Source organism: Catharus ustulatus, chromosome 12 (genome assembly GCF_009819885.2).
Source record: "Catharus ustulatus isolate bCatUst1 chromosome 12, bCatUst1.pri.v2, whole genome shotgun sequence".
Lineage (NCBI taxonomy): Eukaryota > Metazoa > Chordata > Aves > Passeriformes > Turdidae > Catharus > Catharus ustulatus.
This window is the reverse complement of record NC_046232.1, coordinates 7,452,480-7,596,658: the sequence shown is the minus strand read 5'-3', so window position 1 is coordinate 7,596,658 and position 144,179 is coordinate 7,452,480. Positions and strand designations below refer to the sequence as shown.

General features: G+C 39.0%; 2 protein-coding genes across 6 annotated transcripts; both read left to right on the top strand.

Moving 5' to 3' along the window:
- Window positions 1-3,918: 3,918 nt before the first annotated feature.
- CGNL1 (cingulin like 1) lies at window positions 3,919-58,828 on the top strand. Of its 3 annotated transcripts, none has more exons than XM_033070881.2 (19): window positions 3,919-3,995; window positions 18,135-19,725; window positions 20,249-20,343; window positions 21,303-21,396; window positions 22,300-22,401; window positions 22,786-22,934; window positions 23,429-23,564; window positions 25,271-25,483; window positions 39,908-40,114; window positions 40,437-40,541; window positions 43,723-43,875; window positions 44,492-44,662; window positions 47,031-47,192; window positions 47,981-48,070; window positions 53,693-53,776; window positions 54,903-55,027; window positions 55,577-55,685; window positions 56,559-56,722; window positions 57,288-58,828. In XM_033070881.2, the coding sequence occupies exons 2-19, from the start codon at window positions 18,154-18,156 to the stop codon at window positions 57,421-57,423; spliced, it is 3,867 nt and encodes a 1,288-aa protein (XP_032926772.1). In that variant the 5' UTR covers window positions 3,919-3,995; window positions 18,135-18,153; the 3' UTR covers window positions 57,424-58,828. The 3 variants fall into 3 exon arrangements, with proteins under 3 accessions (XP_032926772.1, XP_032926770.1, XP_032926771.1); XM_033070879.2 differs by having other exon boundaries at window positions 57,285-58,828; XM_033070880.2 differs by lacking the exon at window positions 3,919-3,995 and adding an exon at window positions 4,372-4,433 and having other exon boundaries at window positions 57,285-58,828.
- Window positions 58,829-73,202: 14,374 nt separating this feature from the next.
- On the top strand, window positions 73,203-128,559 carry LOC117001849 (myocardial zonula adherens protein). 3 transcript variants are annotated; one of them, XM_033070486.2, is made up of 15 exons: window positions 73,837-73,969; window positions 79,666-79,755; window positions 88,811-88,969; window positions 91,233-91,325; window positions 93,686-93,799; window positions 94,673-94,825; window positions 97,604-97,729; window positions 98,584-98,712; window positions 100,480-100,565; window positions 102,654-102,759; window positions 113,181-113,264; window positions 113,687-113,787; window positions 123,017-123,706; window positions 124,372-124,594; window positions 125,302-128,559. In XM_033070486.2, the coding sequence occupies exons 1-15, from the start codon at window positions 73,886-73,888 to the stop codon at window positions 125,437-125,439; spliced, it is 2,376 nt and encodes a 791-aa protein (XP_032926377.1). In that variant the 5' UTR covers window positions 73,837-73,885; the 3' UTR covers window positions 125,440-128,559. The 3 variants fall into 3 exon arrangements, with proteins under 3 accessions (XP_032926375.1, XP_032926376.1, XP_032926377.1); XM_033070484.1 differs by lacking the exons at window positions 73,837-73,969; window positions 123,017-123,706; window positions 124,372-124,594; window positions 125,302-128,559 and adding exons at window positions 73,203-73,483; window positions 115,180-116,519; XM_033070485.1 differs by lacking the exons at window positions 123,017-123,706; window positions 124,372-124,594; window positions 125,302-128,559 and adding an exon at window positions 115,180-116,519 and having other exon boundaries at window positions 73,836-73,969.
- Window positions 128,560-144,179: the final 15,620 nt, after the last annotated feature.

Sequence of the window (144,179 nt, the reverse complement as noted above, 5' to 3'; positions counted from 1 at the left end):
GGCTACCCCCAAACAGAAAAAGGGGAGAGGAGGGGAAGAAGGGAGGAAGAGACAGAGAAGAGGAAGAAAGAAGAGAGAGAAAAGGTTCACTGTGAAAAGGGGGGGAGGGGGGAATATAAGAAAGGTAGAAAATGAAAGGCCTCGTCTTTTGGTTAGTTGTACTTGAGGAAAAAGTATCTGATAAGAGTGTATAATTACATTTCTTCAAATGCTTCATCTCCTTCTCAGAAAGCAAACACCTGAATTTTTAAGATTGTGTTTCTTGAAATAAGAAATAGATAAAAATGTCTATTTAATAGCTTACTGAAAGCAACAGACATCTAATCTTCAATAATAAAGAAAATTTCCCACATACATAGTAAAAGGTAAGTCAGAAGCAGTGCTTCAATGGAGTCATATACCAGACTTTTTTTCCCCTACTTTCTACTGTGATTATTGGATTAGATCCTTTCCTGGAAGGAAATTGGGGACTATAATGAAGTGCCAAAACTCAGTTAAGTGTGTCGTGGAAGAGCAGAGAGATAGAGGAGCATCCTGCTAGGAGCCAAGCACAGCACTGATACACCAGGCTTTCAGCACAGAGGGACTCACTGCACGAGCAGAGCCGAATGCAGGAGCGCTGCTCAGCTCCCGAGGTGTGCTGGAGTAGCCAGCAGCTGGAATTAATCTACAGCACAGGCTGCTGGGGATTGCTGTTTATTTTTGCTTTAGCTGCAAACTCCATTTTGTATTGTGTTTCAAAAGTGCCTGATAATACACTGCCTGAACAGAGAGACATCAATCACAGTGTCAAACCGGTTTTGTAAACAAGAACCAAAACCTTCACTTAAAGGCAAGGAAAAGAAAAATAACTGGCTAAGGGGTGGGAAAGGAAATGGCAGCCTGCACAGAGATGATATTCTGTATATGACCTAAGTCTGTCCTCAGTGCAATTTTAGCTTATTGCTGGGTTTGTATACATTCCTTCAAAAAATTCTTACCTCACTGGATAACCTTGTGCTTTTGCAGTATTCCAGATGGGCTATGGATCTTACTGAACAAATCATGTTTGCAGCATTACTGTAACCAAGTACTTGTAAAATGCACGTTCAGAAAATGCCACAGATCTGTAAGAAACTGTTTGACAAAATGTTTGACTTAAACTACAGTTTCAATGAAATATTAAAGGCTCAAAGTTCAAAATAAACTTTCCTCAAAGGCTCCAGAAGTGTAGGCTAGAGCTTGTGAAAATCCAGTCAAAACTCTTTGGTTTGGGATGCTCACAGCCAATGCAAGTAATTTAGCAATTGTGCTTGCCCCACCTTTTTATTTTTCTTTTCAGCCCCCATCTTTGACACAGAAAAATAAAGTTAAATGAACAAAAGAAATATAAGAAACAAAAAGGAAAGGCCTTGGCATATTTTTCTGAAACTCAGTACAGAACAAGAGAAAGGTTTTCTGAGCAGTTTAATGCTGAGCATGACAGATAGCAACTGAATTGTCTCCTAAGATGTTACCTGAGAGGTATATAATGAAAAAAATTAATTACAGACTATATAGTAATGACTAGTAGTCATCATAGCTTGGTTGTTTTAGCAAGAAATTATTCTTATGGTTTTTTTTCTTTTTCTGGTTTGCATTTGAATTCAATGGAAATGTATTATTGTACAACATCATCAATTAACACTGACTTCATTAACCTTTAACAACAACGTGAAAATTATGTGTTTACACCTCTTTAATTAAGTATTTTGTTTTCTATTAAGTGGTAAGATGTGAAGGAATTGCAAACTATAGCATGAGGCTGAAGAAACTGTCAGCATGTTTCTTAACTCTCTAATTGTAACAAAATACAGCCATTACAAATGTCTGTATAATATCTGTGAGTTCAACTGAAATGTTGAACACAAGTCATGTAACTGAAGAAAAAAAAGTTCAACTGCTTTTTTTTCTATTCATTGTTTTTCCATTTTTTCAGGTGAAGTGAAGGTATAAGCTTCATGTGCTTTCTCGAAAACTACAGGGAAAGGAGCTAAGCATCTTTTACTTCAACAGTTCCAAAATCACGGGGTTATGTAGAAAAATGCATATGAAAAACAAATGTCAAATGGCAAAGTATGCAAAAGATCAAGATGGCAGCACAGGTTTGGGATGTTCTGTCTCATGAACACATTTTTTGCAACTACTAAGGGCACAAAACTGCATACATGTATATATTTCTTCTCAATAACCATTTTGAGGAGAATCAGTGTGTTATGCAGACATGCAACAGAAGTCTTTACAGACCCTGTCACACTGAATACTTCCATCCTCTCAGCAAACACTGCCAGTTGTCTACAAACACCTCACTAGCTGCCTCCTTAGAACTGTTTGTAATTTGTGCAATTCCTACAGTTTACAGTTCTTTCTACTGATTCACCATACAGTGCTTTATCACAAGCAGTTGCTGTCAGACACTACTGTCTCATTGTTTTGCTTTTGACTATTTCTTACCGGACTCAATAGATCCTTATGGAACACTGACTTGTAATTCTACTGAAATTCATATTTTAAAAAAATTCTTAGAATGCATTTTATTTTCTGGTGTAGATTTGTAAGAATTTTGCCTTTTTTTTTTTCCAACACAAACCCAAAGCTGGATACAGTGTCCCAGCAGTGTTAATACTGATGTTGTATTTGAAACACTGCCTTTTCCAGTTGAACCTCTTCTGTTTTTACATTCTAATTAAGACAGGGCCATTCTCTACAGAAAAACCATACACTTATATAAAATTCCTTATATATACACACAGTAGTCTTTGCTAATTGGGCTTGTTTTCACAGACATGTAACAGGTATCAGAGCAGCTCTGACAGAAATTTGAGCAGTGGACCTCCAGCACTGTTGGATTTGAAAAGAGGATGCGTTCCTACCCATGCTCCTCCTGTTGAATAACTTTGACATGGCTTTCATGACTCATATACTAAGTTTTTCCTTCTCGCGTTGACTGCCCAGCATTTTTCTGTTGTAGACAAGGATATATCACATTTGTTGTGCTTTTTCCCTCTCTGTAGACTCACTATAACCTTTCTTCTGACAATGCTCCTTGGTTCATGTCCTTCAAACCTTGAGAACAACTTTTATAAGCATGAAAAAAACGGTCTGAGGCACATTTCTTGTGACATGGTTACATACACTGTTTTTTGGATGACACCTGTGAACCCCCAGTCTGTACCAGCTACCTTTCCTTCACTGATGGATCAGGGAGATGCTGCAGAATGGCAGCACTTCAGTTCGCACTGTGTGTGTAGAATATTCTGGAATCACCTTGTGGTATTTCCAGTCTAGCTGAAGAGCGTGTGGAAAGCACTCAGAGTGCCCACGGCACCGAGGTGCGCGCAGGGGTGCTCGTGAGGCTGCTGGGGGAGCAGCACGGGCACGGCAGCTCGGGCAGCCCGGGCGCCGCAGCCCCGCTCTCCGCGCCTCCCTCGCCTCCTCCCCACGGCCGGGGGCGCGCCCGCCCTGCCCGGCCCGGTGCTGCCTCAGCCCTTCCCGCCGGGCGGGCGGCTCGCCAGCCGCCTCCACACGGCGAGGGAAAACAAACCCGACTGTCAGGCGGCCTCGAGCCGACAGTACCCGGGCCCGGGGCTGGGTTTCTTCCATAGAGGGCCGTTGAGGCCACCCCGTTCGGGCCGGTGCGGCTGGCCGCAGCCCTGGCCGAGGAGGAGCAGGGCGCTCTCCCCTCTGTTTGCGGCTGTCGGTGTCTGCCGGGGGGCACCGGCCGCGCCGCGCGCTCCCTCAGGGAGACCAAAGGCCGCGGGCGGGCGGGAAAGCGGCGGGAAGCACCGTAAAGCCCCGGGCTCACCTGCGGGAGCGCCCCCCGCCTGGCTCCTCCCCGGCCCGGCCGCGGAGCCCCCTCCCCCGCTGGAGGGGGCGGGCAGTGCGCGCTCGGCTCCGGCGGTGAGTGCGGCTGGCGGGGCGGCGGGGAGCGCGGCGCGGAGTTGGTGGGGTTCCGAGAGAGAGGCGCCTCGGGACGGGTGAGGAGAGCGGCGGCGGGAGCTGAGGGGGGCGTTGCCAGCTTTTCCCTGCCGCGATGGCCGGGGCCGGACGGGTACAGGACGGTGGCGCGACCAGAGCGCGGCGGGCACGGGAGCCGTCGCTGTGCGGTGCCGCTGGCGCTGCCCCCCGCGGCTGTGGCTGTGGCTCCTGGCGCCGAGGCGCCGTGGGTGCCTGTTTTCCTCAGCTCCGTTAAACACACGCTTTTCCAGAGGCCGAGGGCGCCGGGCCCTCCCGGGCGTGAGGCGGGAGCACGGCGGCTCTGCCCGCGCGGGGAGCTGGCGGAGCGCCGGCCGTGCCGGGGCAGCCCTTCCCCCGGGCGCTGCTCGGGGCTCTTCTGGCCAGCGGAGCGGGGCCGCCCCGGGGCGGGCGAGCTCAGCGGCCGAGCCGAGAGGGATCTGCCGGGAGAGCAGACTCCGGTAAGACTGGAGTCCTTGGTGTTCTCTGCGGCTGTCAGGATCGGGGGTCTTCCCCGCGAGGGGAGCTGCGGTGCCGCAGCTGGAGGTGCCGCAGCTGGAGGTGCCGCTGCCGGCCTTGGGCTCCAGGTGGGCGGGCGCGGCCCGGAGCCCCCGCGGGGCGCTGATACCGCCTGCTCGCACGCATTCCTCCGGGGATTCCTGGCATTCCTGGGCGGAGGGCACTCTTGACTTCTTCATCTCCCTTTTATTCCGCGAATTAGCGTAATTTTTGCGAAAGGGTGTGTTCGCGTTGTGTGTGTTCTTTTTCATGGGAAAAGTTTAGTATGGCAGTTCTGCCATTTGTTCTTCTTCCAATTAACTTTGCATCTGATGTAATTTATATCCTTTCAATTTGATGACAACTTTATGGGGAGATCAGTGCTGCGATAAAGCTTCTGTGGTGAGTTTGCATTAGATTTGCACTTGATGGAACAGTTGCTGCAACTTTTATCTTTCCCTCGTTTTAGCATGCAGATGTTTTGTAAAAACGATTGCAGTGCAAGTTCAATGATTATCAGAATAGAAACAGTGAAAACCTGAAAGCCTCTTGTTGAAAGTTGTTCTATTTTTCTAAATGTCTTCACTGTGTTTATCTTGTGTGGACTCCTAGAAGTGAATCCTGTAGGTGAGTCAGAAATCCCCTAAGTGTATCCTGACTTCTGGAATTCCCATGGGAACTTGATAGATTCAGTGTCTGACGCCTATGCTGACAACTGTCACATGTCTTGTAGTTATGAATCTCTTTATAGAGCTTGTTTTAACAGAGTTTTAAAACTTCCATAAAAATAAAATTAAAATGGCAAAACCAAGCTACTGTTTACTTTTTAAAGGTGCTTTGTAAGAACTTGTTTGACTAGCAATTATATTTTCTGGAAGTGTCATAGTTGTTGAACTGTCTTGGCTTCTTTTCTTATGTTAGACCCAGGAGAAATCTGCTTATACTCACTCTGTATTCTAAGCCAGATGTGGTTACTGATGATTAATGTAAAAGTGCAACAAGTTGCTGTAAGTTTCTTTGGTTTTGGTTTTTTGGGTTTCAAAGTATTTTTGTGAGGTTTTATTTGGTTTTGGTTTTTTATAGTTAGTTTGAACTTGTGTCCTTTCTTTTGGAAAAAGACAATAAATTGAAATGAAAACTTTAATACAGTATTAAAGCCTATGATTAACAGTGCAGTAAGCGTTATGTTTTAGAAGTTTGTCATGCTATGGAAGGCAATTAAACTGTTTTTTATGTTATTAATTTTGAGATACAGCTACATTTTAAAAACAGAAAACTCTGTAAAATAGGAAAGCAATAGTTCTAGTTTTTGTTAGAATTCTCCTAGGGTATTAAGACAACCTTTCATATGAGAGAGAAGATTTTTTTTGGTGGCAGACGATTGTTTAATATTCATGGTTTTTTAAAATAATCTTAGCTAAAAATGCAGTGCTTCAAATGAAGTATCTTATAAAGGGAAATATGTTAATCATAGGACAAATATTCCTAGTTGGCTTACATACACCTTGAATTGCTACTGACATTAACTGTTTCTGAATGCCACCTAAATGCAAATGCACACTACAAAGGTTACTAATGTTGTGACAGTACTAAAAAAGCCTTATATTACTAACCCCCTTGATTACTGAATTTGTGGTGATATTTCCAAGAGCCTGTCTACTCCATGAGTGTATCACACAACTGTTTGGGTTTTTAAAAATTTTATTGCCATTATCTGACTTAGTTACGTTTTGCCTTTAAATCTAATTAATCTAGACTGCTTAGGCTGCCTGAATTGCCTCCAAGCAAACCAGCTTATTTAAATTTCTGTTAATTGCATTATTAGATCTCACTGTCATTACTAAAATGTCTGAGAACGCAGTTAGGTTCCCCTGGCAGGGTTTTTATGGGAGATGTGCAGTTTCATTTTATGCTGAAATAGTCTACACTATGTCCTGTATAAGGAATTTTACCTCAATAAAAAGATGACAAAGTTGCAGAAAAGAATGGGTAACGTTTCCTTCTCATGGTGTAGTTGCGTAATAGGAAGTTGATCTTTCTGTGAGTATTGGTGAAACTGGTTTGTCTGGGTTCTGCAGTGTCATCTGAAATGTGCAGGTGAAACAGCATGACCTCAAATGTGAGTTTTTAAATCTTTTGTCATGGGGCAATACAAGATGAACATATGTGCTGTGACTTTATTCAGCCTGGATCATAGGGGGCAGGTTGTTATTTAAAAATAGCTGCCGAAGTATTTTGAGGCCAAATAATTCTGCAGATGTAAAAATTTAAACAGAAGTAGACCATCACAGTTTCATTCTGTAGTCTGCTGTTTTATCTTTTCTGCTTTTTGAAGTCATGGTGATGATGATGTTATTATTATTAGAGCCTTTTTACTATGGAGGTAACCTGAAATTTGTATAATAATACCAAACACACAAGCCTGGTTGTGTAAAACAACATTCAACCTATGGCAACATCTACCTATGTTGATAGAAAGGAACTGGTAAGAATCTGGTCAAGGTCACTGGTACTAATAGATTTCTGAGGAATGGCAATGAACACTTCTGCATCCTCTCTGCAACTCTGAATGGCATCAGAAATGTTGCAGCTACCTATTGCCCATGTATTCAGATAAAGCAGGCTTAAGAAATTTGTGTTTCTTCTGTCTGTCCCAATTATTTATTCATTTTTTAGAGGTAGGAGGAAGTTACGTTCTACCTGATCAGCTCTGTGATACCTTTCAGAGGCAGACTTTGCTAAGATTTACATCCTTACAATATTGAGATTAAAAATGTTTTGAATGCCCAGGATGAGATGAAGTTGTTAGAATTTCTCTGGTTTTGTTGCTAGGTCTCAACAAGTTGGGTACAGAGGCTGATGGTACAGACTTGATGCATCCTGAATTTAAGCTTGGTAATTCTGTTTTTAATCCATCTTGAATGATGTGTTGGAAGGATGTGCAAAAGCACAATAAATAGGTTGTTTTTGCTATTTCTGTTCTTAATTGGCAGAAGAATGGAGAATCCACTCTCTGACAATGCTACATTACCAGGTTATTGTATGAGGAAAGTGTTTCATGTGTCTGTAGAGTGTTTATTCCAGGCATGTTTATCTAGAAACATGAACACTTCAGAAACTGCCTTGACCTTGACTCTGAATGGTGTTAAATCAAAATGGTAATATTTTTCAGTATAGCCAAGTATGAAAATTTAATCTTAAACCCCCCAAAATTAACACATTAAGAATGCATGTGCTAAAGATTTAGTGGAATTGTAGCCATGGAGTTGCCACTGTTTGGGATTAGAGCTCACTGTATTTTTTCTGATCTCGTACCATCTCTGCCAACAGAGCTGGCAGCCTCCTTGGAGGAGTTTAGCCAAATGTAGGCTTATAATCTTTCATTTTATGGGACATAAAATGGATGACACAATTAATAACCAGATATTTTAGGTGAATAGTTTCATTTTTCCAAGAATACCTCTAAATTTTTAGCCAAATGAAATGTTTTAATTTCTGTTGGTCCATCTTTTGTATTTTTGAGTTTCATTAACCAGGCTGACAGTATGAGATTTAAAATTAATATTCTGTGATAACTTTTCACATTCTTCATGATTTTGGTAAAAACAAGAGAGCAATGAGGAATAAATGTGATTGGAGAAATGTCTCAGAAAGCACTTGACTGCAAAAAACCACTGGGGAAGTTGGTAAGACTGGAAGATGCTTCAGTGATTATTAGCACAGTGGCCCCTTTCTGTGAGGGTCCCCAGGCATGCCAGGAGTCATGAGCATTCAGATGTGACTCTCAGCAGTCTGAACATTACCATACTTTGACTCCAGGCATTTGCAGCAGTTCATAATACTTTAGTTGCATGTTCATTGCATGCACCATTTAAAAGGAGCTAAAATGTGGACATAGAAACTGAATAGAGTGTGGAAAGGAGATGTATTGTCTAGGCTGCCCATGCTTACACAGTCATACCACATGTGTTTGTTTATGTGTCTGTGAGTGTATATGTAAACTCTCATACACACTTGCAGAAGCCTAGGGAGTACTTACCAGCCTTTAGGAATACTTGAACTGTATTTTGAATTCTTTTGAAAGACATCTCTAAGAACTGTTGGAGTTTATTAGAATGGGAGATATATTCATCTACATAAAGATGTGCAAAAGGGGACAGTTATTTTCATTCTAATTCAACATAAGCATAATGCAAAAGAAGGGTAAAATTCAAACTTTTACGTAGAGATGGGGGAGTGTTTCCAGTGAGTAAATCAAACTCAGTATATTTTGTTGGCCTTGTTGAAACTGGTTGGAGTATGCCTTCATACATTTATTTGCACACTACACATACATCATCTATTATATGCAGGGAGCAAATGTTCAGCAGTAGCTGCCTTTATTTGCAAGAACAATTGGCATGTAATGTTACATTATAATTTCACAAACACTTCTAGCTTCATAAAGAAGCAGCCCTACCTCTCTCATTTCCCCGGTAATTATGCTATTCCAGTGAGAAGGTGAGAAGTGTGGCAGCTTATGGGAGCTGGTTAAACCTGTGCTTGCAGAGCCCACACCAGATCACTTTGGCTGCATAGGCTTTGTAAGTCCTTCGAAGTGATTCAGTCCAGCTCACCATGAAGCTCCCTTCCGCTGGGGAGTTTTCTAAGCTCTCTCTTCTATACCCAGCTTGTCTCTCAGACAGAGTGTGATGATATCATCTTGTTGTCTGGTGGGGCCTGGGCTCAGGGCCTGCAGTTCTGACTGCATATTTAAATTTGACAACGCATGGCTGAGTTAGTTGAAAGAAACTAAATGGGTGTGAAGCCAAGTCTTTAAAGAATACAGTGTAATTAAGACAAAGTTTAACAGTAGAAAACTGGGAGACATAACTAGCTTGGATACACGTGAAGCTGTGACCTTATGTTAGCTGTGTAAATATGACTCCTACAGCCTCTTTTACGTGTAGTTTTTGTACTTAAATACTTGCATCTACATAGAGATTAACCCTGTGTGTCTTTACATAGGTGGGACCTTGGTCTTTGCAGGCGGCTGTACTCACAGTTCATTAATTTTGTTCAGGAATAAGTTATGCATATATAATCAAGGTCATACAAGTTGCATCTGTTGGGTTGCTGTAAAGGTAGTTCCTCTAGACAAGATTATAGTTTTTGCATGGGAATAATGAGAAGGTCCAGTGAAATGTCACATTTAAAGTGAAGGAAAAATGTTTGGCGCATAGGAACCTTTTATTATTTAATTATGTTAGATAACTTTACAAATAAACATGTTCCTGAAGCACTTGTAAAACTTCTTAACAAAGTTTGCCCTAGCCCTAATTTGTCCATTTCTAAGAGACTCTTAACAAACCTGAGATTTTTTGCTCAAGCCTCTAAGGATATGAACAGGATACTCTCTTCTATTTAAACAATAATGATGTCATTGGGATGTACTAATATTATTTCCTTTGGAAAAAAATACAGTTTCTAACACTGACAATTGGAGGAAAATGTAGTGAAACAACACAGAATCTCTTGTGGAATAAGTGTAATAATTTCAGATGTTTGGATGCAAACCAGCTATTGTATTTTAAATCACAAACCTCTTTTAGAATCCTTGTGTCTCTCAGCTGTCTTTTCTGTCCATACATTGCAGATATGAGCATTAAGAATTTGATAAAGTAGAAGAGAGTAAATAAAATAACATTCCTCTCAGTGACTTTATTACTTTTTTTTTAACCTATTTTGCAAGTTTTTAAGAAAAATGAGGGAAAATTGGGTGTTGTGAGTATCTGACACTACAGCACTACAATTAATATTTACAAACTTCAAATACAAAAAAGCAAGCAAACAACAAAACCTGATAAATACTTATTTCAGAGCTGACTATATACACACAAGATAACCCCAGTAATTGTATCCTGTTAGTGGCAAAACCCAACTTGTTTGGGAGCTTTATCTGAGCCTGTATGGGAGATGAAAGAGTAGCATGGCACAAATACACTCAGGCAGGTGTTTGTGTCCACACAGAGCTTGTACCACAGTAACCATTAATAAACAAGTGCAGCTCTTATCTCCCTCCAGTGACTTAACTACTGCCACAGTCTGCTGGACCTGGGACTACTCACTACAGATCACATAAATTCCTTCCTTGGAACTGTATTTCAGATACAAGTTGACTTCTGTTTTATATCCTTTTAATGTGTTTGATTTTATTTCTGATTCCCTTTTGTTTATGATTTAGGAGAGTCTGGAAACATGACTTCAGTAAAGAAAAAGAGCTTTTAAATAATGATACAAAGTATATAATGATAATGCAGTGGTAATAGTTTAGAATATTACATGAGAAATGGGGAAGTTTCTTAGCATTTTCATCATAAACAAAATTAAGACTTTACTTTTCACTCAGTAAGTGAAGTTAGCAGGTCATGTGTTATTTCCTCTGGGGATAAATCCTGTAAAATTGTGACTATATGAATTCATACATAGCAGATAAAGAAAATTGGATGTATGTATTATGTCCTTGTTTTCAATAAAACTCTGTAAATTTTTGAGACCTGAGTATCTGCCAAAATGTGTTGTTGTTGACTTACAGCCATTGAAGCAGTTTTTCATTTGGAAGAAGGAACAGCCAACCAACAAACAAGCCAACAAAACCTGCTAGTTGTCACACAGCTCAAGCATTTGGCTGATCTGTCACATACTTTCATAGGACTAACAAGATGTTTTACATTTCAGACACTTGAGACTTCCTCATACACTTTTTTCAGCCAGAGGGAGTATGAACCGAGTTGTAAGCAGGTGAACAGTATCTTTTGCTCTAACTGCTTTTAATTGTTCCTTCCACTGACAGATTTTATTACATATAGCCTCTTCCTCTCCTTGGAAAGGTGGCTACTAATATTCTGTTGTGTTGACTGACTATCTGAATAAGGTTGTTTAATACTTGGGCGGAACTGAAGTTGAAATTCTCCTTTCTAAGGCAGCAAACCCAAAGATCATCCACTTTGCTCTACTGCATTTTGAGAGAAATTGATAAAATAATATCTGTAATGCATATTAACCAAAGCATGGCTGTTGGCTTTCACTAACACCTATGGAAGAAAGGTATTATTTGGAATTTTCATCCTGCGGGAAGTTGTAACTTTTCATCTGTAGACTGCCATCTGAAATCAGAAAAGAGTGGTATTTTTCACAGAATAAAAATGAAATCAATTAATTCAGAAATGTTAAAATACTTCCTATAAAAAGATACTTCTCTGGGTTAGTGTTCCTGGCTGGACTTCATTTTTCATTATACTCCCAAAGCTGTATGACTCCCATATTTAATCACAGTTTGGTTGAAGGAGAGAAAAAGCCAACTCATGTTATGTTTATGGAAAGCACAGACCTACCTGGCTTCTGGCTGGGGGCTGGAATTCTGCTCTCAGAGGGAGTCCTGCAGGGCCCACCACAGCCTGGGTGTGTGGTCCTCCAGCATTTGCTCTTCTCCATGGGCACTGTGCAGAGCTTGGGCTGGCAGTGGGTGAGAGTCTCACTGCAGGAGCAGTGCAGGGTTGGATAGACAGCCCTGGAACCACAGTGGGATGCAGCAGCCTGGACCTGCTCCTCTCCCCTGTGCGCTGCACCACTTCCTAACGCAGGTGCATGGGGAGGCTGGGGCTACGGTGGGACATGGCACCTTGTGCTGAGTGCATGTAGATAAAGTGGTTTTGGAAAAATGTAATTTGCTAGCTTTTTATGAAATGTGTAAGGCTAATCCTGCCTACAGTGATAGGTTTGCCCTGTCTTGGATGTTGAAGAGGTGCTTTGATTTGATCTGTTATAAGTCTGTTGTAAGTCTAACGCTGGTATATGGAGTTTGGAAAAATACATGCTGTGTGGTTTAGGTTCACAGGAGCTCCTGATTGTTTTCAAGCATAGAATTTGTCACAGTATCTTTCCTTCCAACAAGTAGAAGAAGAGATGGGACATGAAGCTTTTGGGCTGGTTTAGAAGGGAATGAATATTTGAAAGCTCTGTAAGTTTGTTTTTTATTTCATTTATAGAAATTTTAGGTAGTCTTTGATGCTGAAATCGGAAATGTTGACAATACAATAATAAAATAAATCTCAGTAGTTTTTTTTTTTCCCTCACTGATGCCTGCAGATATAGACTGTCATGATACATTGTAGAAAATCCTTTGTTATAGGCCTTTTGAAAGTTTTGAATTTTCACCACTAGACAGGGAGTGGCAGTTTACAGACAATGCTGGGGAAAAACAAGTGGTGACAGTTTCATTGTATACTGCAACTATAATCATTTTCTTTCTAATAATTGGGGAAAGTAGCTGCCACATGTGCTATAAATATAATTTTATATAGACAAAAAGTAGGGAAAAATCTTAAATGGGAGTAAGGAATCTGTTGGAAAGATGGCAGACTTGTTTCAGATGTCTTTCTGTTGCTGGATATTGTCAGTTTGCTCTTAAATGAGTTTTGCTGGTTTTTTTTTTTTACAGCCCCATGTATGGAATTTTAAAATTGCACTTTTCTCCCTTCTGCTCTCTGTAAGCAGTAGATCAAATAAACTTATCCTACTCCAGAGCTATCTTCCACATGGACTAAAAGGGAAAGCAGCCTAGGCCCATTTTTCTTTGACAGAAGCAAATTGTAGGTAGGATTGACAAAGATGAAGTTTCCCCTCATAATTGCAAGGCATGTTTGTGAGAATGTTTTCCATCAAGTGTGAAAACATTACTGTTTTGTTCTTTCCATTAATTATCCTGTCTGCTTCCTTTTCTTTACCCTCACACAGTATGTAAGTTTTCCTTCCTCTCCTCTCGTTATTTCCCGTCCTTTTTCCACAACATTTATTATTGACCTAATGCTCACTTTGTGTGATGTTGCTGATGCTTTCTGAATAGCCAGCTGCACAGAGAATCGGTTATTTAGCTTGGAGAGCAAGCTCAGTGTTGTGTGAGGCTGGAGAACAAATTTTATAGTTCCTTCCTGGCATTTTGCTGTGCACGTGAAATATCTGAAGTAAACACTCCTAAACTGTTACATCCCACTTTTCCAAAAAAGACACTGATTAAATAATAGGGATCATGAGGATTTTTTTTTTCTTATGGTAATAAAATTTGGAAATAATTTTCATGGAACCAAATATCATTTGTAATTTAGCTTGAAATAGTTTAAAATTTTCAGAATTCTTAAAGTTCTCTCCTCCAAAGAGGAAATGAGGGTATGTCTTCATCTTCCTTTAATGAAAAATCTTCAGGTAATCCAGTTTTAGGAGGCTGAGGATTGTGATATTGGATGAGGGGGAGTTTCTAGTTTTTTTGACATTAAGGGAGCCAGGGAGGAGTCCCAGTGCCAGAGGAAAAGTCAGATCTCTCTTACTCCTCCATAATCCCTGACTAGATGTATGCAGAAGGAGCGTATGTGCAATGTGAGGCAATGCCTTTGAGGGATGTGTGGCTCCTTCAGGAGGCCAGGGAACATGTTCATTGGTGGGATAGTGTGTTCCCCCATGCTGCGCTGTGTCCTGGCAGCCCTGTCTGTCTGTCTGTCCTGGGCAGGTGCTTGGCTCACAGGCTGGAGCACAAGGTGGGACATGCTTTATAATGAGGGAGTGTGGACAGGATACAGCAGAGCAAGCTTTTCATGCAGAGTTTGGCATTTAACAGGATTGGGAAAGCAGTTTTTGTGAATAAATCTGTCTTGTAGATGTGGCTAAAGAAGAACTGAAATGAGTGGTGGAGACAATTCCATGCCTTTTTGATGCTGTAATGCTAAGAAGGGAAGAGACATGTTTGGCACAGGAATATGTTTCTCAAAGGCACTCTTTTCTGCTCATGTTGTCAGGGAGAGCAGCCAGGGTTCCACATGACTGAGGTTTTCTTTTTTGTAAGGCAGGTCTCACATAGCTCCTGTTAGCTAGCTATAAAATAGCTGTGAAAGGAAAGGTTTTTAAGGAATTAAAAAAAAAGTTTTTGCGCTGTTAAACCTTCAGTGTTTGTCTCCTGTGGTTCTTTGTAGAGTATCATATCACCACTGAACAACAAACTGCCACAGAAGAACATGCAGAGTATTGGATTTTCAGATATGAAAACCTCTGCTGACAAGTTCTCTTTATAAACAAAAGTGTCATAGTTTCTATTTTTGGCAAAAAGAAGTTGTTCAGAAAAATGAAACCATTGCTGAGCAGTGATAAAATGTGGAACTTCCATACTTGCTGAAGTCAGTATTTAAAATGAGTATTTAAACACCTTTATGAAGTCTTATTTTAGGAAGAAATCTCAAATCTGGAAGGCTTGAGCAGCTTTGAGTGCCAGTTTTGTCTATTTGTTCACAGGAGTTTTTAAAGGTTACTATCCCCAACAATGAAGTTAAAACACAAATTCAGTTTGAAATTTTCTGCTTACCTCAAGCAGTCCAAGGCCATGTTGTGGACAAAATGGGTGATGCCATCATTCTGTGGTACCTCACTTGCTGATAATGGTACCTGATAGCAAGAACTGATGATTGTGTGTCCTTGACTGTATTATCTTTTTTAGCAAGTAGAATATTTTCAAAAGAAAGTAATTTATTGAAGTAGTCCTTTTTATATCCTGATTAATTTGTATGTGATGTTGTAATGACACTTGCTTCAAGATAGGAGATAGGAACTGGTTTTGTAATAGAATGGTAATCTTTCACTTAATTAAAACTTTAATAGAGTAATTGCTTCTACTTTCTGAAAATTGTGTATTTGAACTCTGAGATAGCGAATAAAATTACTAGCAAGACTGTATTGTTTAAAATTTAAAGAATTTCTTAGGTAGAAAACCTGAAATTAGGATTTCTATAATTCTCTATTTAAACAAAAAAAAGGCATTTTTATGAGTAACTACAAGTATGTAACGAGGCACTGCACAAACAGGGAAATTGCCTTCCCAGCTGCCATTTAAATGTCTAACCTCTTTTCATAAGCTGAAGGGTAAACAGACTGTTTTGTCATAACATTTGAGGGCTTCAGCAGTCTTACAGAAGATTAAAACCGGGCAGTTGTAGCTGTCAGGGCCCCCAGCTGTCAGCTCCTGCACTGGATCAGATGTCAGGATTTCAGTCGGTCACAGCATGGAGCACAAGGCTGATTTCATTTACCCCAGTATGCCAATCTGCAGTTTTTCATGGCTGAGGTGTGTGCTCAGCCGGCAGAGTTTTCAGATGTTCTCATTTTTGACATGGTGACATCTGTCAGAGGAGTGGGGCAGACAGATGGGAGAGGAGCAGCCTCAGTCCTCTTATCCTCCTCTGTTGCTGTAACTCTGCCAGAGCCCGAGATGTGACTGCACAATGTGTGTGCAGGAGAATGACTGTAACTGTAATTAATCAATTAACATAGTTTCAGGATTTCCTCAGAAAGGCTGTGTGTGACGAAAGCCAGCAATGCTTTTTCTTTCATTTAAAAATGCTTACAAAATTGCAAAACCACTTTACTATGTATTGTAAAACAACTGTTTGATATGTAGTCCATGTGAGTATTACCCAATGCAACTTGACATCATATAAAATAGAAATTCTATGCAAAACCTTCAAATATTTGAATAGTAGGGTCATCTGTCGTGTTTTCTTGATGTCATGGGAATTTATAAATGTAATCTTTTTTTTCACAGTTCCAGAAAGATAAAATGTGTTATTTTAAAAAATTATTTGTTTAGCTATTTTATTTCAACAAGTCTTTATCCTTTTGTACAGTGAAGTTAAGAGTACAGTGCATGTGAAGGCAAATACACATACTTCTTTATGGTTTTAGAGACAAACATATGAATTTAAGGTAGATTATTAACCTAAATATTATTTCCCCTATATAGTAGGGGGGTTGGTGTTTTGTGGTTATTTTTGAGGGAATGTGGGTTGTTTGTGGGGGGTTTCTTCTGGTTATTTAATATTTTTATCAACTTCGCAGCAAGTTTGAAAGCCTTGCTTTTGCACTCACCCCGAACAGACACAGTGTATTGTGTATCTCTTCCTTGTGCTGATTGATGTCAATCCTTTTTATTTTTTGGCTTTTAGGTTTATTTTTGTTGACTCGGTTTTGTATTAGTTGTTACCATTACTGGTAAATTCAGATAAACTTTACCTTTTTATAGGTCTGCTAATTCAACTTGAAGGTGTGGTGTCAAATTTCATATACTCCTTAGTTTGTCTTAGTGGCATTCCTAATCTGGCTGGGATTGCTGAGTGAAGAGCTTTTTGTAAAGATGTTCATATACTCATCCGTTGCAGATGAGTGCCACCAGCTATGTGTAAATCAGGGGTCTCTCTCAAACACTCACATGCAAATGTGCCTTGTGAGACTTCAATTTATAAACCTGCTGCTGAGGAGGAGCTGGAGTTGGTTTTTAGAGAGGAAGAGGTTTTTGAGGGGAGCTTTCCTGCTAGGAGGAAGAATTGGATGGAAATCAGTGTACTGTGAGTATTGAGCCGAACTTCTTCATTTGCTGTCAGGAAAAAATGAGAGCTGTGCTCTTGACGAGGATCTGAGGGAGGTGGTTCATGCTGAGATAGACAAAAGAGTGAAACTGGCTGCAGAGGATTGTTTTTCCATGAGACATCCTGTTGTTTTGGTTTCCTCTTGCTGATTACCATCACTTAGTGATCTTGGGTTTGTCAGGCCTCAGTGATGACTCAACTCCCCAGCTCAGTTCAAAAGTTTATTCCCTCCAGGTTTTGTACCAGTCTCACAGTTGTGGTCCATTCTTTTATAGACAGCTCGTGCTGTCACTGCACTGCCTCTACCTTCAGACCATTGGCTCATAATCTGTAAGAGACAGCAAAGTAAATCTGCCTGCAAACCCCATTAGCTGTTAGAGAAAGAAAGAATGGCATTTAACATTAAAAACACAGGTAGGGTTGAATTTATTGTTTTCTAGATTGAAACAGTTTTGGCACATATTGACTGGAGTTAGCATTCCTGTTGGATCTGGAAAAGGCACTGTCAGCCTTGGAAATACAAGCAGTGTTTTTCCGTTTTTGTTGCTCAGCAAAGTATCTTGTTTTAAAATAGCAACTGGAGTATTTTGGAACAAGCTTGGATTTTGGAGACTGTTAAATTAATCTTTTAAGTTTATTCTTAGGGGTAACAATGAGATAATAAATTAAAAAGATTGTTGTCAGATGCCATTAGAAACAAATTTAACCCAAGTACGTGAAAACCACAACTCAAAGGAATGAGTATATTGACCTTACTTGCAGTGCTTTAGTTACCTGAAACTCATAAAACCTAAAACTGCCTGGTTGTGTTGTGCTCTCCTAGGCTTAAATATTAATATGGCTGGTACTAAATACTGACTTTAAAATTGGTTTGTGAAGGGTACAGTCTTCAGTAAATATAGTGGAAATACCCAAAAGTCACGCTTTTACTAAAAAAATTGTATGAGAGTTGCTTATATTTGAAGTGATTTGATTCTAAAGCAATGAGCACCAACTCTGTGAAGGCAACATTCATAAAATAACATTACATTGATTCAGAATGTGTTAGTCTGACATTTGTCTTTGTATCCCAATGTATTTGCTTTGGGCTTGATAGAGCTTGGATATTGATTTCCCTGTGTATTGCCATTAGTCTTCATAGTCACATTGAATGGTGGAATAAAGTAATTAATTAAATAATCTAACTTAAAACAATGACAATTTTGTAATTTTTCTCCTGTCCAGATATAATCCTCTGATACACATGGAGCCATATTTTGCTGGTTTTAAGCATATGCAGCAGGACTATGAAGTCACTCTTGAACTCGCAAGTGAAGAGAATCAAAAAACTAAAAATATGCAAAATTCTAGAACGGGGTCTTACGGTGTCAGCATTAGAGTCCAAGGAATCGATGGACATCCTTACATAGTACTGAACAATACAGAAGGGTGTTTGCCAGAAAATCATCCCCCTGGAAAAGAACAGCAGGTCATTCCTCAGACTGTAAACAAGCCAGCCACAGACTCCAATCCTGCTTTTACGTTGGAGGACAAAATCAGTGAACATACAAAATTTGCTGGAACACAGCACATGCAACCCTCTATGCCTAAAAAACTGAAGATAACCAATGTACATGAAAAGGAAAGTGGAATGCCAGATTTTAAAGATGAAGCTACGAAATCTTCAAATTTGTTGAATTTTCAAAGACATCCTGAACTTTTGCAACCTTATGATCCTGAAAAAAATAACTTGAACTTGGATAATTACCAGTCTTCTGTATGCAGTAAATCTAAGTCTTTTGCAGATGAAAAAACTGAAGCAAAGCCTTGGATTTCCTCATCTAAAATAGTGTCTCTGCAGAAAACAAATATGTACCTTGCAGAGCCAACCAAAGCAAATTCAAAAAAATTACATCCGAACAGGTCAGTAGAAGATCCAAACAAGCAGCTGCAGGATTGTCCCAGTAGCGCTGTCAGCCCCGGTGATGTGTGTGTTTCAGAGTCATTTTCATCTGCAGGAGGATCCCCCTGTGTTAGTCCTACTGCTTATCCTGAGTCAAAGAAACCGAGACCAGATGTTCTTCCCTTCCGCAGGCAGGACTCAACTGGGCCAGTATTGAATGACTCCCGAAGATCCTCATCCTCATCAGCTACTCCCACTTCTGCAAATTCCTTGTACAGATTTTTACTGGATGACCAAGAGTACGCCATCTACGCCGACAACGTTAACCGGCACGAGAACAGGAGATACATTCCATTCTTGCCAGGAACTGGTCGGGATATTGACACTGGTTCACTTCCAGGAGTAGATCAGCTAATTGAAAAGTTTGATAAGAAAGTTGATGCTCACAGAAGAGGCAGGTCAGGAAAAAGGAACAGGATTCATCCAGATGATCGTAAAAGATCAAGAAGTGTTGATAGTGCCTTGTCATTAGGACTTGATGTAAATTCAGATTATTTGGGTGAATTCAGTAAAAGCTTGGGTAAGTCAACTGAGCACTTGTTGAGACCATCTAAACTTTGCCTTCACAAGCAGTTTTCCAGAGATCAAACTTCACCTTCCAAAGAGACGAAGATTTCTGCTCGAAGTATTGGAAAACTGCAAATGCCCAATAAAGATGCCCAGAGCAGCAGTTTCAGCTCTTTGCAACACCATAAACAGAATGGAACAGATACAGAGAGGGGGAGGTCAGCTACACTCCCAGGACAGAGTAAGAGAGAGGAAGTTAAAACAGTAACTTCTACTTTGTTGTTGCCAAACCGAATTACAATTACACCTGAATCGGGAGCCAAGAAGATTTCTGTAAAAACGTGTTCATCTGTCCCTAATATACAGGTAATTTTGAATTTATTCTAGAAGCTGTTCTTTGCACTCTAGCACATGAAAGCTGCCATATTGTTAATTGTGTATTTTTCTGGTCTTCATTAGAACAAGCTCCCATCATACAATGCTTCCAAATGGGATTGTTGTGGAGAAATGTAAATATAATTTCTTTTTATTGTTCTAAGTATAGAAAACCTGATTTGTAAAACAACTGCTTTTTGCACGGGAAAAGGAAGATGGTGAGGCCAAACAAATTCTTGTAAATGATGTTATAAAGATTCTTAAGCATAGATGCACTAAAGTAGAATATGAAAAGATACATATGCAAAATCAAGTTGTTTTCTTTTTTCTTTTGGTGTGGAATGTAGTTTCTTATTTCAGTTGGCCAAAACTCCAGTGGATCTTTCAGAACTTCAAGTCCTTAGTACGTGAAATTTTTCATTAATAGAATGGAATGGAGAAGTCCAAATGTGCTGTTTGTATTTACAAGTCTCACAGGATTGTTATCTTTTTACATTTTTTCTTTATCTTGTAGGCAACTCCTGATCTCTTAAAAGGCCAGCAAGATCTTGCACAGCAAACAAATGAAGAGACTGCTAAGCAGATACTTTACAATTACCTTAAGGAAGGGTCAGTAAACATACTTAGCTTTTGGATGGGAAACTGTATTTGCTCAATATTTGTCATCTTTTACATTTGAAATGTGAAACAGCAAAGTGAAAACTATAATTAAATATATTAAATAAATATATATTAAATAATTAAATGAAACACCTCTTTCACAATTCTGTATCTCAGCTGTGTCCTCTGAGACATTATCATATCTCAAAATACTCAGGCTATCAGGACTTGCATAAGGTATTGTACAGGATATGCATAAATGCACTTGAAACTTGTGAATCGGAATATGGTTTGTCTTTTAAATACATCTGGAATTAAACTTGGTATAATATAGAGGTTATTGGAGAATTCAAATAGTACCTCATGGAAGTTTAAGCCTTTGGCTTTTTTAACCGACAATGAAGGGTTATTTCCTAAGGTTTGACAGAAGCCCTCTTGTTGCTGAGCTTTTAATACTTTTTGCACCTGTTTCTCTTGGTATTTTCTACTAATAACTTGCTGAAAGGTAAAGGAAGGTTAAATTAATTAAAAATATATGATGCATTTAAATTTCTTTTCATTCCTGATACAGCAGGTTCTGGGATCTGTTCAAGTGTTGTTTTATGGGGCAGTAGTCAGGACTTCTAAAACCTGGAACTAACTACTTCTTATTTCAATATGTCTGAGTAATATACATGCTGAATATCTGTCTTTCCACAGCCACAATGTTACAGAAGAGATTTGCACTTCAAGCATTCAGTGGTCTTTTTTGTTTGGTTGGCCTTTTAGAAAACATTTGGAATGCAAATTTTTAACTCCTCTCTTTAAAGATTTTAGTAAATCATAGTTAAGATAATTTCTGATTTGTTTGCATTATTTTGGGGGGTTTTATGGAGATTTTTATTAGTTTGGACAGTCTGAATTTGGTTTGATGTTAACAAAATATTAACTTTCATCCTGTCATTGCTTATTTGTACTGTCTATTTTAGAAGTCCTGATAACGATGATGCAACAAAGAGGAAAGTGAACTTGGTTTTTGAGAAAATTCAGACGTTGAAGTCAAGAGCTGCTGGAAAGACGCAGGTAAAGAATTTTTAATTTGCTTTGGCTTGTTTCAAAGTGGTGCAGTATTCAGACAGGGCCTTGAGAATCTGAATCTCTTTACTGACCAGTAAGGAGATTCTGATTTTACTTTTATTCATGTAGTCCCTCAGGAATATAGCTTGATTTTAATGTCATGAGAAAGATTAAATGCTTATTGTTTATTATTTTATCCTGGGTTATAATAAAAATGAATTTTTTTTTCTTCATAGTCTTCTTAATCTAGATATAGATTAATGTAGAAGATTTTAAATGTAGTTGCTCACAGCACAGTTAACCTTTTTAAGATATCTGTTAGTATTTGATAAAAAGTTTGGAGCAACGAAGAAGAATGTTAGGCACATTCACATGAAATTTCTTGGGTAAATCTGCAGAGATAAATGTTCATCTTTTGATTGCAGTGGGACAGACATAGCATGAGAGACTCATGTGGCTTTTGTTATTAATGACAACATTATTTATTTGCAAAATACATCCTAGGAAATTACCTAAAAAGGTATTTGAAAACCTGACTTAACATATGGGCATACTTTTCTTTGATGTCTGTTTTGCATAATTAGTGATATCTCAGTAAAATTGGCCCAAAGTAGCCATGATTTGATTCATATGTTACCTAATTTGAATTTTTCTTTGCATTTGTATATTTTCTGTTTTATTGTCAACATGCTTCGAGCAGTTACCAAGAAGTTTTATGAAAACCAAATCATGGTTCCTTTGAAAATCTTAGCTTGGCCTGATCCATATGAAAAATCCCTCGTGAGCTCAGGCAGTTGATGCTACACCTTGTTAGTCTTGCTTGTAGCTTTGCTTTAGATTAAAAAAAGAGAAACTATTCTCAAAGAACATCTTGGGTTTGTGGGAATAAATGTCTCTATTTAATTATAGGTTTCAGATTCTTCGGCTGAAGTGAAAGCATTGGTGGAACAAAAAGCAGAACTTGAAAGAAAAGTGGAAGAGTTAGAGAAAAAACTGGATCTGGAAATTAGGGTACAGTATTCTGTATATGTTATAAAGCTTCTGATTATTTCAAATACACTTTTTAAAATAAGTGACAACTGATCCTCCAGCTGAATCCCTTTTGATTCATATTCTTCTCAATCCAGACATACCTGTGCTTTTTCAGAAGACTTTTTATTTAAAGCGTGGTTGCTCACAGCATTGTTACCCTTTGTAACAAATCTGCTTAGTATTTGAGGAGTTGGGAGCAGTGAATAGAAGTGTTAAGCACATGCACAAAGCACTTCTTAGGTATCTGCTAAGGATCATGTTGTTGATTGCAGTGAGACAGACATGGGCTGAGAGACAAACTGTGTTAGTTAATCATATAGCTGCTGTCTATTATTTGCTTAACTTTTGATGTACAAAATTCAGAATCAGCAAAATTCTAAAGAAGAGAGAGATGCTACACGAGCAAGTCTGAAAGATCTTCAGTTGCAGCTTGATCAAAGTATACGTGAGAAGGAAGCCTTAAAAAATCAGCTGGAAGAAAACGAGAAGGAACTCAGGCAAAACCTGGAGGAGTGAGTTAATTCTAGCAAAGTTGTTATTGAAATTTGTACCTTTTCTTAAACCTTCTAGATTAAAAGTACCTGTGTCTCCAGAATATGTTGATGGAACCAGACAAGTGACATTTGTTACTGTAGGAAATGTTCTACCATTTAAAAGAGACATGTCTTCAGAATATCTGGAAGGAACAGAAAGATTGCTGAATTTATAATCTTCCTCTTATTGCAAATTGCTTTTAATATTTCATGGTCCAAATATATAGTTCGAATCTTTGAAATATGGAAACACTTGAATGACTAGAGTACTGGGTCTGAAATAAAATAGACCTCCCCAGTTAAATACCTAGCTAGAAGATTTCTCATTTTTACCCCTCTGACATTTAATTTTCTTGCCTCATTATATCCCATTCTCCTGTGGGCAACATGGGAATGTGTGTCTTTTTAGTACTTGAATGAGCAAATTAGTATTTCTGTAAATTAAAAAATCCTGTCTGATTTTTACTGATGAGGCTTTTTCAAGTGAAGATGGAGCAGGAAAAACACCAGACTGAGATCAGAGACCTTCAAGACCAGCTCTCTGAGATGCATGATGAACTGGATAATGCAAAACACACCGATGAAGGGGAGAAAGAGATTCTCATTGAGGTTAGTTATGAAGCATAGTATTAGAAGGAGGATCAGAAAAATTGCATGAAGAGAGGACACTAAGATACTGATGGAAGAAATACATGCCTTTGCTTTTCCTCTGCTTTTAATCCAAAACAATGTGCCATTATTAAGGGACCTAAGCAAGAATGTTATGATAGCAGCATTAACCCTAAAAGGAATACAGAGTGTAAGTACCATTCTTTTATGGAGGAGGAGAACAGATACCTTAATGGTTGACAGATGAGTTAGCCACTATTATCAGATAATAATCTCAGGAAGAGCAGTTTAAAGAAGATGTATATATTACCAAAGCCAGATGAGATTCAGCTGAGAAAATTAAAAGAACTCAACAAAACAGTCTCTAAATTGTTGACTTCTATTGGTGGGACCAGGGAGAGAAGGGGTGAGTCTGGAGAGGAACAAAAGAGTTGCAGGGTTTCTGTCAGCTTGAGATGAAGGAGGAATTTGCTGTAGCCCTGGTTATACTAATATACTGATGATGAAATAGAGAACACAGCTTATTAAATTTGTTGATAAGGATGTGTAAGAGTATCAGTGCAGAAATATTAAAGGCGATTGCACACAAGATCTGCTGAGTTGAATAACTACCTTGTTTTGTATGGGTGAGATTTGATTACTCTTAAATGACTGTCTTAAATCTCAGGCACTGTAATTGAAAATTGAACATAAGCAGGGGAATATCACAAATGATGACGATAGTACTGAAAAACATTACCTTTGAAGAACTTCAATCTGAATGGAGAAGTGAGGGAAGAGTCAAAAACGCATCTTACAGAATGTTGCTGTAAAGGTGATAGTGATCAATTTTTCTATGTTGTGTGGAGAGTAAGAAATGAGAGACTTAGCTCCAGAGATTTAAAGAAAGTGTTAGAAAAAGTTTCTGTTAATACTGATAATTAAACAGAGGAAGATGCTGTCTGGAATGGTGGTAGGATCCCTTCCATTGTAGGCTTTTAATGGCAGAGTAGGTGATGTGTGTCAGGAGTGGGTTAGATGTACTGATCCTCCTTCAGTGCAGGGGAAGCCTGCATTCTCTTTGGAAGTACAATTATTCATAGCTGGAGAAATACCAAATCAGAGAATTCTTGAAGCAGTACATTTTTGATTGTTTCTGTTATTCTGTGGTTTTGTATGCATCTTTAGTCTTCACTGACTCTCCAGGTCCTTCCCAGCGATTTGCAGAGGTTACCCTGTTGGGAGGAGGAAGGGTGTGATCATGGGCTTGGTTGTAAAGCACTTGTTTTGTCTTCAGCACTTGAAGAAGCAACTTTATTTATTCTTTCCAGCAGAAAAGAAAGCAAAGACTTATCACTGAGTTTGTTTCTCTTGCAAATGGGGAAAAAATGCTTCGTCTTTGTTCTTATCTAGGTCATTGCTATTGACAGCACAACATAGGACTGACTCCTGCATTATTTGCAGGGTAACATACACCATTAAAAACTTTTGATAGTTTTACAGCATCATATGTTGACCTACTAGATAAAAAATCAGCTATATGTTGTACTGCTAATAATAATAGGGTTGAACTAATTTTTAGCTTACTGTAAAAGCTATAAAAAATATGTGAGTTGCATGAAACAAAGTTGTTCTTGGGGAGCTTATGTGCTTTCTTTCTGTGAGACATAAACAGAACATCCACAGGGGCTGTTTGACACACAGCTGTGTTTAATTTTGGGCTTTAGGAGCTGATGCAAATGAAGCAGGATCTGCAAGAAGTATTAATAGCAAAAGACCAACAAGAAGAGATTTTGAGAAAGAGAGAGAGAGAGCTCACAGCTTTGAAAGGAGCACTTAAAGAAGAAGTATCCAGCCATGACACAGAGATGGATAAACTTAAAGAGCAGCATGATAAAGAATTGCTGGATCTTCGACAGAGCCTGGAGAAAGCAACAGAGGTACCTAAGTGCTAACAATTACCTTCACAGGGAAAGATCCCACCTCCCTCAGATGCCTGTATACCAGATACTGATACTACTGTTTTCTTAGCAAAATAGGCAAAGATTTAGGCCAGGAGATTCGTGGCTGCTGAGAATAAGTTTTACTTAATGCACAACTAATGTTTTGATTTTTTTTGTCACAACTAAAGTTGTGGTCATTTCTTCAAGCACTTATTTACTGCATTTGCTTAATTGCAAACTTTGAAGGAGAATAGATGGGAGTGTAGTGGAGAGAACCATTTGCTTGTCCTGGGAGCCACCAAAATCTTCAGTATGCCCTTGAAGAGCACCAGTGTGCTTTGCTAATTGTACTGTTGCAGTAACTTCTAGCAGCTCTCTGCAGTCCTTGCAGCCCACTGTTCGTACATTCAGCTTCTTGTGTCATATCCTGTTCCCTGGTTACATTGTTCCACCTTGTCCATTCAACTTCTCAATATCAGCCTGGGGTTTTGTGTTTTATTTTGTGTCCTTTTCTTGAACTTAAGCTTGTTTGCTGAATCCTCTCAAAGGAGTGTGAGCACAAGGAAACAGCAGGGGTTTGGGTGTTTTGAATCAGACAGGAAGAAAACAGAACTGAAGGAATTGCCTCTTCCAGCACCAGCAGGAAGTCTTTGTGAGAGGGAGAATAGGAACAGATTTCAGATGCGTGTATTTGTTATTGTTTTACAAAAGATGTCCTCTGTGAAATTTTCTGTTTAGAGACGACAGGTAGGAACATATTGAAAGACTTTTTTTAGTAAGGGGACAGTTCTCTTAAAGTTTTCAGCATTCTTTTTACAGTGACAGTTTTTTGTGTCCTTTCTGTATATTCCCTCATTTTATTTCTCAAACGTTTGAGAAAATTTCCGCAGGCAAACCATGCTTGACCAATATGTCAGAGCTGTAGACTCAGTTTTATGTTTAAAAATACCCATGCAAATTAATGTCTGTTACCTACACTAGTCTTAGGTGGATTGTAGTTACCCTGCTGGTTGTAACCTGAACTGAGGGATCTGAGGGAAAATTAACCTTGAAGCTGGAAAGAAATTTCCAAAGCTTTATATGCTCTATGAGCAAAGTAGGAGCTCACGTGGAAGATGCTGGATAGGTGTTGTATAATTGAATCCTGACAAAATATTATCCTTCTAAAGGTTTAAATGTGCAGTTTTCTTCAGAGGTTAGAAAATTTTATAAGTACTGGTTTGTTTTTGCAGCCTAGGACTTGAGATTGTTTGGCTTTGCTTAAATATATTACTTCTCTTCGTTTTACATCATCATGAAGATATTTGATTTGTCTGAGCTGCATGAACTGAATTAATTTTTTCTTTGAGAGAAAAGTAGAACATTTAAATTATCATTTTTTTATTACACAGTAATTGTAGTGACAGCTTAACCTCAATGAACCATCTTTCAAAGTTAGTGCATGGTAATTTACTGTATTTCAATTATGGAACTGTAATTACGACTGACAAGAAATGAAAGAGTAGTCTGTTTGGCATAACAATGACACAGTCTGGGAAATGGCTCTATGACTGGGTTGCTGTGGCTTAGAGATGTTTATAAATAGCATTTATTTACTTGCATGACATAGTCTATCTAATGGTAAATTTAATAAGATGTTCAAAAGTGAAATTTATTTGATTAATGTTGGTCTAAGTACCTGTTCTCGTCCCATTTGAGTTGAAGTTTTTGTATTTATTTGAAGTAAAATTTTAAGTATGTTTAATTGGAAGGTGGTGTTTTCTTTAGTTTTTGTTCCTTTTTTGAATTTTGCTAGTATTTGTACTCAATGATTTCTTGAAGCACAGCATTATCTTTGTTCCTGCTGATAGAGATTAGTTGTCAAGTTTGATATATCAATTATCAGGAAAGAATAACCATTCTCTGCAGGAAATTTCCTGACTGATCTGCTGTGATCTTAGGTATATTGCTAATTATTTGGTTTATAATTAATCTGAAATGCCCAGGAGGCATATACAATTGAGGCTACTTGGACTATCTGTTGGTTTTTTGTTTTGTTTTTTTTCTTACTCCAAGCTGGAAAAATTTATACCTGATGGCAGGACACAAGAAACCTACACCAAAGATTAATGGGAAGGGCCATTCTGTTGTATTTGATGACAAAACAGGAGTGTAAATGCTGTAATAGTGGTTTGTCATACAAAAAATGTGGATACAGATGTTTGATAGATCAGGTTGTATCAGGACCTCTATGTACAAGAGTGTTTGTACTTATATTGCTTCTAAATCATCCAGGGTGGTACAATGAATAAAGGTGTTTTGTGATATATAGGCTGTTAAGGAAGTTTTTGCATGGAGAAAGGAAGTAGTTTTTATGCCAGTGTTAAATCAACAGAATTTTCATCTGCTGGAGGCATCAGACAGGTTGGCAAGTAATGTGCAGTGCATTTAGTCTGTGTAATTAGAATGCCACATAGATCTGTTTGCAAATAATGTTAGAAACATACTCAAGGTTATTCGATAGAAGAACAGAGCAGGACTGTTGGTCATTGTGATTCTGTTCTCATGCTCACGTGGTGCCAGTTTGGAGGTTTTTGTTGGATTTTTATTGTTATTATCTGGTTTCTGATTTTTTTAATAGAGAATTTTAAATAAAGTCACAGGTATTAAGGTATTATTTTTCATTGCTGCAATTTACGTTTTAAACTTATTTTTGTGTTGTGCCTTTTGCTTGTGGTGGTCTTGAGATGGCTCTGACTATTCTTGACTTCATTGCTTATTTATTGAGACTGAGACCAGACTATTTCCATTTAACAATAGGAGAAGTTTTACTCTTCCATAACATACCTCTGTGGGATAATAATTGCCTTTAATAATAAATTTAAAAATTAATTTCTTTCTGATTAAGAACAGATTTCTCCATAACTGTAAGTGCTAGAACAGATTAATGTGAATTCTACTCCAGTTTTTAATGTCATAGAAAAATACCTATTTAATTTGACTCTACAGTGCAACCGTCCAGAATTGTACTACTGTAAGCATGGGTGCTGTGTCACTGTAGAAGTGCCACTGTTTCAGTAAAATTTGGAAATAGCTTTTGGAATGTAATGATGCAGGTAAAAGGTTGTAGCATATTGCAACTAGCACTGTTCAAATTCCACTGAAATTGTATCAGCTCAGGAGGGCAGTTGCAAACTGCACAGCACTTCAAATTTACATCTGTATTTAGAGAAACTGTCTGAACAAATGATGTTGTTCAGAAAAAGCTGTAATCATCACGTTAGGAAAAGGCTTATCTAAGCCTGACCTTGACTGATTTATTTGGCATATCATATGTCTGACCTTGTTCTCAAAATGATAGAACAGACACTCAGAGCTGATTAATTTATCAACACATTTAGGAATGCAGTGAAGCTGGATCACATTACTATTAACACATGTATGTGTTACATATGATTGTTATGATTCAAGAGAATGAATTTTACTGGAGCAAATGTCATGTAGAAACAGCAAAAGACAGTGGTTGCCTTCTACACATATTATAAACTAAAATGGTCCTCTCTTAAGAAAAAATAAATCTCTGGGTATTACACATTTGATTTTGTTTTTTTCTCATCTTGTTAATTTAGGGAAATCGAACACAAACTGTAAAGAGCTTTGAAATGAAGAGTAACAGCTGAATCTTTTTCTACTTAACCTGATGTGTCTTTCTAAAAGCTAATAAAAGTCTCCCACATACAGCAGAAACTCAAAAACTGGCTTAAGCATTCCAAATGATACTGAGATGTACTCTGTATGCCTTTTTTATGGAAGTGGTTTGGAATTCATAGTTGAAATGTAAAATGAAACATAACTGAATCTAGTATATTCTGGGAATCTATTTTGGAATAATACTGTACAGTGAACAGTGGTTACCCAAGTTACTCAGGGAAAAGTGAAGATATAAGTGTGGAGCATTGCAAAGCTGCTTTGGTACTTTCAGTGATTTAATGTATATAACTGTAAAATTATATGTATATCCAGAAAAAAAACAATAGGATCCTGCTACCTTGTTCTGCTGTGAGGTGAAATCTCAGAGCTGTAATAAATCATGCTAAAAACCCTTGGTCTTCATAGCAGTAAAAGAAACAAATGATATAACAAGAATTGGGCATGGGAACAGTGCTATGTGCTCTTATCCATACATCCATAACTCAGCTGAATTGGCATTCTGAATGCTGCCTGAGGCTGGTATGTTCACCTCAAGCAAGATACACAATGATTGAAAAAGATTTAGAGAAGGTGATCTAGGATTTGAAACACTGGTGGGTGTTTTCTTGCCCTCCTGAGGCAGCTTTTGCCATCTTGAAATAAGTCTTTCGTTTCAGTTCTAGAAGCTTGTTGGTAACAGATCTAAACTGTGTACAGAGTCAAATGGTGGAGAGACTGGTCCAAGACAATGTTTCATCTTTCATGACATAACCCCTCTCCCCCTTTCATTTTATGCCTTTTTTTACCAGCCTTCTAAAAGGCTGTTAAGATTCTGATTGATTTTCAGTACAAACACAGATGTGGTGGGGAAAAGAGAGGGAGGTTACACAGACAGAAGTGTGATGGTAGAAGGAAAGTTGCAGGCACTCCTTAAATTGGAAACACCTATTTTAGAACTGTATATTTAAAATTTGGGAGACAGATTTGATTTGTTTTGCCTGACATGTCTGTTTTATGTGTGGAAAGGATGTTGGTAATAATATTATGCATCTTTTAAGGACCCATTTAATAAAGTACCACATAAATTATGGAATATTAGTGTTGTCAATAAGAATGTAAAATGTGCCTCTGAAGCACTCTGAATATGTAACTTAATGACTGTGGCTTTAAGTTCCACCTCCTCTAATCCTTTCTTCCCATGCAGTTTACTCCTCCATTTATTTGTTAGGTACATGTCTGGGTTTGGGTGCAGACAGTGCCATGAAACTACAGCTCAGTGGGTTTTATACTCTATGTAGAGTAAAGAAAGCCTCTCAATAAAACTGTCCTGCAAAGTTCTCTTTGAGTTGGATTGTGCCACAAGTATAGGAAAATTTAAAAATAATCCTGTTTATCTGTAATAGTAATTTAACTATTGTGTACCTTCCTCTGCTAGGACTATTTCAGTAAGTCTGGGTTGGGAAGGGGGTTGTTTGTGTGATTTTTAATTTTCTTTGTTTCTGAAGCTTTGCAAGAGATTGCACAGCCAGGAAATTCTTTAATGCCATCAGGAGGATCCTTAATCCTTGTTAGAAGAAGCCAGTTTGTGTATTCAGGTGGTTTGTCTCGTGACAGTATATGTGTGTTTGTGTATGTATGGGAAGTGTTTGACTGTCAAACAGGAGGGAGCAATGTGAACACAGAGTTAGTTAATATTTTACTCCAGTCTATCCAACAACTTCTGACCTTCAAAAGGCTGTTGGTATAAGCCAATCTGAGTGTGTCATACATAGCCAAGGGGATAATATGACATTGATGCAGGTACTGGTTAAGAGGTTAATACTTTCCTGGCCCTGGATTTTATAACTTACATAAACGTTAGGTCATGCCTAAATTGGAAAATTTTGTTTAACATGCTCTGTGTAAAAGAGGGTTGCATTCTTAGTCTTCAGATATAGGTATTTAAGTCTTTCATTACATCTCATAAATGAAAACCTAAATACCTTTAGAAATAATATTAAGGACATGGTACCATTTGAAGCATTTGAAAATGACCTTGTAAGAAAACAAATCTTTTCTCTAAGCTGTCACCAGTGAATTTTTAACAAGTTAGTAGAGTGGCTCTAGCTGAAATGAAATGAGAGACCAGTCTGACTCGCTTGTAAATTTTTGCACTTGCTTACTGAATAATCTCTTGAAGTACAGCAAAGAATTTAAGCTAGTTGCAGTGTACCTTCCTAAGAGAGTTACCCTTTTAATAGGTAACTAATAATAGTTAACTTCCAAAGGCATAGCCATGTGTTCAACTTGGCTAGGCCTCAGTTTGAGATGATGGGAAGAATTAATATAATCAGTGCCAGGTAGAAAAACAGTAAGTGCAGCCATTTAGGTTTTTTCCCCAGAAGTTTTGTTGTTTTTAGTGTTATCTTTTTTTGGGGAGTAGGTAGGATGGGTTGGGTGGGTTGGTAGCCTAACATTCCATTTTTAAGGAATTTTCATACTCCTTTTGTAGAGATATGAGATTTAATTATCCATGCTATCCTGTGGTTATTCTGTTATTCATCCCAAGGCTTCCAACTGCTTTAACTAGGGTTAGAAGGATTGCCTAAAGGTAAACAGTAGGTAAAAATGCTGGAACTACAAACAGAGGTCAAAGGAGAAATAAAAACCTGCTATTTGCATTAATGAACTTTGAAAACTGGATGACTGTAGCTGAATAATACTGAATTCAGAAGCTCCCTTTACAGAAGAGCTAACAACGATTACAATTAAAGAATTGTCCCTCTGTGGAGACTCACTATGTTTGTTTTTCCTTGGTGTCAATCTTTAGGTGTAGAATGGTTTGGGGTTTTTTTCTTTCCTTAGAAATCATCTGTCTGTTACCTAAGGAAATCAGTGACTAGTTTTATTTAAACTATTTTGTTTATATACAAAAAGAAGAGGAAAAGACAATAGAAAGATATTTGATATCTTTGTCACTGCTAACCCCTCTGGATCATCTGAGGGAGCTGGGCAGATGTGAATCCCTGAAGTCACGTGAAACATCTTACATGTAGTACAAGAAGTTAAACTAGTCCAGAATCAACCTAAAAAGGTGGCCCATGAGACTTCAGAGCTGGTTTCAACAGCCAGTGCCTTAATACCTGAAGTGTTCTACACTAGGAATAGAATAAAGTGAGCAGCAACACCATTTCCCTTTATCAGAAGATTTTGGAAGATTATCCTGTCATTTACTTAGATTGCACAGTTATGAATATGAAAAAAAAATGTAAATCTGTTACTTCCGTTAAAAAGCTCCAGTTTGTGTCCCAGCTCATTTTGGAATGGAGATTTGTTCTTCAAGTGTGGCTGTTATAGAACAAACAGTTAACTGGTTGAAATAGTTTTCACAGAATAGCAGAATAAATTAGGCAAGAAAAGGCCTCTGAGATTATTTGTGTCCCCCCTATGAGCGAACACCACAATGTCAGCTTGACCATGGCACCAAGTGCCACGTCCAGTCTTTCCTTAAGCACCTTTAGGGACAGTGACTCCTCCTTGGACAAGCCCTTGTTCCAGTGTCTAATCATGATGACTGAGAATAAATTCTTCCTCATGTCAAATCTAAGCCTCCCCTGCCTCAGCTTGAGGCCACGTCCTCCCGTCCTGTCGCTGTTCCCTGGGAGAAGACACCGACCCCTGCTCGACTACACCCTGCTGTCAGGGAGCTATAGAGAGATAAGGTCACCCTGAGCCTGCTCTTCTCCAGGCTGAGCCCCCAGCTCCCTCAACCACTCCTCATCAGAATTATGGTCCAGACCCTTCCCTAACTCTGCCCTTCTCTGGACCTGCTTCAGCCCCTCAATGACCTTGCTGGACTGGGGAGCCCAGAACTGGACGTGCAATTCCTGTTATTTAGTTGATCTGGATTCTGAAAAGAGATGTAAGGGTTTTTAGAAGTATTTGCTGACTTTTGCCTGATAAACATTGTATTCAACCAAAATTTAATTATTCTAGTACGTGGCAAACTAAATACTTAACTTGCACACACTTTGAGTCTTCCTTTATTTTGTAAAAGGACTCTAAGGATCCCATAATGTGTAGTCACTGCCAAAGGGGAGTTTCACCAGCTGAAACACTGAAGTCAGCCAAAACTATTTTTTAATGATCAGTTACACAACCTCTCTCATGTCTTTGCCAGTGCCGAGGGTGTGGTAAAAAAAAAAAGGTGTGGAACCACAGAATAATTTCTGCATTCCTATCCAAAAGTATTTATTTCTGTGTTCAGGTTGAAACTAAACATTTCATTTGCATCTGAAGACCTTGATGGATGTTCTGTCCAGTTTCTTTGGGTCTACACAATAATGAGTGGTGGGAAAGATTTTGATGCCTTTCATACTATCTGTTTACCGCGTGCAACAAAGTTCAGAGTAAAATACTGTATAAATATATTTGCTTTACTGAGTTTTCTGCAGCAAAGGAGTTGGAACAATATTTATTGTTTTATTTTAACTTGGTCTTGACCAAATTTAATATGTTGAAAACTACTTCTGGACACTGTAACTATATACAAGGACACAAACGCAAGCTTTATTAGATTAATTTCTTGTTACGCAAAACACCTGAAAGGAGCAGGCTGGAACGTGAGGGAAATGTATTTTACTGCTGATGTTCTCTTATATTTCATAGGCTTAGAGCTGAAAACCAAATGCCACATGCATATAAACTCCAGCAGCTGTGACTGTGTGGCTCAGATAAGCAGGCCTACGCTAGGTAAAACTTTATAGATCAGGTGTACATACCAAACCAAACAATGCACACACATATATATGTATATAACTATATACGTGCGTGTGCAGGCATTCCTGCACTTTCTTCATCTGTTAGGAGTTAAATGAAGCTTGTACATACTATTAAAAACATCTGGAGAAAGAATGACAGACATTTTTTCACAAATTTTTAATTCCTTCTCTTTACATAGCTGCCATCTAAGTAATGTTAATCCCTGTGTTAAATGCAGTAAGAGGTAGAGAGATCTGTTGAGAGGATCATTTGGTTGTGCGTGTCCAAGCTTAAAGTACCTAGGTTCACTTCAGGGTACAATTTTTGCTGACTTTAGTTGTGATTGTGCATTCAAATCTATGGAAAGCAAACCCCAGTGTCTCAAACACCAGGGAGGTTAAGGAGCATGTAGTTATTGATCCTCTGGAAAGGTTTGGATGAGTGACTTGCCTCGGGAGGTCTTTAACAGAGACAGCAGACTCCAAATTCTCTAGGGCTGGTTTTGGGTACCTTAGCTGTGAAACTGTCCTTTCTCTTTTTTGCCTCGTTCATTTCTGCTGTAAACTCTTAACTTCTCAAGCTAATTGACTAATCTTTTAAGCTTTAGTATTAAAATATATGAGAGCTATTAAAAAGTCAGTGGTTATTGAACACCATGGATAATTTTCTACCATTAATGATCTATTTTTGTGGTCAGAAACTGATGGTTTTTTTCACAGTATCTTTCTTTCAGGATTTGATAACTTGTTTTATTTGGTTTGAGTCTGCTGTTGGACTAATAAGTAGTTACTGCAGGTGTGCTTGGCACAATGACAAGACCAGAATGCAGAAGCTTATTTTCAGTCAGTGACAGAGGACTTTGTTATTGAGGGAACTTCTCTGTACAACTGTGTTTTCTTTCTTCTAGACAAGCTTCTTTTTCTCTATTCCTAGTTCTTTCCAGAAATTTGTAACCCATTTCCAGCTCGTTTTCCTTAATCTCTGTAGTTTAATTTTGCTTTATAAGGCTTACACAGTCTTAATCAGGAGTTTAAACATGATCAGTTTTGAGAAAGTATAGTGAAATATTCAGTGGATTCAAAGGTAAATAAATAAGAAAGTGACACGAGTGTGGTTAAGAAGTCTTCAAATGGTGTGGTTATTAAGGGAAAGATATTGTTCCTTCAGAGATTGAGGAGATGGATATCTGAATGTAAAACTGTCTGAATGTAGGGACTAGAAGGTACTGAATGCCCTGGAAGACAGAGAGAGGACAGGCAGATTTAAAGGAAAGACAAAACAAATGCAAGTAAATAAGCATAATAAGCAAAATGCTCTAGGGTATTTACTTACATAAATATAATTCTGTGATACAATGCAGTAAATAGTAACAGTAAAAAATTGGTTTACTAAAACGCATTGCCACAAATAGTAAGTGTGACTAAAAAGAAATAAACATTTTCTGTATCATAGGGAAGAAACTGCAGAATTGGAATTCACATATGTTAATTCTAAAATCCAAAAGAGCCCACTTCAATTTTTTATAAAATTGCCCCCCTCTCCTCCTTTTTTATGAGGGGCTTGAATTTTTGCAGAGGTATTTTGGTGGTATTTTTTTTCTTTGTATGGCAAATATGTCTGAATATACAGTATTTCATTCCAGGTTTTGTTGACAAGAATCTTGTTTAACCAGTTTTGTCTGTTTAGTGCTCTGTATGTTTATGTGCATAATCTTCTTTAAACTTTCTGAAAAGACTGATCCACAATTCTTTGAACTAAAGTTCTTATATTAACAATGTCTGTTAATGTTTTATATTCAACTTGAATCATTACTTTGTGACCTTCACGTGGTTCTGTTACCATGGGTTAAATTATATAAACTTAGTTAAAATAAATGCCAAAACTTTTCCAAAATCCCCAAATGAATAAATGTACAGGATTTATGAATGGCACCAACCAGAGTCATTAACTGATATCATGTCATTAAGCCTTGAGGACCATTAATTAACTCACACTGTTTATGTGGAGCACCATTACAAACAAGTCACATGTGGACTGAGGGAAATGGATCCACAGCACAATCTCTCCCTGTCTGGCTTTTTCCTCGTTTATACTTACTACCCCTTCAATGTTCAATTTTCTTTATTTCCTTCTTATCACTCTAACCTACTAATTGAATGCTTTTGCAAACAGCCTTCAACTCCTTTTTTTGAGTGTGAGTCAGTCCCTGAATTTTCAGTGAAAATTTGCATCCCTGCTCATTCAGGCTGTACCCCAGAGATTACCTCTGGCTGTTGGCAGATACTGTTGGACAGTTTAAACTGTCCTTGTTGTTGCCACTTTCAGTTCTAGCCTATGAAGCACAGAATTGCCATTCAGACTTTATCAACATACATAGTAATTTCACTGTCACTTCAATGCTGTGGTTTTCATATCTTCTACTTCCGTGTTTTGTTAGGAAAACTCTATGGAGAGCATAGTGAGCCATGTGTAATGACAGTGTTGAGTTGTAGCTATGGTCTGTATGTGAGTGATCTGCCTGCCAGCAGTGTGGGACTGCTGGGGCACACTGCCTGTGTGCAGGGCTCCATGGGCAAAGGACACAGCAGTCCTTGTGTGCGTCAGCAGTGGACATGTGCGGTTCAGCTGAACCTTATGTAAGTGTTCAATATATGGACAGGGATCTCTCTCCACCAGGTTCTCCCCTAATGGTGTTGCTGCAAGGTCTGTTAGAAGAGCATTTCAGTGCTTGTACGCTTTGTGGATGCTCTCCAGTGATCCATCCCTAGGCTTTTTGCTGCCCTGGCCTTTGGTGGCCTTTTTGCTGTTCACCTGTCTTCCATGAGCAGGCCTGGAGCTGAGGTAAAAGGTGTGAGGTGCCAGAGAAGAATAACAGTGGAGAATACAAGGCAAGAACTATGAAGACTTTTGATACCCTTAGGTTTCTGTGGTAATGTGCTGTAGGATATGGCATACATTGCCAAAAACTCTTATAATCCAGAAACTTCATTTGTGCCAGTGAAGAAGCTCTGCATGAAATTCTCAGTACTCTAGGGAAAAATGAATATAAAATTTTTTCTGTTGAAACTCAACTGTGTAATTTGACTCTTGGAGAAGTGATGCTGTGTGTGCTTTTTCTTACACAAGGAACATGTAAATTATATTTGTATGGCTTGACTTGTTTAAACTTCACTATCAAATTGAAGATACTTTTGAATTGTTTTGTCTGGTATCCTCCTGAATGATATCCTCAGGGTCATTTTCCACGCCTTATGTGTGTAGTAAAATTGTGTAAGGTAAACTGATAAGATAGATACTCCTGTGTTTCTTTTCAGTCTTGTCTGAAACAAGTTTAAACAATGTGTATGGTGAAACCAACCATATTATGAAGAAAATTCCTTGTACTCTTCCCAGAATATGAGTAAGAAAAATGTTCACTCTCCAACTACAATACAGTGCAGCTCCCCATATATATAGCAAGAGAGTTTTCTACCATCTTGAAAAAGAATGTGTGTGTGAAAGAAAGGAGTTTTGTCCTTAACATGTTAGAGAATTCGTTTGTGCAGGTGTAACCCTGTGCTGGTCACTCAATTAGCTGGAACTTTAGGGAGGTTTTATTTATATATCTAATTTATTTTCAAGATTTTAAATTGGGTTAATAAAGACAATACTTGCAACTTGCCCTTTACGATTCTCTACATTTTACATCTATTCATCTAAATTCTTGCTAATTTACTGAAATATATAGTGAAAAAGGAGAGCAAATAATAGTTTAGTTTAATGCTAGGGTCTGCATCCTAAGATACATACAACAAAAACCAGGCTGGAGCACATCTCTAGATATGATGGCATCAGTGTAATCTGAACTTAATTTTGAACCTCGTAGGTTAAGACATATATACAGATAGATATTACTTCCCTGTTTATTTACGTCTGTGGATCTCTGGGGAGAGGGGTTGTTGTTTGCTTTTGTGCATGTGTGCATCCACTTTTACCTAAATACTGCTTCCTGTGTTGGCAAAGTGAAACAAACCATGGTTGATATAGAGGAATCTCCAGGTCTGGTGTGGGTGTACTTCAGTCCTCATACTGTGCAGCCCCATGTAGGCAGTTGGATGAAAAAGAACAGACAAATCAACATTCCTTTCCCTGAACTCCCCAGCGTGCCTCAGCTGCTTTCACTCAGCTCCAGAAAGGAGAAATGAGACTAAAAGGAGCCACTGGTGGAGTGCTTGCTAATGAGTAAAACTTCGCTCTGTGCAGAAAGCAAAAATTAAAGGAATATATAAATGCTATTGAAATTTCAGTATGTGAAAACTTAAAGCATCAACAGAGATTTATTTCAGAGCTTTTAACTAGTTATGTGCATAGAAGAACAAGTTTTTTCAGGATTTTCAAAAGACCAGAACTTGTCAGCCTGCTTATGCTGCCAGTTTTTGTATAATAAGTTCATTGACCCTGTAGACAGTCTGAGTGTTTTCTGAGTTACCGCTTTATCTAATTTGCATGATTTTAAAGCTGTTGCTTGCTAGAAAACAGTCTAGTGAGGGCATTCTTTGTAAACACCCTTTTATATAACTTTGCTTATTCCTTTTGGATAAGGAGAGGGGAAGATCAGGAGCAACAATCAAAAATAGCATAGATGAAAAGTAATTTTCATGCTTTCATGGAATATTTTACAAAATAGTTTCTGAGTTAGTTTGATGATAGGATTTCTTTTGTTTTCACCTAGATAAACACAATATCACATGCACAGAATGTTTGCTTTAGTAATGAATGTGTAATTGCTTATTGTTACCAGATAATGTTTTAAATGGATTTGAGAAGGATTAGGGAAATTAATGGATGATACATTCATGGAAGAAAACCAGTGAGAGGAGTGTATGATGATGAAGGGCTTGCCCCATAGTTGTTCCTCATTTAGTCTGTAAGCATCAGCCATGGCCATGAGAGAGAATCCTGGTCTAGATTGATTCCTGCTTGTTCTGATGTTCTTGCTGCTGTTTAAAGTCTTGGTGTAGAAGACAGTGGGGCTGCACTTGAGAACCAGATCTTTGTACAGACTGTTGTTTTGTATCAGCCCCTGAATATCCAGAAGCAAGAATCACCCATTATATCCTGGGTTCTTTTACATTCTTTGGAGACTATTCTGAGTGAGAAATCAGTGAAGAGCAAAGATAAAATCCTTCCTGCTCTTTACAGAATTAAATGTTTATCAGTGCATATCTGGTTTGTGTTACAAGAGTATAGATAATATAACAATATAGCCAGATATTTCCACTTATGATTGCCACAGTAACTGGTAGGGTATTTTAGGGGATAAATGGTAAGGTGATTACTAGCTGTGAAGAGTAACATGCTGCAGCCAGCTGCCCTGCAAAAAACAGTAAAAAATTCAGTGCCACAAGTTGTGATGTGTTGTTCATTATTTTAATTTGTTTGTGCTATATATTAATTTAAACTTCTGAAAAAAAAAGTGTATCTGTTTGAATACAAGTTGAATTCAGTATTCAATACAAGTTGAACCACCACTGTTTGTTTAGTGCCAAGATTTCTTTTTATTATCTGTCATTTACTCTGCAGCCCCACCAATAGTTGTGTGGATGTAGTGTGTTGCATGTTAGTGCTTGGAATTATCAGTGGGGTGAGGCTGCCTAAGTTTTGTACTGCTCTGGAAGACACTCTTCATAAATACTTTCCTCCTTGAAGGTCCATATGACTTTGTCTTTTTGTTGAAGTTTTTTGTTTACTTAGAATTATCTAACAATGGAATTTGGTAATGAAATATTTCAGGACAATAAAGAAGAAGATGTCAAGGTGAAAATATGAGATGACAAGCATAAGACTGTTCAGGTGTCATATATTACTTTATCTGTTGATGCTCAAGGAGAAAAAATGCTAAATATTAAGGTCTCTGTTGATATTTTAGTGTTATATCCTAGCTGTATTTGCTGTGATGCCTTATGGAACTCCTGTTGGAAAACAGCACCAATTATTTTTCTTTTTAAGCCTGACATTATTTGTTTTTGCTAGAGTGCTGCTGTCCTTGCAAGTGAAAAAAATGCTGCACAAGAGGAGCGAAATAGTATAGAAAATCAAGTCAAAGAGCTGATTGAGGAAAATGAGCGACTGAAGAGAACACTTACTGAGCTAGAGAGGAAAATTGAGGAGCTGCAGAAACAAATTGATAATATGAAAGGAGAAGAAAATAAAGTGAAGGAAAAATTAAAGACATATGAGGTAAGTTAAGAAAACAAACCCCTTAGTAGTCTTCCTCTTTGCAATGGATTCATTGTAGAATGAAAACTGACCGAGAGGAGGGTGAACAGTGCCATAGGAAAGGAGGAGGAAAACCAGCAGATTGTCAAGAAGCAGGATTCAGTTTGCTGACAGGTGTAGGAGAGATTTTCCCATCAAAAACCAGAGTAGAACCAAGTCATACCTTAGGACTGGAGAAATCAATGATAGGCAAGACTTCACAGAAAAGACTTTGCAGCTCAGTTTACTTGTCAGATTAAAGACCTGGCCACTGTTTCTGAATGTATCGAATTGCATATTGCAGGAAGAGAAGCAACAATTAGAAGAAGCTTTGAAACATGCTGAAAAGGAGGGAAAAGAATTGTTAGTGATAAAAGCAGCTTTGGAAAGCCAGCTAGAAGATATGCAGGTAAGAACAAGAAGAATTGGGATAATTTAAATTTTATGTTTACCTGAGTCTCTATTGCTTTCTGTAGAATTACATCTCCTTCCTTTTGAAGTACACTTTGTTATAAAGTTTAGACTCACTTCAGTGTTCAAATGTGTACTGAAACCATAGCATCATCAAATTAAAATAGTTTTCTTGCTGAATTTTCTTTTCCTATTTCCATGGATCTAGCAAAATTTTGGGGAAATGAATTTCCAAATAAACTTCCTAAGGTTTCATAAGTCTATTCTTTTCAATGATCATGCAACTCATGAAGATATTTATATGTAAAAGAACAAAAAGCTGTACTTGAATATAAACAAAAATGTTGTTAATGGACAAATATCAGGACTGATATTTGCTTCTCTATTTTTATAAGCCTGTTTTGTTTGCAAATGTTGTATGGAACTGGAATATTTAATCACCAAGCCAGAGACATTTAAAATGTATTACCAGGATTTGCAGCCTCTTAAATTCTGAGTGAAGTCCTCTTTCCACCTTGCTCTTTAGTCCATCCAGTGTCCAGGAAAGGTTATGCTTTCATTCAGGTTAACCCAGAAATTAAGCATGTGGAGAATCCATCTGCTTCAGAGCAGCGGGCAGTGATGTTGGCAGTGATTGAGATGGCATGAAAATTCAGATCTGTTTAGTAATAAGTGGAATGTGTATAAATCTTGAAACTGTTCTGATTGACCTCATATTTTGTGTCAGCAAAAGCTAGGAACCTAATTTTTCTTCTCTGTGATTCACTTTTTACATGAACCAAAGAAGGACTGATTTCAACAGCATCAGTTTAGAATTCTCTAGGTTTTACTTCTAGAAACTAAAGTTTCAAAGGATTCTATCAAACACATCAGAATCAAAAGGGAGGTACATGTAAATTGCTAGTGACACTTTTTAAACTGAATAGATGTTTTTCCCTGTTGTTTTCAACAACAAATTTTATGTTTCTGTTCTGAAAATCTGAAAATAAAACTTGTCTCTAAGAGGATTGAAAGCCAAGGAAAGACACTGTTAACCAACTTGGTTCAGTTAATTACAGTAAAAAGAAAAAATAACTTCAGCAAGAAATACTTTTATGTCTTTAAAATTGAATGTGCTTCAAGAATATAAGGTTTTAACAATATGTGTGAGTTTCCACAAAACGATGCATTTAAGCTGATGTTTCTTGTGACTTCATGAAGAAGTGTTTCATCTGATGCTTTTGGTCAGTTTTTTGTTTTGGTTTTGGTTTTTTAAATTTTGAATCTGTTTATCTGCTCTCCCTCACTGATTCTCCTCATTTGCTTCTCTGTATCACTGATAGTCTGGATAGTCTGCACAATCACTGGCTTGCATTTAGCACACTCCCCTAAGAACTCCCTTCTGTCACAGTCTGACTTGACCTTGCTGTGTAACGTGGATCAATGCACCATATACATCTCCTGCATCTTGATTAGCTTTGGGTCAAGATGTTTGAAAAGTGTGTTCTTTTTTTTCCTGTTTATGCATCCTTCAGGGCATCATGCCAAATAATGCTGCCTCCAAGCAGGGTCTCCAAATGAAAGAATTCTAGGGAAGGTGACTGGAGTGTCTGTCTTGACATATTATTCACAACTTATGTCTAAATTCTGGCACACTAAATTTAATCCTCTTTCCAATTCTACACTCTTGTCTGCCGGATATGAGCACTAACAGACCTCAGGATGTAATCAGCAGGCCTTTTGTTTAGAACAATTCAGCCTTTCTGTCTTTAGAGTGTTCTAATGAATAATGCTGTGCAGTAGGTTGATTTGGCCTTGTGTTATCATTGACAATTTAGACAACAAACTCTGGCACTGTATTAATGTGTATCCCAGTGGAAATGTAATTCCTGACTGTCCCATCTTGCTTTTTTACATAACACAAGTTACTTGTAATGGTGGTCTAGTGTGAGAAACACAGTGACAATACCAATAGAACTGTAACAGTTACTGGAAACAACCCAGTCTATTCCTCCTCCATTCTGGATTTCTAGGCAGAAATGTCAAAGCTGGTATGCACTTAATTGTAATAGACGGTTTGTATTAGTGTTTTCATCTAAAATCATCCTCTATATTGAAGTTTTGTTCATGGATGCTCAAATGAGGAATATTTTTGTAGCATTTTGTGTTGTGTTCTAACCTCTGTTTTAGGGTAGCCACCTCTGTGTAGGGCAGTGTTTCAGGAAATTAAATACATCTCAACATTTTCGTACTATTGAGAAAGGAAATGACCTAATTATTATGCCCTTTCACCATAGCATATATTGTACTGTGATATCTTAAAAACTAATAATTATACCAACATTATGGATGGCAGCGTCAAGTAATGGTGCATTTTAAATTAAACAATCAGAACATGGGATCCTTTCAATGGGTGGAAAAATAGGAAGTTTATCTTTTCATTGTGCTAGATAATGGTAAGCATTTAGAATTAGCATTGCAGAGCATTGTAAGTTCAAGTACATTCTTAATTTTTGGTTATCAGCTGAGATGAATTACTAATTTTGTAAAGAGAGCATTCAACTAGTATTGTTTGAAAAAAATAGAGGAATAGCAGAATAATCTTTTAGGTTAGTGTGAAAACAAATGAGTCCTTTTCATTTCCCCCATTTTGTTCTCTTTTCATATAATAACACTTTAACTTCTTCTCAAAGTAATTAATTGCCACTAACGATTGGCTTTAAATTGGCAGCTGACAGGCTGCTTGCCTGACTTGCAGTTACACTGTGACAGACCGGCCAATTCCACTGGAAAGTGCTCAAGGATTTTTGTATATGAAGGGCACTCAAATTAGGGATTATACTTAAATTGTCCATTGAAGCTGTCCTATAGGGCATTCAGATTTCAAATACTGAAATTCAGTATAGTGTACTAAATGGGCAGACACTGAGGGAACTGCAGCATTTGGGTAGTTGGTAGTAACATTCCTATTCCATCATGGTTTTAATACTTCACTTAAGAGGTGTAAATGGACATTCAGTTGTTTCTAGTATGACATATCAATGTTTGTCCTATACTAGCTAGCAAATTGTAAAAGTGAAATTTGTCTCAATTTTACAGCAGCTGTATTACTGTAGTATTGCTGTGTTAAGTAACATACCTTTAAGGCATTAGAAAAGATGGTCTACATTTCATTATATGTATTTTTTAATCTGCTGCAGGAGAGCATCCGTTGCATTTCACAGGAGAGACAGCAGTTAAGTCAGCAATTAAAAGATGAAACTCAGCAGAAGGAGCAGTTAAAGCAGATAAAGAATGAAATGGAGAATGAACGATTGCAACTGAACAAGACTGTTGAGAAGCTACAGGAGGAGGTATGAGTTCACCCCCAAGTGACTGCAGGAATCTGAGTATTTAACAGTAGAAGTAAATGAACTGGTAAATTGTAAAGAATTGTAAAGAATTATATATTTTTAAACGTGTAAAGGAAAGTAAAGTGCAAAGTTCAGTATTAGTTTCTTTAATCTAGAGGCTGTTATTAAAAGCTTTCAGGGCTGGAACGATGATTGGAACACCACTATCCTAAAATGGCATTGTGAACCAGTTCTGTATAAACCAGATCCCAGTTCAGTTCTCATGTACTGTACAGCAATATTTCAGAGTTTCACAGCGGATTCTCAAAATTTCAGCATCAGATTTATTGTGCCATCTGTGTGTAAATTGTACAGCTAATACTGACATACAGAACTGTGACTGTGCAGTTCATTGTGTCACTCAGCTGGAAGAACTGCTGACAGACAAAAAGAGAATAGTCTTGCCACACATGCTATTAGAAATTTACTGTTGTGTGTTTTCCCACTTCTGCATAGAAATTAATTTATTTGGGAAATTTTCTTTTTGAAAATACTGAGCTGAATACTGAAGCTGGGGAGAAAATAGCTTGTTGTATTAAGCACAATAGAACCTTTTGTATATGTACTTTTTGCCCAGATGTCTGAAATGGTGGAGATCTCAAGAACATCAGCTCTGGAGCTTCAGAACCAGCTTGATGAATACAAGGAGAAAAATCGCAGGGAATTTGTAGAGCTGCAGAGGCAATTAAAGGAGAAAAACATTGAAGTAGAAAAATCACGCCTGATGAACATAAGAATGCAAGATGAGGTAATAACTCATAAGTTCAGTGAGAAATTCTCAACTTTGACCCAGAATTTAGTGCAGGTAGTTTTCAAGATAATGAATGTTTGCTACCATGCTGTTGTGTACTCTCATGTACATAATGAGAGGCTGATCTCAGCATGCTTTTGAGTTTTGATTTTTCATGGTGGTGATCAGCATGTTATTTCTGCTGGGGACATGGGGGTTCCTGTTTAGTACAGATAAAAGCAGTGTTTGATAAGTGAATGCACCTTAAGTGCATTACAAGTATCTTAAGTGATATTACAAGAATTCCATTGATGATCTCCTACTCTTTAATGCCTTCTACTGAAAAAATTGAGAATTTAGAAATATTTTTTATTAGGAAAAGCTCACCAGTTATTTAGGAAAAACAAACAAACATACAAACCTTCATTCTCATTTCATATGAGCCAAGATGTAGCTTTAAATGACAAAGGTTTCTGTGCAACAAGGAATCCACCAGTCTTGAGTGTCTGCCTCACAGTATGTAAATTTTGCCATAAAGACAATCCAGTCTTTTAAAAATCTGCATATACCTGCTCTCCAGTTGGAAAAACTATGAGAATACATTGGTCACATATGTTTTCTCTGTATAGAATGTTTTAGTAGTAGGATTTTTCCAGTTTAGAGCTCTTATATTTCCTCTCCCCCTAGAAAACTTGTTTTAAATTAAATTTAAAAGAATAGCAATAGAAGAAAGAGTAGTTCCTGTATATTGTTGCATCTTCCTTCTATATTTATTCCATTCAGGGATGGAGAACCTTTGTAAAGGGATAAAGACACATGATGAAAAATGAAAGACAAAATGGTGATTTTGAGCACATAGCTCTTAAGTTGAATGAAGTTGCATGTGGATACCTACACTAATATATATATCAAATATGTAAATGTATGTTTACACAGTGTAAACACACTATGTTTGCAGTTATGAAAAATACTTCTAGTGTTATCTATTACAGTTACAAAACAAATACAGAGGAAAAAATTGAAATAACAAAACAAACCATTGTTTGAGAAAAGATAATCCAAACAGTATATAAAGGACAAAATAGTAGTAGTTGTGGAATTCAATCTCTCCATGAGGCAATACGCTAGGGCTTTAAAATGTAGTATGGCAACTAGCTGGAAAAGAGGAAACAAAATGTAGAAAAGGCAGTTTAAACAGCTGACTTCCTGGAAGACTAAATATTTAGGACAATTGAAAGTCTTTATTGCCACTTCCTTCTTTGTGTTTAAGAAGAAGTATAAATAGTTCTTCCATTCAACATGACTGTTGTCTATCAAAATGCTCCTGGCTAGGTGTCACAGTGCACAAAACTTCCTTTTTGAGAGTTTCATCAAAAACCAAGGGTTGAAATGATCATGGCAACACGAGTGTCATCTTGGTCCAGTAGTTAAACAATGAAACAGGCTTGTGAGGCAATAGGGGAGTTCTTCACTGCTGCATCTCTTCTGGGTTCTGTGTGGATTCACAGAAGATACCCATCCTGAAAGCTGACAGTTCAATGTCATTCTCAAACATTAAATGCATATAAAAGTATATAAATGTACAGATCCCTGCACTTTACTAGCTGTTCACCAAGTCATGCAGCTGTCAGGACTTAGCAGTAGGTAGCAAACTCTGTGAATATTCACTAATACATTATTTAAGCGTCATTACTAAAATAAGCACTTGAAACAGAGGAAGTATGTAGAAGCTGTTTAAGAAAAAACCTCTCATCCTGTATTATATATGTGTTACAAGTTAAATTACATACACAAGGAATGGTCATGATTTCACCTAAAACCCCTCCCACTTATTATATATATATATATTTAAAGTACCATGAAGGTTTTTTGGATAATGTTATTGTTAATATTGTTAATGTTATGTTAATGTTATACAGTTATTTTGTCCTCAGCAGGTAGCCCCATAGTATCTAATACTCTCATATATAAATACATACATACATATGTATTTATATAAATCTGCAATCATGTTGGTAAAATGCTGTCATCAAAGTGCATCAGACATATAAACTATATAGTTATTTAAAAGCTAAAATATTGGGAGTTTGAAAAGGAAAGGAATAGTTCCAAAGATAAAACCATTTAGAAAATTATCAAAATTATGTCTTAGAAGGAAATAAATTTTAAAAACCACAATTGTCAGTGTAAAACATGTAGCATGAAGCATCTCAGTATAGGACATAATCCAAGTTTGTTTTCTTGGTGCCATCTTGTGGATAAAACAAAAATTACTGTGAAAAACCAGTGACTCAATGGAATTTCTGTCATGATTCCATCTTCACTGCCATCCCTTGTTTATAGAAAGTACAGTGTGAAGTGTATTCCCATTATCTTATTGCTTCAGATGAGGCTGATGGAAGAAAACCTGAGGGACCACCAAAGAGCTCAGGACGAGGCAATAACAAAAACTCAGTTACTGGAACAGACTGTGAAAAGCTTGGAGTATGAACTGGAAGCCAAAAACCACTTAAAGGACGATCGGGCAAGACAAATCAAACTAATGGAGGTAAAAGACGTTCTTAAGGGTTTGTTCCTTTCTTGAGGAGATGAAAATAATTTTGGTATTTCACATGGATTCTGCTTGGATGGAATCAAAATAGCTTCGTGTTGTTGAAAATCCTTGTGGTATTACTGCAGGAATTAATGTGGTATATTTTAAAGGTGATTTGTTAGCATATCTATTGTAACATGATGTGTCCTAAATTTGAATTTTCTCTCATAATTTTAATTAATTACTTTAAAATTTTATCTAGACCTTCTGCAAATTCGCATGATTTTCATTGCTAGACACATCATTCAGAGCTTCAAAAGTTTTTAGAAGTGTAAGTTCTGTTTAGCCTTTGATATCAGTTCATTTCAGTGTTCTGAATAACATTGTGACTAACTTGTTACAGGGCTTCATAACTGTTCAGTTCAGCTAGGCTGTCATTTGACTTTCATAAACAAACATCTCTATGTCATTGTATTCAGATAAAAAGAAATTTGTCTTCCAAATGTATAATGTAATGCAGACACTCAAAGTCTTTAGAAACATTACAGAATTTCTCTTACATTCTTGAAATTGTTGGGGGTGATTAAAAAAATGAAACAAAAAATTTATTTTACTTCTGTCAAACAAATTCACTCTTGAGGCTTATCTGCCTGCCATCTCTTTTGCTGTGTGCTTTAAGAGGCGTTTCAGTTTCCAAGCTTAGTCTTTCAGACACTTCAGGTCCTTGAAGTTTAAAGAAGAATGCCCTGATAGCAATCTGAAGAGGATGGAAAGTTGAGGTTGCTTTTCTTTGTTCCACCTAGGACAAGTTGTCTCACCTGGAACTTGAGCTTGATGAAGAAAAGAATAATTCGGATTTGTTGTCTGAAAGGATCAGCAGGTGCAGAGAACAGGTACTTGAGCAAGTTTTACAGCTTTTGTTTAATGATTCTATGAAAAACTGGTATTAGAATCACTGTCAATATTGATCAACTAAATAATGATTAGCAATAGGATTTATGTGCTATACTTGAGCAGAGCATGTAAATTCAAAAAACCCAAGGTTCACAAACATGATTAAGTATGCTCCCTCCACATCATCACAGACCATTTTTTCCTGTTGTTCTAACTGGAAAACAGACACAGGATATATATAAAGACTGAAGACCAGTAAGCCTGTTGTGAAGAGTCTTTTTTATTGAAAGTTCCCAATTTTAATCATACTGAAAAGTAATTCAGGATAATAGACTCTTAATTTCAAAGAAGGAAGAGGAAGAGCTTAAGGAAATTGTGGAATTATTTAATGAAATCAGCTGAACCAAGGATGCTAACCAGTTTCACAGAGAGTTTTCAAATTGTATTTTCATTACAAGTGTAAAAACTGATTAAGATATATCAAAGGCAAGACAATTGGAAAGTATTTTCCACATAAAAACATCAACCTTTTGTTCCAGAAGTGCAATATAAGTTTATAGCCCAGAAAGAGGGGAAGGAGGATTTATTAATGAGGTTGTGTCTCATGGGCCAGATAATGTAAAGATAAAGTAATACTTGCCAAGCTGAGTGAGACCTGTCATGGTAACTCAAACAAATAATGAAAAGATTTTTGTTTGGATAAGTAGAGGGAAGAAGTTATGGAGACTGTATGATAAAGCCTCAGTCAAGATAAAAAGGAATCCTTGTATGGCCTCTCAAAAAAAGGAACATTTTACCTCTGTCTTCAGTAATGTGATTGTGCAGGTGGGGGGAATTGGAGTGAATTTTCTCTTGGAAATGAGACCATTGAGCTGGAAATTATCGAGTCTTAGGAGAATTAGGCAGTCATTGGTTTGAAGACAGGGGCCTTAAAATATTATTCAAGATTTCTGAAAGAACTGATGTAAGAAATTATAGGTCCTATAACAAAGATTTATAATAAGGCTGGTAAAGTAGAGCATAGGGCGTGATTACTGCAAAAGTAGCCAGACATTCATGGCTGAGTAGTCAGGATCATGCAAATGCTGTAATAGTTAATGGAAAGAAATACAGGGATGTGACTGTCTTGGAATATCATGGCCTAGAGAATGTTTTTTACTTTATTTTTTGCTTTCTGAAAGACGTGAAACTGATCCATAACTCATTGCAGCACATCTGCTGCTGTAACTCTGCATGTAGTACTACAGCTCATAGTAATTTCCTAGAAACTCAGGGGACAATTAGCATTGAGGTACCCACAATAATCTGTTCTGTTCTTATTTCTCTTTCTCCAGAAAAAAACCCTACTGACATTCTTTTGAATAGCTGTAGCTTCAGAGGGAGAACAGAAAGTAAAAGTTAGTTTTAGTTTTTGTTTCTTTTCAATGAAATTGTGTGTTTCACTGAGACAGCTGGAGAGCTTCAAGTGAGTTAGAGCTCAGCTTTCTCTCATGCGTCCTTGAAGCACCAAGGCACCATTATGACTTTGTTTGAACTCAGGTTACTGAGATTTTATTTGATTGTAAGAAAGACTTTCTGCTATTGTTTCGTTGATGTTGTACAGACTCCCAGTCAGTGGGTGAAATAGAATGTAAAGGACCTATAATAATGTAGGGTCATGCTGTCGTTAAATCAGGAAACCTTTAATAGTGGAGTCTGTGCTTGTGTTGTAAACCTGGGATAAAAGTACTTTAGTCATAGCTGCTATGAAAGTTAATTTGCTAACTGAATGGAAACCTAAAACACAGTTTGGTGACTAAAATGTTGCATAATGGGTAAAAGGCGTGTTTATTTTGAGGTCTGGAATTTCTCATTTCACACATGAGTTACAAAGGTTGCTTTGTTTTGATTTTATGCCAGAATGACTAAGTAGTCAAATTACTAAAGAGTATTTCAGGGTCTGCTAAGCATTTATAATGACATGAGAAATTATAATGGATTTATTTTGGTAATATCTGTATTCCTCTACATTTTTAAAACTATTATTATAAATATGTTATTTTAGCATACTGATAATGAACTATAATACTGAAATTTCCAGTAAAAACAAATTTAAACAACTGGTTCTATTTTACATAAAGCTGAATGTCTGAACAAATATTGGCAAGACTAATAGTTCACATTTCACTTGCCGTGAAGTGTTATTCTTTTTTAATTTAAACCCCCTTTTGAATCTGAATGGCTGCATGACACACTGTTCTCATCTCCTCTTGCCTTGTTCTCAAGAAGTGCCACAGCAGAGTGGAAACAGAAAAAAATTGGGTCATATCCTATTAGTTTTTAAATGATAATGTATTAGTAACTCTAGAAAAACCAAAATGTTCAAACCACACTAACACAGACGCACATGGAGAGCTAGAGCACTCAGCTGCTCTTTGAGTCTAAAGTGAGCAGGGACAGGACATATTTTAATAAGTGGGTTTTTTTCCTATGAGCAAGTGAAATGAAGTATCTCTTGCCATATTGACTTTGCAAACATAATTGAAAAATCCTCACAATACCCTCATCAGTTCTTGTGTTCTGTGAAAATGCAAGCAAGAGTCTATTGACTTGTTATTTCCAATAAGTGTGAGAAATGGACTGACTAGTTTTCATTACCATTTTATAATAAATAGATAAGGATAAAATTGCACTGACCTGCATTATTCACTTTCTTTTGGTTAAGTGTTCCCAGTGGAGAGCTCTTTAGCTGGCATTGGCTATGGGAAGTAAAGAAATGACGCCTGGATATGAAGATTGGTTTTCAATTTTGAAGCATCAAAGGGATTTGTTTAGCTTTAGCTTTCTTCTTGATTACTCATTGGGTTTTCTGGTCACATACTTGGAAATTGTCTAAGGCATGTATATATATATGTGTGTGTGTGTGTGTATATGTATATATATACACTACTTAGGAATTAATAAGGAACATGGGCTGCAAACCTGTGAGATACAATACTGCAGAGAACAATACTGAAGGCATCTAAATTATTATTACAAATCAAATTGCTTTCACTGTAATGAACTCAACAGCTGCTCTTAATCCTAAAGCTGGCACAAAATGATAAAGCTTTGTAAAATCTGATACACTTGCTTTTCTCAATTCTTTGTTGTTAGCATTCTTCAAATCCAGCTGTGATAAGTGTTGCCTTAAGCTGCAGATATAGTTTATTCTTTTAAGGCAATTATAATATATTAAATATAGGAAAGGTAGAACATGGAACATGAAGTCCCATGGGGCACATAAACAAGTAGGACCTGAAACTGGTGCATCTTACTGCTGTGAAATACGTGGAACTTCAAGCACATTTTGGCTGACAACTGCTTTTCTCTTTTGTGCATATTAATTTTGTGTTTACTGTTGAAAAATGTCAGAAGATAAAGCAATTTGTATCTCCTCCAGCAAGAATTTTATCTACTGCCCTTTTCTTTTAACAAGCTCTTGTATATATTTGCACGTAGCTTTCTGATCCTGATCAGGTATAGCTTTTTCCTCTCTCCCACTCCTTTCTGTGAGGTTGCTTTTACCAAGAGGTATCCAACAACAGCAGCAGTCATCTTAGAAATATAATAATTGTCCTCTAAATAATTCCTTCGTTTGAATCTTGGGAAGACAGCACAAATTTATTACAGCCTCTGAGCACAGTAAGAGCACAGTGGAACCACAGAGTGGTCCATTAGGCAAGTTCCTACATAAAACAAAACCCCTTTCTTTAGTTAACAGCTACATTTTTAATTAGTCATTCATTTTAACACAAGTTTAGCTGTAATTTCCTGTGTCTGTCTTGCTAAAGCAATTACAGCAGAATAAATTCTATGTAATTCTTCATATTATAACTTTTTTCATATATTTCATTAATGAATGCAGGTATTGTGCACATGTGATTCTAATTTGTGTCTATAAAATAATACTTTAGTATATAATATTTTATTATATAATGTAGAAAACATTGTTATTATTAGGCTTCCATGTGACAATGAGAGCTTTTAAGAAATTACCCAGCTGTTGAGAACACAGCCACGTGCTGCCATTGGTATTCTAGGAGCTGTTATGACCTTAGTTTTCAGGAATGCCTTTTACTCTTCTGTCCCCATCCTGTGACATAACGTATGCAAGTACATGCATTGCTGCCATTATTTGTATTCATATATCAATTTCCAAGCTCCAGAAACAGTGCAAATTACTTCCTTTAACCATGATTAACTAAAATTGTATCTTTTAATATTATGATGTGGTTAAAAAATAAGGCCTAGGGTAAATTTTCATCTGCTCTACTTGTTTAACCTTCACATTCTTAACATTGCTTTTGGATTTTTTAATGCAAGAGTTCCCAACTACTTTTGAAAGACCTTTACTGAGATAAATCTGTAACTGAGAGTTGCATAACTGGAGTGATGTGTTTATAAGTCCATATGTAAATGATGTAAAGCAGGGAGGAATGCTGAAATCTTTATCAGTCTTTTTTTTCCAGTAATTAATATAGATATTCAGTGTTTTCCCCAGATGGTATATATCATAGTAAGCCCTGTGCAGTGTAAACCACAAATGCTGTGGTAACATTTGCTGTGCCTGTAAAAGCATTTTGAGAGATTTGCGGGGAATCTCAAAGATTGGAAGCAAGATAAGTATTTCAACAGCCCTACAAACTTTATTCTTTAGCACCAAAGTTTCAGTAGCAGCTGTTAGGCAGTTTAGAATTTTTCTTTGAGCTCAATTTTTTTTCTGATCAAGTCCAATAGTGAGGTTAAAACAGACTAATTCTGCATTCTTATCTCGAGTCTGTATTGATTAGGTAGCTTTTTAACATATTTACACATGGGGAATATATCTTCCTTGTGGTTGTTGAATATGGAGTGGAAAAATTAACAGAAACTGTAGAAAAAGTTGTCTTTCAACAAAACAAGCAAAACCTACCCACGCTCCAAATCTAGAAGTTGGTGCCCTCCAGTACAACAGACATAAAATTGACTGGAGGGAGGGGAGCAATGCTTGTATCCACCATGCAGCAGAGTCTGTTGAAAAAGAGCTTTTACTGCTCCTATACATACAGAGAACTGCAATTCTCTATGGAGTGTTTCACTGAGTTCTAGGCACTTGTCTGCAGGTACCAGTTTGTGTTTAATAAAGAGAAACTTTACTTAGACTAGTCAACAGCTTAAAAGTAAGGTACTGTTTCAGAGGTTGAGACTTAAGTGTGAAGAAAACAACTGGAAAAGATGTTTGAAGATGGATGTGATGTTCCAGAACTCAGTGTCCTGCCACATGATGTGTATCTCTTACAACAGCTTAGAGTTCAGTTCCTTGCTACAGAATGTGTATGGTAAACATCAACAATATCCAATGTGGGTATGAAATGCCTAGAATGAGTACTGGGAATAACATGGGCTTCCTGAAGCACGAATTTTTGTCCAAGATTGTAGCTCTAAAGCTCATTTGAAATCATGTCTATGTCTTGAGTTCTGAGAAAGAACACATTGCTTATTGTATAGGTATATATAGTTTATATATATATATATATATATATATACACAAACACATGGTATCGTGTAGATAAATGCTATTTAAGTCTCTTATTAAAATTTCTGTCTTCTTTCTCTAATAGATTGAACAAATGAGGACAGAGCTACTTCAGGAAAGAGCTATAAAGCAAGACTTGGAGTGTGACAAGATTTCATTGGAAAGACAGGTAATTATGTCTGGTTATAAATGACCACTTTCAGAGGAGCTGTTCTGCCAAGTACTTCAGGAGCACTGTTGAAGATATTTCAAGTAATTGTGATTTTAATTTAGTGTTTTCTTCTGTAGTAGTAAACAATTCTTCTGCAGTTCAGTGGTCTTTGAGAGCAAGATTACTTATCATAGCCCTTAGGTGAGATCCAGAGGAAAGCCATCTCAACAAGTCATAGTATTATTTAAAAACTCAAGATCATCAAACAGACTGTAATGGGAATTTAGAGAACATGTTAGTACAACACACCTAATTAGGTGCCTTCAATTATGTGACATTGATCTCATTTTAATTGTTTGAGAAAAAAGAATGCCTACTGTTACATACTATGTACGTTCTTATACTTCAGTTCTGATCTTCCTGTCATTGTCCTTTTTTTCTGTGTTTGAGACCTGAGATCATGCTTTGAATTTCTGTAATAAAAATCTTTATTTTTCTGTTCATCATGTAACTCTTCATTTGTTGGGGTTTTTTTTCCCATCAACTCTGGCTAGGTCCCCATTGAAAACCTGTATTACCTAGCCTCAGAAAAATGTAACTGTAAATCTTAGCAAAAAAGTCTCCTTTCACAAACCTTTTTCAAGCTCTTTTTGTAGTAGGAGTAACATCAGAGAGTTCAGAAAGGCAGAGGGACACCCCAGTAATAACTTTGATAAAGTAAAGTGGTATTGGATGTAAATAATTTGTCTACTTGTAACCATACACCAGTGATTTATAGGAGAAGAATACAGAATTTTGCAAAAGAATTGGGTGGACTGTAAGAGATCTGACAGAGTATTTGAAAAAAAAAAATGGCATATTAAAAAGTACTGCTGGAAGGGGCTTGCAGCTCTCTGAGGTTTAAGGGTTCATTTAATCCTAAAACTTTAACTGAAGCTGAAAAGTAAATTCTTTTCAATGAGCCACAGTAGTAGAAAATTTGTTTGTAGTAAACTGTAAAATCTCAGTGACATTCCATGTTCACTAAATAGTATACTGATCACTGTGCATACTGATGTGTTTTCTTGGAGACATGAATTTGGTGTTAAGGTGATATTGGTCAGCCTGAGCAAGTGTGTATTAACCAAGTGTGTTCCAACTACAGAACAAGGACTTGAAGAGCCGAATCCTTCACCTGGAGGGTTCTTACCGGTCCAGTAAGGAGGGACTTGTTGCTCAGATGGAGGCAAGGATCACAGAGCTGGAAGAACGGCTTGCAAATGAAGAGAGGTAAAACCAGTTATGTTAGGATCAAAACATGCACATTTATGTTTGTTATTATAGCCTCTTGCTAATAGTAAATCTCTACTAGAATTAGCTTGGGGTTTTTTTCACCAAATTAAAACAGTTACTGTTTCATAAAAGTATTGCAAATTTTCTTTTTGATTGCAAATACAGTAGAAGTTTGTCTTAAAATGTAAAACTGATCACAGTGTAACACGGTTCCCTAGCTCCTTACTTTATAAAAGTCTAATATCAGGAACAGGCGTAGAAATAATAACTATACTATGAGACATCCGCTTTCATGGTCACTTTTTGTTTACTCTTGGAGGAGTGTATTTTTGTTGCTAAATGTTGTAGTAACAGAAGAAGTTGTCCTTAGTAATTTCTGCTTATGAACAAATTTCTCAATATATTGCATGGAGTTAATAAATCCAAGCAGAGAGTCTAAGTATTTATTTAATTCTTAGAAGATTGTTAAGAAATTAAATTATCAGGATTGAGAGTATTTCAGTTCCTTTTTTACAAATTTGTCTCTTGGTTTTTTTTTTCCCCTAGGGATAGAGTCAATTTCCAACTAAGTAACCGCAGACTTGAGAGAAAAGTGAAGGAGTTAATGTTGCAAGTAGATGATGAACATCTGTCATTGACTGATCAGAAAGACCAGGTAGATGGAAATATTAATATGCAAATATCTGATATTAATCCTACTAGCATAAACCATCATGTATAAAAGATGCAAGACAAATGGAGGTAGATTCTGATTATTCTGTTGTTTATAAACTCCCATTTAGTGATATTTGCAACTGCCATTGCATTGTGTACTTTTGTCTAGCACTAAATTGTTATTAATTTTGAAAATCATTAAAAGAAAGCAGCTACAGAAGCAATGCTAATTTAAGAAATAAAGCAAATAACAGGCAGTAATTGATCCTATAAATACACCAACAAGTGATATATTCCGTTTTGCTACCATAAAATTTTCTTTAAACAAAAAAGGTGTTTATTGTTAAATATAGACTGTAAGTCTAAACACGCACTGATGTTCTAATAGCAATGTCTTCTAGAATTTGTTGATTAGAAAACATGGTTTGTTTCAGCACGTGAACCAACAGTTAGTATTCTGCCTGGAGAATGAAGTGTGTTTCAAATTGCAGATATCCATTACAGGAATGATCTTAAAAAATCCTCTGGGTTTTCGGAATGTATTCTATAGCATCTGTCTGATAAAGTTGATTAACTTAGACACACTTAAAACTGTACTCTGTTGTAATTGATAACCAGCTTTTGCTATCACATAATACTTCATTACTCTACCAAAGCTCTCTTTGCTTGTTGTTGGTTTTACTTTGTAAAAAAACCGTATCACATTATTTTTCTTAAAGTCTAATGGTGACTTTCAGATATTTCTGAAGCAGAGGATTTACAGTGTCACTGCACTGGCAAAGTTTTGTCTTTATTCTCCCTCTCATAGATGCTGGAAGAATAAAATTCCTTTGTTAAAATAGTCCTCTAATCAGATGACATGTAAATATTGCAGTTGAGTTTGCGTTTGAAAGCAATGAAACGTCAAGTTGAAGAAGCTGAAGAAGAAATAGACAGACTGGAAAATGCTAAAAAGAAACTTCAGAGAGAACTTGAAGAGCAACTAGACATAAATGAACAATTGCAAGGACAGCTTAACACTGCAAAAAAAGAATTAAGGTAGGATGAGTTGTCAGACTTTCCAGTTCTGTATCACACCACTTCTCACACATTTGACCACTTGCTCCTGTAGTCCATAAACTGAGGGCTTCCTCCACAAGTTTGTCATCAGCACACACAGTGTGACACAGACCTGTGAAACTCTCTAGGTGTCCCAGCCTTCTTTCCAAGATGTGCGTACTGAATAAAATCATTGAGGCAGGGAATATAAAATTGAAAAAAGTGGCAGTGTTTGACACTCTTACCATTTGTAGCAGTAAAATTTTCCCTAATGGCTGAGAGGTACTGTGTTAGTTTTCCTTAGCCATCTGTGAACATCCCAGTGTGCAAACTTTAATTTTCTCTCTCTGCCACTTTAATTAGAGGTGTTTGAAAATGTGATTGCTCAATCTTGTGTATATTTCCTTCATGTAAGACACAGTCTATGATAAACTACCCCTGCCAGAGTACTGAGACATCCTTCAAAAATGTAAATCCTGCCTGTCAATGTTTAAAGCTTTGTGTGAGTATTCTGTGTGTAGATTTGTTTTTCTAATAGCAAATATGTGTATTTTTGTTTTAGTAGACTGAAAAAGTCACCAAGTAAAGTGTTGGCTGATTCTGATGATGATGACGACGATGATTTCAGCACGGATGGTGATAGTCTCTGTGAAGTACCTTCAGGAAATAATTTCTCAAAAGATGATGACACAAAAGTCTAAATAAGTATAGATGCAATTCCTTGAAAATACTGGAAGAATAACATAAATTATCAAGAAACTGGATATTCTACTAGCCAAATGACATAAAGGGATTTAAGAGTTGGGATTATTATTATGGATTTATTATATGGGATTATTATGTTTCCATCCATACTGTGCCATTTTCATGTTTAGATCTCCACGGTTTATTATAGAAAACAGGATTGCATTATAAAACACTATATATATATAATTTTATAATTATATTATAAAACTATATATATAGATATAAAACTGCTACTGAAAATGAGGGGTTAATATTTCATTTTGCAAATGGGACTTTGCTAAAATTCTCTTCAAGTAAAAAGCCATCTGATATTAATTCAAAATTAGTTTTTAGTTATTAAAAACTTTTCCCTAAAATTAGGGACATGATTGAAGATTATTTAATAATTGTAAGTAAGGGGGAATTATGTATAAAATGTAAATATTTTAAATTTGATCTTTTTATTGACTACTTTAGTACTATTTTGTAAAGTTTAAAATATTATATAAATCAGTTTGATATGTAAAATCTTTAAGTTTATATTGAATGCTATGTTTGGGTTTTCACTAAGGAAAACAAATGGAAATGAGTACATTTCATGTATTACAGAGCAGATTCATAGTTCCTGGGCCAGGAAGTACGTTTTAAAACCACTCTAAGTTTTATTGTATGTGTTCTGTATATTAGAGGTCAAATGTTAATCCTGCCTGTTAACTTTAAAAGGACCATCATATCTGCATGATGAGAGAGGCTTGGCTTCAACTTCCCTGTAAACTTCATTTGGGAAGCTTTCTGTTCTTAGGAGGGAAGGTTGAGAGTGCTGTCAGTTATTACCTGGTATCTTTCATTTCTTGAAAGGAATTTCATTCTGCCAGAGGCAGAATGTTACAGGCCTGCTGATTGGGACCGTCTTATCTTGCAAGTTTGTGAAGAGTCCCACTTGTTCCAGTAAAATTACTTGTACTCTTTGAATTAAGTACATGCTAAAATCTGTTAATGGAAACAAAAATTTTATGCTGCTGGCAAGAAATTGCACCAAGGAAACAAAGTATGTAATCTGATTTTTCTTTCTAAGTTTTTCTTGGCCTTCTACTTGTGATACATTGCAGTGCATGGCCATATCTGCCAATGTATATTTGTATTTCAGTTTACAGAATTATCTGTGTTTTGGCTTATCCATCTATTCAACAAATGTTGTGGGAAATTTAAAAGAAAGAGCATTGAAGATTTTATTTTAAAGACATTCTCTATTTTGTTGCTAAAAATATTTTTTCCGTTTGTATTACACCAGACTGGTTTTGCTTCTTTGCAAATCTGGAATTCTAAGGAACGGGCATTATTACAAAATTTTGTTAATAAACCATAATTAGGTCCTGTCTATTTATCAGTATTTGTCCTCAGTTACAGGTTAGCGAGCACTTGTTCATTGATTTGATCAAGTAATCATGGAATTGTAAAAAATACTTTGAACTGAAGTTTCTGGGAGCTTCCATTATTCCCACAAAGTAATCTGCTGCAGACAACAAATTTAACAGCTCTGACAGTGAGGCTGGCAGATGTGGTAAAAGTTCTGACAATGGCAGTATCCATTTTCATACAGTCACATGAAATGAAACTCCTGCCTGCAAGGTCAAAAATATATTCCTGCATAGCAGAACACAGACTCTTTGCCATGTAATTCCCTTCAACTTGCTTTTGATCATTTGAGTTATATGGAAATAATAGGAATGGCATAGTTGTAATACTTTGTCTCTGAATCCTGTATCTTTTCCAGTAGCATACACATGGAATTTTTTGCAGTATTGACATTATTGTTTTGACATCACAGAAACAGCCTCTCATCTAAGACCTGTGCTACACTGTACTGACAAGCATCATAGAAACTGCTGTGATTGATTTGTTGTTTTATTTGCATGTTTATGTAGACTTAACTTCAAGCAACTGATTCCAATCCCCAGTACTCTATCCTGCAATGTTCATAGATGGCTTATTTCAAACCACTGGAAAAAAATCACTTAATATTGCATCTACCTCCAGTTACACTAAACTGTAAAAGAAAAATTCACTTAAAATAAATAGTCAATGCTCTCAGTTCTACTTTTTGCCTATAGCTTGATATGACAATTGAATTTCATACAGAAGTCGTGTCTAAAGCATAACAAGGAAATAATTATCTGAGAAATACTGATGCTGTAAACAAATTTCTGCATTTTCTTCTCTTTGGATGGCTACTTTCTAACTTGTAAAGCAGGTGGCAGGTGTAACATCTAGAAGACTCCTCCTTTGATCTTAGAAGGAGGAAGACAATATTGTTGCAGACTCCTACTGGCAGCGATCCTTCTTGGTAAACATCCCTCCCTGCCTGTGTTTTCAGAAAAAGGACTTGTCTTTAGTTTGTTCATTTGATTTGCCAGTGGCATTTCCTCTTTAGGGTTCTCAAATCATATGACTAAAAGTCTTAAGACACTGAAAAGCATATTTCAATTCATTCACCAAGCAGTTGGTAGCTCTGTTTCTCAATACATGTTAACTATGGTGACAGTAAAATCCTCCTCATTGCCACAAACAAAATTTATAATAGCTGGCAGTCTTTTTATTTGTTCACTCTACCTCCTGTTTGCTGTGATCAAAGCTCATCTTCAAAGTTTAGTTTAGAAAAATTTTCCTGGTTTTTTTCTTGTAATCTATTTTTAAACAAATTTCAGAAGAAACTCTCGACCCATAAAAAGGAAACGTAAAGAAACATGGTTACAAGACACTCAGTGCCTAGAAGTTTGTGTAAACATCAGAGTTTCTAGAGACATGGCTTGAATTCTGAGCTATAGAGACCTCCAGTTTTCTTCCTCAGTACTATAATTCTCTTAAACAAATGGACCAAGCTAAATAATGTTTTCTATAAGCCTAAACTGATGATTTTTATAGTGGATGCTTGTCTCTCAGTGAACAGTTAACTTTTTGTCCTTTCTGGGTGGTTTTCTGGGTCTGTTTTTGTAGATAGGAAAAGATAAATTACTTCTACAAGAGTTTTTTTAAGTTATAAATCACCAACATTTGGCAAGTGCTCCAAGATCTTTACATGGCAGCTTCTATACTATGCAAAATATGTAAATGTTAAACAAATGAAGAAAATCCTTCTGTCCTCTGTAGATTCCTCATTCAATAAGTAAAGAAATTAAAAATAGTTGTCACAATAATTAATTTTAATGCCCTTGATCTTGGAAGGCATCCCTTTTCATAAAAGCGTTAAGATCTTTTGAACATCATATCTGTTGTTAGTGCCTGAAGAAATAAAAAGGAAAAGTTGTCATCTTCTTGCTGTCCCCTGTACCTGTTTCCTTGCACTGCACTTTATTAAGGAAACTCCTGTACTATGCAAATACTTTAATTTATCACTGTGCTTTTTGCTGTTCAGTCACCAGGCACCTTTTCCCCCTGCAACTCTTGCTGATGAGACTGTAACTTGTTGATTGATCTGTGTATTCCTCTCATTTGTCCTCTTTCTTCTCAGCTTAATTCTTCCCTTTTCCTGATTAAATAATCTGTTCTGATTTATAAATTATTTTCTAAACTGTTCCAGAAGCCATGCGTTTTCCTCATTTTTTACAGACCAGCTGTGTGCTTTGCTGATTGAGCTACACAGCGCAATAGCTTCAGCTTTTAAGCCTTTTCTGGATCACACAGCATATTTTAGTAATTAAATGTTGATTCTTTTAGCTTACTGAAGCTTCCTGTCCTGTGAGTAGAGCTACACATTTCAGCTGCTTAATTTCTACAAACTGCACTTATCAAGTAACATTGCAAAATGTTCAAAGACTTTGCTGAAAGAGCAACATTCTTTAGAAATTGCCAGGGTTCCTAACACATCTAATTTCTTCTTTTTTGCAGAACATTCTGACTATGTCACATGTTTAACCCCCTGACCCTACTATGTTGTACTGAGGGAAATTGCACTGTCATCTCAAATTTTACTCATGAGCACAGGGCTATTTAGAAAAAGGTATAGAAATTAATAGAAAGGGTTTTTTGTATTACAGGTTTTGCTTTTAACATGTAAGAAAAGAAAGACTTGAGAAGAAGGGGCTGCAGTTCAGCAGACAAGCCAAGTGCAGTAGTTAGTTTGCCTCACCTACCTCAGTGGCAGCCTGACAGCCCTTTAATGGTTGGTACCAGTGGATCTTACATGAGGTCAGCAGGGACTGTTTTATGTAAGCTGGAACATTTGGTCTTTTTTCCACTCCTAATAACAATTTACTGCTTTATTTAGATCCTGAAGCTCCATGCCATTAGCAGAAGAACAGACAATAAAAGAAATTGCTTAAATTCAGAGCACAGGTGGAGGGATGAGAGTTTAAGCTCTCCAAGTTGTCAGTAGGAAAACTGTAGGAACACTTCTATGTGAGTGCAGAGGAGGAACTCATTACAGGTAACCTGAGTTTTGCTTTGCCTTCTGTGCACTTCTTCAGCAGAATGGGCTGTCTGAACAATGCTTCATGTGTTAGGTTACAAAGCTATTTTCACTAGTTTCAAGTACTCCTTTCATCTTAGTTGCATGCAGGCTGGCTAGGATGGACCCTACCAAAAGGCATAATGGGAAGTAAGGAAGAAGTACAGACAGCAGGAAAGATTCAACTCAGGATCCAGTTCTGATTAATTTGATTTTGACCTTCCCTTCACTCTTACAGACCCTGGCATACATCTGAGATTGAAGGTCTGGTTGTGCAGTAACCAGCAGGCTCTCTGGAGTATCTTTTCTGCAGAACAGCCTTAAGTATAGATTTCCTTGCTTTATGGGGAGTGTCAAATCTGGCTTTCTTCAAACAAGAAAATGGTTTATTGTGTAGCAGGTAGAATGGCTATGAAAAGTGCATAGGAAAAAAGAATAAATTGAGTCCAGTAAAACTATGTAAAAGCAGTAAAATCAGCCAACCAAAGAAAGGAAGTTTCCTGAATTAGGCTATGTGTACTTTAAACAAAGCCCACTGTGCCTTGCTATTTCAATACATATTGTGTCTGGTGTCCAGCTATTTTAGAGATAAGATCAAATTCATAATTTAGATCAAAATGTCCCTCCCAAATGTGAACTTAAGCATTACCAAGTCACAATGGAAAACTGTGGTCTGTGTGGATATAACAAACCAGCTCAAAATGCTCACAAACTTGGAAATTGGGTTTTCTAAATGAAATGGGTTCCATTTAGAGACACTGCTGGGCCAGGTGCTTGCAACACAGCAGCCCTATAAAGGTGCAGGTAAGTGTCTCAGGACTACCAGTCTGCTGTGCTCTGCTTTCTAACACAGTTCCTGACTGATGGTCTCTCTTGCCCTTCTCAGTTGTGGTTCTTCATCAATGACAAGTGCAGATTCTGTTGGAAGACCCAATGCATGGCTTAGATACATCAGGCCAGAGACCAAGTGAAGAGACCTGACCACCAGATGTCTGGGAAACAGAGTTAATACTGGTTTATTCACAGCAATTCCCAGGTGCTGACAGAAAGGTGTGGCTGTTTGATAGGTGGCTGTTGGGACATTCTGCTTTTTTGTCAAGTCTAGAGTTTTAGAGTATTTTGGTCCGAGGATATGAAAGAAAAACTCAAAAAACACCCCTGTCCTAGTTGTATTCTCCAAGTGTCTGCTGAGTCTTCTCTTTCCTGTGGATGAAATCTGTACTGTATGCCTGGGATTTTATTTGACTTCACTTTTTGTTGACCATGTGTCTGTAAGTACAGCAAGAGGCAGGCAGTATCTGCAGTCTGCTCTGGTGACATTGCCAGGGCGGTAACACAGGAAATGTCAGCGTGCACTGTGGCCATGACATTCAACACCTGTTTGCAGCTTTATTTGGGCAAAATGAAGAGCTTTTTAAACCTGTATAATATCTGCTTACCTCGCCTTTTGGTGAATGTTTGTATTCACCTGGGGCTCTTACTGTAAAGCCTCACAATGCTTTTCCAGGGAATGCAGGTGCTTATGGCTCGGAGCCGGATTTCCCAAGCCTCGGGAGGCTGTGTTAAACTGCAGCATCCATCCATGTCAATGTGCCATTAAATGACATTTGCAGCTGCAGCTGAAGGGCAGTGCAGGTGGAGGGAGGAAACTGAATACCAGGAAGGTCACTGGGTGGTGCAGTTGGCTCAGGTCTGTCCTGTGACGTGTCAGCACCAGGGCACAGGGTAACTCCTGCATTGGACAGGTCTCCACACTGAGTGATTAAACAGTCAGCTCCTATGCCTGCTGAGCCTAGAGCACTAGATATCAGGTAATTGAGCTTTGATTCCACAAACTTTTGTAAAGTCTTGTCATTTTAGCTTTTCTTCTCAAGTATATAAAAATACTAACCAGGCACAGAGGAAACTGCTTCTTACTGCTGTTATGAGTGTGTCCAGCTGCCAGCTGTGAGCCCTGGGAGGATGCTCTGAGTGGAGACAGGGTAAGATACAAGCAACACGTTTTAACTTTGACTGGCACTTTATCTTGTCAGTGCAATTTTTCTGACCACCATTACCATTTTTCCAAATTAGACGTGGAGAGAAAATGGGACATTAACATCCAATAACTTTGCTTCTCCTCTGAAGCTATTCTGTGCTTAGCAGAGCTTGCCATTTCTGGCTCTTGAGATACAAATACTGTTTTTAGACGGAAAACGTTCGGAAATCCTAAACTTGGGAAGTGCAGAGGAGACAGAGGTGTGCCGGGGAGCGCGGGGCCCGCAGGGGTGGCAGAGCGGGGCAGAGGGGCTCGGCTCATCTCCGCTGCTTCCTCCTCGGAAACCAATTCTGTGTTGAAACACGAGACACAACAGCCAGGTTTCCCTTCAGGAAGTCTGTTCAGCAATTGACATACTACTCCACAAAAATCCTTTTCAGTGTAGAACCACCGTCAGAGTAGCATTCAAGTTGTTAAGGTGCATGATGTGACTGATTACTCATCCTGAGCAGCAGGATGGTGCTCTCCTATAAAAATGTTGTGTAAGCATTTAGAACTGGTCCATGACTGTAAGAAGACAGAAAATTGAGTGGTTCTGAGTCTGAAGAAATCAACTTATGAAGGACAGAAAAAGCTCAGGGTATCTAGTCTTGACTGTTAAGTGACACTATAACAAGGTGACAATCTCCAGAATAGAGCAAGAATAATAAAAATTGGTACTTTTTTTTTTTTTTAATACAGCATGATTAGACACACTGGTATTGATGGTGATAGTTTATCAAAAAACAGAAGTTCACAGCTGGCAAGAACACCCATTATTTATGAAAATATGATGGCTGGAGTTATGCCATACAAAGATCAATCTAACCATATCATTTGTATGTGTGCTTGTGTGCCTTTCCTGCACTGCAGCCATCCAGCCTAGAGATGAGGAAGTTTATGTCAAGTTCCCATCAGGGTCAAAACTTCAGCCAAATATGTTTCAAATCATCATTTTTCTCGATGCTTCCATTGTTGTCAGAAAATCATCTTTAAACTGAAATTATTCCAAATGATGATGAAATCCTGCTTATGGTTACAGCAGATTTATGCAAAAAAGGCATTCTATTAAACAGGAAGATTTGTTTGTATGGGTAGGATGTGTTCTAGTTACACTCATCTGGCTTTGCAATTTACACCCACGTTAGGCACTGTCCTTTGCATAAGCCAAGGAGAGGAAAACAATATTCTGTTGAGAAATCTACAGAAATGTTCAGAAGAAATACAATTATGAAGGGCATTTTAGCATTTTGGCCAATGTTAAATTCTATAGGATCTTTTTGTCTGTTTTCTGCTCTCTTGTTAATCCATCAGAATACTAAATGTGTGTATTAAAAGAGGAAAACACCAGAATTCATAGAGTCTCTGTAACTCTAGTCATGTGAGAGGTGGGTAATGTATCAAAATGTCTCAATAAGACCTTGCTAACCTGTTTGCTGTCAGAGTATTTTGGTGTCATTTTAATTCCAATTCTTTAGCAAAAGTACACTGTCATAAGACAGTGGATTAAGATTTTGAAAGTGTTTGTTACTCCTCCAAATGGTTTACTAAAAACAAACTAGAAAATGAACAACCATCAGGTGTTTTCAATGTGTCCAGTGCATGCTATTAATATATTATAACCTCTGTTCTACAGAAGTAGAAGTTTCTGGGAATTTGGCTATTGATTTTAGAGGGAGGAGGATTGTCCATCATTGTGTAAATGTTTCTCTAAAAGATAGGAATATAGAAATTTCCAGGGGCAGACTGATGGTCTGACATCCTGTTTTCAACAGCAGCCAGTTCCCAGGGCCCCATAGGAAGGCAGATCCCCTCCTTTCCTTCCCTCTGTGTCAGTTGTGTCAGAGACCACTGTCAGTCTCTCTCAGGTAAATCTGGCTGATAACTCAGGCTGATTTCATGCCAGCCAGCTCATCACTCTGCCTGACCAAACCTGAGCCTGTAAATCCACCCACAACCATGTGTGTATCAACCTCTTCCTTCAGGGCTTCTTCACTCTGTGACCTGTGGCAGCAATGGATCTCCAGATTAATTATAAAAGGCAATAAGATATTTCCTTTGTGCTACTTTAATTCTATTAACCCACATTCATATCCAGAGCATCTCTGCTTACTTCTCAATTATTATCAGATAGATGCTAGTGAAAAATGGGAGCACAAGTAGGGCAATTTTCTTGTCATGATTTTTGGTATATTTCTGTTCTTGTTCTGCACCAGGGAGAATTGGTGTTTCAGACAGGTCTGTTCTCATTGCTATCCATACCCCTCTTGTATCTGTTCTCTCTGCTTATATCCGAACTGTCATGCATGTGACTGTGTCTGTGTGAATTTTTAAAAGCTTTGTGAGTTCTTCTTAGACAATGCTAACAGGAAAAAAATACCACTTGCAGAAGCTGCATTTGGAAATAAATACATCAGCCCTATACTGTTTGCTTTCCATGCAAAGATGGAACAGAGAAGAATTTAAACATACCTCTGGATATGCCATTTCTGTGTACCCCTGCAAGGTGATACAATTCTGCCCCAGCAAGAAATACAGGAAAATGTGTCCTATAGGCCAACTCAAGGAGGCTTGATAGGATTCCATTCCAAGTCAATCCAGGCACTCAGGAAGCTTTTCATTCCTTCAGTAATTCCTCTCAAAGATGTCCTGAGGTGGGAATGGTGCTCTTATCCTATAACAAACTTCTCAAAGAAGTAACCTGGGTAGGCCAGAAGTGCAGCAAAGTGCCTAAGCAAGGTGAGGTTATGAGAAGAAGAATAGCAGCTAATTGTTCAGGGAAATGCAATTTTCAAGCTAATGCTAATGGCAGAAGTCTTTGTCTCATTCTGGGCTGCAGCATCCTGAAGAATGACACACGGGAAATCTGGGGAGTGGCCATGCAGATTCACAGATACAGTGTGTGACCAAATGTATAAGTGGTGAGGTGTGTAAATCCATTTCCTTCCTAGGACCAACGTTAGAGGGGAAGTCCCTTAAGTAATATTTAGTCATTGTGGCTCATTTATTATGAAGTACCTTAACTATTTAGTCCTTCCTATGTTCCCTCCTAATAACTTTAGTCCAGTTAGACCCAAGATTATCTTCTGTATTGATCATAAATTTACTGTTTTCTATTATTATGATGACTTAGGCACAGAGGAAATGAGACAGTTCTTGGTGACAGGATAAGTAAATTTCATTGTACTGTGGATACAGAGATGTCTGCTAGAATGTTTTTGGAGCTGGAGGGACCAAAGTTTCCTGATGAAAAGACCTCCTCTTCCACCTTTCTTTTTTTTCATATTACTTCTAATAAACTTTTTTATATGTAGAAAGGAAATAAATAATAGAACAAACAGAAGATCTTTCACTTACACTGAACAGCTTTTATGGACAGCTTTTTGTCCCAGCTGTGTGTGTGAACACGCAATGGGCTGTGAGAGTCCATTAAGAACTGCTAAATTCCCATGTACTCATTCTGAGATGAGAGAACATGGAGGCCTTAAACCAGTTCTGAAAGAAGGAAAAAGCCAGCAGCCAACCAAAATTCTGTAGCATCTGTGCAGATGTTCTAGACAAATGCCTGGTTTTCATTGTGCTCTGCCCTGAAGCAGGGCTGAAGTCAATCACTTGCTATTCTGCTCTTCTATCATAAGATAGAGCTGAAGCAGAATACTGGTTTTGTCCTTCTTACTCCTCTGTTTCCTTTCTTGTGGAGGAACAGAGATGAAATATCTCATATTCCCCTTTGTAAACTAAAAGAAGTCAGTCAAATACATGTAGTGATTTCGTGTCCTTAAGGCTCCCACTCCCTGAAATATGTACATTCCTCACACCTGTGGAAAAACTTGCACTCCACAAATTATTTCTGCCTCTAAAATTTCCTTATTTCCTGCCACAATGACAATGCTGGAATCAGAAGAGATCTATCATTTGCTATTATCTCTAGGGAGTGGAACATGATTTTAAATGCAGCTACCTGACAATATAACAGTGGTGCTAATGGTGGGTGTGCCTGTTTTCTACTCTCCTACCTCCCTTAACAGGTTCCATTGCATGACCTAGCCAAGCCACACCCCTGTGTGAACAATGCTGCTACATATTTTTGTATGACATCTATGCTGAACTGTCCTGCTTGCATGACTGACTAAACCAAACCTACTGCTGGAGAATGAGTGACAGCTTCCAGCATTTCACGTGGATCTCGAGCCACACTGCCGTGGGCTGTGACCCAGTTGTGAACTGAATGGGACACCTACGTGAAAAAGGAAACTGTGAAGATGAATCAGGGGGTGGTACTTTTTCTGCTGAATCTGTATTGATGCCCTATATGCTTCAGCAACATCTGAAGTGATGCTATCTAGATCCCTAAGAATTTGTGACAGAAAAATTAGAGTACTATCTTTTCATTCAGATACAGACACGTATGATGAATTAAACTGTCCTATATTTGTCTCAATACATTTCATATTTCTCAGTTGATTTTAAATTCCAGTCTTTTTGTTCTGTATAATAAAACAAAAGTCATTACTGCAGAAGTGAAAAAATATGATTTATAGACATGCTGAATGTCTATAAATCATACCTTTTACCTCCCAAATAAAGGTAAAAATATTTTTATTGAAAAACCTGCCCTTCTAGGGCTTTGCAGCCTTCTTTAGAATATTAGTAGTGGTAATTTTTGTTTCTCTATAAACTGCTTTTAACTGGCTCTACAGATCACATCTACCAGGTGTAATTTTAATTTTTCCCGCTGCTTGGATTACAAACTGTGTGAAATGCACTGACATGGATGCATAAAGGTACATGGCAGAATCCTGTTACTATTGTCATTACCTGATGGGCTTCAATGGATTTGCTCTGTGATTATGCCCAACTACAGCTTTTCCTGATTAACCCATTCCCTTTTGTCCTTTCTGTCTGTTAGAGGGCAAATTACTGTGCATGTGGCATTGTATTACTTATTGGCCTATTTAGCATTTTCTTAACTTTGTTGCTATATAGTTAAAAAGTATTTTCAGAACTCAACAGGAAGATGGACTTTGAGTAGAAAGTAGGACAACAATTAAAAGCAGAAGTTACTGAACATTTTCTACAATTGCAATCTGTGACTCTACATTATCAGTAAAGATGGAAGCAAGGTATTATTGCAGGTAACTCCAGGAATTTAATTTTTATTCAATTCAACCATAACTGAAATAATTACATAAAATACGTACTGAAGGCTTTGCACAAATAAAATGTGCATTCTGCATTTCAAACTCCTCATGTGGGAATTCCTAATTACAGATTTATGTGTGTGAGATCAGCAGGAAAGGCTCTGAGTTTTTGCAGTAATCTTGTTTTAGCCATGTACCAAGAGTGAGAGCGAACAGTTATATCAATAGCTTTGAGAGGTGATTTGATACTTGTAAAACCAAGCTGGACATTTAGGTAGCTGTATGGGTTATGTCAAATCAAAAGGGTAACAGTAGCTGCAAATGCAGCAAAGATGTATTTTCAGTGAAAAACAAAATACTACTCAAGAGGAAAACTGCACAATTATTTATTGGTTTTTATATTGCATATAAGAACACTTATGGCAACTGACTTTGGGGGCTCATTTCTGAGATGTGCCAGGCTGTTTTATGACCATTAGCAGGCTAAAATTTTCACATGAGCTGTAATACCCAAAAAAGAGGGCCTGATATGGTGCTAAGTGCATGTTTGTAGAATACAACAGTGAGAGCTGGCAGAAAAAAACCCATCCTGTCCTTACTAAGTCTGGTTCTGAAATATTTTACACGCATCTGTCCATTTGACAATCTCTGCTATAAATGGGTTTCATACCTTAGGGATGATGAAGGCAGAATAGATCTTAATCCCCCTGGAAAGTGAAGGCTATTAGAAGTTAATTATAACCTCATTTTTGTAGCAATACAAATGGGACTTTATAACCTTAATGACCACAGGTGTGAGTTCTTGTACCATTTGTGACTGCAATTATGCCCAAATCTCATAGGATTAATATTCCAGTTGATCATGTGTTACAGGAACTTTTCTTTTTTTTCTGGACTGTGTCAGCAGTTAGCCTGAAGATGGACAGGAGATTTTGATGAAAAGAAAAAAAAAAAGTATCAGCCTTCTATCATGTCTACATTTAGGAAATTTGTAATGGTAAGACCAGGCTACTTGCTGTTCTAGGAGGACAGACCTTCTTCCTCCTCCATGTACTGCTTGCTCTATGTCCATCTTGTGATCAAGGGCTTTTCATAGAAAGACCTGTGGATTCTGTGCCATCCCATTTCATTTTTTCCCACAGCATAATGGTCTTTGGGCCTCCTGGGAAAAAAATATTTCAGTAATGCTGGTGATGGGAAACAAGGTAGTTACAAAAAATCAAAGAAGGTGTCTATAGTTTAAATTTCTTGTTTGTTTCTCTGTAATTATATTAGCTTTTTCACAATAGCTATTGCTTCAGATATTCATATTGCTCCAGATATTCATAGTGTCATCATGTAATTAACCTGCTGTGCCTTTGGACCATTGTAGTTAAAAAGCACTGACAGGTTTTGAACTGAAAGCTCAGCATCCTGGTCTGATTATGTTCTGCCACCATACTGTATATTGTCTATGAGCAGCCTGTATGATTATGTATACCTTTTGGGCAGTCTGTCCAGTCTGTAAAAATCAGCAGAACAGGGTTATTTTAGTCAAACTAATTCCCAACTAGTGATTTACTGTCTATTTCTCCATCTTGTTTCTGTAAACTAGTGCCATGTCCCAAGCACAGTATGAAATGCTCCCAGCAGTGTATGATGACTCTTGCAGGAAACAAGAGCTGTGAACTGTGCCAAATCTACTTCAGATTATCAGAACCAAGGTCATGGGGCCTGGCAAACAGGGACAAGCTGAAATCAAGCAGAGACTTCTCCCTGAGGTGTCAGGGAGCAAAAGAGGGAGACTGAAGAAGGAGGGAGTGACTGTGATAAACCTCCACAGGAGGTGAGAGAATGGCAAACGTGGGATAATGAGCTGCAGCCACGCACAAGTGCAGAGTGTGCCCAAGGCAAGCAGCAGCTGGGCACAGGAGCAGCTTTCCAGGGCAGAGGAGACCTGTTGCTGTCTAGAAGCCTGTCACCTCTAGTTCTGTTGGTGGGGAGTCAGTCCTGCCCAGGAGGAAAAGGGGGGGTCAGAGTCCTTTGACAGGGGAGCTATCAACAAAGCAAATCCACATTTTGGGGACCTCCTGAGTCAGTCGTTGGAGGCATGTCTTCATGTTTCATAGCCCTTGTACCTTGTTTTCCATGATCTTACCCAGCTACTTTTTGGGAGTATTTATACTCTTCATGATCAGTGATTCTTCTGACATAATTTCACACAGAAATGTGGTGCCTGGTTTTCTTCAAATCCACTGTTCTCAAGGGCAGGAAATAATGAACAGCTATTCCCTGTGCACTTCTGCATACTAGTCATGATCTTCTGTACCTCTGTCCCCCATTCCCTGTCCTTTGTCCAAGCTGAAGATCACAAATTTGTTTATCCTTTCTTAATCCAAAAATAATTCCAGATTTCTTTTTTTCAGCCCTGCTGGGTATGTCTCATATTGCTTCAACAGCTTCTCTTCAGCTTTCTTTTTGCCACCTGGGGAGTACCAGATGTTCACTCCATACTACTGGTTGGCTCCATAATCCCTGTAGTGTAGGCAGAGCTTTGGGGATGAAGAAAAAGTTGTTCCAAACGTTGCTTTCACACAGGCTACACAAGGGGTGAAGAGACTGCAAATGGTCGAGTAGCAAGGCAGCAAACAAATTATTGTCATTACTACACTTGTGCATCTTGTTGGTGGGGGAAGGAGATTCTGAGAGTATCCAAAATAGGGAGACTACTCACCATGCATGTAGGTTATTTTTTCTTGGAGGATATTAATTTGATGATTAAATAGAAGATGCTCCTTTTCAAACAAATATTGGTAAATGAAATAAATGTATCTTTCTGCTATTTTCCAAGAACTGGAGAGAGCTGCAACTGAAATAGACATAACTGAGAAAACCATGCTTTTATTGTCTGTCTATTATCCATGGACAAGTCTTTTGCTCATCTGCATTTATAAGATTTCCATCAAAATTATCAGTATTCTCAAAATTGATGCAGGCCTTGCAAATTTTCCCAGAGATCTGATTGTTGTGCCTTACTCTCTCATGCCGATGATTATTGTGCCATATTCTTATCATATAGGAAGGGAGGTCCTTTTCCATAGTGTAGTACAAGTTCAGTCCCTGTGCCTGTTCTTAGAAAAGCAGTTGTGTTTGTATCTTGACTGGGCAGCCCCACTTACATGTCTTGTTCCAGAGGGAAATACAGTCCAGAAAATGCAACTTAAAACTAACCAGGGCAACCTCACAGGTCTGTGAACTCCTTCTCAGCTGAAACCACAGAGGTCACCAGCTGTCTGCATACCAGAATTTAAATAGACTCATCAGAATGACCAGGAACAAGTGCTAAGGGATAGCCCCACGGGTAGACAACGTATGTGTGAAGGAACTTGTTCCTGTTGATGATGACACACCTATTACCCACCTGCCAACCCACAAAAGCAGCATTACAACCAGGAATTGAGATAGGGAGTGTTTAATAGGGAAATACAATTGTTTGTAGGAACAAGACACCTTGCCACAAAAAGAATAGTGTGACACTGAGTCTTGCCTTGAGAGAAATCGAGATACAAGTGGATGTTCTAATTCATTTGCCTTGGGCCATATTACCTTCCCCGGGAGGAGAAGAGAATAGTGATTGGGAAAACAACAAAAAACATGCTGAGTACTAAATGCAGAGCCTTCATTCATTCCTCTGCGCTGGGCAATGATTTCTTGCTCTCTTCCTTAGATCCTTGTCATGTCGATAGCTCAATATCCTGCCCTGGGGACAGAGAGCTGAGAGGCAGAAGTGAACAGAGGCATTGTACACAGACAGAGTGAGGTACCCATAGTTCAGTGCAGTTTCCATTTTTCTAATGAAGATTTCCTCTCTTAACTCTCTGGTCATTAACGGGTAAGGACATTGTGTAGCCGTAACTCTGTTTTCTCGTGGTCTTAATTTAATGACATGGAGACAGGTGAGGAATTATTTCTAAAATGCTGTTTAAGTATTTGTTCTGTCATTTCTTTCAAACAAAAGCATCTCCTTTGCTTACAACTCCCTTGATTACTGAGGAATGCAGTGCTCGTGACAGATGCCCAAGGCTGCAGACGAAGCTGTGTGCCTGGGCCGTGTAGGGTTACGGCGTTCCCTCAGCCCAGATCCGGAAGAAGTGAGCATCTGAAATGCTGAAGTCTACACCTGCAATCTGGCTCGGGGCCAGCCGGCTCGGGCAGACCACACTCACCTTGTTGGACCTTTGGCACTGAGGCCGATCTGTCATTCAGGAACTGAGCTGCACCGGCTTCGTGCCTGTCAGCCCCGGGGCTGCCCGGGGTCTGCGTGCTCTCTGAGGAGCCCGGGGCCCTTCCTGGGGCACGGACAAGTGACAGACCCGGGCGGCTCCCGAACTACTGTGGAAGAAGGGGAGGACAGAGCCCAGCTTTCACACAGCACTCTGTTACAGCGCTCAGAGGTAGGTGCCGGAGAGCGGGACTGAGCTCGCCAGCAGCTCCTGCGAGCCCCGACCCCCGTTCTGCAGTGCCGGGAGGTGGCTGCGGGACAGACGGACCTTTCGGGGTCTCCCCTCGAAGCTCCTCTCCCCCGGCTGCACCCCGAATATTCTGTGAGCAGAGGGAATGCCGCCCTGCAGCTCAGCGTCCCGCAGCGACTTTGCCCGGTGCCGCCCCCGGGAGCGATGTGCGCTCCGGCGGCGGAGCGGGGCCCGCGCCCGGCGGGCGGAGGAGGGAGCGGAGCCCGGCCCGCCCCCGCCGGCCCCTGCGGCCGCCCGCGGCCAGGAGCGCGGGGCGGGGCGGCCCGGAGCCGCACACAGCGCTGGCCCGGAGCCGCACACAGCGCTGGCCCGGCGGCCGCGGGGATGCTGCGCTACAGCTCGGGGCTCACGGTCACCGCCACCACCCCCCGGAGGCCGCCTGGGGACAGCGGCCGCTCCCGGCGGAAGGTGCGCGGGGCAGGCGGGGGCGGGGGGGATCGCGGGGCGAGGAGCGAGTTTGACATCCCCCCTCGTGTGGAGGGGAGCGCTTTCCTCTCTTCCCCACTCCCTTCCGTATTTCTCTGTGTTCAGGTAAAGCTTGCGGTGTGTGCGAGAGCATCTTTTTGTGCGTTCTTTGTAGCCGTGGGGAAAGGAAGAGTTTTTGGGGAGTCCTGCAAGGCTTTTGTAGTTCTAGCCCCTGGCCTGTTCTGTAAGCCTGCGGGGAAGGTGTTCTTGTGTTGGAGACTTCCTTGAAATGTGCCTGGATATTTACAATTGCGAACTCGCCTATCCTATCCTGAGAAAGCTCGCTGTAATGATTTAGATAGCAATAGTCATTTAATTGTATAAACAGTTCCTCAAATGCAGATATGTAATTTGGTGATTTAAAAAAAAAATCATAAATGCACCAAATAATAACCATGTATTAATCCTGTTGGGCTTCTAAAAAGTTGATAAAACTCAGGCAGATATGACAGGAATGTCTCTGCAGCCACCCAGCTTTAAATAGCCCTTTCCTTGCTGCTCTAACTACACTGCTATCATTGTGAATGTTGATTCCACATGTGAAGAAAGGAATCAAAATAATCTTATCCTTACCAAAAATATGTCCATGTGACCATGATGTTTCCTGAATTACGCAGTTACTGTTTTGATGCTTCAAAAATATGACTTCATAATTTAAAAGCTGAAGAATGTTGTGTTGCTCTGGTTTTACATGATAGCAAGAAGGTCAGAATGGTCTTCCTGACAAAACGATCCCTGGTCTTCGTAAAAAATGAAATTGCTCATGCGTAAGAAAAATTATGATGACTTGAAAATCAAAGTTATGTTCCCTGTATGACTTCTGTGCTCCCACTGAATTTCTCTGTTCTAGTATTTCTTAAAGAAGTTACAGTAAGGGAACTTCTCAGGTGATAAGCTTCTTAATTTAATCCCCTTGATAAATCTCTTGGAAATGATGAGCTATATCTGATACATTCTTTTAAGAAATCTGGTTACAATTTAATTTACAGCTGCAACCTACTGGGAAGCTGTTGTCCCTTTTTTTAGTGAAGTGTGGCTCCCTTATCATGAGTTGTCAGAAGAGGGGAGAGAGACAGTTAGAATAACTGCTGAATAAATAGATGATGTGTGTCACATCCCTGTGTGCCTGTGGTTACAGGAAAAGTGCCCTTTAATTGTGTGTGGAATCTCATGGCAGAGATTTCATAGATGGAGCAGCCTAATCCACAGATAAATGACCGAAGAAAGTACTTTCTTCTTTGCTTTTTGGAACTGAAATTAAACATGCACTGTCTTTCTGCTTTCCCCTTCAAAGGTCTGAAGCCAGCACTGGACCTGAGGCTGGTGATTTTTGGCCACCAAGCTGATAGGGTAGTAGTATCAGCAGTATTAAATTCTGGTGATGTTGAACTCCAGAGCTGGTTTAAAGCTAGATCAGTATTGAATCACATCTTTTTCCTGTGGGGCTCTGCTCCTGTAAAATGCTTAGAGTCTGGTTGCTAGTAGAACAGCCTGTATTTTTCTGTTGCTCTACTAGTAATTTTGGTTACTCTATAATTGCATTGCTCATTAATTTAACAATTAATTTTAATGAAAACATCTATAATTATTTCAGCCCATAGTTAATTCTGATTAATGTTTTTCTGGGTGCTTTGTTTTTTGGAAAGTGGGAAGAAAAGGCTGAAGAACATTACTTAAACTGAATCTGTCATCTGTATTTGTTTTATGTTGCACCCTAGTTATTTGAGTAGGATGGTAAACATACATGTGGATTGTGGATCTGGGCCGTGGATTCTCAGCTTTTAAAACTAAGCTGGATTGGTTTTTTTTTCCTTAACTGCCATATTGCAGTTGCTCTCCTCTATGCTGTCCCACTAGCCTCTTACAAATTTGGTAGAAAAGCATGTTTTCACCTTTTACTTTTCATTGCATTCAGGAAACTTCTGCTGTCTGGAGTTGTGTTGGGGTGAACCTGTCCAGTCGTTGTTTTCCCGTCTGTGTCTTTGTTTCACAAATGATGTCAGATGAGCTTTGGGAATACCACTCATTCATGGTTTGTTGGTGTCAAAAAGCCAGGAGCAAGCATAAATGTTGTCACAATTAAGATTATTTATAATGTTGACTTGCCAAACTACAGATGCTGCAAATTAATCAAAATCAGATAGTCTTGTAGGATTGTTAGATAGATACCTGGTTCTTCTTCTACCCAGTATTTCTTTTTAAAAGTTATGCTCACAAAGTTACAATGTCAATGACATAAAGGTAAGGTGGAAGTCATGTCTGTCCCTGTTTTTTCTCACTTGTTACCATCAGTAAGTAGATAAAGGAAATTAAATTGCAGCTCTTTCCCTGGTAGAATAGTTCTCATTTTCCTCCCCATTTTCTCTCTGCATTACCCAGTTTGTTTCTGGAAATTACTTTTTCATCCTCAGCTGCATGTTATCCTGCCACTGTTTGGCACTGAGTCGAGTCTCTTCCTGTTAGGATTTCATTTCCATTTTAAGGCATCACTATAGCAGTGTTTGCTGTGGGAGGAGGGCTTGCAGTGATTCCCATGTGGGCCTGCTCATTGATTTGGTCAAGTCAACTCACCGACAAATGCACAGTGTGTTGTTCCTTCAGGAAGCCCTGCAGAGCAAGAACAGTGTTCAGTGTTCAGAACTGCTTCTGGGCTCTGGAGGAAAAAGCAGTGCCCGTGGTTTTTCCTTTCCAATCCCCAAAGTGTTTCTGAATTTTAGCAGATTGGTCTGTAGTGCTGTCCTGAGGTGGAATGCATCATCTGGTGCCTAGGAGGAGCAGGACTGCGTGGCTACTTTATACCTTTGCTGCTGTTTCCCCAGGGATGCTGAGGAAGTCCCATTGTTGTAAACAATAGCAGAGTACAGCCTGTGTAAGTTAGTTCTAGCAAGGAACTGGGTGGTACTTTGCACTGCTGTACAAACCTTGCTGGGCACAACTTCAAGGCTGGAATCCTTATGATTGCAAATTAGGGTGGCATAAGGGATTTGGGGTAATAGATAAGGCAGAGTAAAAAGGAACAGAAAAAACAGCTTAAATGATGACAACTTTTGATTGTACAGTGGTTTTAGTCTCAACAAATGACTGTTAATTTATATTTCCAGTGTAGTTGTGATGACTTCACTGCCATCTGTGCTGAACTCCGTGATTTCCCTCATAGTAGCCCTGTAACACCTGTGATGTGAAGGGCAGTTGTGATTCACTCACTGGTACAGAGATAATTACTTATTTACAATCACTGCACTGTGAACCTCTGTTGGCTATAATTAGCCTCGTACTGATTAATAGGCAAGTTATTTGCTTCAGAGAATCATACACAACTTCATTTCTCCTGAGTTGCCAGTCATTATCTATTTCTAGTTATTTCAGGCATTTTTATTGTTTTATCCTAGCAATATGTTCATTCCTTTTTGTCCAGTTTTCCTTTGTTCGAAATCACTGTAAGAAAAAGTTGGCCTCATCTATCACTTCCTGCACAGCACAAATTCACTTCTGTTTCCTATTTATGGCCCTGGTCTTTGTTTGCCTACATGGAGGAATGCCAGTCTGTGTTTCCCTTCTAGTTGTAAACAGGAATGTTTTAAGAGGAAAGAGCCTTAATAAGCTAATGGGAGGAAAGGGCATGAGGAAAGGTGATGTTAATTACCTTATGAATCAATGAGTTCCAAAGCTGAGGAATTTATTATTAATGTATCTGGCTAAGCAATCTGTAAGTAGGAAGTACCACCAGCTTCTGTAGATTATGGGGACAGTCTGGTGTTCTTAGAACAAACATAGCAGCCAATCACTATCAAAAGCCAATGTACCGTTTCATAATTTTAAAATACATTTCATTGTTTCAGTATTTGTTAGCAAATATGAAAGCATAAACTGCTTTTAAGTTTTGGAGGCTTTATGTCACTTTGTGGCTTCTTGTTCTAGATTCTCTAGCATATGGATAAATGATAAATTAATAGGCAGGAGGCCACTGCACAAAAAATTGCTTTCACAGATATGTCTGCAGAGTAAGTTGTATTTCACCTTGATCTTCTTTTTTTCTCTTCTTATTCTTTATCATATGGATAAAGAATATCACATCTCACATATATTAGAATAACTTAATCTGTCTCAGGACACTGTTTCTTACTGGCCTTGCAGACCTGAAAGACCAAAATGAGAGGAAGATGAAAGGCAGTACATAACATTTCTGAAGTACAGTTGGCAACATACCAGTAGTTTAAATGCTATTGATTTGTCCTCTCAACAGATTAAAAGAAATGCCAGAAGAAAAATAGTGAAGTTGTAGATAGTTCTTCCATTTGTTTTAGCTTTGGAAGAAGAAAAAGTTAAAACCTGTTTGAAAAGCTGGAAAAAAGGTCTTCTGTCTGGAAATGGAAGATAGGGATCCTTGTTGTGATGCTGAATAGTGGTCTCTGAGGAAGTTGCATTGTAAAGAGGCTTGAAAATGCAGTCAAGGCAGCTCAAATGATTTGAAAGAGTTGGAAGAAATGAATTGTAAAATGGTAAGATTTGGGGTGTATGGGAAGGGCTTTGCTGCAGTGCTCTGAATGCAGCGAGCAGAACATCATTGCCATTTTCAAGGCAAAAGGAGGAGCTGCAATGACCAAGATGTGAGCTGTTAGCTGGGACAAGTGCAGGGGGGAGGTGGCTGTGAAACAGAGACACACATTCAGCATGACTCCAGGAAAAACTGGAAAGATCTAGACCAGATGAGATGCTGGGCTGTAGAAGAACAGTGTTGATGGCTCACAGTAATCATGAAAGAGATACTTGAGGTTTTGAGGAAGAGCTTTAAGAGCTCTCTTTGTTGCCAGCAGACAGCTGGGAGTTTACAGGAAGGTATTGTGCAGCCTTGAATTTGGACTGCCAAATTTCTCATTTCATCATTTGCTATGCTCTGCTTAGGACTTAGAGTTGTTTTCCACAAAAATTTCTCATGAATAGGACTAAGACTGAATGTTTTAACCAAGTTTCTTGTATGAAATGTATTGCTTGGAAAACACCATTAAACCAAAGATGTGTCAGTCCAAAGCAAGGCAAACTGCAGCTGGAGGCAGAAAGGTTATCATGCCTGCTGGCAAGAGAATGGTTGTTCTAAAATCACTTAGGAAACACCTCTTAACTTTTTTCTTAAGTGTTTTGAAGCTTTATGAACCATTTGTATGTATCAGGTTTCAATAATACTCCTATTTCACATTTAGTGGAGTTGCAGTACTGAGGTATCCTTGGATCAAATACTTGGCTATATGCTGAGCAGAAAAGAAGCATTTACTTTAAAATACACTCCATGTTTCTAAATAATCCCTTTTGAAGAATAAAAGTATTCCAAATCAGCAAACAAAACTCAGAAAGTCAAAAATTATCTTAATTGTTCTGTTATCTCAGCTCTCAATATTACTTATGGGTACCTAAGAACAATTTGTTGATTGAAATGGATTTTTGCTATTTCAGGTACGTAATTATGGGGATGCCCTTGAATTATTTTTTTGCCATCTAAAACCCCCTTTAACCTTTAAAAATAATACTTTGTCAACTGTGTGGTAGACCACAGCAAGGTCAAAGCTGAATCTCAGTGCAGTTCATTCTGTAAAGCAAATTATTAAAATAATTTTTGTAACACCTAAATCTTGTTCTTCTTGCAGATGAATGTGTGTAGGCTACGCTTAACAGTGCCACCTGATGAAGTGTCACAGCCTGAACAGGGACCAAAGGAAACTGAGAGAAAGAAAAGCGTAAGTTTTAACAATCAAAGTCAAATTCTCTATAAATGTAAACAGTGCCCTCCACAGATGTTGATACTTGTTTTTTGGCAGCCCGAAATCCAGTCATTCTAGAAGATTTAAGAACATGTGGAAGGTCATCAGGTGGGGTGTGAGCTATGAGCCTAAGCCTTGGAGTTAGGGATGGCAAAACTGCATGTAAAATAGAACAGTGGTAGAGGAACAACAGAGTTTGTAGGTGATTTGTGACTGAGGTACCTTTGAAACTTGATTATTTCATATTTATATATCAAAGAGCAGGAAACTGTTACTAGGAACAGGGTCCTGTATTAAACAAGATCTTCATCAGGATCCTCTTGATCCTAAAAGAGCATTTTATATTTCATGTAGGCTTTATGGTGTGCAAGGTTTGAGCATTAATGTAGTTGGTGTGCTGGGGACCTTGATGTTTTTGTGTGTCAGCTAATTTTGGTATAAGGTGATGCACAAATAAGAAATTAAAGAATTCAAGATTGTTCTGAAGTGAAAGGGACTTTGAAGGTCATGTGCTTAAAAAGGTTCAGAAGGGCATTTTTTCTGCAGACGTGAGTAGTGTGCACAGGAAAAAAATTTACAATTTGCTTTGGTGCAGAACTTCTTCTATAAGAGCTGTTCTCTGTAAGGGATGATGTTTAATTAGTCTTAAGGAGGAAGACTGAAAAGGGAAGCTGTATGAGCTTCACAACTTCACCACATTTATACTTTGATAAACCAAAATTAAACAAGTTGATGAAGTTTGCCAGACTCAATGTCTGACAATTGGAAGTATGACAATAGGAAGAAAAATAACAATAGGATTTACTAGGAATAATTTCTTCGTGATACATAAGGCAAAAATAACTAACTTTACTGAGAAAGACATTCTAAGCAATAAAAATAAATGCAAAGTAAAATCTCAAGATAAGGATTCCTTATCAGTTGTTTTTTGTCCTGGAATCATTTTCACACACTGGTCTAGCAGAATAATTGGTTCTTCAGGATCTAGAAATGTTGTTAGAGAGTAGTTGAAATAGACCTTAATGCCAACTAAATTTGGGCCACCATTAAATAGTAGTACTTCATTTTATACAGAGGTATTCAGCTGTATCACTTAGAATAGCTGCTCTGTCAGCCTCTTGTCAGCTTGTGTCTGACTGTAACCCTCAGACTGGCCTAAGTTTATGGGCCCTTTGTCCTAAGAGGAATCCGAGTTTGCTTTTGAGGAGGATAGATATTTACTCTTGCCTTACTCACTTTATGGTTCTGAGTAATGTGATAATGAGAAAGAATTGTTAAGGATTAGGGTTGGACAATTTGTAGTGACTTTCTTATGTAACCAGTGTTTTTCTCTGTGGGACCTCGTATTTAATGAGCTGTTATTTCCTTCATAATACAAGTAAAGGCAAGTAGGCTTTATATCAGAGAATGCTAAGGAGAGGATATGAAGATAGTAAATACTTTAATTGGCTCAATGTGCAAACAGTGATGTTTAAGAGATGGGTCCTTACTAGCTGAACCAGAAAAAAACATATGCAATTTAAATATTGCATGTTCTGAGTAGTGTCTAAGTTCAGTACTTTAAGACTACTGAAAGACTTATAAAGTCAGGCTTCAGGGCTAGATGAGATCTACTTAGACAATTTCACAGCAATCAAAAAACACAGAGGAATTATGCCAACTCCTTGTGTTTTATAGTTTCTGTGTGATTAAGAAAAATACCCCACAGATAGTATAGCCATAGTGTATGGAAGCAGCTACAAAAAAATCACTGCTCATGAGCTGGTTTTTCCTCATATCTCTAAAGCCAGACAGCAGTATAGTACCTGTACATTTTTATTGTCTGTGTAATCCATTGCTTTATTTGAATTAGTTGTACAGTAACTTCCAGTGCACACCTGCCTCATGACTCGTCATGCTGTGATGCTTTTACTACACAGTTTAATTAAAAAAATATCTCTTACAAACAGTGATCAGGAATCACCCATGTTCTGCTGGTACTTCATATTAATGAAATTGCTTAAAGCACTTTGAGAACAAGTTTTATAAATGTTAGATAATCCTCACGCAGTCCTGTGAGAAATGTGGTCCTTTTTGGAAATAGGGATGATAGAAATTAGGGAACTGCTCTACCTTGCACTTTGCAATGTAAGGTAAAAAAATCCAGCTTCAGCAAGAGTCAAATTAAATATCAGATCCCTTATTGGAATCTAGAGTTCTGTGCTGTCTGTAATTGCTGACTCCTAAGAAATTGAGAACATAAAAAATGCTTTTGGTATTTAAAATATGCTAGTGTGATTTACAGAAGAGAACTGTAGGGGTAATCTGTGGGATTGCACAGCTTTTACTGGAGTGCTCAACCAAGTCAGGCAGTCAGAGCCCGGCTGCAGGTGCTCCCCTGCTTGGGCAGGACAGGTCTCTGCTGCTGAGAGAGGAGAGGAAAGACCTTGCAGTGTTGGAGGGAGTGCCAGAAAACTATAAATACCATGGCGTGACATTCGGTTGTTATCTCCTCTTTCGAGTCTTTCATTAGAAGGAGGCGATTTTGAGCTGCCCTAACGTGGCACGGTGATGGCTCACTGTGTTTGTTACTTTTCTGCATCTCTCAGGCTCAGCACCATTCAGAGGTGCTTCAGCTGCAGAATCAGCTGGTGAACTGCACAGCAGCTCTTTCTGGAGTTGATCCTCCCAATAACTTGTTTTGCTGTTTGATGTCAGACCAGAAGTATTCTTTATCAGTTATGTTGGTAGTTCTTGCCTTAGTCTTTTTCATTGGAGTTCAAACTTCACGGGAAATTTGTGCTGTATTTTGTTCAATCTGTATCAGTGCAGCAAGTTTCTAAATTAACTTTTTTTTACTGCTATGCATCCATTGAATAAAAATGAACCAGTGTAAGAGATTAAAACGAAATTATGGATCTGGGTAGTTTTGTTGCAAGAAAATTGCTGCAGGCTATACTGTACTAGGGTGGCCTCTCCCTGCTTTTTGTGAAAGGCTGGCAGATGGTGCAGAGTTAGAGACTGATCTCAAAAACTGAAAGGGGAGTGAGTTTGTGTCAGGTTGGATTTTGTATACTCATATTTAGGATATGATACCCTGAAAGAAGCATATGAGAACTTAATTCACAGGTAGAGGCTGGTTGGTTGGGTTGTTTGAATTGTCAGTACTTTAGGTAGAGAGAATCACAAACTATTCTGATTCTGTTCCATTATTTCTGTCCATGATAGACAATGGGTGACAGCAGTGTGAGGCTGTTTATTTCACCATGAAGTACAAAGGAATATTGTGCTTGGCAGATTGTATGCAAAATCTGCATATCCTGAAGCCTCTCTTGTCTTGCATAATAAAGGACTACCAGACAATTGTATTGTCCCTGTTTGGGATTGGGCTAATTTTTATCCATCAGTCTCTTTCTTCACTGTCATGGTTAAATTTGGAAGTGTCATTGGAAGCTGCAGCTAAGCTTCTGAGGACAGAATGTGAAGATATGTATAGACATACATACATTTCTTTTTCATTTGGATAAGTGGACAAGAGAATGAAAATGAGATAGCACTGTGGAAATTTGTGTCACTTTACTGTCTGTGGCTTTCAGCCAAGTTTGAACAGTGTTTAGTCTTAAACTCAACTTGGTACTTTGACTGCATGTATCCTCACACACTTTAATTTTCTTGGTTTTTTTTAAACATCACTACTAAGAAGTGAAATTGTTTTTTCCTTCCTAAGCAAGAATACAGAAGCATAGCAAACTTTTTTTTCCCAGCACAAAAAAATTAGGCTGTTAAGAAGCCAGAAGGGGAATTTGCTTCTGTACGTCATGGTGAGAATCAAGCAGAAACTTGTCAGGCCTGGTTCAAGAATATGGGTGCAGTGAACGTGGGGCTGTGGTGCACATGGAATCTAGGACAGTGCCTATTTTCTCTGCTGCTGCCACCCCACTCCTGTCAGCAGAGCAGACCTTGTGCCTGAAAAAATGTGGTTCTTCTGCTAAAGGTGATGTTACTGTTTCTCAGGCTCTCCAGCACTGGTCACTTGATTTTTGACCTGTACTAATTAAGCAGCACCTTTGTTGAAGCCAGCACTACATTAAAAATGCAGAAAAAGTTCCACTGACTTCTGAGGTTACTGCTGTTTTGTTGTATCTTAGTTTCCCAATGTGTAAACACCGGCATTCTGTGAACAGATTTCATGGGTTAGATATCAATTTGTGTAATGTCTGGCACTTCTCTTTTGAGATGGACACCTAAATTCTACACCCAAGGAGTTTCAAAGTTGGAATGTATTCAGTGATACTTTTTTCATTCTTCATGAATTTAAGAACACTCATGTCTGTTCTGGCATATTTTCCTTATTGTAATACTATTTTAATGTAAAGCATTCCCAAATGTGCCATGATTTTTGTGGCTGTAGAGGAATATGAAAAGACATAAAAACAGAGCTGCCTTTTGCCAGAGCACAGTAACTTTTCTTGGTGAGCTTAGTGTTATAAATGTGTTATTTATTAAGAGAAAACATGCAACCTCACTACCAGCATGGATATGCTTGTTCCTTGTGTAACTAGTGAACAGGTAAAAGATAATTGGGTATTTTTAGAAACATCTGGAATGTGGCTGTTAAGGAACCGATAAAACCTCACTTAACTGATATAATTCTTGTTAAAAGTTTTTTGATGGTGTAGGTAAACAGAAGAACATGAGTCAGGAATATTTTAAGGCCACAGGGATGCTAAACACTGAATTGTGTTGAGCATTACATTAGATGTCCTTTTTTTCTCAAAAAAAGTGTCTTCTATGCTTTTGCTTTCAATTTTGGGGCAGGGAGAAATATAGCATAGGAGCCTATCTGACTTTCATTTATAAAACTGATAGATTAGAAAGCAGATCATCCCTCAGTGTTATTTACATAATGCAAATAAAACCATGGGCCATAGAAAAAACAGCTAAAAACTAAAATTTAGGGTTTGGTTTTATAATGTCTTCACCTGTTTCGTGCTACTTGTGCTGCCTCCTTGGACAGAGACATAAACAGGATGCATGGTAATTATCAAGACTTTTGCAACCTTGGGGTGTAGGCTTCTGTTTGAAATATTTAGTAGTGAAGTAAACACAGTCTGTGTTTCTTTGGTACATTCTGTGTGATCACACCAAGCACAGCTGTCTGTTCCTGGGGGCTGATCCAGGATGTGTGAGCATCTACACAAGTGTCCTTGCTGTCACCTTGGGCTGTGTAGAACTGTCTGTAGGTACAAAGATACATTCACAAACTGATCAAGCCAACTCTGTCTTTTCAGATCATTAGCTCACATTGGAAGGGATTTGGCTGATATTTTGACTTTAAACGGGAATGGTTGATTAATGTAATGAACCCTTCCATCTTAAAGCTCTATTCTAGCTTTACAGTATTTATTTGCTCCAAGTACTTGCATGTATTTACCTTTGCTGTTATCTTCACCGAGATGCCTCACTGTAGATAAGAGTGGAGACTGTTGAGAACCTGCTTGGAAAAATACCTGAGTTCTGAGAATGGGTGTGTATGGGATATAGAGGAAAATAATGGGAAGAATTTGACTTTAAAAACTGTTCTGTAGTTCTTACGGATGTGAAAATCCAGGATTAGTGAAAGAAGAAGCACAGGAGAGAGGATGTGTCAGAGGAAGAACGAGTAGAAGGCAGAAATGGAAAAAACAGTGAAGGGAGAAAAAGACAAAGGTGGGTGGAAGTAGCTGGAGAGGAGGCAAACTGGCAGAAGTATACTGTGCGTGTTTGGTGCTGCAGTCTGTGGAGATATTTGAGAGCTGAGGTACTGAGCAAGGCCTTGTTTAGAGACAAAGCTTTATTGAAATGTAGTCAACAAACAAAGCAACCATCTCAACTATGCATTCAGAGGAGTTTTCTGATTGTAACCTTCCCCCTAAGAGGAGACTGCATCAGGTGAGCCCTTTTTTGGCAGATTTTACAGAGCACTGAAACCAGTGGTCACTGAGAAGAAATTCAGAGTTACTAAAGAGAAAAGGGTGAATAGAAGATAAGCATGGCTGGAATAGAATAGCAATGAAAAAGGTTAAGGAAACATGAGAACAGTTATGTGTGTAGCTGTTGGCTCACACATCTTTAAAACAAGCAAGAACTGAAATATTAACAGGCACTTATTTGGGGATTATGAGAAGGAAGAATAAGGAGAGGGTAAAAACAATATCCTGTATTTTAAGTAGCACATAGAACTGGAACAGTCAACAGATGATGGAGAGTCTTTTAATCTTCTGAAAGAGAAGTAACAAAGGCGTTTTAGGATGCTTGTGCAAATACAGATAACAGGCAAGTTTAGCATTGTTGCAAGAGACGTGTAACCAGTCTGCCTTTGTGCGTACCTAATCCTGCATGTACTGTCCATTATAATGTAAATTTAAGTCTGTTCATCTCTGAAATACATATGTAAGTGCCATGGGTGATTATCCAGCTGCAAACCCATTGATCTGAATTTGTAGGTCTTTCTTGGTGGTGGGGGGGAAGGGGGGAATCCTTCAAAGCATTCCTGAGGAATGTGTTCATAATATTCTAAAAATAAGGAACTTGGTCGGAATTTTTGTGCCAGAACTCTGCAAACAGCACTTTGGACACTTTAGACAATTCTACTAATATTTCAGAGGCACAAAGAACCTTAGTATTGCCATTCAGCTTTTCACATCATTAAAAATGAGTGATCATGGGCAAAGGGTATGGATTTATGAATTCAGTCTGGTGCCTTGGTAACCTCTAAACAATCAAAGTGATTATTCATTCTGTTATCAGGAAGATGGAAACTTGTGTGTAATCCTTTTTTCCAGATGCAGGGGAGGAGCTGCAATGAACTATGAAAGAAACTGTACAACCCTGGAAGCAAACAAACACAAAATAATTTTGAGTCATGTCCCCATCTGGTTTCTGTATTTCTCTATTTCTAAATATGAGGTGTAGGTCTTTTGTTTGTGCACATCCAAATAGCAAAACAAAACCCCCAATAACACATAATTATGAAACATTTCATTTTGAGGATATGAAGCTTTGCATATAATATTTTCAAAGTGCAAAATTATATCATGTATAAGTAGGGCTGGTTGCCCAATATTTTCTTCATTAAGTGGTTTTAAAGCTTTCTTTTCAAATGAAGGTTTACAGCTTCATTGTTCTGTGTCTGAAATGTTCTTTATCAGGTGTCTGCTCTGTGATTGTTGCCTTCCCAGCCCTGCATACACACCCCCAGAGCTTCAGTTTAACATAGTTAAACTATTAATGATGGGATAAAGAAGAGTGTGTAGGATTTACAGTGACAGGATTTTAGGAAAATCTGTCAGTGCCATGTGGGATGGACACGATATAAAATATATGTCTATCTCTATCAATTTTTCTTAATACAAGTAAATTTTCCTGTTCATTTCCCCCATAACCTAAAGAAATATTTATTCTTATATTGCCAGCATAGTTGTGTTGGTTTGGCTCCTAAATACTGAGAGTGCTGCTGCTTTAGGCTGCAGATGGTGTCCTCTCTTCACCACCATGGTAAGGACTGGAGATCTCTAGGATGCACCTGCAGGTGGATGCTGAGCTTCGTCTGTTTAGGCCTCTGTTTGGTGTCAAAGAGAGCATTTAGACAATGCTTAGAACAAAAAACCAAACCAAAACATATTCTAAAGTCAGTGTAGTAAATGTCCTCAAGTGTACCTGCATCTGGTACATCCAGAATAAGAAAGTAAGTTCATTAAAACCATCTATACCTGATTTTTCTCTAGAAGTGACCTTTCAAAAACAATGTTCAAAGCTTATAGGTAACAGGTGTGTATCCAAACTTCTCATTCTAACTTTCCATTCAGTAATCACTGAGTATTTTTAGGTTCCTAGTCTACAAATATTTCACATTCAGTAAGAATATTTTCCCCTTTAAAATAGTCATAATGTGGATGTCTTCATCTAAGGTAATTGTTTAAATTCCTTGTAATCAAGAAGAGAAATGAGTAGTTCTGAGGACTGACTAATTTCAGATGCTTGTGACAGAAGGATGTTTCCCTGGACCCATTACGAGGGAGGAGAGATGAGTAGCCAGGTCAGGTGGTGATCTGACCTTGCAGATATTAATTTACATGCTGAGGGAAATGATTCCTGCTGTTTGCATGAATGTTTTCCTTGCTGAGTGTATTGAGATGAACAAGAGGAATCTTAAAGGGTGGCTTGAAGCAAGACCTGCTATTATTATGAGTATGTTTCACAAATTTCTGCAGATCATTCAGATAAAAATGTTGGCTCTTTAAACAACCTCTGTTTACATAGCAAGACTTGATTTAGAAGGTTCATCCTTCTACAGTACTTAATAACACTGGAACATCCACATAAATGCTATTTCATAGCTTTGCTTTAGCTCTTCCAATGTCAGTTCTGCAACATCTGTAAAATAAATTGAGACCTGAAATGAGTTTGATTGCTTTGGAGGTTCTTATTTAGATTTAAATGCAGACTGAAATTCTGCTTTGTTTATCTTCAAGAGAAACAGGTATTTTCTCTTTTAAGGAACACTGCCTAAAAGGTTTTAATTTCAGTTTCCTAGAACTGTCTATGTTTTTTGAGTGAACTTTTGAATTTTTGTTTCATGCAGTGGGGAGTTTGGGAAATGAGGAATAATTCTGTTGTTGCATGAGTTTAGAGGGAACTGGAGACCTGACAGTGTTCTGCAAGACTGCAGAAAAGTAGCATCTGTTGGTGAATGAAAATAAGCCAGGTTAATGTTTTCTTATATGCCTCTACCTCTCCTTGTACAAATCCAGCCTGTTGTCTCTGACTTTCATTGAAGGCAGTGGTAATTAGACATCTCTGTATTCTTCATTAATTAAAAGTTGGTAATTTTTCTTTCCAAAAACATGAAGGCTGACAGGTTGGCTCCAAAATGTTTTGGGGTTAGTGTTCATATGTACTGTTGTGCTTTCACTATAATTGGTGTCTCTCTTGGCCCTAAGTTACTGTGGTTTTATTCAAGATTTTTTATTCTAGTATTTATTTTATTTTAATTTTTTTTTTTAATTTTTAGGACCTCTACCATGTACCAAATGGGATCTCTCCAGGGAAGCTCTCTCATGGGATGGTGTATGGTGTTGTGCACCGAACTGACAACAACCATAAGAGAGAAATGGTGGTTTATGGCTGGTCAGCTGATCAGCTGAAAGAGGAGATGAATTACATTAAAGAAGTGAGTTACACTTTCACCTCAAAATTTGTCAAATACCCTTTCCATATATCCATGTAGAGCTGTGAGTATGATGGGAGGACTGATGTTTAGCCCAACATCTTGGTTTGAACTGGGAACCTACTCTGAAGCTAGAGGCTGGCCTTGGCAGTATTTGAGTTGGGAAAACAGCATACTCTGTACCTGTGAACTGTGCTTGCTGATGGAAGAAACTATGTAAGCAGACACCTCAAAGAATAAAGTCTCTCTCTTCTTCTGCTTCCCCTGTCCCCAAACCCCCTGGCTTTGAAAAGGATTCTAAATTAGGTGGCATAGTAAAATCACTTGGGTATATTTTGGGGCAGCCTTAAAATAGTCAGCCTAATAAGGATGGATGTCTTTGTACTACTTTCTCTGTGCCTGCTCATTTATCACAGTTGGCAGAAGATCTCCTGAAAAACAAAAAATGAATTTCTGATCCTGCTTGAAATTTTTCTGTTCTTGAAACTCAGCATCTCTTTGCCCATCAGTCTTTGGCTCTCAGGTTGTGGCAGTACCACCCTAGTTACCTCAGGGCAAATAATCTGACCTCTTTCCACCCACCTTCAGCAACCAGAAGGCTGTTGGTCAGCGTTTATCCTGTTACACTGATTCAAGAGTGAACTGAGTTGATAGAAAAGGGAGGAGCACTGAGTCAAGTGAGCAGTGTAAAGCACTGTAATTCATGTGTGCTCCTCACATCAGCCTGGTCTGTGGCTATTAGCACTTGCTTCTCTCCCTTGGTACTCCCAGTTTGTCAGCTCCTGGTGCTCACCACTCTCAAGCTGCTGAGGTTAGGGACTGGCAGGGTCTGTCAGTGCTGGCAAGACACACAAGCTGCCTTGGCTCCCTGGGGAGTTTCTCTGCCCTGCTGGGGTGGTGCTGAGGGACAGGTAATCAATTGGCACACAGCAGGGCCAGCTCCCCAAACTGCACTGTCTGTGCTACCTGGGGATTGCTTGGGCTGGAACCATCTCCCTGCCCCTGTCTGTCCCTTATGGAGGGACATGGCACACCAGGTGAACTGTATGTCTTGCTTGTGCATTCAGGAATTAGTGGGAAACATGGGAAGAGGCATGCTGGCTTTTGTTCTTCCATCTTCTGGAGGCTGTGTTCAGCTCTGCTAATTTGTGATCTTTGGTCTGCCAGAGCAGTGTCATCTTTAAAAGCAGAGTCTTAAACAAGAGTCCTCAGCTTGGGCCGTGTATGTGCTGACTCAAATAGACCAAAAATGATGGGCCATGTCAGATCTGCTGACAGCTTCCTCTGCCTGAGTCAAATTTGCATCTTGCAGGAGGGGGTGTGTGTGCCTGTGTGTGGGGAGGCACAGGGTGAGCAGTGCTTTCCAGCTCCCTTCTCTCTTCCTCACCCCAAAGGGAGCCCGAGGACTGGGAGCATTCCTTGCACAGGTTTGGTGGCCAGTGCCCCTCTTTCTGGGATTCTGTGCAGAGCTGCTAAAAACATTCCTGCTGAAGTTCACCTCACCCCACTGTGCAGAGACAGTAAACTCACTGCCCTAAAAGATCTGCAATCAGCCTGTGTTTGGTAGAGGTGAGGAAGGAAAAAAAGAGGTTGAATTACGTAAGCTGTAGGCAAACATGATTGCAGTGGTGTGTAAAGCCAAACTGCAAGCTGGCTTGGGGGTTTTGAGTTCTTCTTTCTAGAAAAGCAAGGAATAACTTACATCCATAGTTTTTAAAATGAAATTGAGTTCTCTGTTCTTCAGATTTGAAATTGCATTGGTAAATACAAGCTAATTTGTTGTTTAGTTAGATACAAGTCTAAAAGACTGAAATTTAAAGCTTTTCTGCAAAGGATACCCAGGGGAAACCAACCACTTTTAAAGTATGGAGGTATATTTAGTCCATGCCTCTTTTTTCAGAAATAAAACAATATGTGATCAAATTAATTTTAATTCATTTAGTAATCAGGTTAAAATGACTTATGGATGTTTAATTGATATTAATTTATTTAAATTATTAATTTACCAGTGTTTAAGCACATACAGAGAAGTTTAGAACTACTCATAGTGACAGTTATTTGTATCATCCCTATGTAGACAAGTCTTGAGACTTAAATTTTTGTTTTTTCTTGCATAAATTGCTGTTATGCAGTGGTAGATTGACAATTTAACAATGGAAATTATGGAAAGTAACAATGAAGAACACAGAGAAAAAATCATGTCCTACTATATATAAACAATATAATCCAAAATTTTGACAAAGGCCTTTGATTTTTCTGACACCAGGTGAGAGCAACTCTGGAAAAAGTAAGAAAGAAAATGTATGGTGAATATGATGAAATGAAACGAAAAATACAGCAGCTAACAAATGAACTGAAAGTAAGTATCCATTCATTTGCAGGGAAAGCATATGGGAATAACTGACCCAGTGTTATCTAGAAACTTTTCTTTTGCTTTAGCTAAACAGAACTAATCTCCCAAACCACTCCAGTTCACTGTTTTATGTGACATCTGTAGTCTCCTTTCTTTATTTTTCCATCCAGGAAGTTAAAGCAGGACAGGGGTGCTTTTGCATATGAAATAAAATTGGCTGGAAATTCTTGGAAATAAAAGAATGATCTTGATACCATTGCCTGTGTATATTGGTAATTAGTGGAGATGGATATAACAGCTTCCAGGTGAATCAATTAAATAACGCTGATAATTAGGCAAAACTGATAACTTGGAGTAATTTCAACACTTTGCTCTGTTTTACTGACTCTATTGCTTAAACACTAAATAAAAGAAGTAGCAATATTCATTAGTATTAAAGTGCTAAAAATGACTTACCTTTTGGTTTTTAATGGAACATTTCATGGTCATTCAATGATCTTTCTTCTGACATGCTGCTTTAGTAGTGAAAGCTGTTGCACTCTGTAAAAATAGCTTTCATATTAAACTACTGAGTTGTTTGATACAAAAAAAATCTGAAAACTTGATTTGAATTTATGTTCAGCATTGATTTTCACAGCCCTGGTCAGAGAAAGCTTTGGCAATTAAAAGTATTCTCACTTCAAGGGACTGGGACCTTGACTTGTGCCCTTCTGCCATCCTCATTTGGAGGCTGTCAGTTCCCTGCACGGTGTAATAGGTACAAAAATCAGAACTTGCTGTAAACTGATACTTTAATTCTGTGCAACTGGTCTCAAAAAAAGAGAAAAACAAAATCCCCCTGACCTGAGAGAAAGAGAGAGAGAGCAAACTCAATTTCTGCAAACTGTGTTAAATAGTCATAATGCTGCCAACAAGACTCGCTCTCCCCCCAGCATGCATGTGGTAAATGCTGATTCAGGTGCAGCTTTGTTGTCTTTGCTGTAGATCTTTACTGAATAGCAGTGATGATATCCTGACTTCCAGAACTTCTGTCAGACCAGTAGAAATCCTGCATGAGTCAGAAATTTTTCCTTAATTAAGGGTTTCTGACCAGCTCTGACAGAATATCTAGTTCTGCAGCAAATTAGCAGTTCCTGAAGCTTCCTTCTGACATAAGTGCCGCATTAGGAGACATCCTTCCTTTATTTTTTTAATACTCTAGATTGCCTGAAAGGAAGCACAAGTGTTGTTCTTTCCAATAACATGAGCTTTTTGTTTGTTAGTTATTTGGGAGCTGATTTTGGTTTTATATGACTGTTGTCTTTTGTGCTATTTGCTAGTCCTGTTTAAAATCCTTTCTATACTCTTTGCTTCAGCTTTCAACCACTGTGCTCTTTTCTCACCAATTTCCAGGGCAGCTTTTTGTTTGTAAAGTTTGTTTGAAATTTGATCTTCCAGTATCCTGCCCTGGGCTTCTTCACTCAAGTTCTTACTTTGTAACTTTCTTAATCCATCTAAAGCGTTTCTGCTTTGTTTGTTTTTCATGAGCACACATTTATAGAAGGTTAACAGTAACTACTTGTCCTCTGCTCTTTATGCTGACCTAATCTCTGTATGGCTTGGTTACTACACACTTGTCCCCTGTATCAGTCCCTGGTGTTCTTCTATTTCTATCAAGAAACAAATCTGGTCCATCTAAGCATGTGAGCTAGGTTGGCTTCCACTAGTAACACTCTTTTACTCTTTATTATTGGATCATTCATAATTATTTACACTGTTTGGGTTTTGGTCTCTTCTTGAATGATGTAATTTTGTGTCTTTCCTCCCCCCTTCAGTTTGTAAGCATATGTGTGTATACATATCAGAAAATTACTAATTTTCACACAACAAAGCCCTCTGGCTTCCCTTCCCTGCTTTGTCCTGTTTCATCCTTACATCTTCTGGATGTTGCTTCTTAATGTACCTGATTAGTCAGTTCCTTCTTAATTAAGGCTTTTCTACAATTCACAGTTCTAGATTTCCTTATTTCTTGCATTCTTCTGCTTTTTGCTCTGAATTTTTACAATCTGCCCACTCTATGTATATAATGTTTCTGAATAGACAGCTGCCAATTGTCCTCTTGTCCTTTCAAAAACAACAGCTTATACAGTGATTGCAGACTAACAATAAACTTAGATACTTTTGCCTTATTTCTGTTAGATTATTTGGATTTAAGTTTGTTTGTTTGTGAGAATATACTTTAAGGCCTGTATATTTTAAGCATCCTAGTAATGTGAAAACGATCTTGGCGTCTTTCTCTTCTGTAGCTCTCTTGGAAACAATAAGTAAACTTGATCATTATTCTATATAAAACTTTTTTGTTTTGTTTTGTTCTTTTCCCTGCTCAGGTGACAAATGCTCATCAGGAATCCTTAGAGAATCATGTGCGAGTGCAGGCTGCAGCCTTAGATAGCTTTAGTGAAATGAACAGCTCCTTGACATCAGCATCAATAGACTTGCAGGTACATCTTCATAGCTGCTTCCCAGCTCACAGCTGCCTTTTCTAACATGGCTTTCAAAGCATACAGAAAATATGGATGGCAGATACAGATTCTAACACTAAGCAACACCATAAAGTACTGTCTTGGATATCTAAAGCACCTAATTTAGGAAACAAAATAAAATGTTCCAGAAGTTCCTGTTTTTTTAAACACAGGAAAAATTAAAAATTGTGTACTATAAAGAGATATAAAGAGATATTGTTATGCAGCAGATTAATACCACAAGTCACTTCTCTATGAAGGATCTAAAGGGAAAATGTGATTTGGTCTGTATAGTGCAAAATGGTGCATCTCCTGACTTAATTCTGCCTTCAGTTGGTAACAGAAATTCAGTGGCATGTTTGGATACCAGACACTTGTGAGATTTTACATACCTGTGAAATGCAGGGGGAGGTGCAAGGTGGGAATGAATTTTCTTTTTTAAAAGACTATGTATTTGAGCTGAACAATTTAATGTCCCTTTTTTCTTGTACATAAAAAGAATGTTACATTCTTGTACATTGCTTTCTTGTTTTCAGTCCACTGCATTTTGTATGTATGGCAAAGCCCTCGTAGAGAAGGGAATATTACTCATACTGAAATGTATCCATGTTCCTTTTTTTCTTTTTTAATAGTGTTCCAGGACTTGATTTCACTGAGTATATTCCTCATGGAAATACCTTCTAGCAACAACAAAAGCCATAATTTTAAATGTTAAAACTTGCAAAACTGTTCACACTGCATTAATATGTCAGGAAGCTCTTTAAATGTGCTGTCTGTTTCATAATTTCTTGCCTATATTAATTCATCAAATTATTTCTGATTTTTAATATGTTCTTTGTCTCTTTCTTCTAGAAAACTCTAGTGGATGTTACCCTGGAGAACACTGACATAAGGGAACAAATAAGGAATTTAAAACATACACATGAGCAATCCATGGAAAAGCTGAGAGAGAAGCAAAAGCAACTGGAAACGGCACAAATTGAAAATCAGTTACTGAAGTTGAAGGTGTGGTATATAAACTCCTCTAACAATACTGCACAGTAAGGGCATTAGGTGGATGTTAAATGAATTCTTGGCCTTATCTGTGAAGGGTTCTTCATTCTTCATGCCCTCATCATGGCCTCGAGCTCACTTATTCCTGTGAATCAATACTGGTTTAATAACAGAGAGTCCCAGCTGGCGACAGGCAGTCTTCCCATAACATGGGATGTAACACAAGAGTCAGAGATGTTGACAGGTGAAAATTCAAACCATTAAATGGTTGTTAGCGTCCATTCCTATTAAGTGAAGGAATATTACAACTCTACACATTGCTACATTAATTTCTTGGGGTTGAGTTTCTTTGGTGTTGCACCATTTTTAATAGGTAGTCTGTTAAGTCTTGTGAGCATGTGGTCAGCAGGTAAGAGCAAGCATCTTCAAAAGAGAGTTAAGCTATTTCTTTCAGAGAAATGCAAGGGAATAAAACACAAACTGCAAGGTTTAATATGACAGAAAGCTTGACCATGTTCTCCCCATCAGCCAATACATTCCTTTAATCTCAAAAAAACCCAAGCCCACAAAAAACCCAAATAAAACAAACATACCCTCTCCACCAGAAACCTTTGTGTCTGTTAAAATTGCTCAAAGCAGACCAATTTGGAAATAGTACTAAATCAGAATTTGTCAAGTTTTGAAAAATTGGTTATTATTTTTGGTAGAGTTTCTGAAATTAAGGTGATTGCAGCTATATTAATGTTTAATTTTGTCAGAGAAGGGTGTTGCTTTCTGGCTGTTTTGCTAATAACTAGCATTCATGCTTAGTGATGAATGGTTAAACAGGAAAATGTAAGTGCATTTCATGTTCTGCTTTCCTCTCACAGCGAAGCTCTACAGGCTATCAAAGTATTTTGCACCTGCTGTTGTCAGCAGGAAATAAAAAGAGGGAAAAGCCAAGTAACAGAAGCAAAGATGATGCAAGTAAGATTTTAAAACAAAAATTTGGGCTTCACTATAATAATAAAGACACGTCCCAGCAAGTCAGGTGTGTGTGCTTTTAAGAGCAGAGAACTGCAGCTGAAGTCTCAGTTCAACTGAATGCAAGTTAAGCTTCAAGCGTGTTAAGCTCTGCAGAATACATGCCCTGCACTTACACAGCAAAAGTGTAAATTTTGCCCTCACACTTTCAGTTTTAGTACCAAGCTAGTGAATAATATACCTCATTAATGTCTTTGACAGTTAAATATAAAATTGTGTCTCAAAAGGTGCCAAGACATCGGGGAGTTCATTCTAGGAATGAATGTAAGAGGATGGTGTGGGATTTGGGAGGACAGGGTTGAAAAGCAGTAACTACTATGTACCATGATTACATTCTGGGTGGAGAACACACCTGTGGGGCTTATTAAGGAGCTTTGGTTTATTCATAAATCTGTAATAACTTAGAGAAGAGATGTTGCTTAAGAGTATTATAACAGATGGTGATACATCCACTTTTTTACATTTGTTTTTATTGCCCCCATGGCTCAAGGTGTAAGGAAAGGAATGATGGAGATGAAAGGCCAGAGATCCTGTTGCAGTTCAGTGTATCTTAAGGAATCATTTCTCTAAATGATACAATTCTTTTCAGGCTTCCTGAAATGTGGGAGGTTCATTTAGCTCCACACCCTCTCATAAAGTGCAGGTCACTACCTGTGCCCCAGGGTCGGCCCAGGTGAGATGACAAAAGGGGACAATTGCCGTACAAGTGGAGTCCTTCAGGGCTCATCCCTTTTCAAACAATGAAATACACTGTTGTTTTTCTACAGGGTACTAAAGCTTGTTTCTGCCATGCAAGATGAACCCAAGGATATACTAAACCTAGTGGTCCTTGAAATAGAAACAAAATCCAGCCCTAAACCTTAATGATCAGAACTCTGTATTTTGCAGCTGTGTTAAGTGTGGTGATCAGCAGGGAACAATTTATTTCTCCTCTTCCTGTCACTTTCGTAGCACCCACAGCATTTCACTATAATGTTGGCTGATTCACAGCATCTCTAGGAAGAGACTTAAGTCCTGTACTAGCTGTTTTACTTCACTTTTATTGTGTTTTATGCAGTAGATAGGCCTAAGCTGTGAATATCCTTAATTACTGAGGGTGTGGTTCAGTCAGTGTTTTCAGTCAACAGCAGGAAATCCCGTCTCTGAATTACCATTCTGCCCTCTTCCCTGTAGCTCTAGTAGAGTTTCTGGTGCTGTTGTTAAAAATTAACCCTTCCACACACCTGAGGATTTTAATTTTCAGTTTGATTGCTTTGCTGCATGGTTACGCCAGTTCTTATGCCTACACAAAGAGCAGAATGTGAAAAACCAAGAGAGACCAGGGATAGTACTGCAATAAAGTATTGCTTTGAGTGTTCATGGTCATTTAGAAATGGGAGTTGAGTCTAATCCATCTCTAGTCCACGCTTTGGTAGGGCGGGGGGAGACAGGATTGTTTCAATGGGGAAACAAACCAAGTGACTTGGAGGCTGTTATGGCAGGGTTCAGCAAAGAGGCATGGCCTGATCTTGGATAAGCAATGACTAAATGAGCTAAATTCAGACAACGTGGAGCTTGATGGAACAGTAACTTCTACATTCAAATTACATGAATACTGGCAGAATGCTGTGCATGGTCTTGATGTAAATGGAAAGCTACTTTGCAATGTCAGATTTATAACAAGGGGGAGCTTAACTTCAAACTCTTATTTTCTGATCATGTGAACTCTCTTTCTCCGGCTGCCAGCAATACTGTACTGACTGATGGGGCAATCTTCCTCTCTCATAGGTGGAATCATCACAGGAAGCCAATGCTGAAGTCATGAGAGAGATGACCAGAAAGCTGTACAGTCAGTTTGAGGAAAAAATGCGAGAAGAGGAGCAGAAACACAAGGCTGAGAAAGAAATGCTTCTGGTATGCACAGCCAGTCTGTAAGAGCAGTGCTTAGCTTGGAGGTCATTTCTCAATCACTTCATACTCTGGAGCTGACGCGTGTTCCTTCACTTCTGTGTCCGTGATTAGTCTGCCATAGTTACTAAGCTTTCCAAACTTTTGGGGTTGTAGGACTAAGAAAAATATGTGTTCAAACATATTAAAGTCAATGTCAATGATAATCTAGATTTCAAAATCTGAAATAGGGTAAGTAGGTTTTTTAACTTCTTGTTCTCTAAGAAGGGAAAATACAATGTCCAATTTTAAGTGACAGTTTAAGGAGAAAAGGGGACAACTTCACTGGATGCTACTGAAGCAAGAACTCTCCTATCCCAAATTTCCCTCCACCCCCAAGTAAAACCTTTCTACAAGCAGTCAGTTGTTGCATTTTTAAAAATGACAGAGGCAGATAATGATGGAGATTGAAGATAAATGCTCCTTTTTATTCATACTGCTTTACATGTAAGGAAAGTACAAAGCTGAATGTTGCCAACTACGGTGTATAGACAGCTGTCTTTTGCAGCAGCATATTTTTCTCATGCTGTTATTTAACAGCATCCTCAGAGAAAGGGAAGGGAAATCAGCTGTCTGGAAATGGGAAAAAGTTTCTCCTGGACTGTCATAATGATACTTTACTGTGTATTTCAAAGTACCCCCAATCTTTTGCTCTATATAATTCACTTTTAGGGTCATAACTCTTTCAGATTTCTGAGCAGGTGGAGTGAAAAGCTTTGAGCTCTTTAGGAGCTATTAGTCTGGCCCTATAGCCAAAAAGAAGAAATATTCCTCATTGACGTATTAGCTGCTAATGTGGCTGTAAATGTTCTTGTTTGTAGGAGGAAACAAATCGGCTTCTGAAGGCTATTGAAGAGGCAAATAAGAAGATGCAAATCACAGAAACAAGCATACAGGAGAAAGACCAGAGAATTGGTGAGCTGGACCGGCTGATTGAACGCATGGAAGAGGTATTGAGAGCTGACTGCTGCCTTGAGAGGAGATGCACAAGTGCATGGAGGAAATGTCACTTGTCACTGTTCTGCTGCTCAGTGACATACCATTGCTGTTTGCATCTTAGTTACTGCATTTATTATATCAGTAAATGCACCTGGACTGCCACAGAGACCCTGTGATGAGGAGCTTCTCTCTTCATGGTGGTCCTTACAGGGCAGCATTTATTTAAGAAATGAATCATTATTTTATGGACAGAATTTAAAAACCATTCAGTGTCCTTTCAGTGTGCAACGTGTCCTAAGCCTAATCAAGTAATAACCATAAATGATCCAGAATCTCTTAGAAACATTGTTGTAGTAGGTCCATAGAGTGCACAGAGCTGTGTCTGGGGATGGGTAAGAAGCTGATGGAGAACCTACAGGGTCAGGATTAAAGGGAGGGTAGGGACAGATGACATTAGAGTAAGGGATACCCAGCCAGGAAGACTGAAGGAATGAGGCCCTTTGCAAACAATGGGAGCAGCCTCTTGTTCACAAGCCCTGGCCCTCATGGGGATTTTCAACCACCATGATATCATTTGGAGGGACAACACAGCAGAGTGTGAGCAATCCAGGCTCCTGGAATGTGTTGATGATAACTTCCTTCTCCAGTTGATAGAGGAGCCAGTGAGGAGAGGTGCTGTTCTAGACCTTCTTCTCACCAACAAGGAGGAGCTGCTAGGGAATGTGAAGTTCAAGCACGGCCCTGGCTGCAGTGGCTGTGAAATGGTCTTGAATGTACTTTGGCATTTCTCATTTCATTCAATAGCAGACATGTCATTATCTTCAAAGATTTGTGCCTCACTATCTCACATACAGGAGCAGAGAGTATTCTAGTCAGTGGAGAGAGTGTAGTCTTCTGCTCTTTCTAATGAAGTGGGTTATTTTCACAAATTTCACTTTATTGTAATATATATCAGTATCTACTGAGAAATACATTTTTATAAGCCAGGCTTGTTGGCTTGACTGGTTAGTCTAATGTACATTGAGCCCCTTTTGTCTAATGCTTGCAAATCCGTTAGTAGAATTAATGATTACACTGAGAAATTACTTAGCTTAATATGCCCCTGTAGTGTCTTCATTAACCTCACCTGGGCTTCAGCCTTACAACTTTGAAGTATTATGCAGTAATGTAGGATTGTAGTACAGTTCACAAGTACAGATGAGTTCCTTCACATTAGTTCTTTAATCTGCTCTTATCTGGCTGATACTCATGCAGTGAGGCTGAATGCCTCTTAAATTCCCATCAAGGTGGATAACACCGTTACGCTTCTCTGTTAACTTGTCTGACTCAGAGCCCAAGTCCTCATAGATCTTCACAAGCACTGTGCTGGTGGGCACTTAAAAAAAACCAGGAATACTCTGGGGGAAGAAAATGCAGCAATACCTTTTATCTTAGTCTTGGATTGGGAGATCTTTTTGGAATGATAATGTGGACAATTTGACATTTATGTAGTTAAAGATTTTGATGACTCATCTTTTTATTGAAAAAATTCAGTTTAAAGTACAGCCGTACATCTTTATATAGGAAATTGAAAACTAATCTTGTTTCCATGCATAACTGGGAAATTGATTTTATTATTACATATTCTGTGCTGCTTGGCTATAGGAAATGCATGAATTTTGTTTAATCAGTTTCTATTTTAATTTCACAAATGATGTTTTGAATTGCAATGAAATATGCTTTGTGAAGCCTTTATATTTTGATACATGAAGAACTGAATGATAACTTTTCTTGTTAAGGAACGTCACCAGCTGCAAAAACAACTTGAATTAAATGAACTACAAATATCTGGAGCAAAATCTGAAAACAGTTCTGACAGTGAAAGGTGAGATATGACTTGCCTGTGGAACTTCTACTCTTGCTGGGAAACTTCAGGGGTTTCTTTGATTTTGTAGACATCTAAATTTTGCATTTTCTAACTTTAAAACTGCAGTCTGGTAGGGATTGTCCATCTGAATGTAGGTTTATTTACATGTAAAATATCAAGATAATTATTTTTTGCAACAATGACCACCTTCATGCATGTTTTCTGAAAAGTTGTTTGCAAATGTGCACAGTCCATTGTAGATGGAACAAGCTGTGGCTTGCATTTTTCTTAAATATGCATTCCCAAATTCAGAGGAATATGATCCTGACTATGAATACTTTCACTATCTAGACTCAAAAGTTTATATGACGCTGCTTGAGTGGGTATAACCAGAGACTGAATACTAGTACTTGATTACTACTTATGGTTCTGTGGCATCCAGAAATTCAGTTTTAAGGTTTTGGGTGTCCTGCTGTTCTTTGGGAAGCATAAACATAAAAGGAGGTCCCTGCTGAGAGCTGCTCAGTGCCTTGTATTGATCTGTGACCAGCTTCTCTGGTTTCAGAGTAAGAATGGCATTTCACAGCAGCCTGTTAAAATAATAACTTCAAGTGAACAGATGTCACTCGCATACAACACAGAATATGGAGATGAAAGATAATTGCTGTTTTCCTTTACCTCTGCATAATAGACTTCAGTGCTTCGGTGAATCCTTTTCAGTGTGAAAAATTATGGTGCAGTAAAAGGGTAAAGGCAGTGTTCAGGCAGGAATTTGTGCAATGCAAGCAAGCTCACAGTGGCAATCTATGGCATACGAGCAATAAATCCGTGTTCAGATGATGCTGGTTTATTCTTAAGTTGTCTTTACCTGTCTGTACCTTATCAGACACCTGAGCTCTACCTTAGGATGTCTGTTCCATTTCTCAATTGCTATCAATGCTTAAGATCCCGAATCTTCCAATGAGATACAAAATATGTGCTACAGTTGCAATCAAAATATAGTTTTGTGAGATCTTAATACACACAACTGAAAAATCTACAGCAATGCTTTGAATTTTTTGAGTCCCTGTCAAAGTGCTGCAGTTACATTTCTGCAGAGTACTTCACTGTTAATAGAGACTCTTTTAGGGAGAAACAGCATACAATTCAGTCATTCACTGGAATCATGTCTTACAGCTTGCCATCTGCTGCTTTGTCTTAGAATGTTTTTTCTATTTGCAGCTTTAACAGTTCTTTTTCTGCTGTGAACAGACCAAGATGAAAAATGCCTTTTTGTTTTTGATTCCCCTCCTTCCCTTCTCAAATTCTGTCCAGTCCTGAACCTAGGAGTATAGCAGTTTATTTTGTAAGCAAGCAGTTGCTTTCTTTGACAAATTTTAAGAATTGGATATTCAGATAAAAATGGAGACTCCCATTCCAAGACTCCTGTTTCCTTGCATGTTCTAAAGCTACTTTTCTGACAAGCTGCCAAAGCAATTTGTGGCAGGAGTTCTGTGGGAGTTCATTTTCTGTATTAAAGAGATTTGAAGAAATGCAGAATCTATCTGAAGAGTTGTATGCACAAATTTAAACCATTCATAGCATTCCTGCTGACTGTTGAGGAGTTAATAATACTCCAGTTAGCATTCTGCTGCAGTTGGCAGCTCTGCCAAATTCTTGACTCAAGGCTCCCCTGCAGTAAGACAGCTTTGAAAGCAGACCTGCTTCCTCGCTTTTGTTTAGCATACATTTCCAAAATATTTGCAGGTAGTAGTAAGTCAGGCTAAATGGGTCTCTCTGAAGCTAAAGAATCTAGTTGTCTGAAAGCATTTCACTAAAGAAAAATTTATCTTGAGATGAGTTTTGTCACGTAGTTTATTTATCAGCACTTCAGGCTCTGAGTAAGCATGTCAGTATGCAAGACTGCATACATAAAGGTGAGACAGCTTGGGTGGAGATGGCCACTTGGACTAAGATCACATTAAAATGTACTTTGGACAATCTGACATCTGTCAGTGCAATTTCACTTGCCTGTCCTGATTTATGGTGGATTGTGGGGGTTGTTCTTGTTCTGCTTGTACTGCATAGCTCCCCCCTTACAGCCTTGATTCTTGCATGTTTTGCCAGGTCGCAGCATTTGGAGGAGGTAGCAGCCAGCCTGAGAGAGAGGATCAAGCATCTGGATGACATGGTCCACTGCCAGCAGAAGAAAGTCAAACATATGGTTGAGGAGGTGAGATGTAGTAAAGCAACTTGGAGTCTTTTGGGAGCACTGATTCTTCTAGTACATAATCCAAAGAGAACTGTGCTCTTTGTGCAGTTGCCTTATGCCACCTTTGTTACAGTGGAAGTTAAGCATCTGGAGCCGGTGAAGCAGAAAGAGTAGATGAAAGCAGTTTAATCCAGTGGCTGTGGGTTATATACTGTGATCTTTAGGCTGACACTAAGTCTGTCTCTCCATGGGTGTCCAGGAAATGCGACACAACTTCCAGCTCAGTTTGAACCATTCAGAGGGCACCTCTGATGTGATGCTGTCCAGTCATTAATGGTCTCCTTCCTGCACAGAAGTGGAAGGCAAAAGCTGACCTTTATTGTTTTGTTCTTCTGGTTTTGGGAGATTTTGTTTGGGTTGATTTGTTTGTTTGTTTAATGTAATTACTCATAGAAGTAGGTGAGCAAGCACAGTTTTTCACTGCTCATCTCTTCTTACCCTGGTCTGTCTTAGCTGCTGCCATTTCCTTTAAAATTTTAAGTGGAATTTTGCTGGATAGATGCTTTAGGTTGCAGGCTACCTTTGTGTCAGGAAATTGTTCTGCAGTCAGAAGGCTGTTATTGCAAGCATTTCTGTTTCTCCAAGTGGAAGGAATGACATGGGAAATAGCTAAGTTTAAATTGGAATTTTACAAAGCTGACTGACAGCTCTATTAGATGAGCCTCCTACTGCACAGAGGATGGGTGTTCATGAGATACCTTTGGTTTGTATCGGGACATACATCATGCACTCAACATACCAAATGTATAGAAACCACTCAAATCTAAAGCATTCTTTCTGCATTCACAATGTGCTAATAGAGGATTTCTGATGAGATGTTCCATTTTTGTCAAATTTGTATGTATTCATGTATACTTTGTTTTATAAGATTCTGATGTAGTCCTTCTGTATGATCAGAAGTGTGATACAACGTGTTCTTTTATACAGAAGAAATAAAGTTCTTCTGTTGTATCAGACATATCAAATCTTGAGGTTTTGGTTTTAGTTTAGTTTGCCATTATCACTGTTTTTAAGCATCATAGCTGGTCTAAAACTAAACTTACAGTCTTTATACCATGATATTTTATTTAGAAAAATTTCTCCAGTCCAATAATCCAATCCATCTAATTAATGGATTATGGGAACAATAATTTAATCTGTTTTTCTCTCTGTACACCAGACATTGTCTTAAGAGTTTTTTTCTGTCGGTTCTAAACAAAAGTTCTAAAGGATCTGTGATGCATGTGGCACCCTGAATGAATCTAGCAGTATGTGAGGATGGTGGCCTACATTTTGCCCTTTCTTACTAAATACATTTTAAACTTCTGGTTGTAACTTGACCTCTAGTGGGCTGAATTGGTATAACAATGTTTTGTTTTGGACTAAAATCACATATAAAGCTTGAGCCAATGATTGATTTCATTATTATTAGATTTAATGGGTGAGTTTAGCTTGCTAATTCCTTATAATGTATCTCTTCTGGTGCCTTAATAAACACACAAAGCCCTTCTAGACCATCTGATTATCCTATTTAACGAGAGTTAGGTGACCAAGTCACTACTTAATTGTCAAACATGTCTGCTTCTAACTGCTGTCTGACTGCCTGCTTTTCAGATCAGTTAACCCTCTATCAGTCTTGACTGCCACATAGCCATAAGGGTAGATATTTTTGCTCTCTCCTTTAGTTCCTGTGTGTTTTAATTTTAATTTTAATTCAGCTTCCTTGAGAATTGCATGAACACCTGTGTAGCTGCATCTATGTTTTTCACTAGTGAGCTAGCTAAAAACTCCTGTACAAGAGGTTTGATCAGGTCAGGTGGTACCAAATACATCAGGCATTTAATGTTTGAGGCTTTGTTTCCTAATTTTATGCTATTTGTTGCTTGTGTTTGTTCTGTGTTTGAGAAAATTTCCATAATACAGTTGGCCTGTTTTAACTGGACTCTTAATTAAAAACTTAAAAATAGCAGCTTTAATAATGTAGAGAAGAGTAGTTGCTCACCATGGGGCAAGAGAAAAAGCATTGCATTCATAAGTATATGTATGTCCTCAACTATCCAAGCATGTGGTGCTTTTCATGATTTTGTGCTTTTCTCTACATAACATTAGAGAAGTACTTTTTGGCTCATTTTAAACAAACACTAACTATACCATAGGAGCTAAAAACCTGGCAATAAAAATATTGAAAAGGAATGCTATTTGAAGAGTCTGTTCTGAAGTTAGGTTAAAAACCAGTAAGCAGCAGCACTAAAAATATCTGCTAGAGTAAATAGGGAAGATTGCACTACTATTTCAGTCCCGGAAGACATGTTCAGCAGGGTATATTTAAACACACATCCTCCCTACACTAAATTTAACTGATTGCAGAATGTAATGGCAAGGAATATCAAGAAAAGTGTAATGAAAACCTGCCCTGTTACTCATTATTGCGGTATTTTCGTGGCTGTTATCTGTAAAATAACATGCCATCTTAGGTTTATGAGGGTGTTATAATGATATTGATAACTTGTATTTAAATAATTGAGAAAGAAAACCAAATAATTAAAAAGCTAGAAATTTTGCTTTCTGAAACACTTAGCTTCTCTTTGGCAGTCATTAGAGTGAGAACAGGCTAACTTGAGAAACTTAGGAGAGAAGTGGAAGGAAAGTAAGCAGTCAAAATTATCAGTAGTGCTTTCGTTTGAAATTGAAACAGCTGCTAGGTGAGAAAGCCTAAACTTGCTTGACTACAGGATGAGCTTTGTTTAGTATTAATCTTTGTATATTGGACACAGACCTGAAGTATAAATAAGGGGTTTACTCTTCCAGTGTAAATCTCAACAAGTTTATGCTGTTACCATCTCAAATTCATCACTTCAAAGGGATGCTGAACAAACAACATATACTGCTTCAAAGTCATATGGAGAACTGTCAAAATTGGACAAGTACTGAGATTAATCTCCTGGCTGATAAAAATCACTAAATAGATTGCTCTGAAGTCCTATTTGGGAAAGATGACGGATCGTTTGCAAGTGACAGATGCAGGGCATTGTGTAAAAGAACAGCAAACAGCCAGGAGGAAGTGAAAGAGGAGCTTTATAGTGGAGTTTTGTGATGCAGCAGGCAAGCTCTAACACCTCTGGTGCTATTTTGATGGCATTTAAAAATGTGCTAGCAGGTGGTGGATCAGTCCTAACTTAGGCATGAAAGGGGATGCTGGAAGAGAAGCACCAAATGTAGGAGGCCATGGAGGTAAGAGAGTATTAACACCTTCCTCTTCACAGATCTCATCATGTTGGTACTGAATGCAATGGATTATGTGATCTAGGGAATTGAGCCCAGGCAGAGGAGGACACTCAAAATTCAGTGTGCTTATACTCCTTAGGAAAAAAAATAATTTGCTTCTAATTTTTTTGGTCTGAAAATAAATCCTTCCATCTCAGGCATTAATAGAAGCCTTTTTCAACTTGATCTAGTCAAACCAGTCATAAATTAAATAGAAGCACAGAAGAAAACTTTTCAGAAGAAAAATAAATGGAAGAAAAAAAAATGGAAGTTTTCTGGAGTTGATGACCTTCAACATTTCAGTGTGTTTAGCTCTCATGCACACACATATTTCATCCTCATAGGGATTCTTTTCTGTGAGAGCAAAAATTGCTGCTCATTAGTGCACCAGCTGAGCAGAAAGTTATCCTGCATAGTCTTAAAGCCTCGTGTTCTCATTAGAGAGAGATTGCAGATGATTTATGGCTGACAGATTTATCCCTGTGTTGAACTTGTTTGTTAAACAAATCTATTTGTTCACAGCTTAGTGTTGTACATTTTAAATGCAGTGCTGGAAGTTAAAAGTGCAGGATTCACATTTGGCAGGTATTAGAAACCCAGCCCTTTTCTCATACTATTTGTACATTGCAGTCTTTCAAAAAATGAGTGAGGAGAGACAGATGGCCAGAGTGGGTCACCCAAGGCTCAGATTTTTTAGCCCTTGCCTTTGTAGTTATCTTAAAGTATGGCTGGGCAGAGAGAGACTTGCAAAGGCAATCCAGGAAAAAGACAGTTTGATGAGAGGAGGAATTTGCAGGGAGACTCACAAGTGAAAGGCAGAGGCACGCAGACTTCAGGCCCTTCCACTAAGGAATTTCCTCTGCAGAGATGGGACTGAGAGACTGATACCACAGGAGGACATGAGAAGCTGCTACCACACTGTTCTCTTCAGGGCTGAAATTGCTCTTGTTCTGTGAGAGGGATAAAAGCTTCTCTCCTAAGTATCTATCTGATGGGTCAACCAGTTCATCCTGTCTGTGCCACTGTAGGAAATGAGACTTTCACTGTAAGATAAATGAAATACAAAACATAGATTTTAAATTAGCTAAAGAATTATTTTGTGGCTTGATCTCAATTCCAAACCTGGAGACATTTAAGAGAGATTTAGTTTTAAAGATTTATGTAATTCACTTTGAAATGGATTGCAATTTCATTGCACAGTAAGCTTATTTTATATGTATTGTTGTTTCATTGTTGAGAAGCAGGAGAGGGAAGGAAATCAGCATTTAGATTTTGTAAGCAAGGCAAGGGGGTTGATGCAGATATAGGAAGCTGTTCTGAAGGGGTCTGAAGAAAAAAGGATATTTGATTTCATGCCAAGAAATTATCTACAGAGCTCAGATTTCACATGAAATTCCCCTAACTACTGAATTGAACTGTCTCTAGGTCATGGCCCATGAGCTGTTCTCCAGCTTTAGTCTCAGATTCGTTGGATAATAAATGGTGACCAGACACCAGGGAGAAGCTGTCTCCTGTTCTGGCGGGGAAGATACTTGCATGAAAGGACAAAGTGCTAATGAGCAAATTATATTCCAAATACAGAAGATACCTTGTATTGCACAAATGGGGTATAAAAAGAAGACATTTTTCCAAAAAAAGACTCAAACATCTGAAAACATCTGTATCAAGACACTCCAACTTCAGATATATAGTGAAATTTCCCTCTTTTAATATGGAAGAACAGCTTCAAGGTCTAGTAAAAGAAGCCACACAGAAGCACAGAAGAGAAGGTGAAATTACCAGCAACAGATGCCAAACTTTTATTAACCAAATCTGCATTGTATAGTACCTGCCATAAAAACGAAACAACAACAAAAATGCAGACCAAAACATGTTGAAAGAGAAACCCACCTCAGGAGCTTGGAGGAAGATAAAGAACAGAACATGAGTAACTTGCCACACCCTCCTCCCCCCTTCCCCAGTACAAGCATTTGGCATTCCTCAGTGGACTTGAGCAAGCAGTGCATTGCTTATCTGCTGGCAGAAGTAGAATCACTGCTGGTGTTTGGTGAGAGGGTTTATATATGCATAACATCAGCACTTTCAACTGGGAATTGCCAGGCCAAGTCATTAATTAGAAACTTGCCCATTACTAAGGTACTGCTTAACGAGGTGGGTTGATGTGTAGACAATGAGCCAATGTCTGTAACTCATTAGGACATGTCAGCCCCTGCTTTAGCAATACATGGACATCAACCACTGGATAATGTATTCATATAGCTCATTCATAATGTATTCATATAGCTCATTCATTTGGGAAGGTCTCTACGCTTGTGCATTAACCAAAATCAGTCAGTTGTTACTTTTTCTGTAAATGCAATATAAGTTTTAAAATACAAAAAGTATGGATAAGTTGCTCACATGATTTAAGGAGGATTAAAAGGCAAGGGTGCTCATTCCTATTCATTGTACTATGCTCCCTGAAAAAGTTTCAACTCTTGTCTAGTCTCTCATAAATCAGTTAAGGTCCAGTGAAATACAGGACTGAGGAAAATCCTGTTCTCCTTGTACAGCAATTACCTCTGGGAGCTCAGGCTGATGTTGCAATGTCTTGTCTGTCTTGTTTTGTGCATAACGTGTAGCATCTGTTTGTCCTGTGTAGTCATATTTCTGACCAGTCTGTTCATGTCTCTGTATCAGTGTTACTGATGCCCAGTCCATTAATGATAGATGAATAAGGAAAATATAAGTGTACTTGAATAATATGATACTTAAATATATTAAAACTATGTTCTGGTAAATATTTTAAACTAATGGGTGATACTGTTAAGTGGTAAATGATGACTGAGTTTACCTAATAGCTGGATCTGTTCCAATCCAGGATATCACTGTATAGTTTCATGCCTCCAAATCTGTGTCTGAGTTACACAGAATAAAATAAAGTTTCCTATTTCAGGCTTTCTTTATAAAGGCTCTACATTTAAATACAATTTTATATACCATTTTAGTTTTCTCTCAATATGCTTTTTCCTTCTGCTTTAATAGCTTTGTAATCCTGTTGACTTTTCATTCTAATACCATTAGTCACATATCCAGCATTTCTTTAGAGACTCTTCCTTTTAGGTCTTGAAATTCTCCAATTCTCCTCTTGACTGTTCTTCTTAGTATTCTGTCCACGAGATCATTTTAATGCTGTTGACTCTTACACCTCACTTTCCATCTTAGGGAAGCAAAGTTTAGTTACTTGGTGGTGCAGGAGAAAGTCAGAAGTGCAGCTCCTCCTAGAAAGAATTTACACAGCCATTCAAGTACTATGACAATCGTTTGGTGTTTGGAGAGTCTACAAGGTGCAGCAGTGAGAAAGAAAGAAATCTTCACCAATGGAATGGACAAGAAAAATTGAATTTTCTGGGAGATGCAGCAAGATAAAGTAACAATCTGAAGATGGAGGCAGTTTGAGAAATAACCTCGAGATTTCAGGAGGAGGCAAAAGCATATAGGTGGTAACAGCAGTAGGGCGGAAACAAGAAGTGTCTGTGAAAAGAAGTGCGTGACCATATTAATCCTAAGTCAGTGGATAAATTCAACATGATTCACATTCCATGTTGGACCTTATGTGCTGATTCAGATCATTACAAATTGCAGTGGCTATGTGAAATGCAAGCTGCACACCCTGCACCATTGGCAGGGAACTTCATGGATCGTGCCAGGATGGGGAGAGATTTGGTGCCCTTCCTCTGCCCAGCAGGGAAATGCCAGGGATTGAGCTGGGGTGGCTGAAGGCCTGAGAGCTTGTGATGGCATGCAGCTGCTGGCACACCAGATACATTAAAACTGGAGCTTGGGCCTTGTAGCTTTTCTCTCCCCAGTTCTGGAATAGTCAGATGTCTCCCAGCTGGAGAAGGGAAAGACGGAACAACGGATACAGAAGATTGGGGGAGGGTAAGAGAAAACAAAGTGGTTGGAAGAAGGGTGACCGTGAGGCCCAGGGTTACTAAAGTCACATTATTACTGTTAGCAGAACTGTTTTGAAAGGAATGAGTGGGTTATTAATGTAACTAATATTTCTAAGTAGGTTGCCAGTTTTGTTTGAGTGCTTAATGTAGACATGAAGGTTATAGAAATACAGGTAGAAATGTGGAGTCTTAACAATGTAAGTCAGGTCAAGAATTAAGCACTAGGGAAGGTCTGACATTTCTGGAGAAGGCTGGAAGAGAGAGCCTGAAGGATGTACTTGAATAGTACTTGTAGAAAATTATGAAGAAATCTGAGAGGGCAGTTGTGCAAAAGTCAGGTTTGGGAGCAAGTTACTGAGTTCAGTGAGCAGAAATTCTGAGGTCTGCAGACATAGCAAGGATGAGATGGATTATAGGCCATGGGCATTCACCAAAGAAAACACAGGAACATCTAGATGATAATTTCATCCTGGAGTCAGTCCAGAAATTACTTGGATACAAGAGTCAGTCCATGGAATTTGAGAGTCTCTGGCTTGCACTGATTTGTTTCTGGTCATTCTGACCAGGCTGTTCTGGAGTTGAGTATTGTGTTTGACCAATCTTGCTTCTCCTCTTCTCCTCCTTACCTTGTATTCAACCCAAAGTCAAAGTCTATTGCTCTGTTACCTGCTAGTTGTTCTCTTGTTTTATGCAGCTTCTAGAAACAAAAAAATTCTAGAGACCTGGATTTGTGGGTTTTGGGGTTTTTAAAATTTAATATAGTAATATATTAATATAATTTCTTAGAGTATTCCTGGTTTTCCTGGTTTCCAGTGACATACCCTCTCAATAATTAATCAAATGAGGTTTTTCGTTCTTGGTGTTAATGGCATAAGATGATGTGTACTCAAGTCCTTATTCAGTGAATAAACTTATTTTTATAGTAAATTACTGTGCTGGGATTTGTCATCTGTGTCAGGCCACTTGTTTCAGCCCTTGGACTGCAGTAGCTGCTCAGGCAGCAGTTTGGCTGTGTGTCTGGGGGTGCAGCATTCCTGCTCCACCCTGTTTTCTGACCCTGCTTTCCTTCTGCAGTGGCCTCACACGATGCTGTGCTGCATCCAAGAAGCAGGACTGCAGGACATTTTTCCTGGTGCTGAAACAACTTCTCATTTTAGCACCCCAAATGCAGCCTCACTGCTGCATTTATTTCTCCTGAAATGTATTTGGGGTGTGTGCCTGAGTTCCTAATGTTTAAAGATCCACCAGAAGGTTTTATACAGGTTACACAATTCACAGCCTGATAATTCTGTAGCCTCCATAGTCTAACCACAACACTCTGACTGCTAGGCTGACACATGGAACTTGTGATGATATGGTACTGTATTCTCTGCAGAAAAGAAGGCAGATTTTAAAGACCTGGTGTAATTCTGGGGCATGGGCATGGTTTTAATGGGTTCTGACTGGTACTATGTAAACATGTTGGAGAGAGTCTGGAGGTACTGTTGTGTATGCTTCAGTCTGCTGCTCCCTACAGCATCCTCACCAAAATACAGAATGTCTTTCTGGAGTTCAGTTCTGTGTTTGGGAAGGGGAGGAAGCTGTTTGTCAAAGTATTCATTTTTTGTGTTCTCTGTTAGATTTTTAAGGTGTCCATGCTCATCTTTGCTTTTTTGCTATTCTAATTAACTCAAAAGTATCTGTAGGGAGCTATCTTTCTGTAGCCAATGTGAAAAAAAAGCAGAATTTTAATTTTAATTTTAACTTACACAAAATCTATTTGTACATGATACTGGTGAACATAGTGGTTACTGTCAGTGTATTTCACATCTTTGGCATAGAATGAATATAAGTTAAGGTAAATGCCTGTGAAACACAAGGCTTTGGTCTTGCTTTTGGATGACAGATAATTTGATCACTTATTTGGAAACAGAAATATTTTGTGTTTGATGTAAAAACCAGTCTAGGCAGCTGATGGAGTTGATTATTTTCAATAACAAGCAAGAATGGCTGTGTGTCAGTGTGATCACACAGCTGTGCTTGCCTTTGGGCTTCTTTATGTGGCACTGATTATTGGTGTTAATATTATTTCCTTATATGCATAGTAGGAGAATATGAATAGAAAAGATCCACTTGAAAGTCCTAAGAGAACAGTCTGTCTCTTCTGAAGTAGACTTTATTGGCAGGACTGAAGCTATTGAACCAGGGAAGACATAACTGACTTAATTCAGTCATACTATTAAACAAAGTTGTAATGAAATATGAAATCAAGGTATGTTCTAGGATTTTCTGAAAATGCTACAAGCTTTGTGTTTCTGTGAGTTGAAAACTGAAATGATAATAGCTTTAGACTAATTTTTATGTGGACTTTAAAAGCGGAAAAAAGGGAAATATCTGATTTTGAGGAAGATGGATGATGATAGCGCTCTTGTATTCTGTAACTGTTCAGCTGAAAACACTGTACAGTGTTTGTGTTTTAGCTTTTCCAAGTAACAACTGATCATTGTGTCAGTGACCTTTGATACCTGAAAGTCATGGAGACTAAATTAAATTTCAGTTGGTGTTGCAACTTTTCATTTTTCAGTTCAACATGTGTATTTGTTATTTGTTTTGCTTTTCTTTTTTGTTTGTTTGTTTTGGTTTTTTGTTTGTTTTGTTTCCCCACAGTTCTGTATGTTTTTGTTTAAATATTTTATAATTTCTAGCAGTAAATATTTGGGAGGGTGGTAGTACTGCTGTTGGTTTCATTATTGTGCCTTGAGTATTTTGTCTTTCTCTTTTAGCACAATGGGAATATTTCTATTAATCACTGTTTCCAGATATGCTGAAAAATTTTACACTGGTGCTTTTGAAGGGGATGTTAGTGTTTGTTCGCAGCTTTGATTTTAATATACAGAATTAAAAAGTGACCAGTGAGAATGCATGGAAAATTTGGCCAAAGTATTCAGAAATGGACATTCTTGCAGTGACTGCCAGGAAAAAAAAATGAATGTGTTCTGAATGTTCCTTGATTTCAGTTTAGCTGTTCTGAAAAATGAATTCACTTTAGTAAAAGTCCACTAAATTTTGTAGCTAATCCAGGGATTAAAGCAGTTTGTGAATACTTAGAGATATTCAGTTGTTTCTGAACATTAATATTAAACATGTTTTCTTCCTGGGGTACCCAGACCGTTTTCTTCCTTTTCCCATCCCCATCAGAACAAATGTCTTTGTTTTTCTTCATAGATTGAAATGCTAAGGAAGAAAGTAAAAGAAAAGGAATTATTTATAATACAGCTTTTAGACAAAATCTCTTTCTTAGAATGTGAGGTAAGGCATTACCTTTTAAGTTTACATTATTGTGATTATTTTATGAAACCAAATTAAATTTGAACCAATGTCATCCATTCTTATTTGGATGTATAATTACTATATGTATTTGCTGTTCTTCAAACGGAAATTAAACTTGCAACAACAGTCATATAGTCAGGAATGTATATAATAAAGTCTCAATATTCAAGCTAAGTTTCTTAACTTATAATTTTATAATGGCTTTATAATAACTTAAACCAGAAGCTTCTGAATAAAACTGTTGGTTTAATTTATATTCTTTTCAGAATTAAGGATTCCTTTATTTTCCCAATACATACTTTTACATTGTTTCTTGTAGGGAGAGGGCAATGTGCAATTTTATTTCCTTGTTTGTTTATCATAAATTAAATAAATGTATGATGAAAATTACTGTTTCCCAGAATAAAGAATTACAAGATAAACTGGACTACTTAATGGAAAACCAACCAAAGACCACTATAGAAACCAGAGATACTGGTGTAGAATGCGACCTTCCATACAGGTATTTACTTTTTCTGCTTGTTTGTAGGAAAATTCCTCATAATGTCCTTATCAGTGCTGTATTAGTAAACCACTTTGCTAATAAACTGAGTGGTTTGTGGAGCGTAAAAGAGCGCTTCACTCCTAGGTGCAGTTTACTTCAGTGACTCATGGTTTAGGATTTATTCTTTTCTTAAAGAATGCAAACATATTGCAAACTCTTGGGGAGCAGTTATTGCCAATAATGCAATTTAAGTCGAGAAGTCAGAGAGGGGACTGTGAGGTGTGGGAAGATCTGGTGCAGAGTGGCTGCAGGACAGCTCTGCCCAAGGCTGCTCAGCACTGCCTTGAGGCACACTTCACCCTCCGTGCCTGGAGCTGTGACCAGGACCACTGGGAGAGCAGGGGATGCTGACAGGGCAGGGCTGCAGTAATTCCAGAGATCTCCTGGCCCAGGGTGGAGGATGGCCAGGTAAACAGGACTGTGACATTGCCACGTCTGCACTGGAATGCTGCTGCTCTGTGGTGCCAGTGGCTCTGGAGCCTGGCTTTGGGAAACTCGGGTGTAGTGCCTCCCTTTCTCCCCTGCTGTCTTTGCCCTGAGCCCGCAGCAGGGCACTGAACACTGGGAGCAGGGCTCTGCACTCGCACTTCTGTATTCCCCGCAAGTCCCCACAGGGAAGGGCAAAGCAGGAAACAAACCAGTGAAATAAGGAGGACCACTTCATATTACTTTTATTACCAACAAGTAAACTTGTTCATTGTAACCGCCCTGCAAATTGAATAGTTTAGTTTGAGGAATGTAAATTAGCACATGAAATCAGCAAGCAAATTAAAATTTTCTTCATAATTTAGAAATACACCCATTTTGGAGTTCAGCCTAGAGCATATTTTAATGGTGTGTTTTGGAACCCTAAATACAGTGTTTTTTCGCTCAGGTTGTTAACAGAAACCTATCTTTGTTGCCCTCTCTCGGGCCCCTCTATATGTAGGCACAGCCCCTACTTATCTGATATTTTTCCTCATTTTGAGATTTATCTGCATGCAGGAATGCACTTCTGTGCAGTTTAGATTTCATGAATTACTCTTAATGATTAATTGTGTTCTTAAATGCAATATCACTATCTTTTTTGGTGCAGGACTCTTAGTCCTAATGACTTTATTGCTGGGCATTCCACTGTGAACATCAGCAAATGCCAGCCTGTAAACGTGTCGGTATCTGCCACGGTTTTTATCAAATACTCTTTGTGGTATTATAGAAAAGAAATATGGGACATACCAAATGCACTGATAAGTTTAATTTTAGCCTGTCAATATCAACACCAGGGCACAAGTTCATTGCCATGGCATTAGGAGCCCAGCTGTGTGATACTCTGACCTTAACTCTGTAAGCTTTCTCTTGTCTCCTGAACAGCACAAGCACTGAGAACAGACCTCCCGAAAGCCCGAGGCCAGTGAGGACGTACACCCCGTTCAAGAGAGTGCTGGAATTTAGCACAAAGAGCAGCACATCCTGAGCATTCAACTCATCCAGCTTTCTAAATATGAACAGATATCTTGCGCCTTTCCAGCTTGGTTAGATAAAGTTTTATCAATTCATAGAGAAGAGCAGCAGCATGGAGTCTTGCTAAATTTATCCTGAAAGCAGCTCTTTAGTAACTTTATACTTGAAGTTACTACTGATGTTAACTGGGAGGGGATAGGGAAGCAGCAGGCTGAGTGAAGCAGCAGTCAGACAATATTGCTTCTTTAGAAGCTGTCTAGTGTAATGTGTCATTTCAAATGCCTGTGAGAAGGACTTGTACAGCTGTACAGTTGTTTTTTCCTTCAATTGTGTCATAATTCTGTTTGTGTAATGAAGCTCTAATATAGTCTGTTGTCAATACCACTGGAGCAGTACCTGAAGCTGTGCTGGCAGAGGGAATTAGTGTGGAAGCTCCAAACCTGCCCAAACTGAGCGTGGCTCACACCTGTCCCAGAGACCTGGTGCAGTCAAGGTCTCTCTTCACCTAGGAGCAGCTCTCTTGTACTCATCATTCTGTCTGGGAGGGAGAGATGTATTGGGCTATTTAAAACAATTCCCTCAACACATGGCAGAATACTGTGTTTGCTGCTCAAAACAGTGAGGGATAGAGCAGATTATAACGGAATTTGCTTTGTTGGACTGAGACACTGGTTTGCACTTCCTCGGTCATGGACAGAGTAACCATGGGTGACACATTCAGTAATAATTGTGTAGGAAAATCCCTGATGCTTTATTATTTACTTTTCCATTCGAGGAAGTTTTCATTAAACAAAAGTTTGCCTACTGCAACCTGCAGCAGTCCTTGTAATTCCAACAGCAATAGCAATCCTGAATCAGGATTTGGAGTTTTGAGTACTATTTGTTTTGTCCAAAGCACTTAAAACCTTTGGCTTCAAAGTAGCAGCAGGAATGACTGCATCTAGTGCTGAACTAATTTAAATAATATATAGAGAGTATTATTTACATCTTGTTTTGATCTTCTACTCTTAGTGAATTTTAAATTAATTAGGAATATTTTATTTTAATTCTGTTAACATGAATGAAGGACCTTTTTTTTTTTTTCTCCAATTACAGTACCTGCAACAGAAAACAAACAGCTTAGGTTCTGTATGATCAATATTGTTGCATGCAATATCAATCCCAGGAGGTGCTCACCTTGCCACAGAGCTTCACAAAGGGATTGCTTTTTTCTCCAGTCTAATGCAATTCAGTCCTGTCTATTCAAATCAAGTACAGTAGTTTCACGAATACAAGCCGCACGGATTATAAGCCGCACCCCCGGTGCCTCGACAATGTTGCTGTCTTTGTCAATAGATAAGCCGCACCCCGAATATTAGCCGCACTTTCGTTCGTAGCGAGAATCCGTGCGCAGCTTTCACAAATTGGCCAATTAGTAACAGGATCGTGGCATAGCGGGGTTTACTGGCTCGGGGCGGGGCCAGGCAGGCTCGGCCCGCTCATGGTTGCCGACGGGGCCGGGTGGCCCAGCTCAGCGCCACGGCTCGGCGGGGCTGGCCGGGTGGTGCTGCTGCCGCCGCCGGGCTCGCTGGCCCCCCTCTCCCGTCAGCACTGCCCCGCTGCCGCGTTCGCTAGCCCCGCCGGCGGGCTCGCCGGCCGCCCCCTCCTGTCTGCACCGCCGCCGCGTTTCCTCGCCCTGGCCGGCACTGCAGACCCCCGCACTGCCGGGCTCCCCCACCCTGCTGGCCCCGATTCTGCTGGGCTTCCCCCGCTGCCAGGCAGCCCCACCCGCCGGCCTTCCTGCTTCTGCCATGCTCCCCTGCACTGCTAGCCCCAGTTCTCCCGGGCTCCCCCGCCCTGCTGGCTCAGGCTCTGCCGCCCGCCCCCCGCACTGCTGGCCCCGCCTCTGCCAGGCTTTCCCACCTCTGCCGGGGCCGGCCGGGCTCCAGCTTGGCTTGGGGCTGCCGCGGGCTCTCACTTCCGTGTTGGCAGCTTTTAGAATTTTGTTAATGTATTAGCCGCCCCAGAATATTGGCCGCACTTCCGGGTTTCCACCAAAATTTTGGTCAAATTGGTGCGGCTTGTATTCGTGAAATTACTGTACACTTACTAAAGTTGTATTTAAAATAATAATGTTGACCTCATATTGAACGCACAAGATCAATAACTAATTTCAGGGATGAGCTTTGTACCCGTGAAATCTTATCTCCATCTAGTGGCTGATAACAGGAAGTATCAGTATCTGTTTTTGAAGAGAAAAACACTAAAAACTAATCCCAACAGGTATATTAATGTCCATTAGGGACACAACTTTAGGTCTTACAGAATGTCTTTTAGCATTTCTGTGCTCAAACAGTCCCTCTGTGACTCAGGTCTTGAATTCTGAACCATGGTTTGTGAAAATTACCTTCAAACTTAAGATGAATGATGAAGGTGGTATTTTTAGATAAAAGAAAATGCATGTTGTTGTAAAAGATGTTAACTGACAAGTTTTAAAAAAGTGAAAATCCTTCACCTCTTTGATTTTGGCCAGAATTTAGAAAACAGAACGTGATGACAGTGAGGTGCTCAAGGAATGGTAGTAGAGGGCAGGGTAAGTATCAAAATGCTGTTTTGACATAGACTCAAAGGAAGTTCATTCTACTTTTAATATATTCCTAAGGATTTCTTGGAAATGCTGCAAGCTATTTTAACTCTGAGACTTGCAACATTATCTGCTCAAGACTTTACCAGGAATGCAGCAAGGCCTTAAGTTTTTACTGTAAAGGTGTTCTATGTAAATTTTGTCTTGACTGATGAAATATGGTATTTTTTTCTAAAGCAAATAAGGACTGAAGTTGAAGCTGTATTTTAAGAGCATTTAGAACTTGATTGGACTACTGGTCTAAATTTGGTAACTGTGAAGAACAGGAGAGCAACTGTATTTATATCATTGTGTTACATGAAAATGTAGAGCTTTCCAGTCAAATGAGCAGTAATGTAAATTAGCACACATAATAACTAATCTGACTGAAAAGACTGTAACACTTCTGTATAAATTTTCTCAATTTGAGACTGAGTTAATTAGTACTATCACATTAGAAACTAGTACAATTTCTGTAAAGAGCAATAAAAGCCATATAGGAGGGTCCCAGAAAGTACACAAAATGCAAGTCAATTGAATGACTGCATTTGTAGCATGATAAGTATTCTTTTGTGATTCATTCCAGATACTCTGGAAAGTATTTTGGGATACACTTTTCATATATGTTGTACAAATAATGTATTACATTGTTTGCTTTTAATACATCCGGTGTGTAGGACATGAAAAGGATAAATTGCAATAAACAAAGTATTTAAACTTGTTGTTCTGTCGTGTCAACAGTCTTTTAGAAATAAACCTACCTTCAAACATTGCAGACTCTTACTGTTCACAACCTTGTTTGTTCCAAACACGTGGGAATGGAAAGTGACTCTTGTGGAGCCTCGATGTTCTCGTCGGTGTTTCCTTTGGCACACGGGCTCTTGAGAACAGGAAGGCACTCCCTGGCTAAAGACTTTCTCAAAGCCAAGTCACAAAAGTAGATGAACTCTTTCATGAAATAAAAAACTATTAACTTGTACAGGATAAATAAAAACTGGGCAGCACAGCTCTTGGAAAAAAATCCAACAGCTTCAGATGCCCCAGATAATATCTGAATCCATCTGGGATGATGCTGTCCAGGCTTCAGCAGGATGAGACTGGGATGGCTGTGGCCCATCTTTACAGTTTATATCCACTTACTGATAATAGAGATTTATTTTTAAGACAATAAATATAAAGCAATCTATGTGTCAACTAAAGACGTTGTGAAAACATGACAATCACAGTGTCACAGGTTCGTAATGCTCAGAGGAAGAATGTCAAGGTTTTAACTCAAGTAATGCTTCCCTATTTATGTGCATTCAGCTCAGATTGCCAACAAGCCCTGATAAAATCTTGTTGAGATCAGCAGTGCTTGGTGCTGAACCTACAACATGGGATTCTGGGAGCTGGATACAGATGATTTGAGAGAGCTTTAAATATTTGACATCTGAAAACTTCTGCATATGGACGGATGAGAAGCAAGTTCTCTGTGCATTAAGTCTGTAATTCTGCACAGGAAATCCCTGTTCCACAGAATGGAGATATTTTTAAATTTTTTTTATTTTATTCGTGTTCAGCCCCTGGGGCTATTTGCATGTGTAAAAGAAGTGCTCGAGAGGCCTGGGTTAAGGCCCTTCCAGGAAGGAACACAAGAGAAGAAGGACACAGGAACCATTTACAACTCAAGGTATGTGAATATTTTCAAAAGTAAGAGGGACTTGGTGATTTAAAGAGAAAATACATAGGAGTGAACATCTGTGAAATTACAATATTCTGTAAAGGCATATGGTGTGTAGGCAATGCAATGATCTGATGGTGCTTCCCAGGATGTTGATAGGTATAAATACATATAGATTTACTTTTAAAGTGTTTTGGGGCATTTTTTTGAAAAATAAGGTTAAAGGGAGGAATTGTTTTTTTAAGGAAAATAAAATGAATTATTACAAAGGTGCATCATGCTGATAAGAAAGGAGTTTTTTCCCTAAATGAAATAAAAATTATTTAATTAAATTCCAAACACTCATACCATTTTTTCTTGTCATTTTGGGAGTGATTTACATTGTATTTGTAGCTTGTTTCCTCTCCTCCTGCTCCTCAGTATTTCTGAGTAGAGAAACTAGAAAGGTAATTCCACCCCCCCCACCCAAAAACTACAATCAAAAGTTTCTTTTGTTCCTTTTTCTAATGAAAAGAAGTAACATTTTATAAAGTTGAAGAAAGCAGAAAACAACAACTTTTCTTGTAGAAATAATACAAAATTACTAAATCTGTATTTCCTTCTTCAAATTTGTACCGAAGTTGATGCCATCTCAGTTGCATTGTATCTAGATATTGCCTACCTGTTCATAACCAACAATATATTTGTTCCAGCACCTTCCAAATTTCAGCTACTTGTTCATCATTCTGGAACTGTGGGTTACCTGTAAACAGACAACGTTATCCTAAATTTAACACTCCTGAACTGAAAAGTTGAACAGTATTCCTTCCCAGTGAACTTGGACAGACTCAGTGAAGAGTATTCCAAGTGAGGTACAGAATGATCAGTTGTGATTCCCAGAAGCCATGTTATTAACACTTTATTCTCTTCATTTTTGCTCTACTTTTTTCTGTGTTTATGCAGTTTAGCACATAAACTGAACCCACTGTAAGTACTGGCACAGCTTTTCTGTACATGTCATAAAGCAGCTGAACATTTTGTGAGAGCAGATGAGCATTTCGTGTGATGACATTATTCCTTCTAGATTCTCATTTCCCTGCTGACAGCAGCAGTTTCCATGCCCAGTGTTCCCACTCTCTCCTATATGCAGGATCAAGTGTTCCTTCTTCCAAGATGCAGAAATGTGACATGGATGCATGATTCAAACCTGTGTAATAGAGGCAGCAATTCAAAGAACTTGTGTCCTGTAACTATGGGGGATCTCCCGATGAGAAAAACCCCGTGATTTCCCTGAACTTCCCAGAACTTCCCCAGGGGATTTTCCACAGATGATCCAGGTAGTGCCTAACAGTCAGTGAAATGGTCTCTTCAGGTAGTCACTGGACGGGTTTTCTCACCCTGACTGGTATTTTTTCCATGGGTATCTGCCTGCTTGATTAATCTCATTTCCCCCCCTCTCAGCCTTTCCCTCGGCCGCCCAGCTGCGCAAACAAAGGGGCAGGCGGACATTTCAGAGCGCTTCCTCCTCCAGTCCCGCCAGCTTGGCCCTGTCTTCGTCCTGCTCACAGAACTGCGCCCTTAACACTCCCTGAGAAATGTGTCTCTCACTTCTGCTCGGGTCCAGAACCCTCCACTGGGCTCAGCTCCAGAAAGCTGCCAGCCGCCTCCTGGCAGCCCCCCTTCACCACTGACCCAGTGCTGCTGCCGAGGCTCCCTGGGGCTGCGGGGCCAGCCCAGGAGCTCTGCAGGGAGCGCTGTGCCCAGGCCACAGCTCCGACAGCTCGGGAATGGTTCTGGGATGCTGCGGCCTCCCGGCGGCCTCACACACTGACAGTGACACACTGACACTGACAGTGACAGTGACACTGACAGTGACACGACACTGACACCGACACTGACACCGACACACGCACACCGACACACCGACACACGGACACTGACACTGACACCTACACTGACACTGTCACACTGACACTGACACACTGACTCTGTCACCAACACGCACCGCGTCAGGCCCTGCCACCCTGCAGTCAGGTTCTGCTGATTATTCACATGTGGCTGGAGTATATCCATGGAAAGATTCACATTTCACAAGAAAAAGTACTTAGACTTTAAAACAAAGTATGGTAAATGTAGCATAACATAGAGAAGGAAAGATGAACCTCCTGGATTTTAAAGTTATGCATTGGTCAAAACTGATAGCAGAAATTTCCAGAGTTTTGAGGGGAAAAAAAGATTGTTTTCAGACTTTGCTTAACGATTTCCACAAAGAAAAGATGTCGAAAAACTTAGCTAGAATACCAGACTGGTCTCTGGGGAGGGGGAAAAGTGAGAGTCTGCTGAAGTGCTGACCCATAATACTGCTAAAAGATGTCAAACTCAAACCCACAGCCTTTCAGCGCTGCTCCGCACGTGTCCCACGTGCCGTACAGGCACAAACCGCAGCTTTCCCAGCTGTTGCAGCTCTCGTACGATGAAGGCGAGTCCCCAATGCCTCCCTCAGGGCTGTCCCCGGGGGTGCGGGCCGCGCGCCGCCCTTCGCGTTCCGAGCAAGGCTGGCCCTGCCGCGGCGCCGTCGCTTCCGGGAAGATGGCGGCGCGCGGAGCTCTGGCGGGTGCCCATGGCGGCGGCTCCGGGGCTGCGCGGGCGGACGCTGCCCGAGCTCCGCGAGATGCTGAGGCGGCAGGAGCGGCTGCTGGCCGACCGGTGAGGGCAGCGGAGCGCGGGGGCGAGGAGCGGGCCGGGCTTTCCGCCGGCTTCGCCCGTCCCCGCGCAGGCGGCAGAGGACGAACCGCTCGCTCCCGTTCAGCGCCTGCGGGGGCCGGCGAGGGCGCGGGTACCCCCGGGCTGCAGTGCTGGGGTGCGGGGCAGCGCTCAGGCTGTACATCCCTATGGATCTGCTGCCTGCGGGCACAGGGATGGACACCTGCCGGTGGGGAAAGGCTGAGAGAATTGGGATTATTCAGCCTGAAAAAGAGAAGGCTTTGGGGTAACCTAACTGCGGCCTTCCAGAACCTGAGGGGAACTTACAGGAACGATGGGACAAGACTATTTGCAAGAGTATGAAGTGACGGACAAGGGAGGGAATGGGTTCAGAGTCAAAGACAGTAGGTTTAGATTAGATACAGAAGGAAGAAATTATTCCCTGTGAGGGTGGTGAGGCACTGGGAGAGAAGCTGTGGCTGCCCCATGCCTGGAATTGTTCAGGTGGGGCTCTGCCCTACCCGGTCTGGTGGAAGGTGTCCCTGCCCCTGGCAGGGAACGAGATGATCTCTGAGGTCCCTTCCCACCCAAACCGTGTCATGGCTGTGTGTTTCACTGTCAACACGTACTTAGTGCTGTGCTGCAAGTGCTTTGAATCTTACCGTGTTTCAGAGTATGTTGAGTATGTAAATAAGAAGCTGATGTTGCAATGTGAAACTTGTCCCATTAGGTATTCTAATAAAACGTCTGTGTCTCAGGTTGAAATAAGCTTGTTTATAATAATTTTTGTTTGTTTGTTTTAGAAAGTTCATTGCTAGGCTTCCAGATAAGGGTAAGAAGATCTCTGATTTTGCTGAAAAGCTGAAGCTTGCCATTTTCCAAGAGGAAGAAGTAGCCAAGGCAGCTGAACTGCTATCTGCTGTCCGGTTGGAGTTTCAGGCAAAACAGGAGGAGATTAATACAAGCAAACAGGAAGTTGTCCTAACTGAGGACACAGTGAACAGTTCAGATTCTTCAGTCTTTAATGAAAACTCTAAGATTAAAGACATTTCTGATAGTTCTGCTGGAAAGCATGAGGCAGAATGTATTGAAGAAGATGCCACAAATACAGCTTTGGAAAATCAAAGGACTCAGAGGCAAAATAAAGTAAAGGCTGTTACAAAGGATCAGAATGATTTATGTGAAGTTTCCAAGTCAGCCACAAGCAATCACCTGAACAATGATCAGCAAGTCTCCCAGAGCAATAGTGAGGATGGTACAGAAAGTACAGCTGCTTTGGACAATAGTAAGGAAGCCTTGGTTGATGCCTTTCAAAGAGTTACAATTGCAGATGGGGAAAATAGTGAAAAAATATTGGAAAAAGAGCAGGATGTGGCAAAACATAAGGGCAATGTGTTTGGAAGCCGGCATCCCAAGACACCACATTACATTGAAGTTCTAGAGGCCAGAGCCAAAAACCCAGTCATAAAAAAACCCAAATTTAAAACAAACGCGTAAGTATTACAACACAGAAAAACCTTTTGTGAGATTCTTGATGTACATAAATTGGAAATGGTACAGAGCAAGCATGATGGCTTTATTTTCTAGTGATGATTAAAGAGATTTAAAGTCTCATGACACACAAGATTCATATGTTGGCTCTTTTGGTTTAAATGCCACAGAATATCAGTACTGAGCAGTGATTTAATTCTACCCATTTGAAACCATTGTCATGAATCTGCATAGAATTTCATAGCTTAAGGTGCAAAACTACTAAGCAATTGGCAAAACGTTTGGATCAGTTCTATAACATGTAGAACTTTAACAGCTGGAAGCCTTTTGCTTTTCTGCCCTTTTAGGAAAATTACAGTTTACATTGTCTATTCTGGTAGCAGTAACACTTTGTACCTTGTATGACTCCAAAGCATTGCTACTTCAGTTTGCTAATAAATCAGCAAACCAGTTTGGTTCACTGCCAGGAGTAACTTGTGATACTGTCTCTCTGCAGAGAAATAGTTCTGTTTTTTCTGAGTCCTGTTTATTTTTTATTTGTCTGTGTTTTCATAATACTTCAGATTTATTTTCAACTCTTACATGTTAAAAATAAGTTTTGAAACTGGAGTGGTTCAACTTTGTGATGCAAATTTGGGTCACAGCGTAGGTGTTTTATGTCTTCCAGACTATCAGGAGAGCAGAGTGGATCATCTCATGGTTCCTCATTGAGTCAATCACCCGGGGGATCTGGCTCTCCACTTCCTCCAGAGGAGAGACGACTCAGAGATAAGAAACATTTGGATGACATCACAGCAGCTCGACTGCCACCACTTCACCACTCCCCTGCTAAGCTGTTATCCATAGAGGAATCCATAGCAATTCAGATACAGCAAAAAGAAGCTTATGAGGTATGAATTTACAATTTGATCTGAAAATTATATAATCAGGATCAGTCCCAAAAAAGAAAAGTCAAAAGTGATCTTTTAATGATGATGAATTGAGATAGGCAGACTTTGTGAAAGGCACTTTGTCTTGTATTTGATTCTTTTCATTATATATTGGCCTCTGAAATTGTTAGTCCTACATTAAACACAATCTCTGTGTGTTGACATGCTGACCTTATTGCACTTTCTTCACTCCACTAAGAGTTTTTGTTCCTTGCATAAATGAAGGCCTAGCAGTGTTTGTTGTTGCTAAAATGTACAGGTATCTACATTTGCCTTTATTTATGCTGTGTCTGAAGAATCCAGGTTCTGAGGTTGTTCAAATTCTGTTATAATGGATTTTGACTTTCCAGGTAGTGTCAGGCTAATGTTTAAATTAGACACAGTTGCAGAAGAGTTCTGTTAAAACTGACATTACTGTATCACAGGTGGGGGCTGCCACATGGAGAATTTCAACTCTTATTAAAAAGAGTCAAGTATTAATAGCATAGTTACATATAAGTGTGAAAAGAAACTTGAAATTTCTTTGCTAGTTACTAAAACTTTTAATTAAGCCCACTTTGGAATTACTGATATTATGATGTCAGGTTTATATTTTAGTATATTAGTTTATTTGTGAGAATGAAAAGCAAACATTTTTTCTAACCTATGTCCTTTTTTTTCTAACATAGGAAATGCAAGCCAAGCTGGCAGCACAGAAGCTTGCAGAGAGACTGAATATAAAAATGCTCAGGTTTGAACCAGAGGGGGAGGCCTCAATGCAGTACAGAGAAGTGAGAGATGAAGATTATTTTTCAGCAGAAGACTGAATACGTGAAAGGGTGTCTGTGGATGAACTGTGTACCTGATCTTTATGCAGTACTTCTTAAAAACCCAAACCTGAATATTGAGAATGCTTCTCCTAGTCAGTTTTTTCTTAAAATTTTCACATGACAGCTCCAGGAAGGGTTCAGTGTAGCCATCATAAATATACATGTCACAATTATTTATCAGTCTTCTTTGGGGACTGTTTTTGAGCACTTGGGGCAGTTAATCCTTGTGGAATGCCCCACAGTTCTCAGCTTTGGCAAAGTGAGCTCTCTAATACAGTTTTGCAGGCTATGAGGGGTCAGCTACAAGAGAAGGTGTCTTCTGCGCAGAAATGTAATTGCAAAGGGCTTTGGCATGAAACATGTCCATAAAGTAAGCTGAGGTGCCTGTGAACTGCTCACATGAATGAAAACTCTTGTCTTGTATAAATGTGAGCTACTTCTTTTACCTATTTAGTATTACCTTGCTTTTATGGTATGGTGAAAATACCTGCCCAGAGAGTTACAATAAATACCTGATCTTTAAGCTGTAAGGTTACTCCTTATCACATGAGAACTTGTTTCTGTGCCTGCACCTTAAAGTAACATTTGCTGCCCTTGTGTTGTAAATAGGTAAGAATTTAAAGTTATAAAATAACTCAAATTCCGTTTGGGCTTTAAGGGACCCTGCTGTTTGATTTTTGGAAAAGATCAAGTTAATCTGAAGACTTTACTATTTTTAATAAATATTTTTATGTTTTTCTGTATTTTTGTACACTGCTTTCATACTTTGGTACTATTTTTTCATAGTCCAAAATTACTGTAAATTAAGAGATTCACCCTCTGGTTTTCTTGGAGAAAGTGTTGTGTGTATTTTTAAGTTTTGGCTGTTATTTGAAGACAAAAAAGCAACCTTCTGTACAACACCATGAATAATACAAATCTTGAAAGATAAGGAACACACGTGACAAGTATCTCACAATGGTATTTTCACTGTGGTCTAGGATTTTCTGAGCCTAGTCTTAGTTCAGTTCTTAAAAACAAACCTCAGAGATTCATTGTATAACCTGGCAACACCTGTTTTCCAAGATGTTTCCACATCTGTGTGTGCAGGGCTGTCCCTGGATGTGTACGTGTTCCTGCAGGAATGATGTCTTTGAAAAACAAGGCTGCTCCAGCTGCAAGTCATTAAAAAAGCTGCATGGGATGAAAATGTGGGAGGAAGGTCTCAGCCACTTCTTGAGTGCAGACAGCTCTTTCCTAGCAGGCAGTAACTCTCTCCCAGGTGGTCCACAAGCCCTCCTGGGCAGTCCCTGTGGCACAGTCCATACCCTGGCACTGCAGCTGGACAGGTGAAATTGCTGCTAAGCAAATAATGATATTTTTTGACTAGGTCATCTCTTGCTCTTTACTGAACCCTTTCCTCTTGTAGCCTTCTTGTTCTCATTGTTCATTGGCTTCTCATCAGCTGCTCTTCTCTTTTTCTCATTAGGCTTACCTGTTGTCACTAAACCCTATCCATATTCTGCATCTCTGCCCCACCCACTCCCTTTCCTATGACACACTGCTGTGTGTGTCTGTGTTTGACTCCTGCCATGTGTCATGCATCCTCCTGCCACTGCTATCTTATCTTGCTTTCTGGAACTCCATCTAAATAGCAGTTGTTCACCTGGCACCTCCCACGTTCCTCAGTCCCGTGAATACCTCACAGAGGCCTCAGCATCTTTGTGTTTTTGCCATGACTGCTCTCTCAAGACTTTCCTTATTTCTTGTTTTGGTTTCAGACTCTGCAGGTGTTTGTCATTTCCAGGCCTTTTCACCTTTCTACCTTCTTTTCGTACTTGGGTTTTTTCCCCTCCTCTCTTGTCTACGCTCCTTCTTCATCCTCCCAGCTTCTCACCATCACTTGCCTTTGTCAGCACAATGCTTTGGCTTCTTTTCAGCCATTCACATTCATCCCTCAGCATCACTGTTGATGACCCAGTGGATCTCAGTTGTATCTATTTCTGGTCAGCACATGGCTCTGACTCACAGGCCGGAGGAGTGATCTCCTCTTGTGGATGCAGCTCATCTCTCAGATCAATGCTTTCCATGCTGCTACCTGCATCTTGTCATCAGCCCTCCCATCACTGCAGTCTGTACTGCTCAAGGACAAGCAGCCTCAGAAATGTATGGCTTTTCCTTGGCTGTTTCAGGAAACAGAAATTACCACTTCCAGGCTGTTTGCATCTCTTCCCCTGGTTAGCATCATCACCCTTATCCTGTACTGACTGTGCTGTCACACCTCTGTAAGATGCTGTGTGTGTTTTCTCTGTGCTGGCTTTTCTCTGCTAAAGGAAGTCACACAAAGCTACACAGTTAGGGACTTGTTTTCTAGACTACTGAAATTTACCTCTAGGCTTCTGCTCACCACATACTTCAGCTAACTAAAGCAACTCTTTTCCTTGAGCTATTAACACATACTTTTGTTCTCTAAACTTTCTAAATCAGAGGCAGTTTTTTTGATCTTTATTTTGATAGTATTCAACATGCTGGGCCTTTGCCAAAATGATCCCTGAATGGGCAAACTTCACCCATACAAGGGCCTAGGGTGGGGTGGAAATCACTGTGGTAACAGGTGAAGTGCATCACATGTTTGTTAAACAACTAGCATCTCTTCAGTGCAGTTTTGGGGAGCTCTTGTGTGAATACAAAACCAAGCTAAAGGTATGAATGTTAAGTTATTATTTAAAAGTTTGCAAAGTCTAGAAGTGTTCTTGGGGGCTGTTGCTTCTAAGCAGAGATACGCACTTTGAATTAATGTTCTGTGATTGATAAGAAAACAAAGTCAGGTTTAAAAAGAGTCCTATGTTAAGGAGGATATGCAGTCTTGAAGTCTGTGAAAGGTTAGAGTACAAGAGGATCATGAAAGGATTTGCTGGATAATGAAAGGATGAATCATTAAATGATTTAGTCACATTGAAGAATGTTTCTGATTGAATATGGTATTGCTGTTGTGTATTTCACTGTTTCCCAGATCCAGATAATTTCAAAATGTATGTTGAGAGCTGAGGAGTTTATTCTCTGTTTTGAGAATGGACTGTTATATTGGATTGTGCTGTTAATACAGGAAGAATAAAGAATGGATGATATGTTTTTTAAGTTGCTCGTGTGAATAATGTTTTGTTTTGATCATGTAAAATTTAGAAGAGAATCGGAACTCTTTTGCTTCACTGTTTTACAAAGACAACATGGAGATGAAGCTAGGAAATGACTGCTTATATAGGAAAATAATACTAGGAATGCAAATGATGAGAAAATGTAAGACCTAAAGCTGGCCAATCTTGCAGGTCTGAGAGATGGCACAGAGACACAGCTTGAATGTTACTGAGTCAGAGAGCTGTAGCATGTGGGGCAGGGATCTGTGCAGTACCAGCTGCAAACCCTTGATTTCTGCTTTGCTGGGAGTACCTGATTCCCAAACTGCTCAGAAGAAAAGCCCTTAACAGATTTTCTGTGCAGCAGCTTTAACCTTTCCTGAGGGAGAGAACATGCGGTGTGGTTTGCCTGCTATGGTGATAACATAATCTAGAGGATTTAACTAAAAATTTATGCTAAGTATTTAGAAAATAACATCTAAAATGCTGTTAGACTGAAATTATTTTTGGCAGACTTTGAGAATAACTAAGGGTAGAAAAGACATAGGTGCTCTTCCTGTTTTTAGAGTTCTGTTGATAGTGTTCTGTTTGGCATGTGGACCACTACTAAGGGCCACGTGATCAGAAAGTCAGTGACAGTGAGCTGAGAACTCCTGTGCAGAGGAGAGGGGCTGGTAAATTGAGAGAACTTGGAAACTGTGGTCCTGTGCTGCAGAATTTCTGAACCTGCCACGGGGACAGTGTCAGGAGTTAGGGAAAACTTTACCCAGACAGTACTGATTGATGAATCAAAAGTTGGGTGGGAAGCCATGGCAAAAGCTGGTCATGGTCCATGAGGAACCCAGCAGTAGTTTTGGGGGCTGTGTGTGGAACTCGCAGACACCACAAGCTGGCAGCCTTTAGCAGCCTCCCGGCAGTCAGACCTGAGCAGCCCGACTGGAGGTGTGGGTGTTGCTGCTGCTCTGTTCCTTTGTGCAGCTCCAGTGCAGAGCCAGCTCCCTGCATCCAGGAGCCTGGGACCTCAGGCATGTGCCATGCTGGGTTTTGCCAGTGAAAATTATCTGTAGTGGGACCAGTTCTGGCATGTTTTGGGTGATGTCTGGCTCATCCTCTGACTTTAGCAAGTTATTTAGTGCCTGCAAGGAGTGTCCTTGGGCCAGGGGAATTGCAATTGGCCTTTTATTACAAATGAAGATGAATGGCATGAGGAGGACAAGCTCAGGGAGTACTGTTGGAAGAAGCTGTGTCCTACCCTGTGGACTCTACTGTAGGAAAAGGCAGCTTTTCTCGGCTTTCCCAGCCCTGCTTCTTTTTCAGAGCAGGATAAGAAAGAAGCATAATTTCTCCAAAGTATTTTGTAAGGACAAATTTTTCAGGATGTAGGTGTTGCATGTTGAGGCCTTGTCCCAGGGAGGTACTAACTGGCCTGTATTTTCCCTTAGTTTGTGGTTTACTTTTTTTTTTTTTTTTTTTTTTGCAAATTCATTGCTTTTAGGGTGGTATGTGTGGAGATCACCGTTGAGATTTCCTGGTCTCCTAATGTTTGGATTTAGGTTGTGAACTCCCACGTTCTAGTAGGGAAAGGGAAGTAGAAAAGACAGCTGAGTGAAAACATTTATTTTGCTGTGGTATTGTTTGTTTTTCAGTCAGCTAATGATTGTGTTTTGTTCTCATTCTCTGCAGTGCTATGTCACTACTGCCACTATGGTGGGCAAATGTTAGCTGACTGCAGCCCAAATGTTTTCCAATCACATTGAGTTTTCATGGGATATGGATGTGCAACTGCATTTGACTCGTTTATAAATCCATACTGTAATTATTATTATTATTATTATGTATGCAAAGCTTTAGAGGCACTTACTCATCTCTTGTTTAAAGCAACTGTTCTGTTCACTTGGTTCTTAAGCTCGTCCCTTGATTTGGTGAAGCATGAAAGCTTCACTGTAATACTGAATTGAAGTCAAAGCTTGATTTCTCTAGGAACATTTATGTGCAAATGCTCTGTTGAACTGGGATGTTTGCTCTGTGTTTTGTTTAATCTCTGTGTGCAAGGCAATTTGTGAATAAGAGTTGTGAACCAGTTACTGGATGACCAGTTACAAATGAGCCCAGTGAAATGTGTGTGGGAAGCAAATTGATTTTCAGCTTGCTAGAATCGTTGAATTAAGCATTTCACTTCTAATCACCTAAATATGAGTGAATGTGTCCTCTAGCAGTAAGTTTAAGAGCAGTTTCTTGACAGGAAAATTTGTAAGAATTTGTATGGACACTCTCATTGCTTTTCTTTCTGGTTTATATTGGGGACCATAATTGTGTCATGCATGAATTGGCAGATCTCCACTGAAATCATAAGGGATATAAGTGGAGTCATAATGCTTAATGAACATATTCCTATTTCCTCCCTCTCTCCACACAGCTGGTATTAATGTACTTGCTTATTAGATCAAGACAGTGATATCATGTGGCAAGTGGTTGCAGTCCAAGGTTTGCTGAGTCTCTGAAGCTGAGTACTTGATAGGAGACATTCTTTACACACTTCTGAATAGAAATTTTAGTTGTAAAATTTATGTACATTTTTTTTCTTTTTTTTTCCCTGAAAAAGTGTTTTCTCAATTGTTACTTGATGACAGTAAAATACACATTAAATTTACTCAGTAGCTATACAGTGGTAGGAGTGCTGCAGCTGTGGCTGTAACAGCATGAGATCTCCTGCACCCATTTCTGAATGGAAGCTGTTATCTGCACTGCCCAACCTGTGCTGTCCCAGGCCCGAATACTGTGACAAACCTGGTACCACAGGATCACAACTGAATCTGGAGGTGCAATGACACCATTTGTAGGAGATCTTGGTGAGGGAGAAAGACTGCAAGGCTGAATGCTCAGCTGTTAGGGCTTTGCCTGGTAGGTGGATACACCTTCCCAAACTGACACTGTAGGGAGAGTAAATTACAGTCAATGAGATTTGCATTCCCAAGTCATTTAAGCAATTTTCCATTGAAATTGCAAGGTGCCTGTCTCTTATACATCAATGAGAACTAAAATTCCTCACCAAGAGAGGAACCTGGTATCAGTACCTGGGTACTAACTTAAAAACATGAAATTGCATTAGCACTTTTTTCTTCAACCATCTTACAGCTTTACTTCCACTTACATGAAGTTAACATTGATTTTCTTCTGTTTTCTTACAAATCTTTAAAAGTGAATCTTCCAGAATTTGCCTACAACAAAATGAACCCCCTGATTTTGGGTAACAGGTAATATATATAAACATGAGCTGGGTTATCTGGCTATTTGAATTTGAATGTATGAAACCTTCAGAGACTGTGTGATAAGCTCTTTCTGTTTAAGTAACTGTTATGAGTGGTCTGTGTTGTCTCCTGGTTACTATAAAAGTCTTGATGTAATTCTGGTTTCTAGAGTTACAGATCCATCAATTCCATTTGTAATTATGTGTGAAATTATTTTGTCATTGACTTTCTCCTTGCTTTTCTCTTATGGGGATAAAAAAAAAACAAACCCAAGCCACACAAACTCACAAAACCTTTCTTATATGTAATAATATTTTCTTTACTGACCCAGGTTATTTCATATTGATTAGAAGTTCCTAATCCATGGTTTCACATCTTTCTCAGAACTGCTTTAAGTTGGCATTGTACTGATTATAACACTGCTTAAGTGATGGCTGATGATAAATATTATCCGTGCACAGACATTGGGCATCATCATGTGTCATGTCTGCAGACCAGTTTTTTTGCCTGCATGGCAGATTTTTGTGGCTGTGAGCCAGGAATTTTAATGAAAGAAAACATCAAAGATGCAGAAGAAATGAGAATATTAGTCAAGGAAGATACACAGTGATGCTCTCTGATAACCCCTGGTAATTGACATTGGAACTATGTGGGAGCAACTTAAATAAACATCTGGACACTGAGTTTAGACATTTCCAGTGACAAAACCCAGACAGATCTTCTGGACTTGGAATAATAAATATTTCAGCGCAGTCCACATGAATCAACTTAGAATTCTGTTTTCAATTATTCTAGTTTTATAAATATATCATAGTTAATTATTCAGGGATACAGTTTCTTTTGAAGATTAAGGAATTTGATGTTTGCTTCATTCACATAAAGTTCCATTTTTTATTTGTATCAAACTTACTTCTGTTTGTACAAAAACAATAATGCAAGCTTGCCAGAAGCCATTAAACTAGAATGCAACTGAACTTTTCCTGGGGTGGAAAGGCCTTTTCTGAAATCCCTGGCAGTGTAATACACTTCGTTCCAGCTATGGTAATCACTTAAATTGTGCTGAAAAGAAAATTAGAAATAATAATTTTAAAAAGTTATTCTCAATATTTAGAAAATACTTTCTTTATCTTTTTTACTTTTGGTAATGTGATAGTGCTAAGAATATAGTATCCATTACAAACAGTGAAGAGATACAAATATCTACCACAGTATTTTAAAAAGGTAGTAATGAAGCTACAAGAGTGGATGGAATACTGGTTGCAGCCCAGATCTGATCCTAGTATTACGACTGTGAGGAGTCAATGGCTAGCAAAAGCATGCTAAGTTTTTGTTTTCTCTAAATTCTTTAGAGAAGTCTCTCCTGTGCGCTCTAATTGCAAAACCACTTATTTCAGGAGGAATGAATCATGTCTCTGAGGTTGAAGAGTAATTTCCACATTATATTACTATTACTCTATTCATGTTTGTTTTTTTTAATTATTGTTATAATTTTGAGATGATCTGTACCTTTGTTGCTGGGAGCCCTGGACAAAACAAGGGTGAAGTGTACTCAGGATTTATTAATCTTCAATTTCCACTTTTAGTTTATGTTTCCCCACAGCCCAGCCTGTGAGCATCAGCACGTTTCTGCAGTTCCTTACCCTGGCTGTCACTAGCAGGAGCACAAGTGTAAGCTGGCTGCCAACGTTATCAAGTCACTGGCTGAATTGTGCTATACCACTGGATTAAGAAAGTTTTAGGGGACTACTGTGTTAGCCTGACCTACAGGTCAGAGGTGGGAGAGGCAGACACGAGTTGAGCACAATTCAGAAAGTCTCTCTTGTGCTGGCTGACAACGCTGTTCCTGCATCAGCCTGGGCTTGTGTGGCAGTTCAGGTTAGAAGGGACCTCAGGGAGCTCCTGCCCAGGATCCTGCACAGCAGTCAGGCCTGAGGCCAGGTGACAGTGCTCAGGGCCTTAATCCAGACTGGCTTTGGAAACCTCCAAGGAAGGAGACCATACAGCCTCTCAAGTATGACTGAGCTCCTGAGAGGCCAGGTTCAAAGCCTCTCTTGTTTCAGCTTATGCCTGGCTCTATCTTTTGATGATGCCCTTATAGATACTGGAGGATGCTGTTCAATTCCCTTTCTCCCCTTCTCCAAGCTGAACAGGTACACTGCTGGCTCAAGCAGCTCACTCTTTACCAAGATCCTCAAGGCCTTTTCAGCAGGGCTGCTCAACAGCTTGGCATTTCTGGGCAAACCGTAGGCAAGCATGTCAAGAAGTTGTAGGCTGACTAGTGTATTTTGTTTGGTTCTATCACAGCTCTCTCAGATTAATAAAGTATGTTTTCTGCTTTCATATTTAAAGCAAAAAAGTAACCTAGACTCAGATAAGCATAGCCATGCTATTCGAAACTTCACTGTTAATTAAAACAAGGCAATTTGTGCTTTGTAACCCTTTCTACATACTATAAAAGTGATGGATAAGAAAGCACAGTGAAAGCTATAAATCAGCCTTGAGTTTGATGATCTAATAAGAGCATCTCTTTGGCGGTTTCACCTCTTGCTCATTGATCTATAGCTTAGTAATTAATTTTCCTTAGGTTTATCCTTGTAGTTATTAGAATACCTAATTCTTTATTGCTAAAACTATGCACTGGAAATTTGTAGTGTTATAGTTCAGACAGGGCAATTAATTCATTGTTATAGGAATACAGAGGAGGAAGGCAAATTATTTAGAGGTTTATTGCTCAGAAAGGTGCGCTTGAGGAAAGACAGAGAATAAAGCAGAATGGATAAATCTTAGGGGAAAATGTAGGTTATGAATGTTAAGCAATTCTTGTAACAGAGGAATTCTGTTGAGTGATCCCCCATAGGAAAGTGTTCAGTTCTCTTTGCAGGTGCTCACAGAGCACTGATGGCAGAGACCAGCTCTGCACTGAAGAGGTAAATGGATAATCAGGATGTGGAGATGGTGCTTTGTGTGCACTGCCCATGCCATGATTGCAGCATTCCCCTCTGTTACAGGGCAGCAACTCTTTTCAGTTGTATTTGTGGTTAAAACCTGAGAGTGTGGTTTGGATACCTTATCTCTCATGGAATTTAAGGGAAATTGCTCATCAGATCTTGAATCTGAAATACACTGACTGTTATGATTTCCTCCTGCAGTTTTGTTTTCTAGCTTGCTGAAAGGATGGGGCAGTATGGGTAAATGCTTTGCTTATCAGCTCTGCCCCATTTCAACATTACTTTTTCCCAAAAAGGAAAAATGCTGATAAAAAACAGTAATAAAATTAGCTTCCAATTATTTGTAGCAGATGAAAATTCCCTTTATGCATTCTTTTTGTGCTTTGTCTAAGGGCAAAAGAGCTCAAGCTCTGTCTTGACTGACCCTTCGTTTGACTCAAACTACCACACAGCAGAGAGGAAATAAAATTTATAGATTTGTACTTAGTGGCTGTTGAGACACTTGACATACATACATTTAAAATGTTAACTCATTCCTCTATTTTGTATTTTAATTTCCTAAATGATTATTAAGTTTTGCAGAGATCCAAAGATAACAAGCTTCTAGGTAGTACGTACATTACAAGCTGACTTTTGTGCTCACGTGACACATACTTATATGCAGAGAAATTTGAAAAATGGAAAGAAAGCAAGATGCAGAAAAAATGTTAAATAAATATTTTATTTCATTAAAGCTCTCATTTACTTTCTTTTTAAAATAGCACTTTGTTTAAAACAAACTATCAAAAAACCCAACCAAACCCCACAGCTGAAACCAAAAGCAACCCAGCAAAGAGCATGTATTGTTATTAGGTTATCAGAATCCTCCTGCAGGAAAGACCACAGGTCAGGTATATTAGACAGATGTTGAGAAGAGCTCTGTTCTCTATCTTGCAAGCAGTTCTCAGGGTTATCAATCGTGTTTGGCTTTTACGATGAAGGTAATTGGCAAAGTACCATGTCATATTTCATCCATTATGCCTGTCTTATGAAGTATCACACACTTTTTCCTAGAATAGGTGCTCCCTCTCCTCCGAGATCTCCACAGAGATCAGACTGTGCTTTTACTAGTGAAATGGGTCAGTGGGAGAGTCACCTGAACTGCATTCTTCCTATCTTTTAAAAACAGGGAGATGAGAGATAAAGTTTCGTAGGTCTGGAGAGAGCAGCAGTTTGTATTTCAGATGTGTCACATCTGTCTGACTTGTGTATGTGGTCCATAGCACTCTGCCACAACTTTGGAGGGAAGTGTTCCAGAGGGCTTGGTGTGCTCTTTTTTGTGATTTAGTGTGTAAGAAAGGATAGTTCCAAAATATTTGGAGGCTCTAAGAATCAGTGATGTAGAGATTAGGATGAAAACCCAGTACACCTTTTCCAGATGTGTAAGGAAGGACAGCATGACACTCATTCTTAAACCTAGCCTATACTTACGTTCCCTGCGAAATTTGTGTCTAAGTAAATAGCTTTACTGGTTGAGTAGAGGAGACATGAGAGTCAGATTACACTTTATCACAGAATTTGGTATGAAATCCATACTTTGTTGCCTGGGCAGTGCAGTGAGATGGATATCTGTGGTAGTAATGTAAGAGGATGTTTGTAGGAGTGCTGTATGTCACAGGGCTGCCCTGGATCAAATAGCATTTAAATATATTGTACATGGTGTTTGATCAAGGCCACAGGGCCATGTCTAGTCCACGGAGAACCAGGAGACCCACTTACAGCCTGCCACTGCAGCAAGAAATGTTATCCCAGTATATGATTTTACTACTATTAATGTTAGTGCTGTATATGATTCTTTGGCAGCTGTGTAAGGACAATACTCAGTCTGGCACACAGCCTGCCAGGGGAAGAGTGTTTTTCAGAACAGCTGGAACAACTGAGACATGATCAATCTGAACCAGTGTTGTTATTTGTTTCATCTGCCCAGTAGTGCTTGCTTTGTGGTTGGGCTAGGTGCTTAAACCCAGGTGATGGCTGATTGAGCCATGTCCTCAGGAAAGTCCCAATTTGTGCTTCTGTCTAAAGAGTCGATGTCCCCTCTGTGAGCACCCTGTTCTGCACTGCAGAGCTGTGCCATACAAGGCATTTTGTTGCTTTGGTCGTTGTGTCAATGTTTCAAGACTGACATAGTAATTTTAAAACCTAAGGTAGAGAGAAACCAATTTTTTTTTCCTCCCCACAAAAATGGCCTTGTTTGGGACTTGTTTTAGGGTTTGAAAATTGTAACTTGTGTTTTGTATAATTAATGCACTCCTATAATGCACCAGTGTGGCACCAGGCAGCATCCCAGAACCCTGCCTGGCTTGACAGGGTGATGGAAGCAATGGAATCTCATTAGCACCAAACTCACCTTGGGTTAATGAAACCCTGCTAATGAACAGTGTTGTGCTAGGTGGAGTAACCTCATGTCATTAGAGCAACCAACCATGATAAAGTTTGGATATTAAAAGGGTTTGAAAATGTATTTTGATTTTTTTTTTTTTTTGACAATACAGATATATGCAACCTTGCCTGATCCTATTTCTGTTGCCATTGCTTGAGGAATATAGATGGCCTGTTTGTAGCTTCTGACTAATGGCTTAGCTCCAACTCTAACACAATTTTCTGGGGATTTACAATGTTCAGTCAGGTTGATATAATAATGTAATAAATACCAATTTTTTTCATGATTCTTTAATTAAATACCAGACCTCCTTACAGAGCTTCAGAAGAGGGGAAACACACAGAGGTGTCACACAAGTCACTCTGCAGCCCGGGGTGGGCAGTGGGGATGGTTTGTGAGGGCGGCGCGGCCCGCGGTGACAGGAGCCGCTCCAGGCGGGAGGAGATGGCGCGGCCTCCTCCCCTGAGCTGCGAGAAACGGAGAGAGCTGAGGAAAATCTTTAAATGGGCCGTAGCCTGGAGGTTTTGTACTCTCCCTGGCTGACAGCCTGGGCCTGGAGCGCAGCCAAGGAGGGCGGGATGGGGCCCGAGGGCTCTGCAGTACGAACACAATCACTAACCCCGCGCAGCGCCCCCTGCGCGCCCCAGCGGAGCCGGCAGCGCCCTCCTCTGCGCGGCCTCCCGAGGGCACCGGGCAGCCGCGTCTGCTTTCTATTATTAAAAGAGGGAAATGAAAAAAAAAACCAAAAAAACCCCCCAAACCCCGCAATGAAAACACTCTTACAATTGCTGCGGAAACTGGATATAACCAGGTTATTCAAAGGGAAAAAAAATTTAATCCATCTATACATGCCAACTTTGCCTTCACATCTGTTAATTGTAAGGGGATGATTTTAAAAAATAAATCGTGTTTTAGAGCCTGGTTCGGCATAGGCTGAGAATGTCTATTGTGGAAAAGAGGGCTCAATGTGCCCGTGTTCCATAAGACCTCACACGTGCAGGTGGCCATGGCAAGATGCTGCATTTTCCTGGGCTGTGCCGTGGGACCAGTGCTGGCCCAGCCGCCATGGCCTGGGGCTGAGCTGCCATGGCCTGGGGCTGAGCTGCCATGGCCTGGGGCTGTGCTGCCATGGCCTGGAGCTACACCACCATGACCCGAGGCCGCGTGGCCATGGCCTGGGGTTGAGCTGCCATGGCCTGGGGCTGCTCTGCCTGGCCGCCATGGCCTGGGGTTGCTCCGCCGTGCTCCGGGGCTGCGCCGCCATGGCCTGGGGTTGCACAGCTCAGCCGCCATTGCCTGGGGCTGAACCACCGTGGCCCGGAGCTGCGCTGCCATGACCCGAGGCCGCGCAGCCATGGCCTGGGGCTGCACAGTTATGGCCTGGGGCTGCTCCACCGTGGCCTGGGGCTGCTCCACCGTGGCCTGGGGCTCCACAGTTATGGCCTGGGGCTGCTCCGCCATGGCCTGAGGCCGCGTGGCCATTGCCTGGAGCTGCACGGCCCGGCCCTGAGGGTGCCCGGCCCACCTTTGCTGCGGAGCGCGTTATTGTTGTATTGTCAGCGCTGTGCTGCTATTATCCTGTCAGCAAAGTATGGTGAGAAATGAGCCCTGTTTTAAAACATTTAAAGGACAGAAAATGTCACTGTTGCTGCTGCTATTACATTTTAGGGGTGTATTGTCTTACTGTCACATTTTTAAGTTACTCTTGTATTATCCACAATGTAACATTTCTGAGTTCAGTACAGTCATTTTAACATCAAATAGCAAATATTTTAATTCACAAAAATCTTTAGTTGAGTTTAGCATGGTGACAGGTTTAAACTTAAAATAAAGACAAGTCTGGTTTGGCTCTGTGTGCTCACAAGTGCCTGTCTTAGAGTGGTCTGTCTTAGAGAGCCATGATCCACTTTTTACTGAAATTCTGGTTTCAGTCAGAAAATTTAAAATGTCAGAATCATTAGTTCAAACTGCTGTGCTCTGGTTTGTTGGCTGTTGCTCGAAAAATGTCATCCCATTAGAAACACAATGGTGTCACTGCCCATTATTTTATTGTGAACTTCAAAATATTCGGTAGGGTTTGGGGGCAATTTTGTTTGTTTTATTTGGTTGGCGTTTGTTTCAGGTGAAAGTGCATTTAAAACATACATTAAAATCTTGGCTTCAGTTGTGTAAGGTGAGTTTCTATGCCTGAAATCTGGAACATCAGCCCTAAACGTAAAATATTTTCTTAATTCTGTCAGTTATAAAAAATCCAATACTTTCTATGTTTACAAATTTATAAATCAGTAAATCAACCAATTTCCATGATTTTCTGTTTGGAAATTTGCTTAAATTTTACTTTTTAGAATTGTTAATACTGAAAATAAATACAGCAGAGAAAGAAAGCATGTTCTATGCCTGCTCCAATGAACTCAACATATTTTGGTTTTCTAAGTGGCCTTTTAATTTTAAGCAACAAGCTATTCTAATATAAAGATTCCTTTCATTAAGTTGTTTAGATGTTTTTCTGAAAGGATTTTTTTGGTGAACTCTATTTGTCAGTAGAATAATTATTAAAATGCAAATAAATTAATATTCAATAACTGGAAACCTTGGTCACACACAAAAAAGTGTTTTAAAGAACATCCTATAAAAAAGTAGTCTTTGCTGCATTATTGAACTGTTAAATCTCAAGTTTTAAGATACAAGGCCATTATCAAATTATGACACAATCCCCCTTTCTAACATCTATAAAGGTACATATTTTAGAAGTTTACATATATAAGTAAGTTTATATGCATATATGACACTTGGAAGCATTTGAACAAGATGCATTAATTTAATCTTTCAATGAGGTTTTGTACATATTGCCTTGCAGAGTACTTGGGGAGCATGAGTATTTGCAAAGATATCTGTGACATCTGTTTTTAATATTCTAACATCTTTCTTCCGTGTATGTTTGATAGACAACATATTTCTGGCAGTCTTTGTTATTAGAATTGCCAAAATGTTGATATTGAGTGCCTTGGTTTTCGATGAGTGCAAGCCAGAATGAGCCTTTTCAGAGACTCATCTTTGGAATTGAGTTTTTTCTAGAAAGTCATGTGTTTCAACATTCTTTTTAGGTAATCAGAAATAGATTTATAATAGAATAAGGAAATTATTTCTGTTTAGGAACAGTTGTTCAAATATGTCTGCTCCCTCATCTTTATTTCTGATCTGTGTATTTTTAAACATAACAGTGTGTTAGAACTCCATCCAAGTACTAGGCCATGGGATTTTACTTCACTAGATCCTTAACCCTCCTAAATGCCCATTGTAAGTGCATTGATATGAGTATATAAATGGCATTTCATTAAGGAATTTTCTGAGACTCAGATGTAACAGTGCTGTGCAGTTTGTAGAGTTCTGAGTACAGAGTGAAAGGCACAGCCATGAGTTAAGTGCCCAGGATTCTTGTAAAAATATGAGAGAAACGCCCTCTGAAAGATCAGTGTAAAGTCCAAGTCACACCAGAAAGCAAAAAGAGAAACAGTAAGGAAGTACCTCTGGGTACTCTGGATTAGCAACCTGAAAGGAATGAAGGTTCCTGGGTGTTTCTTTTCAGAAGTTAAGTGACTGTCATTTCTCTGAAATCACGCCATCAAATGATTAGGTGTCTGTAGAATTTAGCTGGGATTAAATCCTCTTATTGCAGAGCCTGTTCCCTTCAAGTCTGTTGAATGTTTTGGAAAAATTCATTACCCAGGGGTAAACTGTTTTGTACTGATGTAGGCTGATGTCCTCAGGGGAAGCTGTTACCCAGTCTAGCAAACCTCAGGGAGAGGGAGAACATGGGTTCAAACCTATCTGACTTGTTGAAGAGAAAGATCAGGTTCCAGTTGCTCTTCAAACCATTACTTTGGTGGAGAAGCAGCATAACCCACCTTTCCTACTCTAGGAAGACAGACAAGGCTGCAGCTACTTTCTCTGGGGGGCCAGTGGGAGCAATAGGAATGGATTCTGGAACAGACACTAGTGATCACTGCATGAATCCGGCTGGTAAGTGGTGAACTATATTGTCCTCCCATGTGGCATGTCAGAATGTATGCAAAAACCAAGCTTTAGGTACGAAGAAAAATTCAAGGTGGTAACTGAGGCACAGATCTTTCAGTGAGAGAACAGACAGGAGAGGGTTTCCAACCCTGTGCCAACGTTTTTAAACTGTGTGTGATTTTCAGATCTGAACCTAAGTGGGAGCTGAGTGTGTATCAGCTTTATCCATTGGACCTACTCACCTAAAACAGTTGGAATTTAGTGACCAAAAATTAGTGATGGAGATATTTTATACAACAGATACATGAGCCAAAGGTCTCATGTTTATATCTGTTTCAGAATCTGCAGAAAACAACTGTGTAAAGCTCTTGCAGACACTGAAGTACTGGCTCTGTCAAGGTCACTGGGGCATTTCATAACAACTTAGATCAAATCTTGTAATGTGATATTTAATTTTGACTGTGAAGATTTCTCTTGTAGAAATAAAATTAATTATGCTGCTTTATAGTGTTGCCCTGTGTTACAAATATTTATTTGCCAAATTAGTTTTTATTTATAATCCTGTAAGTTCAGTGTAACATCAGTGTTGAGAAAATTGCCCCAGAAGGGAAGAAACACATGTCCTCAATCATTATCACCCTGACTCACTCCAACTTTATTAGAATTTTATGTTGTTTCTTCCCCCACAACCCCCAAACTGCTGTTACCCAAACTGAGATAGACATACCTTTCCAATTGTAGAAGGAAATCCCTAGACATGAGACCTGTAGTAATAGTTGTTGTTCTGTGGCTCTATGGATGGCTATGAATTATTCTTCTTTCAGCATGGGGAAAGAATATGCTTTATAATGCACGAGGTACCAGCAAAAATTTTTCTTGAATTGCCTGAATAGTGTCACTGCCATATGTCACTGTGACAACAGACACACACATCAGAAAGTATTTGTGACTTGGTTCTTTGAGTACAGTTCTCATAGTGGTGATATTTTTATTCCTGCCATAGTTTAGGTAAATGATTCATTTCCTATAGGAAAAAAATGGTGCTATGTTTTCAATATTACTTCTGGAGCATGGTTTCTTAAATCTAGTCTTTTGTACTGTGTGGGTTTTGGCTTCAGCTGCCCCAATGTGTGGGCTTTACGTGAGCTACAAGTGCATCGTGATGCAGCAGACACTGTGTGTCAATCTGAGCCTTCCCATTTGAACTGTAAGAAGTCTGCAGCATTTGGGGATACATAAGGGATGCAGCCGTCTCCTGAAGGCCCCTTTTATTTCCTCCCTGGCGTTTCCTACAATGTATCTGTTGACTTAATGACCTTAGATGAAACAAGTATTGATACACCATAATTAATAATTATGCAAGCAGGCGTGAAATGCATCTGAAAACTGGAAGAGCAGATAACAAGGGCCAAGGGAGGCTCGTCCCTTTGCAAAGATGTGCAATTCGACTTTCTCTCAGTAGATGTCAGCAGCACTACAAACTTGCTCAGTTCACCGCTTTGAGAGCCTTGCTGTTTACAGTTTTATTAGTTCACGTATCAGATTCAAAGGAATATCCCATCTAAACCAGTGAAGATATTGCCCTCTGAAATAGGTTTGGAGACTTCTGTTTAGCATCTTAGAATAACATTGTATTCTCAGTAATGCATTTTTTTTTTTCATAGAGAACTTAGAAGGGGCTTATTGCTACATTTTTAGAATTTTCTGAACATTTACCTCACATTTGCCCTTCAGGCAAATGTGAAGAAATATAAGATGTCTAATATTTTGTCTTCTTTCTGTGAAGTAAATCAAAACCGTGGGAATGTTTTCATATAATTTGATTTACTCCTGTCTCCTACAATACATCTTCAACTCTGTTCGGTTAACTCTCTGCCTGCTATAAGGAAAGGGTGCAATCATATTCTGACTGAAAGCAATGGCAAGTGTTCTGTTGGATCTGCTGGGAGTTGTCAGCCCCAGAGGAGTTCACAACCACAAAGGAAGGATGTGGAAGGAAGTTTCTTGCATGTAGAAATTTTTGTGTGAATGGCAGGGAGAGAAAAGGATTGTTTATTTCAGTATGTAAGGAACATTCGTTTTGCTGCATATTATAAAATAAACAGAAATATTTCAAAATTGCTCTGTACATATATGGGGACAAGAAGATAAACAATCCAGTGTTTATTTGGTTAGAAATGAAAAAATTTCATTATCTTCTGATTCTCACAAGGAGGGGTCTTTTCCTTCATCTAATCTCCAGCAGGAATCTGTAAGTTTTTTTCTGGTATACTGGATACTTGTCTAGTGTGGCAGAGTTGTACTTCTGGAAGTTAAGATCATACTCTGAGACAGGGTGAGCCCAGAAAGCAGCACCGGCACTTTTGCACATGTCTGTCACCATCTTATTTGCAAGAGCACAAAATGAGCAGCACTAAGAATTAAAGGCAAATTCAGCCACAAGCAGTGCTGGGGACATATTGTGTGGCATTTGCTTGTCCCTAGGGAATAGGCTGTGACTGTTTTATCTTGTTTGTAGGGTGTGCCTACACATGCTGTGGCCAGCTAGAGCTGGCCAACTCCAGAGTCAAAATTGTTTAACCAGAGATGTGTAGTTCCACACACCTCTACAGCCTGCCCAGGAACGCCCCCCCTCCCTTATAAATTTGGAGGGGAATTGGGTAGAGTGATTTTAAGTTGATAAAGGGAGATAAAGAGCTGTGCTCTCCAACCTGTGTTATTGTTGACAACACTTGCAATTATCACACTCTTAGCAACACTGTAATTTGTTATACATGCCATCTTCAGATTTTTTCATTTCCTGTGTCACGTGCAACTTTACTGTGCATTGTCTTCAATCTGTATGTTGGGGCCCACTATGTCATACCATTCCCTTTATATTTGTTCCCCAAACTCTCTGTCATTTCCCATGATCTGTTTTGGTTTTCTTTTCTTTGATGACCTCTCCCACCTCACAATCCTCTGTTCCTGGCCTTATCCAAGTGGACTTTGA

Bases quoted from the DNA above. Each gene is read 5' to 3' on its own strand.
- CGNL1 (XM_033070879.2), top strand. From the start codon at position 18,154: ATGGAGCCATATTTTGCTGGTTTTAAGCATATGCAGCAGGACTATGAA. The intron at 20,344-21,302 runs GTCAGTAAACAT...TGTCTATTTTAG, and splicing joins TACAATTACCTTAAGGAAGG to AAGTCCTGATAACGATGATG. The intron at 43,876-44,491 runs GTATGAGTTCAC...CTTTTTGCCCAG, and splicing joins TTGAGAAGCTACAGGAGGAG to ATGTCTGAAATGGTGGAGAT.
- LOC117001849 (XM_033070486.2), top strand. From the start codon at position 73,886: ATGCTGCGCTACAGCTCGGGGCTCACGGTCACCGCCACCACCCCCCGG. The intron at 88,970-91,232 runs GTGAGTTACACT...TTCTGACACCAG, and splicing joins AGATGAATTACATTAAAGAA to GTGAGAGCAACTCTGGAAAA. The intron at 93,800-94,672 runs GTACATCTTCAT...TCTTTCTTCTAG, and splicing joins CAGCATCAATAGACTTGCAG to AAAACTCTAGTGGATGTTAC.